Below are 122,950 nucleotides of genomic sequence, written 5' to 3' on the forward strand. Positions count from 1 at the left end.
ACAGCAATGTAGTTCTCAACTGGATAGATCCAGTTGGGTTCCAGACACTTTGCACTGCAAAGGATCAGAATACACCAAAGAATTGAGCCCATATTCTTTAATTCTACAGAAATTGCTAACACACCGGACATCAGAGCAAACTGCTGGCTTTTCTAACTTCTGCTGGAAAAACAAAAGTAAATTTTTATTCTTATTTTTCACCATTCATTAAAAAAAAAAAATACCAGGGCCTGGTCCTTCACTGGAGTAAACTGGCATATGTCCATTAGTTTACTTTTTTAATTTGTTTCTATTATAGCAGCATCTAGAGACCACAACTGACATTGTCCTAGACACTGTCCAAACACATAGTGAAAGCCAGTCCCTGCGCTGAAGATCTTGTAATCCATTTAAAAAGCAGACAAATTATTATTATCCCCATTTTACAGATGGGGACCTGAGGCACAGAGAGATTAAGGCCCCAATCCTCAAAGACAGTTAGGTGCCTATGTGGTTAGTCCAAGGTGACAGAGGATGGTCATGACAGACCTGGAACTGAACCAAGATCTCCTCACTCTTAGACCAATGTCTGAATTCCAGGATCATCCTTCCACTCCTGGCAGCTACACTGATTTACACCAGCTGGGGAGATGGTCCAAAAAGGTGTAAATGGGGATATTGTCTGTGTGACTCTGTGAGTGGAGGAAGTTAGAAACTGTCTAACTTCTAGTCCATTGATAAACATGCCTGTAATTGGCAAATAGGGCCTTAGATTAATGATCCACTTCTTAAAGGAGATTAACTGCTGGTTCAGACATCCATCATTATGACTTCAGCACCTTTTCTCTACTAGACATCAATGTTACAACCCCTCAGGGGTCTGTTGTGCTCAGTCCTACATGGGTGTTTAAGGTAGGGAGGGAAGAGGGGGTGAAAAAGAGAGCAAGCATGCTCCTCCTACTCCTCTCTAGGAAATTATATGGCTTCCATCATTTATAGTGTCTGAGCACCTTGAACAGCAGGCAAATATATTGGCACTCCTTGCTAATGAATGTATGAGGATGCCACTGCTGGCACTACCTTCCCAGAAATGATGCTACCCTCCACCCAGTACAGCCAACAAAGATGACCCTGAATAAGGATGGTGCAGTAGCTGTGCTCCTCTAGGGATCCCAGATGCATGTTGCTTGCCTGAGACATGTCTCCAAGAGTCCTCTGCACTTCCCTTTGCCTACCTTCATGCCCTAATTGAGCCCTTTATAGACTGTAACCTGTAATATTTCATGGTTCCAAGAGGCTGTCTATGCTACAGTTACAAATGAGTCAAGGACTAAGTTACAAGTCTTTGGATGCAGTCACACAACATTTACAACTGATTGGTTTAGGATTCTGTCTACCCTATTGACCAGCTAAATTAGAGCCCAACTTTTAACCTGCTTGACAATTGTTAATAAATAACCACAAACATACATGTCTCTTATATGGTGTTTTTCCTCAGTAGATCTCAAAATGTGTCACAATTATTCATTTGTTTATCCTCACAACAGCCCTGTGAAGAAAGATGTATTATTGTCCCCATTTTACAGAGTGGCAAAACTTTGAAATGTCAACCTACCGCACAGCGTAACTGTGTTTTTAACAACTACTGTCCTCGACCATGGTGACTGATTAAACCATTTCAGAAAGCTCTATAGCTGGAATCATATTTAACCCCAGTTCCTTAATCTGGTTTGAACCCCCGCATTGAGGGATCCACAGAACCAACTAGGAATCTGTAGGCCCTTGTCTAGATTAGTATTTTTCTTCTCATCTCCCACTATTCAACAACCACAAATACAGCTATAGTTAGACCTTGCCACAAACAATTGTGTTTGAACAGGCTTATACTGCACCTAGCACAGGTCTGTGCCCAGTGTGGACAGGATGTGAGCTTTCAACCGTCAGTCCTCAGCACTCTAGCTGCATTTTGCTACAGCTAAAAACAAAACAAACAACAACAAAAAAGTAATAGGCTCTGCTCTCTTCCTTAATGTTTGCATAGTGATACAGTGGATTATCACTGCGACCCCCTTGAACTTGTTTATCTAACAAAATGAGGCCAGGTCTCTGATTTGTTTTACAGCAAACGTTTTCCAGAAGGAAGTCAAACAAGCCTTTTCTGTTACATCCCTCATTGTTTACAGAAATATGTGTAGGAAGTAGGCAAAGGTATCTCCTAGCACTACATCGGTCAAAGAGAGAAATTGTAAATATTTCTGAGCGAGAAAAATATTAAAGAGAAGCACAGCCTTCACTATGGGTGTGCTAGGTCTCTTAAAAATGGGCTGGAAATAATCAAGGTAATTATATGAGGTCAATTTTGCCCTAAAATGTATGGCTGTCCAAGTCAAACAGAACTGCCTGCATGTATCCATGGCGTAGAATTTGGCCCCTGTAAAGCCATATTTGCAGAGCTTGGTGCATCAGAAGTAGGCCTTATAGACTGCAAATCACATAAATCAAGGCCCACATGCATATATAATTTCCCATTCAGTAAGCACACACTGAAAAAGCCTTATCTATTTAGTATAGAATCACATTTGAGAAACTGCAGGTGTATCTAATGAGAACTGGCTTACACATCTGGTATTTTGGTATATATTGTTCATAGGGAACCTGATTTTCAGAAGTGTTGAGCATCCAAAGCTTCCAGTGACTTCAGCTGAGTAGTCAGAATATCAAGATGGCCACTACAGGTCGGGTCACAGGCCTCCGGGTCAAAAGTCACAATGGAGATTTTTGGAGCTTCATTAACTCTTCCATTAACTCCCACCAACCAGGAGGGCAAGTTTGTGGCTGGGCATGTCATTTTTAATGGGCAAGTGTTTGTCAGCACCTAGTTTGTAAATCTTGAAAACATTCACACAAAAATTATAAGAAAGTGATAGAAGTGGCACCTCCCTCTTTTGTTGTTCATTTGCAATTTTCACTGTGAATTTTGAGGGCAGCTACTAGTATACTTAGGAAAGATGAAGGGTCGATAGAGTAATATTTATACGCATGAAGAGTGCCAAATTGATAAGCCCACGGACTCAAGAAGAGGTACAGTAGCAATGCAAGCTTCAATTTATGTACTTCTGGAAACCCGACAACAAAGTATGTGAGCACCTCCCAAGTGTTTAAAAATATAAATAATATTTTAATTCTTCCTCCAGCCTGTAGGAGAAATAGCTTCATTAACAGACAGCTTTTTTATCTGTTTGTTTGTTGTTCATGTTTATGTAGAAATCTGGGCCCCCTCTACTCATCTCCCCACATGTACATTATTATCCTGAAGGGAGAATTGTGGAAGTCCACAGCTTGCATTGTAATAAACAAACCCAGCTCAGAATGGAGGGATAGGTAAAATGCGGCAATTTCTTCTGACCTGGCTTCCTTCAATCCACAGGGAAGGAAGGGAAAGGCAAGCAGCACATCCTGTTTTCAGATGTCCAGTTTGGCTTTTTTTTTGCCTAATAAATTCATATACACAGTTTAGATTGTAAAACAGATTTGCACAAGCCAAAGAAATTAAGTTACATATGCCACATGAGAGGCAAGACAACTGCTTGGTAATTATTTTTGTGTCTCCTAATTCCACCATAATACATTCATTTCAATAGCTATTATACTCCAAAATAGTTGCAGTGCAAAGGGAAATAGGGAATAGCACACATATCCATAATGTGATCACTGCCAACAAACCAGTGCATGCAAACGAATGCATTTTCCCTCTAGTATCACACACTAAGAGCCGACATATCTAAACCATTTGACTCCAGGCTTGTGAAGAAAAAAGCCTTCTTGTTGTTGTTGAGAAATAGCATTAAAAGGCAGAAAAGCAGAAAGAAATAACCATATGGTCGCTTTTGGAATACAGTAAAAAAATGTTCAAATGTGAACATTAATCTTACTAGCAATGGTTGGTCCTTTACAAAGGTTAACTGCAAAGCAAAAATGTATTGGGTTTCCCCTTGCTGCTTCTTTATTGTGTATATAGAGTCTCCATTTTTTAAAAATAGAATTCTCCCCCATCCCCCACCCTGCTTGTTTTTTATGCCAGAAATATTAAGCCTTGGCTGCTCATTCTTTGCTGGAGGACCCTGGCAAGCTCTTTGGAGCAGATAATCATGGTGTCATATGGGCCTGTAATCAGAATGGCAGCTCTCCCTCCCCATGAGCTTCAGGGAGGGAACTGCTGAAATGTAGGGCCAGATTTTGGCCCCTTCAGCACAATGTAGATTTAACCAACTACTTGCAAATCCCACTTGTAGTAGGGGAATCATGTGTGGCATAGAGCAGACATGGCAGCTGAACATTCCCCCAAGCACACGCCTCAAAGCTCCCAGCTGCTATGGAGGGGGAGTGTCTGGGGAACTCTGGGTGTAGCTGGGGTGCTGCTTCTCTCAAAATAATCCTAGCTGAAACATTCACTCTTCCAAAATAGCTCAGATGTTCTAAACCTCAGATATAATGAAGGTTAACGAGGCATAACTTTTCTATCATTGAAAGCTGTAGTAGTAGCACCAAAGAAATCTCCTCTACTAGTCACCTCTTTCATTTCATGGAAGGTGCTCAGATACTACAGTTTTGGGCAGCCTTCTAGAAACCTAGATAGATAGAAACTAACCAACAGATGTGAAGATGACAAAATGTGGAGGGATAATGGTGGGGAGCTTGTCAAACCATACAAAGGCAGGAGGGAAGAACTAGTTCATCTAGTGCAGAGGGCAAGTTCTAATGAGATCAGTGTTTCACCATACGTCCATCACTTCTCAGACCTCTAGACTCTCACGGTGTATACCTCATCTCCACAGAAACATCTGATACTTCAGATCTTGATGCTCTACTTCGAGAGAGGAAAAAGCTGAAGGGACTAAAACAAGTCGGATGGCAGAGTGATGGTGCTGGGGGCATTTTCCCAGGAGAATTTGTGCCCCTCAATCTGAATTTTAGGTTGGGTCCCCATCTATAAAACAGCGGACAGAATGTAAACCAATTTAAAAGTATATCATTCCATGCTGAGAAGAGAGATTTGCCTGTTCTTCCTCAAAAAGAATTCTAAAATGTTCTTTGAAGAGAAAAAATTATATAATTATCTCTAGACCACTACATCATGCTGTAGTCTTACTGCCTATTTTTGCAGTGGCCAAGACATTTTTAGTGTGTCTTGATTGATGCCAAGTTAATGCACATTTAAAATCCTCCTCATGCCCTACAGCCTCTTCTGACTGCTTCTGAGAGTAATTGAAGAACACCGTGGGTGGAACCTAAAGCTTCGTCCTTTTCTTTTCTCTGATGCTGTCCCTCTTGTTAGTAGGTTTTCAGGGCTCTCCACCATGGACTTCAGTGTGGAAGCTTTATCCCCAATCAAAACTCTCACTAGTGCAAATCACTTCTTACACTGGGGCCCATCTTTCATTAATTGCCTCATTACCATGCCTTATATCTAGGATTTTCTGTTAGTCTCTGTCATCGGGTCAGGTCCAGTAAGCTTCAATTATAGAAGTTCCTGGGCAAAATTCTGTCCCGATTTTACTGAGGAGATAGGCCCCAGCAAACAAGTCTGGATCTGGATTGCAAAGCCCTAAATCTATAAATATTTTTCATATCTGGGGATTTGGTTCATTTCTAGAGAGCAGCCAACTGGGAAGTTCAAATCCAGATCCTCAAACTGCAATCCCCTCCAAAGCTCAGGGACAGAGGGACATTGGATTTGGGATTTTGGCTTAGACCCCTCTCTCATTACACCCATAAAACCCTATTGCCTTCAGCTGGATTGCACAGGTGCATGTGAGGAATTTGGCCCGCTGTACAATTGTACATCATAATCCTGACACCAAAAAAGTAAGCAAGGTCACAGTCAGAGAAAAGAGCAGAAAAGGGGCTTAAAACTGCCATTAAATGTCAAAGAAATAATCTGTCCTGATGCCAAGAATAGTGCCTCCAGGTACGTCCTGTGTGGCCTTATTAATACCTAACTAATTTGAATCCCTTTCTTCTGAGCCTCGCTCTGGAATGGGAGAATTTATGGAAGATGAGTTCGATCCCAATGTACTTTGCTTGTGTCCTTGATTCATAACATTGGCTAGGACTCGATCTGTATCATGCCACTGGCATCATTCAGCATCAAAGGTAGGTTTTGGTATTTGTGACACCAGCCCTCATTCATCACTGAGGAGCAAATGAAAATATGCTAATGAGCAACATACCCCATAACCCATAATTATGCATCTTTCTTCTGAAAATGAGTGGAAAACATGAGATTGGAAGACATCCATGGAGCAATTAAACATGCACTGTCAACATGTCACAAATACTGTATTTTTACAGCTGAAATGCAAACACAAAGTGCCATCTGCTCAAACTGCAGAATAATTAGCACATCGTAGCACACATCTATGACATGTACTTGTCAACAGTCATCAGCATAGTAATGACATTTTTCACTCTGCATAGCAATAGCGTTTTTTTCCCCTTTGAAGGCAATTTGTGGTACTGTTATTTTAAAAAAAATTCATACATATACATCCTCTATGAAACAAGATTCCATTCTACTAAGTTAGCATTCCAGCTGAATTGGTTCATCCATTTTGTAAGCAGAGCTCAAATTCCATGCCCAAGAGCAGGAAAGTCTTGTCCATGGAAGTTGTTTTTAAAGAGGTATATGTGCTATTTTGAATGGAGTGCTGGTGAAAGATGTCTTATTTTCACCCTTGGGCACTGCTGGGAGCCAGATCCTCAGCTGAGGATTGACATCAGGGAGATTCTCTGATTTACACTACCTGACCAGGCCTGCTCATTGCTTTCCCCCTCACTGCCTCACCAATCTGCCTCTCCGCTGAACTAGAGGGATATCTTATTTAAATGAGAAGATAATTCAGTTCCAACAGTCATTGCATTCTTGGCCACCCTACTGAGGTGCCAGCTGGTACTGGCATTGGTACCACCACAACAAAAGCCCCTCAGGCTGCTACCATAATATTAGATGAACCCATCGAGGCAACTGACCCCCACACTTTGCACAGCCAGTAATACAATTGCGCCTTTAGAGACTTAACTCCAATTGAGGTCCATGGAATTAAACTTTATTATGCTAGCAAATAATTTGGCCTTCGGCTTAAGACTGTTTAAGGTCTACATTTTCCCCATATAATTTAGAAAGCACAAGACCATGTCCTCTTACGTGATTGGATAGCACTTGGCAATCTTACTTGGGGTCTATGGCTGCTGCCATAACAGTAAAATAATAAAAAATGTATTTTGTAAATGCTTTACAATTCTGACATATCCCAGTATAATAAAAGCCATCCAGTGCAACTCTGCCCATCGCCATAAACTCACTGAATGTAAAAGCTGAGAGTGTAATTGGAAGACTTGCAAGTATCAACAGAGAGTTCTACTGAGCTAAGCGATAAGCATTCTTCAAAGTGTGTCCCGTGTATTAAAGGAAATTATAGGGAGCTTGGTTATTATTGTTTCTGGTGATCAGAAACAGGTGTGAATCAGGTGAGATAAAGTAGGAACCTCCCTTCCCCATCACCATGAATGTTCATGTAAAATTCAAATCAAGCCTAATTTAAAGTTTGAAAAAAGTAGAAGTTTGGGGAGAATAAAGGTTATCTATCTATCTTCTACTTTTACCATCCTGGTCACCAATTTATATGCCCATGCTACCAGAAGCAAGGTGCCAAATACTGCAAGGGAGTCTACTATTGTGGTATATCTCGCCCACTGGGAAGCTCAGAAGGAACACCGCAAGGAAACTTAAGACTGAAAATATCAAAAGGTTATTATTACTGATTCATGAGATCCAGATAATTTGTATAAAGATCCAAATGTTGTTGTGCTTACTGGAACTGAAGCCAAACATCCAAATGCTCACCAGCACTGATGATAGTGTAATAAAGGGGACTGCGCATCACACAACTCAAAGCAGTTGGGCATGACAGCTGCCTTCCATTCAGGCTAAAAGAGGGAATGATTAGATGTCCCTGTGTTTAGTGATAGTTGAAACAATGGAAAATCACCTCCCAAGGGTGAGACCCACATGCAAGCCTGGGCCATGAGGTCCATAGGGTTTCCTGTGGGACTGATAAACACAGGGGCACAGGATTGATTGGATTACAGCTATGAGGAAGACAGAGAAGTGCTGGTAGGGTCACCCTGAGACAAACTAAGAGAAAGAGCTAAAGCATTGGCTGGAAGGAGGATTGTGGCCGTGAGCAAAGAAACTGTCTCCTGCTGTGCACAGGGAACCAGGAGTTTGTACGTTCTTGATAAATTAACAGGATTGCATCAAAGATATGCCAGACTCCAATATCTGTGTCTCCTCCTAACACGCAACCCCCTAAAATTAGCTAGCCATTTGGGTCAAAAGGAGTAGCAATTGGTTACTGTCTGCAGGTCCGGCTCTAGGGTTTTGAGCGCCTTAGGCGGACGGCAATTTCGCCGCCCTGCGCTGGTCCCGCGGCTCCGGTGGAGCTGCCGCAGTCGTGTCTGCAGGAGGTCCACCGAAGCCGCATGAGCAGCCGACCGTCCGCAGGCACGACTGCGGCAGCTCCACGGGAACTGCTTGCTGCCCCCTCCGGACACCCTGGACTGCTGGCTGCCGCAGCGGCACCCTGACCCAGGGTCAGTGTGCCTCCGCGGCAGCCAGGGGTTTCCCTGGGCCAGGGGACCCCCGTCCCTGGGCTGCCGGCTGACGCGGTGGCGCCCTGACCTGGGGGACACCCTGGGCTACCGGCTGACGCGGCGGCGCCCTGACCCGGGGGACACCCTGGGCTGCCGGCTACCACCGGCAGCTCAGACTCCCTCTCTGTCCCAGCAGCAGTGGCTGCTCAACCATTAAAAAAAAATTGGGGGGCGCTTTTTGGCGCCCTCAAATCTCGGCGCCCTAGGCAACCGCCTAGTCCGCCTAAATGATTGCACCGGCCCTGACTGTCTGGCATGTCCTTCAACACGTTTAAGACTTGGGCGGGGATTTGAAAGGGTACTAAGGGCACCAGTGAACAACTCTAATTGGATTTCAATGAGATTTGAACACCTGACTCCCTTAGGCTCCTTCAAAAATCTCATACTTGATAACTAACAATTAATCCTCTGAGATCCATGGTGGGTGAGGTAATATCTTTATTGGACTAACTTCTGAAGGCAAAAGAAACAGGTTTTGAAGTTCACACAGAGCTCTTTGAATCCTCGACAAAGCCAAGATTGAGGGATTGTTTCTTTTTAAAGGAAAACGGCCCACATCACTGACTCAGCAGGATAAATTGCTGCCTTTGAATTCAGATACATAAAGAGAAAAACACCACAATCACAATTTAGTCATAGGAATATTGGCTTATGTATTTAAAAGAACTTTTTGGGAAGAGCAGTGGAGACAATGAGTGACAAGCTAAGAAGTCACATCTCCTAGCAAATTCTTACTTGTGTATAACAGATTCCTTATTGCACTTCTGAATAGAACTGTGTGAATAATCGATTTTTCAGTTCACTGGCAAGTCCTTAAAAAAAAAGTCATGTTGGGTCAAACTGAAAATGAATTTTTTTGAATATTTGGCAAATTAAAAAAAGTCAAAATAAAAAATTTGTTTCAGGTCAAAACAAATGTTTTGTTGAATCCAAAACTACTTGTTTGTTTCAATTTCAGCCTTTTTAAAAGGTTTTTATTTAAAAAAATACAATTAAAGAAAATTTTGAAGCAAAAATCATTTAAACAAAGAATGGAAACATTTCATTTTGAAAATGTCAAAATGAAACATTTAAACTTTTTCAGAAATTTTGTTGTCCCCCTGCCCCAACACACACAATTTAGAAAACAATATAAATTTACAAAACAGTTCTGTCACCGAATCTGCATTTTTCACTGGTTCCAGAGTTCTTCTGAATCTGTTTCAGAGCCTGAAGAATCCTTTTAATTTTTCCCTATCAAGAGAATCTTTCAGACTAAGTGCGGACAGACCTCCATTTAGAGCCCATTATCATCATTATTTAGACCCTGATTCAGGAAAGCTCGTACACATATACTCAAAATTAGGCATGTGTTTAAATGCTTTGCTAGATAGGGATGGACTTAATCACGTGCCTAGGCACTTTCCCGAGTCAGGGCTTTAATCCTCAGGACTGATGTGGAGTAATGCAAGATGCTCCCTTACCCACCAAGATTTGCAAGAAACTGCACTAGTTAAAAATATATCTCCTACATGGCAATGCAGAACCACTAGTAGGTCACACACTAGTAATCAAATTCTGCCCTCTCTTATTCTGAAATCAATGGGTTACTCAAAGACCAATTTTTGCCTTCTATACCTTGGTACAGGTTCTCCATTTGTTGCCAGATTGTTTAGAATCACATTCACTTATTCTGATTTCTGAAAAGGCACATACTGAAAAATTTAAGCACATGTAGAAATAATATGCAAAAATATATTTAACTCCAATGGGCCCAATATCCAAATTATAACCCTCTTACCACACCAATTAAAATTAGCTCAGTAAGAGTGAGCCTAGACACAGGCTGATGGTGTGCTGGGGAAGTTGAAGCACAGTCCCAAGGAGGAGGGCTTGGAAGTCACAGTAGTCAAGCATGCAACCTGGAATGACACAGCTGCAATGACTTCCCCACCTGGGAAGGAGAGCTGAGGGAAGCTCATGTAGGGCTGGACCTATTACTCTTAAAGAGGCCAGTCATCCTGTGACTGCTCTGTACATCTGGGAAATTGCTACCTTCCCATCCTCCATTACATAACAACAAAGCTCCAAAGGAGGCACATTCTACCAGAGCCTCCCCTGTCAGTGGCTGCCTCGTGGGAGGGTTGCCACCTGACCAGGTTTTCCCAGGATCATCCCTTTTTTGAGGTAGTTATCCCAGGCAATCTCTAAGGGCCCTCAGTGCTCTCTGCCAGCTGTCTAGTTTTGTGGGCTCAGGATCATCCTGGATGTCCCAGCTTTTCATGCCACTGAGGTGGCAACTGTAGCCCCAATGCCCTCTTAAAGAAGAGCTGGCTACAACACAGGGATCTCTGCAGGAAGACTAGTATCTCTCCATTAACAGAACTGCATAGATACAGAAGAACTGGGCAAAGAATAGGGAAAAAAAGATTTGTTGAACATCATGCTTGATAAATGTCTTAGATGGATATGTTTAAATTATTCACCCACCTCTCTAAAAATATGCCATGAATAATGTAGTCCAAGAGGGACATTCTTTAAATACAACTATTTGATGAAAATTATTCGACTAGCTCATTATAAAGCCTGAGGAGAAAAGGCTCTGGCAGTGATGGGATAAGGTGGTGTGTGTTTACCTCAGTGGTTAATGATTGCTACTTGAAGCAAACATTCTGAATTGAATTACAAGTTTCTTCTCCCTGGTCCATGTATCTTGCTAGTGAGGAGTGTGAAAAATTTGCCAAGATTTTCAAAAATGGGTGCATAAAGTTGGGCTCTTCAATTCATATGTAGCCACCTAAATAAGTGACCTGATCTTCAAAAGTGCTGAGCACACAAACTTCCGCTGAAGCCAAATGGGAGCTGCTGTCCTCTCTGGACTTTAGACCACAGTTGGAAGTTGTGTGGGATGTGGAGTAGGGAGAGAGGCCGCAGCAACAGGCCAGAGGTAACAGCCAGGGAGCTGGTTGGCACCTAAACATGGAAGTAAGAGCCGTCTTTGAAAATTTCACCATTTCTTTTGGAGAAACAAGTACTAATAATTTGGAAGCTCTAACATCTGAATCATGTGTTAACAGAGTTTAATATTTCTTTAAGGAAAAGCAACAATCATCATTTACAAAAACATTTAATCTGTGTTATGAACCTGACATCTGCTGACCAAAAAAGCAAGACCACATCTTAGAGGCAATTTTTTTAAAGCTGTAAATGTGCAGCAAGTGATAGCTTTTGTACAAATGGTCAGAGTGACCAACGTAGGTTTAAATCTAAATGTTATTTGGGGATAAGTTACTAATTTGCAGGTTATTTTTAACACTCAAGAAAGTAAGGGATAGATGATGCTGGGCAGAGCCAGGAAAAATACAAATGAGAGCTGTGTAAGCTTCCCACCCACAACTTTGTCACTGTCATTTGAATTCTGACTTTCAATATCTTCTGCTACATCACTCTTGGACTTCCCCATGTCAGCTCTGGCACAGCACCTCAGTCCTCTGGGTGGATTTGCAGATACTACCAACTGTGCAATTATACTCAACTATGCAGGCGGTTTTGTAATGACCATGTTGATAAATATGCACAAAGAACATGAATTGGAGAATACTAAATAATTTTTGCCTATGGCACACTGTGTGTGGTTGTCGTTATTGTTTTGGGTCTTTGTTTGTTTTGCTTGAATTACTTACAGGCGACAAGCTGACTTGAATGAAGAATTTAACTGGAAAAACCTTTAGCTCACCTATGCCACAAATCACAAAGTGCAATAAAAACCACAGCCAAAGAACCAAATTGAATAAGAGTCTTAGAGAACGAAGGCCAACCTCATCTAAAACCAAGCACAATTCATCATTTTTCTTTCCGTGTCACACTGCATGGCATACATTCAGTTCTCAGCATGGGTAACGTTGTTCAGCGAATGCCTTATTTACATTGATGTTTTTAGGCTAAAAGTGTTATGCACAGTTTACTCTTTTAAGCCAGCAGCAGGCACAACTTGATTACACTATATGTAACCTAGAGTAAGTCCTGCTTAAAAGAAAAAAAAAATTAGTGCTAAAAGAATATTAACACTAGGTTGTAGTTTGTTACATTTTTAATTGAGTGGGCTTGTCAATGGGTCTGAAGGGCCCAATTCAACTCTTAGTGAAAATTGATGGGAGCCCTGTGAGTAACTTTAATGGGAGTGGACCTGGCCCTAACTGAATAGATTTCTATGGTTTTACATGTTGCCCTTTTAAGTTAAGAAGTGCTCTGCCATTTGAGACAATGCCAACCAGCAATCGTGCTCTACGTAGACAATAGCTACCTGCAAGTGCCAAACTTTCAACTGCCACTGTGAGCTAGATTGGGAGTTATCAAAAGCCCTTAGTAAGGGGCAGCGTGTAGCTCAGCTACCCGAGGGTCCTTGCTTATTCCTTGTTTTATGAGATAAGTAAGCTGCACCAGCACTATATCTAATTTCCCTCTTCACCAGCCCAGCTGTGTGCTGGCTGGTGCATGGGAATGTGGAGCCAATACTGTGTCTATTCCTCCCTCTTACTTGTCCACTCCTTGCCCATCTGTGTGAGTGAGACAGCAGTAGCTCTGCCTGTAGCAGCTGCTTCCCACGCCAAACCCAGAAAATGCATGAGTTTGCACAGGGGGTTAAAAGGGGTCATAGGGCATCTGACAATTAAGCTCAAGAAAGTAACCTTCAGATTACAGAAGAAAACTGTAGTGTTTTCCTCTGAAAGAGGGAGGCATCCCTATTGGCAAATCTCTCTGAATACCACAGTCATGTACGATCATCTAACAGGTCACGCCAGGCTGGGAAAAGATAAGCGGAAGAGAATTAAACAGTAAAAATTTTAATCTCATTAGATAAAGCCTGCCAATTAAGCACTGAAACTTTACAAAACGCTGATTCTCTACATTTTTGACATGAAATACCTTTGGAGGCATTTGGCTTGTATCCATGTAGGAGATCCAAAAATGTTAATGACTGATAAAATAAAGAGCAGGACATGAGTGGAATATAAATAATTTAATTTATTACGTTTTCTAGTATATTTCCAAAGATTTCATACTAAAATGTACATTTAATTTGATATGAATTCAAAGGACTGTGTTTTGGCTTTTAATGTAGCTTTATATGATGTCTTCATAAATTATATGACTCTTTGACCATGCATAGACCCACAGTAAAAATAATATTGGAAAGAAAAATCTGGAGAAAGTACTAACGTTTTCACAGTTCAGTTGTCTTATTTAAAATATAAAAATCAGCAGCTTTGAAAATATCCACCAAAAATTATTATTTAGCACATTAATCAGTAAAGAAGGATTTATAATCTATAGCCCAGTCCTGCAAATGCTTGAGTACACATGAAACTTATTCATATACTTAAATATCTGTCTTCAGGAAGATGACGCATATAAGTAGTTCCCTATGTGCTTAGATCTTTGAGTTTGAAGGCCTACCTAGTGTGCAATTCTACTCACTGTATTTTCTGAAGTCTTATATATGTGACATCTAGAGCATTAGGAACACAAATGCTCCTAATGTTAGTGAAAAGTAGGCGCTTAATTTTTCATTCCTTACATTTTAAAAACTTGTTCTTATTTGTTTGATATGCACTGGGGAAAAAGCCCTACATTTTTCTGAAAATACTTAACATGCTACTCAAAAATCTAAAGACTGAAATAAATGACGCAAAGGTTTATGATCAAAGTGGCCTTTTCTGGTCTTAAAAACATATGTCTTGCTAAGCTATAGTTTCTTCATTCAGGAGTGCATCAAAAGGAGTAGCACTTCCCGCAAACATTTTATTTGCTGCAATAAACTGGCCAGAAAAAATACACATTGTTTTATATGGTATAAAGCATAAAAAAATCTTTCATAAGTATATGAGTTTATAAAAAATAATTTACCACACTATTAGAAGCTTCTCAGTAGAAAATGGTGATATTCACCATGTGCAGAAGCCCAGCACAAGGCCAGTGCACCACTTAAATAGTCTGTTTCAAAAAATATAAATTTTCTTAATCGGATATAAACAATGCACATATGGAAATTAGGACAGTTTTAGGTGTTGTCTACACAGGAAAGATTGACAGGGTTTGTTTTTTCTTTTTATTTACTCAACTACACAAACAGCTAACTTGAGACAGTGCATTCACACTGCTTTGTCTAAAGTGGCTTAAGCAACTTCCTTTGTGAATCACAATGCCCACGCAGCACCGTTTTTTGAAATAAGCACACAGGCTGTCTGGGCAGGTGTCCCAGGGTACAGTGTTCTGTTGCTAGGCTCAATACACTGTAGGTTGTTTATTGTTTTGGATTGTGGGATACCTACTGGAATCTACTGGACTACTGGAACATGGGGTCAAACTCCCTTGATTCCTTCCACTGTAACCCGGAATTGGCTTGTTTTCCACTAGTCAACACCATTTTCAAACTGTTTTAGATTCAAACGAGTTTTCAAACTGCTGTCAGGTAGCATGGATGAAGCACTGCAGAGTACCACAATCCTGACCATCATTAGTACAAACAGGGTGCTCCATATCTCTTAACTGCATAGGCAGGTGGTGTTGGAGGAGATGGAAGATCACTACCATTGTGACAGCATACGGATGCTGCTTGAGCAAGAGGCTAAAACTAAGCAGTTACTTCAGTCCAGCTCCTCATAGTATGCACATGTGCTGGGGGCATTAACCGAGATCTTTGTTCTTGTAATTCTGCCACTGCTCCTTGGTTTTGGTGCCACACTGGCACCTGTCCTGGGAATACTGCTTTCTCCTGTGTTTGCAATGTTAGCTGCTGGACTGTAAATCTTGGCATTCTAGTGACTCCTGAAAAGATGAGATTGAATGTACTCTTCTCCCTGGAAGGCCAGGAATTCCTCAATTTCCTGATGCAACCACATGAGGGTGCAATGGACTCAAGGTCCGTGAACTTGCCTCGAACTGGAGATACACAGATGCACTTGTGTGTCTGCCAGTATTTAAACAGAGATAGGAACGTCCAATCAAGATGCAGTTGGTGCTTAAATTGGTCTGAAAAAAGTGTGTTTGTGGGGTGGGGTCCATCATAATCTGGGAGCAGCAACTTTGGTAAAACGGTGCTTGAGGTGTGCCCCTCAGCAGCCTAGCTCGGTTTTTAAACTTTTTCTTTTTTTCCCCAGGTCTGCAATCCCTTAGACCACCATGTCGCCCCTCCATTCCCTCACCAAGCACACTGACTTTAAATACCGGATACGGTGGAGGATAGGGCTATGCAAATAAGTGATTTTTTAGTTTGGTGACTGAACCGTAAAGTCGGTGGGGAATTGTTTTAGGTTGAATGAAACATTTTGTTTGAGGGTGTGGTCTGGGTTTTTCCCTCAACATTTTAAAATAATTTTGAGGTAAAATTCAAAATGCAAAAGAATTTTGAATAAAAAAAATTGGAACATCTAATTCAGAAAATGTTGAAACAAAGTGTTTTGATTATTTTAGAATTTTTTTGCTCCCGACCAAAACAATTCAGCAAATTCAACGTGAATTAGCAAAATGCATTTTTTAGACAAAAAAGAAGTTTTGGTCCCAGCTCTAGTGGAGAGTGCACACGTAACCAGACAAGCCAATCCAGGTATGAAGTAATGCAGTGTGGGATAGCAGTGAAAGGAATACCTGATGCAATATAGGTATTTCAAAACGGGGATATGTCCACACCAATCTTACAGCGGTATAACACATTCCAAAACAAAATTACGTCACGTCCAAAGTGGGTTAATTACAGAGGAATAAGATGCAAGATAATTCCCCAAAAGATCATTTCAGTCTGGATGGAAGGCAGTTTATGCCAAAAAACTAAAGATGCCCCTTCCCCACCCCCACCCCACCCCAAAAAAGCGTTCCCATGTAGACAAGGCCTTTCCAAGATAAACGTTTTCCTTTCACAGAGGAAAGTACAAGGGGCAACCGTGGTAACAAGTATTCATCTCTAGGATAAGAAACTATGAGGGATTAATTTTGGTTTTAGGATTTTTGGAAGCCAAAAAAGACTTGCTATTCTGGATATTGCTAATTATGGCTAAATGTATGTGACAGGCTATTTTGTGACTCAGAATGAAACATGAGATAAGATCACCCCTCTATACTCATAATTCACCTGCTGCATTACTGTGATCTGATGATATGCAGGCTTACTGAGGAAGTGTCACCATCATACTGTTTTATAATGCAGTACATGGAGATACCATAGAACTATCAGTACTTGTGGTTACACATTTAAGTTAGGAAGCTTTTCGTTTAGGAGAAAAGGGTTATTCTCAAACTGTGCCAGCAGTTCTTCCATCGCTGCCTACCAGAAAATACTGGGTTTAGGCTGCAACATCATGGAAGCATCCTGCAGATGCCTTGCCAAGCAGCAGCTTGATGTTAAATACTCCCACTGTTTTGCCGATTGCCATCCAATCATCACGAGTGACTAACAAATCCCAATGTGCTTTTCTCATTCAGTTAAGTGAATGCTTTGGTGAAGGGGGTGCCCACTGCTGCTGAGGATGATGAGGACAGCTTGTTTGGAGATGTTTTCTTCTTCCTTGCACAAGTCAGCCGTGGTGATGAAAGTCAGTCTCTGGCAAATGCAACAACAATGGGGGTGATTAACCTCAGCAGCCAGACTGAAGGATATTTCCACCAGAACGCTTCGTCACTGACAGCGTGGTGAATATCTAAGAGGAAGGAAGCAAGAATGTTTTCAGTCCATTGAAATGAATCCCAAGGAGGATGGCACTCAGATATATAAGGAATAATGCTACAACCATAGCATTTCTTATTCAAAGTACTATATTGTAATGGCAAAGACACATTTAACATCCTTACTGCTACACAGTACACACACCCCTTGTCTTCACCACTTTTCTAAAAGGTTTTTATTTTTGTGGTCAAGAAGAAACAATTGAGGGAAAGTCACGTGGCTTTCTACCACTTTTATCTTAATACGGTAAATTAAAATATCAGGTTAATCATATATATTTCTGGAACCAATTCCAGCTCTAGATATTTTGGATTAGGATTTACAGCACTTGTGCTGACCAGGATCCGGTGATTGGAACTCCTGCTTTAGGAAGCGTGGAGCAGATGTGGCTACCATTCCAACACATACACTGGGATTCTGTGCTATATCTCCAGAAGCCCTGGGCAAGGGGAAAGAGAAAGATGATTTTAAGCTAATTTAGCAGCATCTGTCCGGTTCTGTGGCTAAATTATGCTGGTTGTCATTTTAGAACAGTCCTGGAGGCTGCTTTAAATTAGGGCACCATACCTTGGGGTTCCTATCACTTGCGGTACAAGTCAGAATGGCCATAGGAATACACGCTAAGGCCCCAACGTCTACTGCCCATGGCACAAAGGTTTGTCTGGGGAAGGGCCAGTATAGGGACTCCTATTGTGGCCCAACATAGAACCTGCAATGAGGAAATTCTACCCCAGCAACTCACCTGTTGAAGTCCAAGAATGATCTTGGCACTGGACAAGGATTCCAGGAAACCTGTGTTCCATTCCCTACTCTGACACACTTTTTCTCTGTGACCTTGGGCAAGTCATTTAACCGCTCTGTGCCTCAGTTTACAATCTTCTGCTTTTGTGTGTCCCTTTCTCACACTTCTTGCCTGTCTTATCTATAAGACTATAAGCTCTGTGGGGCATGGACTCTCTCTTACTAGGGATTTATACTATGCCTACCACATTGGACCCCCTACATGCTACTGTAATACAAATAAAATAATAATAATTTACTTTAATGGAGGTACCCCACACATTTCAGGACTAGACTCTTTTAAACTATATATTTGACTGAAGGAGCTCAAACGGTTCCCCCCCAAAAATTAAAATTCCATGAGCACAACTTTTCCAATGTAGTTCTCTTGGATTCAAGCTGCTCTAACATGATGCTGAAGGAACAATATTCTCAGTGCACTTTGTAAAGGTTTTATTCTTCCCCTCCCTCCCAGACAATAGCTAAGAAACCTTTGCAGATCTAGTCTACAAAGTGAGGACTCTTGGTGCTTTCCTGACACTTACATTAAAAATAAAGATATTCAAGAGTAGTGATTGTAAAATGAAAAAGTACTGAAATTCTAGAAGAAAAGTTGCATGAAATCCAACAAATTACCTCAGTTAGTAGTTAAGGTTTACTACACAACTGATGGTGTTGTTTTGCACACATATAATACAGGAAGGATTACAGTAAATCAAAACCACTTCTATCTAAATGGTTCAAAGCGAAAGTAATTAGCTGGCATCAAAGTCATCTCTGAGGAAGAATAAACTGAGAACAGAACAGAGTATCTGCACAGTTCTCTCATGCAAATAAGATTATTAACTGCAGACATTTCAGAGATCTGAAAGCCTTAAAGTTCAGTAAGTTGAAGCCTTGCTGCATACAGACTGCTAAGATCTCTTTGGAGAATAGCATCAATAAATGATACACAACCTCTACCCTCTGTAAGCAAATAAAACACTACATGCCAATAAGGAATTCAGATACATGCAAGAAACTACCTTAATTTATAGTGAAAAGAAAGAAGATATATTTAAGCTAAGGGACTGGGTTTGAAATAGGGGTTCTAATTCTCCAATGCAAAATATGTGCATCTTAATCTTCATTTTCATTTCAAGTGGACTTTGATTGCATTGCATTGTTGAAGTCACTTTGAAATGAAAATAAAGATTACAATGTGCTAGCTTTATCTGTTTTTCCTTCTTGGTCTTGACCCCAACTTCTGTGTGTACTGGCTAGCTCTAGCTGCTGTGCAGACTCTGCATAGCTTCTTGACTAACGCAAACCAGCTGGGATCTGAGTGTTACTGGAAACATGATTTTTCGACTGAGAGCTTGTTAGCTGTTCAAGTGAAGACAAGGCTATAGAATCCATTAAATGGAAAGCACTCATTAGTGAACTAGCTGAGTCATGCCAGTTTTTAAAGGAAGATTTGCCTGAATTGTAAACACCAATATTTACAATCACTACAATTCAGTCTTTCTTAAAACCAGGTCTCATTACGGCCCAGTCTGCCACCTATACTCACGCTGAGTAGCACTCGTCTCTGCAAACGGTCTCATTGATTTCAAGAGCCTGTTTTGTAGAGTAAGAGAAGCAAAATCTAACCCTAATTTATAAAAGTAAAGTAAATTAGAGCCCAATCTTTCTACCCTTACTCAGTGGCGGATTTAGAGTTAGTGGGGCCCTGTGCTCAGCTTCATTTTTGGGGCCCCTCCTTGGGACCCAGCCAAGAAACATTCTCTCTTATCTCTCCACCACCCACCTCTGTTTTTTCATCCTTTTTTCCTTCCTCCTCCTCCTATAAGTAGTAGGAAGTAAATGAAAATAAAGTGAGGTATCTTGATTCTTTTTGTAGTCTAACCTATTTTTCTACAGACCACTTGAAAATCGCTGAGGGTCTTGGCAGACCCCTTAATGATCTTTCCAAATATTGTTTGTACCATTAGCTAACTATTGTAAAGTGCTTTGGGTAAGAGTGCTTTATTTAAAAAAAAATGTAAAAAAGTGTTGGGGTGTGGGGTCTGGCCAGAAGTTATAATGGGGGAGGGGGCTCCGGGCTGAGGCTGCAGGGTCTGGGAGAAAGATAGAATGCAGGAGCAGGCGGGGGATTGGGGTGCAGGATCTGGCCAGGAGTTAGGGTGCAGGAGGGGGCTCAGGGCTGGGACAGGGGGTTAGGGTGTGGAGCGCTTACCTGGGGCAGTTCCTGTTTGGTGTAAGGGGTGCAGGTGGGGTGTGGGGGGGTGCAGGAGTCAGGGGTGGGAGTGTGTGAGGGGGGTGCAGGAGTCAGGAAGGGCAGGTGGCTGGGGGTGTCTGAGGTGGTGCATGAGTCAGGGCTGGGGGTGCAGGGTCTGGGAGGGAGTTGGAGTTCAGGAGTGGGCTGGGGTGCAGGGTCTGGCCACGAGTTAGGGTGCAGGATGGTCCTCAGGGCTGAGGCAGGGGTGTGGAGCACCTACCTGGGGCAGCTCCCATTTGGTGCAAGGGGTGCAGATGGGAATGTGGGGGGGAGGGTGCAGGAGCTCCTGTTTGGTGCTCAGGGTTCGGTGGGGGGGGAGTGTAGGAGGCGTCAGGATTCAGGGAGGGCTTGGGGTGCATGAGGGGGGTGCAGGAGTCAGGACAGGGGTTGCGAGGGTGCTCCCAGCCCCATGCCCCACCCTAGCCTTCTGCCCTGAGCAGCTCACGGCGGGTGGGGGGTATATGTAGGGGGAGTACGGGGGCCCAGCTTTTTCTCCGCCCTGCCCCATTTCCACCCCCCAAACCCCAAGGCCCTGCCCCCGCCTCTTCTCCACCTCCTCCCCCAAGCATGCTGCAGCCTCGCTCCTCCTCCTCCCTCCCAGAGCGACCTGAGTGCCGGCAAATAGCTGTTAGGTGGCAGGGAAAGCACTGGGTGGGAAGAGACAGGAAGGCGGCACGCTTGGGGGAGGAGGGAGCTTGGCTGCCGGTGGGGGCGGAGCCTGCAGCAGGAGCCCCAGGAGCCAGCAGGACCAAGCTTCTGCCCCCGCAGCTGCCCGGCCCTGCCCCCCCCACCATCATTAGGGGGCCCCATGCCAGGGCACCCTGTGTTTCACTGTAAATCCGCCTCTGCCCTTACTCATGCTGAGTAACACTGTGCTTGTCAGAAGACTGCTTGTGAAATGAGACACTACTGGAAGTCACTGAGGGTGGCAGTATCTGGTCCGAAATAAAGATGTGCTACATCTGTGCAAGAAAGTGATCGTAATTTCCTTTCCTTTAGAATGTTTATAAATGTATAACATAGAAAGCATGCTGAGGTCATTCATCGTTCCATTTGTCCCAATGCAGTCAGTACCCACAGAATGCCAACAATTTTTTTTTATTTTTATTGGCTGAATAAGAGATGAGATTAAGTAAAAGGAGCAAAACCCTTTTGAATGCTGGCACTACAAAATCACCACAACCCTCTGGAGCTTTTAATTTGCACGTTCCTCCTTCAAACGATTCTCTCCCCCACTCCTCCCCAAATAAACAAGATTAGCTGAAATTACCACACCACATTATGTCTAATCATACTATTCATTTTCAATTTTAGCAGCTCAGATGTCCAAAATAAATTATGATTATCATTCTATCTTCACACTGCATATGCTAATACGCCATTTGAATTCACAGGTGTGAAGACTCCCACTCAGCCATCTACCAGGAAAAGGCCTCTGATAAAATGAGAACTTGTTTTCCTTTCTTTGAGGGTTTATAAGAACCCCATTATAACATGATGTTACAGAGAAAGATAAAACCTTGGCTGTGGATGCTCTGAAATGACTCTGCTATCTGCCAATCTGTTACATTCACAAAGGCTGTCATCTTGCCAACCTTGTATTATGCTGCAAACACAACATACAAATAGCACAGACAAGTAGATGTGGCTATTTTTGCAGATCTCTGGTATTTTAGAATATTACAGCTTGTAGCTAAAATACATACATAAGACACAGATTCAGCCCAAGACCCACTGACAGATTCAAGAGTTAAAGTGACTAAGGATATGTCTACACTGCAATTAGACACGTACAGCTGCCCATGAGTAGATGTTCAGGATCAGGCTGCAGCCTGGGCTTTCAGGTTCTAGAGCCCAGGTTGCAACCCATGTTCTCAGGTTCTAGAGCACAGGCTGCAGCCTGGGCCCAAACGTCTATACTGCAATTAAACAGCTCCTCAGCCCAAGCCCAAGTCAGTTGCCATAGACTGGGCACATGTTTTTAATTGCAGCATATGTTTAGCCTTAGAGGAAATCCTCAGCTGGTGTAAATAGGCCCTCTCCAATGGAACATAACTGATTTACACCAGCAAATGATTTTGCTCCTTTTCAAGCTTCTTTACTTGGAGTCAGACACATGAACTGAGTCAAGAAAAAAATCTCCAGAGAGGCAGAATTTAAGAGAAAAATCATTAAGTAACTGATCTCTCTAGAATACCAGTTTATAAGCTTATTTTAAGTACTTAGATCAACCTGAAATGTTAGCCTTGATAACCAATTAGCAGAAATAAATATCTGAAGCCTTCATACACAGATTTCTGAGAGTCAGAGTGTGAGAAGAATTCTCTACTCTCAGATAGAGGACAGACTATATCATGGCAGACCATTGATATTAAATAGTTAAAGAATTAAACATATGTAATAAAAACCAACCCTGAGTCTTTATATAAAAACAGTAAAAACTTCAATATCTGAAATTCCTGGTCATCCAAAATTCGAATAAAAAAAACTTTGTGTAGAAACCAAAATTCATTTTTATAAACTCTTATTATTAAAAGATTTCCATCATCTTCCCCCGAGACCCCAAAATAAAAGGCTGTGAGACAGATTCTCAGCTACGGCCAAAATGTGCATCATGCAAGGTAGGGAGTGCAAGGGTGGAAGTAGCTATGGGCAGGCTTAAAGTTCACTCTTAAACTATCCCTGATCCTGCTGACACTCTACATTAGACTGGTCCCTGTGCTCTGAGTTAGAACATCTTAGGGATGCTTTGATTTATGATAGCTGTAAATGTCCAAAAGATTGAGGATCAGAAAGAGAGATCTTCTGGTGGAATACAGCAGGTATGGGAACTCTTACATCATCACTCTTTCCCCTCATGTGCTGGAATCAGAAAGGAGGGAGATGCCTGCTCTCCTCAATCAGAAGATCCCCTCGCGCTGGCTGAAGCAAAATGCCATAATCTGGGGTGAGTCCCCCTAGAGCTGGATGTACTAGCTTTAGGATCACATCATCTGGCACTGCAGTGCAAAGGGGCTGCACTGCATAAGAAAATTTAACCTTATGTATTTTTTGTTGAGAGATATCACACACACACCTGTGACACCACATACACACCTCTGCACAAACTGGATGAATTCCTATTGTGTTGTCCAACTGCGCTTTTGTCAGTCCACATTTGATGGCTGCTGAAAACCCCTGGGTAACTTCTCCAGCATTTGGACCAAGCACATGGAAACCGATAACTCGCTCCTAAAGAAAGAAAATCAATTCAAGTAGCCTTGTACATTTATCCTCTTCAGATAATCTTGAAGATTTTCTTCTACTAAAGACAGTGTGTTTAACATCTACTCAGATGAGTTGTTCCACTGACTTCAGTGGGCTACTCACCTAAGTGAAGATAAGCATATGTGTATATCAAGCATATTGCAATACCAGGGCCAGTGTTGGCTTATAATTTACTGTATATTTGTTCTGAATCATCTCAATAAAAATTAAATTTTACAAACTCCCAGTTTAGCAGTTAAGTAACATTAAGTGTAACAACACAAGAAACACTTATATATGATTCTATTTAGCTTTTCTAACTGGACTGATGTAACTGAATGCAGGGCTGCCCAGAGGATTCAGGGGGCCTGGGGTCTTTGGTGGCGGGTCCTGGAGTGAAAGGACTCCCCGCTGCCAAATTGTCGTCAAAGACCCAGAGCAGAAGTCGCTCCGGGGACCCAAGCCCCGTGAGAGTTTTCCGGGGCCCCCGGAGCGAATGAAAGACCCCATTCCAGGGGCCCCGAAAAACTCTCGTGGGGGCCCCTGCAGGGTCCGGGGCAAATTGCCCCACCTGCCCCCCCCACCCACCCCCGGGCGGCCCTGATTGAATTATTACTGCTGGGTAAATATGTTCACTGACAAGTAATACATATTCTGTGCAAAAGGTCATAAATCAAAACATTGACTCATGGATGTGATGTCAGGTTACAAAGAGACTAAAGCCCAAGCCCTGCCACCCAGGCCCAAAGCCCAAGCCAAAAGCCTGAAGCCCTGCTGCCTGGGGCTGACGCCTGCTTTTCCACACCTTAGCTTTGTGGAGCCCCCTGTGGCGTGGGGGTCCAGGGCAATTGCCCTGCTTGCTACCCCTTAATACTAGCCCAGTGTACATTTCAGTGATTTTATTGTTTATTGCCCATGCCCTGTCCATGACTTTTAATAAAAATACCCTAGCCAAAATCTTAGCCTTAACTACAACCAACAGTTAACATCTCTGGTGACTGCTGAAACAGACAAGGCAGATATTCATAAGAAAACAACTAGCACTGCATACTCCACTTCTCTGGCATACACTAGTGTCCAAATGAAAAATATCTGGAAACATTTTAGTATAGCTCCTTTCATACTACTGACAGAACAGCAAATCTGATTTATAAAATATTTTACATCCTGAGCTGGTGAAAACTGCCATAGCTCCATTGACTTCGATGGAGCTATGTGATTTATGCTAGCTAAGGTTCTGTTTTCATGCTATAGCAATCCTGTTGGATATCAAAGGCTATCTGCTTCTCCTAAATACAGGACACACTATTTGTGATTTGAATTTAAGATTATTTTTCCTCATTAGTGAGCACCTATGGGCTAGTTACCCATGGGCTATTTCAAGGATAAGATAATGGGTAAAACCTAAAGTATATCTATTTGCAATTCTCCCTTTTTTTAATGACATTGTATTTGTAAGAGTTTCAGGTAGAAACTTAAATATTTAATGCACTGAATTTTCATCCTGGATAACCCTATAGATATTTAAATTCATTTACAATTTTCAGGACAATAAAATGTGAACAAATTAAGGCCCTGATTCAAAGTCCATTTACTTCAATGGACTTTGGATCAGGCCCTATAGCCTCAGTTCTACCACAGGATCCACATGGGTGTAAAGGCAATCTCCAAAAAGTGGAGCCTAAATAATATGATGATGGGCACTTTAGAGATGAGATAGTTATTTAGACACCATCAGTGTGTGGTAGGATCCTACATTAGACAACATAGATAGGAGTAGCTAGATAAAATAGATCTATAGACGTTTGCTAATATTGGTTGCTAGATGCCAATATCTAATAACAAAGATACTGTCACAGTAGAAAAAGTTAAAGGCAAGGGAGAGGCTTGTTAATAATTAAAGTCCAACTCAGCTCTTATTAAACAGATCTTGCTCACTTATAGCCGGGAATGCTGATTCTTTATGATCTACTTAATGGTTTAACAGATTCTGTAGATGTCTGTAGTAGCAAAGGGTGGTAGTTTTATCCCTGCTATGTCAAGTTAATCTTAGCATTATCATTTAAAATAAGATTTGTGAGGGCAAATCCTGTTATAGTCATCCCACGGGTTCAAAATTAACCCATGGATTTGTAAGGAGACGAAATTTGATGGATTCTGGCTGACCTTGATTTAAGGGAGATGTATCTCCTAAAGGAAGAACAGGAAGACTTCTTAGAAGTGTAAGAGCTATGTAGCATTACTAATAATTTATTTACCTACTTTTGAAATATAATGAACATTTCTAGTGATAACTACCAATATTTTTTAATCCTTATGGAAAACTACTATGTACAAATGTCAGCCATACAGTCTGTTAAAGGGCCATTTTTCTATAAAACAAATATTTGGTACATATTAGAAATGTTTAAAAATATTCAAAAGGTAGATTAGTGACAAACTGAAGGATATTTATTTTTTAACATATGGGAAAAACAACTACTTATCCCTTTCACTGTGGCCCCTAAAACAACTAGCCGGTTCCTGTTTCCCCAGGAGGAAAAAAATACACTTACATTATCTTGAATATTGCAGATTATCTTTGCATAGCATTTGTTGTTGTCTCTAGATGGGAGAGTCCACTCCAGTGGCCAGAAATAACTATGGTAAACCTAGAAATACAATAAAGACTTTAAATATATTTTATACGTTCATGGTGCTAGAGTAGACTGGAAAAGTGCTCAGCATTGGACTAACTCTGCAACCATTGAAGTCAATGGGGAGTTTTACTGCTAACTTCAGTGGGAGCAGAGTTAGGCTGACAAGGGGCACTTATGAAATTCTCACCCTTATAGTTCTTAAAAATGAGTAAAACACAATCCCTCCTGGAGTTCTCTGTGGAGCAGTGCAGCTCTACCAGCAGCTAACTGTAAATGAATTATTAGATGAGAAGAGTTTTTAATTAACTGTGGCTTACTGAGAAAAATTGAACATATGCCCCTCAACAAATCAGGAGAGAGCTGGTTTAATCAGGGCTGGCTCTACCATTTTTGCCTCCCCAAGCAAAAAAAAAAAAAAAAAAAAAAAAGAAAAAGTCACCCAGACTGCGTCACCCCAAGAACAGACGGAATGCCGCCCCTTAGCTTGTGCTGCCCAAGGCACGTGCTTCCTCCACTGGTGCCTGGAGCCAGCCCTGGGTTTAATGCATTTCACATAAGTAAGGTTCTAAGGCACTTTATAAACTACATACATAGAAAGATGTTGTCACCCAGCACTGAAATTTAGCCATTTCAGGGGTGAAAGGCAGCACAAGACCACCACTAAAAAATGTTTAGAGGACAAAGAAAAGGAGACTACAGGTGCAACTAAGTTCCAAAGAAACTGTAAATTGTAATCATACAAATTAGAATTCAGCCAGGTTACAAATGACATTGAAATTCTTTTTGCCTCCTTTGAGCAAATTAAAAAAAAAGTCTCCTAAAACTGTAAGTGCATTTTTCACAGTTTAGGGTACAAGATTCCACATCTAGTTTGGGGGCTTGCACGGACTGGGTTTTGTGAACATACACTGAAGGTGTGTATGCAAATGAAAATTTCAGCCATCTTCTAGCGGCCAGAAGTAAGACCCCATAAAAAAAAAGGGGGAAGGCGTTGTGCATCAGATCATATCATTCTTTTTCCACACAGCCCTCTTTAAAAAAATCATCTTAGCTTTACTCCAGTAAAAGTTTGCTAATTTATGAACCAGTCCTTACATAATCATTCACCCAGGCCTTGCTCCCAAAGCAATATCAATGAGAAGACACCATTCACTGCCAGATTCTTGCAAAGATTTTTTTCGACTCTGTGGTTTGTAGAATATTTTACTGTTTTAGGGCCCAATCCTACAAATTCTTATACGGTCCATTTTACTCCCATGAGCCATCTCAGCGGGACTACTCCCCTGAATAAAATTAAATGTGTGTGTGTGTATGTGTGTGTGTGTGTGTACGTACAATCAGGACCCTAGGGCTTGTCTATACAACCATCTACCTTGCAGCACGCTGGGGTGTAAATCCACCTCTGAACAGCTTTCTACACTAAGGGTATGTCTACACTTACCATGGATCAACATTGCGGCAATCAATTCACCGGGGGTCGATTTAGTGAGGTCTAGCGAAGACCCGCTAAATCAACTGCAGATCGCTCTCCCGTCAACTCCGGTACTCCATCAGAACAAGAAGCGTAAGGCAAGTCACAATGTAGACACCCCAATGACAATAAGTCGACCTAAGGTACGTCGACTCCAGCTACATTAGTCATATAGCTGGAGTTGCTTAACTTAGGTCAACTTAACCCCATAATGTAGATCTGCCCTAAGTGTCCATGCAGAGCCTGATGTCATTTCAAAGTAGGGTAGATCAAAGTGCACTAAGGAACTAATAGTGCATAGCAGCAGGGTCCACACAGACAGTGGGTGGCAAGCTAGTGTGAGGTAGACTTACACCCCAGCTTGCCATGAACTAAGTGTTTGTGTAGATAAGTCCAAGCAGTCTAACAGGAATAATAACCATGGCAGAGGAGTATATTGCCATACTTTGTGATTACATCAATAGTTCAGCTTTGGCACTAAAAAACATTTACTGCCTTTCAACGCTTCTCCACTAATTGGTCCCCTTATTATGTCTAGAGACAGACTACATTTTTACAAGTATTTTACACACAAGCCAACAAGAGAACACATCTGCAGCTAGGTTTACCAGAATTGCAGACTAATGTTTACACCAGGTTTTAGGGTCTAACCAAAGCGATAAAAATATTCTTAGTATCCTGTTGCTCTTAACAGTAGGTCTACACAGCAAAGAAAAACCCATGCCTGGCCTGTGCCAACCGACTCAGGCTCACGGAGTGTTTCATAGCTGTGTAGACTTCCGGGTCCTGGCTGGAGCCTGAGCTGTGGGACCCTCCCACCTTGCAGGATCCCAGAGTGCAGGATCCAGCCTGAGCCTGGAAGTCTACACAGCAATGAAACAGCCCCACAACCCAAGCCCTGAAAGCCTGAGTCAGCTGGAATGGGCCAGCTGTGGGCGTCTACTTGCTGTGTAGACATTCCCTCTATGAGAAAGAGGAAAGGAAGGTAAAATGTAATTTAAAAAAAATTTATTTTAATGAAAAAGCAGAACTGAACAGTTTACCTCAATATTTTCCTCCCCAAACTTCTCCAACGCTGTCTCTTCTGAGAATCCACAGGCTCCATATTCCAGTGGTGTGAACACTGTGGTTGGAACATTCACATAGTCGCACTGTGTGGGATTTAATATATTTTTTTATGTCAGCATGTTCAGCATCATCAATATTCCAGTTATAAATCAGTGCATTGTTAACATTTCAGAGAGATTTGGCACATAGGAAGCAGAGATGGGAAATTCATAACTCTGAAGGTATCACTTTGAAAGCAACAAGACCTAAGGCTGTGGCTCTAGAGATGCTGACTAGAAAGATTATACTAATCTTTCAAACTACACAGAAATTAACATGCATGGACTGGAAGGAAGAGGAAATTCAGTGCCCTCCTTTAACATGTCAAACTGAAGATAAAAGGTAGATTCTCAAATGTCATTAAAATAAAATTTCCAATAGGTAACACTGCATGTGTGGTGTACAGCTTCTAAGATGATGAAGGGGGAAAAAAACATGAGAATTCTTGCAGGGTATGATTAGAACTGCAGAGGGCACTATGTGCCTGACCCCACACCACTGAAGCCAATAAGAGTTTTGCCATTGACTTCAATGGGAGCAGAACCAGGCTCTGTCTTTGAAGACTTCCAAGCACAGCAAGCAATGTCCCTTCCCACAGAGGCAAATATTCTCAACAGAGCATCTCTGTTGGTGATTATAAAGTTACAGGGATGCAACTTTTAAATTATACTGCCAAACACAATAAGGAAATAGGCAGAACTGGAATAAAACAAGACATGGTTTCCTTTGTTGTATTGCAGAAATTGGCCCTGATGTGCCAAAGATCCAGGGCTTTTCCCTATGCTCCTTTTCATGTGGAAATCCTGACTCTCACTTTCAGACAGTTTCACAAACAATTCTACTGATTAAGGGCTCTTCTTAATGTATTTTCTTTGTGGTGGGGACCACCGAAAAGACTCTGACTATTTTTCCTCTCCCTCCCGCTTCATATATACTTTTTTATGCCCCATCAAATCACCCTTCTTAAGTCTTGGAAAATGAGTAGTACAAGCAAGGAGGTTGTCTAAAATAACAACTAGGTTCCTGGAATCACTGACCAGGGGAATTCTCGCTTTTGCAGCGTAAGAATGTCAATTACTAAAATAAAGCAATCTGGCAGAAAGTGTGAATTAAGATAAATTCCCTGTATTGCAATCAAAAATTTGGCTCCAGGTCACAGATTTATTAAAGTTTGCCTGGCTGAGGAAATGGCACTATGCTCATTGGTTCAGACTTCTGTGACTGCAATAGCGGCCAACCTAAAACCAAGACTGGTTAACAATTGAAAGTGATATGAACACGGAAGTCTTTGCAAGATAAAATCTTTGTGTCCAGATTCAATGATTAGGGGCCATGAGTACCTAGATAGATGGAAAAGCACTTTGGAGACACATTTTTTCCCTTTTCATATAAAGATTATATGGCCTGACTGAGCACTGTGTTACTCCTATATGATGTCAGAGTAACTCTGCAGGCTTCAACAGAGTTACACTGACATAAAATGGAAATATGCAGTGGTGATCCAGACCCTATAAGTGAAAGTATGTTGCTCCACTAATGTATCAGACCTTTCTTCTATACATATTTTAAAATGCCAAAGGACTTAGAGTTCTGTATTATAATGAAAACACAAAGATGGTTAACAATATTAGTTCAAATAGCTCTGAGAACTAACAGCATCACCTAGGATCTTGAAACCCTTTTACTGTCTATTTAGGGACAATAAGCAGATTCACAGGCAATTTAGTAAATGAGAGTTAGTTTAATGAAACTATTGCTATTGCTGACATTTATAGGATAGCACTAAAATTTAGTCAAAATGGCCTCAGTTCACTTTCTTATTATACTCTCAGAGAGAAAGAAAAAACCCACTTATAGTAGATAAAAATCAGACCTTTATTGTATTCTTAAGGTATTAATTTTGTCCTGCACTATAGGCAGAACACGTCTTCAGTAATATCTTTGCAAAGGAGGGAAGCTGAAGAATAAACAAAGCTAATGCTTAAAAAACCTGCTATGAATATATAGTCCAATATGCTGCCTATAGAACAATGACAGAGCTTCATGTTAACTGCTTGCTTACCTTTAAGGTTGCTCCAGCATAAAGCCTTTGAGCCAACAATCTACCTGCTTGGATTGCCACTGGTGTGAGCTCCAGCTTGCCCTCCAACACATCTCCAATGGCATAAATATAAGGCACATTTGTTTGTTCCTCATCACTGACAGGAATTTTTCCTGATCTACAAGAGATAAGGCATGAAATAACTCAATACAGGAGACTGGAGGAGTAAATATTAATAATCTGCAGAAGTAAAGCCCTCTAGCTCTATGAGAAAGATACCTACTGAATTTCTCTCACACACCTCGAGTAGCCAGACAATGCTGTGTTACAATCTTGGGCCAGAATCTAAGCTGGTGCAAACCAGCATCTCTCCAACCGAAGCTACACCAATTTACACTCCAGATAAGGACCTGGGCTCTTGAAGCGGTAGTCAGGCTTCTGAATTACAGAGTTATAGGGTGGGACCCAAATCCTCTTCTCAGCACCCACCCGCAGTAGCTGTGTTGGGTACAGAGACTCTCCAGGACCCAAAACAGGAGATATTTTCCCACACAAGCTTTGGAGCAGAAGCAGGGCTCCTCTATTGCTGATTATCCAACCTGATAGTAGAAGATGCTACTGCAGCCCTAACCCTCGGTCTTCCATATTCAGTTCAAGCTTCTAGATCACTGATGAGCAACCTGCAGCCTGCACGAAGCCCATCAAGGTAATCCACTGGTGGGCTGCCAGACAGTTTGCTTACACTTGCACAGCTGCCTGCAACTCCCAGTGGCTGTGGTTCACCAGTCCCGGCCAAAGGGAGCTGTGGGAAGTGATGCGGGCCACAGGGACGTGCTGGCTGCTGCTTCCCGCAGCTCCCATTGGGCAGGAACGGCAAACCGTGGCCACTGGGAGCTGTGGGCAGCTGTTCAAATGTAAACAAACTGTCTGGCGGCCCGCCAACAGATTACCCTGATGGGCCATGTGTGTCCCATGGGCTGCAGGTTGCCCACCACTGTTCTAGACTATCCCATCTAACGGCAACTAACAAGAATTTTTTTAAATGTTATATTGAATGAGTTATTAAAATATTAATAATTCACAGGTTGTTAATAAGTAAATAATGCAGTAGGCATTGCAGGGAAGGGAAAAGATAGATAAGAATTCTGCACAGATGTTCATCTCATGGTAACAACCAACAGTACGGACTGCAGGAATTATAAAGTGGGACCACTATACACTCCTATAATAAGGTTACTTCACACTTCCCATTGTAAACATTCTCTAACTTTTTATTTTAAGAGCTCTACCACCCTCCATGACTTACACCAGGACTTTAGAATGTGTCTGGGGAAAGGCCTGGCATCAGGGAAGTGTCTTTTGCTGTTCCCAAGAAAACAACAAATGGAAACACTATAGCTGTAGAGAGATTCCAACGAGTTCAGCACATCTCAGCAACCTGGCCTACTTGTGAGCACATCAGAGCTGTCTTCCGCCCTCTATACTGGCTTCTGTAGAATATTGCATCAAGTTCTAGGTTGCAGTCCTTCTCTTCAAGGCGCTCCATAGCCTGAGTCCAGACCAGGGGAGGGCAAACTATGGTCCACGGCTGGATCCAGCCCATCAAGATTTCAATCCAGCCTGCGGGATTGACAGCCCCATTGCACAGTGGGGCTAAGGCAGGCTCCCTACCTGCCCTGGCCCTGTGCCGCTCCCGGAAGCGACTGGCACCATGTCCCTGCAGCCCCTGGGGAAGGAGGGGGACAGAGGGTTCCACGCGCTGCCCCCCCCCTGCAGGCACTGCCCCCTGCAGCGCCCATGGGCTGGGATCAGGGAACTGCTGCCAATGGGAGCTTCAGGGTGGTACCTACAGGCGGGAGCCGCCTGACCCACCCCATCCCACCCACAGGAGCCACCGTCAGTCATGCTGGCCACTTCCGGGAGTGGCGCGGGGCCAGGGCAGGCAGGAATCCTGCCTTAGCCCAGCTGTGTGTGCTGATACCACCCTGGAGCCGCTAGAAGTAAGCAGCGCCGGACTGGAGCCCACACCCCAAACCCTCCTGAAGCCCACACCCCAGTCCCCTGCCTTGAGCCCCTGCTGCACCCCAACTCCCTGCCCTGAGCCCCCACTGCACCCCAACCCCCTGCCACACCCCTTCTGCACCCCAACCCCCTGCCCTGAGCTGCCTCTCACACTCCGCACCCCCTCCTACACCCCAACTCCCTGCCCCGAGCCCCCAACCCCCTGCCCTGAACCCCCTCCTGCACCCCACACCTGTGCCCTACATTCATGACCCTACATACAATTTCCCCACCCAGATGTGGCCCCTGGGCCAAAAAGTTAGTCTGGGCCAGAGGTCGGCAATTTAAAAGATCAACTACAGTTTCAGGATGAATACCACTGCTGAAGACGCCACTCCTCTGGCACAACATGCTCCCTACAGTGAGGGAGAAGTTTGTCTGTGCAAGAGAAAGAATATTTTTTGGGGGGGATGGTTCCAAACTGTCGAATGAACTCCCCCAAGAACTAAGGGCCATCACACCCCTCATTACTTTCCACTTGAAGTGCAAGGTGCATTTCTTCAACCTTGCTTTCTCACTTAAACACATAGTAGCATGTACATTAAAAAAGAAACAAAAAAACCCCTAATAAACAAACCTCTACTAAAACACTACAGTGCAGACACAATTCTCCTCCCAGAGAAGGGATGAGAAAAAGAATGAACCATGTGACAGATGCTAGTCACGCTGCCTAATGCACTGCTGGAAGGCGGTGGGAGATACATGGTGACGAGGGCAGTATAAGAACCTAGGTAAAACAGACTATGTTTGCATTACTGTCGAGTTTGTCCTTTTCATGGGGCAGCTATCTGCTAAGAGGTTTTCTACTGCCATGGAAGTGAAATGGAAAGAAAAATGAAGATCTCAAAAATACAATCTTTTATGTCTTATATAACTAATGTTGCAATAGTAAATCGTATCAACACAAAAATTAGAATTGCAAAGTTTGTCCTTACCTTTCATTGATCTTCACTCCAACTCTGTCTAAGCCAATTGTCCTTGTGCATGCATCTCTTCCTACTGCTACCAACACCTGAAAAACATCAGCGCACATACTAGTGATTTCCTAAGAGTATGGAAGGGCATTTGCATACTTATCTGTTATTATGCATTGTTATTTGTATTATGGTAGTAGCCAGAGGCCCAATCAGAATCCCACTGTGCAAAGCATTGCACAAGCACAAAGTTAGAGACAATCCCTGCCTCTTCCATGAGCTAATGGTGCCAGCTGATATTTTTAGCATTAAGCCCAGTTAAATATCTTCCCTCAAGAAAACATCTCCAAATGCAGATCAGATCCTCTCTCTCCACTTTCACATCTGTGATACAGAAGTATTATGACACTTTTTAAAAAAAAAATCAAGACATGACTCTGCAACTGTTCTTTAATGAAAGGCTTCCTTAATTAGGGAACTCAAAGGCACTGGCAAATCAGAAGAGACCAAAACGGTCTCTTTTTGTTTTGGCTCTGGAACCCCAAGCAGCTATGTCTAGATATGCCCCCTAAGCAAGATGATTGTCAAAGAGGACTTATCTCTTACCTCCCCACAAGCATTTGCTCAGAATGTTGGCCAGGACGGGTGAAATTCTTCACCTATCCCTCCAACTGGCCACCTCTTTGAGTATGGTAGATTCCCAAAAAAGGGTCCCTCAAGATCTGCAATTTATGGTGAAGGAGTTGCTTAACACATCCAACCACTAAGAACTGTTGAAGACACGTTCAAAAACTCCCTCTCAGCCCTGCTGGGTGACTGAGCACATCAGATATGTAATACTACCAGATGGTTCGGGTGCATTTAGTTCTCCAGCAGAGTAAATGATTACATTCTTAACTGGGCTGACACATCAGCTCATTGGTCCTAAATGGAATGACAGCCCTCAAGAGGGAGAGGTCAAGGTGATATAGTCAGAGGAGGGGTATTGGTGGTGGGATATCAGCAGCTTTCTTTATGAAGAGATGGCTCAGGTTTTAAGACCTGGGGCTTTCCACTAGCGTAAGTCAGAAAAAAGGGGAAGTAAGTAATTAATGTCACACAACACAATTATTATTAAACATTTGTATTATGGTAGTAACCAGAGGTCCCGGTGTGATACACTGAGATACAGAGGCTCTGTGCATACATTGAGGTAGACAAGTCCGTGCCCTCAAGCACTTACAATCAAAGGTCCGGATCTCACAAGGCTTAACTTTATGCACTGTAAGTAGTCTCACTGACTTTGTGTGCATAAGTCTTTTCAGGATCAGGGCCTAAGAAAATGAGTGGCATGCAACGAAGTGAGGGGAAAAGGGCAACGATCAAATATATATAATACACACCCACATACACAAATATACTATTTTAGTTTTGTCATTATATAAATAAGTACATCTTTCCCTAGCTGTCCTTCAGCCTAGCCATTAGGCCAGAGGTCAGCCACCACGGGGAGCGAGGAGGGAGCTCCACCCACCTCCGTTTGTAGAACTGATAAATGAAATTGTTTTTAATTTATTAATGTAACTTCTGTTCACCATCCAAACTACACTTGCCTACACTGTAACTTCTGTTCCATATTGTAATTCAAACCCCATTTTAAAACACTCACTCCATTTTGTAAAAGCTTCCTCCAACCTTCATTTTTGCAAACCCTGCTGTAATCTTATTAGTTTAGTTTAGATGTGTGAATGAGGTATGTATGAATGATGGAATCAACCTCCAGCCCCAGCCTGTCCTGATGAGATAAAGTTCAAATACCAGCGGCTGAAGACCTAGACAACAGCCCTAAACAAAGTAAGAAGCATCCACCCTAAAAAGAAAAGGACAACAGAACAGAAGGAAGATCAAAGCCAGGTTTAAGGCTGAAAGTCACGCCTGAAATTGATGGGTGATCAATCTAAATCCAGAGGCAGCATGACACAGCAAGACCTATAGACTTTGAATCCAAACTAAAAGCCTATAAAAAAGAAGAGGGAGATGAGAGACTCTGGGTAACATTCTGCTGCCAACATGGAAGGACATCAGTGCCTGCCCAACAGAGATCCATCTTGTCCTTGTGCCTGGCTTTCCTGGCCAGTTAGCAGCCACAAGCTACGAACCCACACTACAAAATCAAGCTATGAACTTAAGCTATCTTCAGGACTGGTAACTATGCAGCAGCTGCAGAACATCTGGGGTGTGTGTGTGTGTGTGTGTGTGTGTGTGTGTGTGTGTGTGTGTGTGGAGTGAATAGGTATAATGTGTGTGTATAAGAATTAAGATATTAGTTATTAGTCATAAATCAAATTGTTATCATAATAAATGTGGCATCTTTGTCTTGTCCCCTTTAATAAGATCCTGCCGGTTTTTACTGGTCTAATATAATTGGTATAACACGTTCCTAACCCCAGCACTGGCTGCTGGCTCCACGTCCCACTATCAGCCTGGGGTTCCCGCTGCCAGCCCTACGCCTAGGGCTCCACTCTTGGCCCCGCCCCCAGCTTTGCCCCAGCCTTGGTCCCCTTACTCTTGTCCATATTCTCCCCCACACATACACACACAGCGTTGCGGCCCCACTCCCAGCCCCAGCAGGAGAGGGTGGAAACATGGACAGGAGCAAGGGGGAAGCACGAGGTAAAAAGTTAGGCATTGGGTGATTTCATGTAAGTGTTGTTTCACCAGTTGGTCTTGAGATGGGACCATGTTTATCTATGTCTGTTTTTTTTTTTTTTTTTTTTTTTTTTTTAACAGAGTCCATCTGTTCTATGCTAATATTGCAGTAGCATGCTGCAGCTGTAGTAGAAGTCATTATGTAGCCTCCTTTGCCAGTAGTTTACTGTGGGTAGCTCCTTAGGGTCAAATCCTGCAAGTGGCTTCACACGTGCAGACCCCTGTACTCCCTAAAACCTAATGAGTAAAGTTTTCAAAGCACCTCAGTGGCTCAAGTAGCCCAAGTTCCCTTGAAAGTCAGTGGGACTCATGCTCCTATGCCATTTAAGTGCTTTTGCAAATTTGACTCATCATCTGTTGCAGATATACAGGAAACACATCTTGACATTGAGGCCACGTCTATATTTACCGGGAATCAAAGCTGCTGCAATCAATGCAACAGGAATCCATTTAGTGGGTCTAGTGAAGATCCGCTAAAATAGACCACAGAGCGTTCTCTAGTCGACTCAGGTACTCCACCGGAATGAGAAGAATAAGTTAGTCGATGGGAGAGCGTAGACACCGTGCTAAGTTGACTTAAGCTATGTCAGCTCCAGCTACTTGAATAAGTCAACTTACCGCAGTAGTGTAGACACGGCCTGAATAACAAAAAACACTTCAATCTCCATAAGATCTCTCCAGCAGCACTAACTCTTAATGTTCACTGAAAGGTTTTTCCATGCTCTTCTTTATCAGTGTGAAGGCACCATTATGAATTACTTACAGTGTTGTATTCCCCTTCAATTATTTCTCTGCCGTCTGTGGACTGGGCTATGACTTTCAATTTGCCAGGAGTTCCTTCTTCAATCTGTTCGACCTACAATATTTGAAAATTAAGCTTTACTTTCCAAACGGGAGATATGCAGGAGTAAAATCCTAAGGCTGCAGCTGTTTTCACCCTAGCATAACAGAGTGAAAGACAGAAATTGTGTATCTAATTGCAGCTAGGTCTCCAGACTGAGAATGACCCTATGGACACTTCAAAAGCAAGATATATCACAATCTTTTCCATGGCACTTTTTTTCCTTTGATGAATACACAGGATCTGCTCTCACCAAAGGGAAACTAACCTTTAATCAAACAAAATTAAAGAACAGACTCTGAATCTATTTAGGTTGCGGACACATGCAGTCAGTTCTCTGTAGTGCCACACCTCCTTTTCACTCTGAGCCATGTGAACGAGACTGTGCCTCCTAAAGTACAATCCCTTCCTGTGCTTCCCCAGAGACCATGAGGTTCCATGCTGCTTCTGACCTGAGGCAGTTTATAAAACACAATCTAGCCCTTTCCCATGGTATGAAATTTTTAGGGACAGTTTTACTGCATGATTATCTAGCAACCCAGAATAATAAACTGTAACAACTGTTCTTGTGATTATTTTATATTACAGTATTAAGGCACAGAAAAGGCAATTTTTTCCTAACATTTTCTTAAAATCTTTGCCACTGGATCCATTTTACAGGTTGCATTGAATCAGCACAGTATTATTTAGGGCAATGGTTTTCAAACTTTTTTTTCTGGCGACCCAGTTGGAGAAAAATGTTGGTGCCCGCAACCCAACGGAACTGGGGATCCGCAGTTTGGGGTATAGGAGGGGCTCAGGACTTGGGCAGAGGGTTGGAGTGCGGGGGTGAGTGCGTCAGGATGAGGTTCAGGGTGTGGGGGGGGCTCTGGGCTGGGGCAGGGGGTTGGGGTGTGGGAGGGGGTCAGGGCTCTGGACTGGGGTTTCAGGCTCTAGGGTGGCGCTGGGGATGAGGGGATTGGGGTGCAGGAGGGGGTTCTGGGTTTGGGAGGGGGTTAGGGCGTGGGCTTACCTTGGCAGCTCCCAGTCAGTGGTGCAGCAGGGGTGCTAAGGCAGGCTTCCTGCCTGTCCTGGCACCACAGACTGTGCTGCGCCCTAGAAAGCGGCCAGCAGTAGGTCCAACTCCTAGGTGGAGGCACACAAGCTGCTCTGCATGGCTCTCGCCTGCAGGCACTGCCACCCCCAGCTCCCATTGGCTGGGAACCAGCCAACGAAAGTGCAGAGCTGGTGCTCAAAGCGGGAGCAGCGCACCGAGCCCTTTGGCTCCCCCAGCGAGGAGCCGGACCTGGTGCTGGCCACTTCCAGGGTGCAGTGCGGTGTCAGAACAGGTAGGGACTGGCCTGCCTTAGCCGGGCAGCGCCGCCAATGGGACTTCTAACAGCCCGGTCAGCAGCGCTCACCAGAGCCACCGTGACTCAGTGCATTACATTCCACCACCCAGTACTGGGTTGCGACTCGCAGTTTGAAAACAACTGATTTAGGCTGATGCATCCGCTGTCTCACAACATTCAACACAAGGCTTCATACTAAATGGAATGTACATAACTTCAAACACAGTGCCAAAAAGAAAAACAAGGAAGACGGCTGCTGAAAATCTGCCCAGCCATCTGAGACTTAATGTCAAAGGATATTCCTGAATGGATATGAGTCTTAATCTGGCTCCCACTGAAGTCAATGACAAGGTAGCAGAGACACAGTATGAAACAGTCAAAAATACAAGTAGGGGCTCAATACTGCAGTGTACTGAGCATTTGTGAGGTGCTGAGCATCCTCAGCACCTGCTGACTTCAATGGGAGTGTAGAGTACTGAACACTTTGCAGGAAGGCTCAGCATCTTGTAGGATCAGGTCCAATAAAAACTGCTGCACTAAATATGGAGCAATTAGAAGCTAAACATTCAGCTCTCTTTTTCACATGCATAGGGATTGCTACAGTTTATGCATGAATAAGAACAGAAAATTCCTTGCAATCTCCACTCTAACCTTTTGGGATAAATCTCTTATCCTTTATGAGAATGGGTGAGTTCACACAATAGAAATTGGCAATTCTCCCGCGCCCCTTCCCCCACCCCCGCACACTCGTTTTTTAAGCCTACCTGGTGCGCTAGGAGTGAAAAGAATGGAATGCATTTTTTTTTATTTTTAATCCTTGAACACCTAAAACATTATAATGTATTGGCTTAGCGCCTAATGGAAGTTGTTTCGTAATTCCTCTCTCGTTTTACAATAATTAAACCCTAATGGTTAAGCAAAACGCTGTTGGCACCTGCCCTGGTCTTTGACAGTAACTTTACATAAAGGACAAAAAAGCTCTCTATGTAGTATAATGGGTCCTTTTTATGGCCTTAATTCACCTAAGAATATGCTTAACTTTACCAGGCTTACTCATATGCATAAAGTCAAAGTTCAGCAGGTGCTTACGTGCTTTGCCAAATCGGGACCTTTTTGTTGCCTTATTTTAATCATTATCTTACACTGTAAAGATACAATTGTATTTTTTACAGTTAGGCCCCAGTCCTGCACTGGGATCGCATGCTGTGGATCCCAATGCCCACGCTTAGTTCCGTTAAAACCACAAGTGCAGGAGTCCATGTCTGGGGATCCCCATCCTGCAAACACTACATGTGAGTAAAGATATACACGTGTAATTATTTGCACAACTGGGGACTAAACTACAAGGTGGTTGGTACTTGATTTTTTACACTATTTTCAATAAAATAATCAGATAAACATTCTTTATTTTTATTGCACAGTGAAAAGAATTTTCTTGTCACCTTGCAAATTTAAGACATTATGCTGCAAATACTTACTACCATACTTAGGGTATGTCTACACTACGCTGGATCGGCAGGTAGCGATTGATTTATCGGGGATCGATTTATCGTGTGTAGTGTAGACGTGATAAAATCGATCCCTGATCGCTCTCCCATCAACTGCTGAACTCCAGCTCGGTGAGAGGTGAAAGCAAATTCGACGGGGGAGCAGCAGCCATTGATCCTGCGCCGTGAGGATGTGAAGTAAGTGATTCCAAGTCAATCTAAGATACGTTGACTTCAGCTACACTATTCTCGCAGCTAAAGTTGCGTATCTTAGATCGATCCCCCCGCCACCAGTGTAGACCAGGCCTTAGTAGTTAATATCTAAGGATAGCTCCTTGACTGTACTGGGTAGTAAACATTAGGTACTGCAGTAAGCATTTGGAGGCTCAGAATGTTACAAACTGAAACCGACATTCAGTTTATCCTCATGAAATGTGAATGCTTTTGATGCACTGGTCCCAGTTCTGCAAAAACTTATGCATATGCTTAACTTTGAGTATTGTGAATAGTGCCGCTAACTTCACTGGAACTAGTCATATACTCAAAGTTAAGTATGTGCATTAAATGTTTGCAGAATCAGAACCTTCATTTCAAACAATCTTTTTCACACGAGAGACTAAAGAATCTAATTCTTATAAAGAATTTTAAAACCTCAGGCAATTTAAATAATAAAACTAGATTGCAGTTTTCAATTAGATAAAGTTTATCAAAATCAGTTACAAAGTAATACAAAATTAACCTTACTTATGTTTTAGCGTATCCAATAATATGGATTCAACTTTTTGTTGTCATTCAGATGGATAATTCATGTTTCTTAAAATACTATAATCTGAAAATTGCTTTCATTTATGTTTATGTACCACTTTCAAATGTTCCAATGAAAAGGCTTACTTTAATTGGCACAAACTCTTTAACAAACTTGACTCCATGTTCTTCCATATGTTCCCCAATTTTGTTTGCCATTTCCTGATCAAATCCTCTTAAAAGGATGGATCGCACCATTACAGTTACATCCAAACCAAGACCTGCAAGAAATCCAGCACATTCAAGGGCAACGTAGGAAGCTCCAACCACCAGGGTCTTTCCTGGACAGTAAGGCAGAGAGAAGAGATCGTCACTGAAAAAAATAAAATATATTAAATTAGACTACTTAATACAATCCTTTACAACTGATAGCTATTTTTCTATAGCGGAAATAGGAAATCTTTAGAACTAGGAATACACTAAGCACATAGTTGGAATCTGAGGTCAACACATGGCAGAGAAGTTCTAATTAGGATCATCAAAAATGAATGTGGAATACTCTAATTTGCCTCTCAGTTTGTCCAAGTTACAAAAAAAAAATTATGGATTGTTTACAATAAAGTATAAGCAGCTGCGCAGATCTTAGTGTCTGTTTTTCTTAAATTTGAATCTCATTGCAAATGATGCTGTAATGAGTTAACTGTTCGCAAGGAAGAAGGCTCAGTATGTAGATAAATGTACCATCTGGACTTTTCTGAAGATTTTATTTTAATCAGTGTTGTACAGAATATTCAAAATACAACCAATATGCAAATAAAACAATATAACAAATGTGTACAAACCATAACTAAACGTGGGGATATTAGGTCCACACGTAATTAAGGTTTCCTGCTGCTTCCTGTTAAAAGCCCCTATTTACAGTTATAGATAACTTTGCTAAGCTTTAACTGTTTGGGCTGAAGTTTTCCAATGTGAGTGTCTGCTTCAGGCTGGAATTTTTTAAAAATGTTTCAGCAAATACAGTTCAACTGTTTCCAAGAAGGAAAGTAGGAAAAAATAAAATTTTAATATGGGCAAAACAACTTCTTTCAACTGTTTTGTGGAGAGGCTTAGCTCCACCATGCTTTAGAGCAGCGGTTCTCAACCTATGAATCGGGACCCCCAAGTGAGTCGTGACCCCGTTTTAATGGGGTCACCAGGGTGGCATTAGACTTGCTGAAGCCCGTGGCCAAAGCCCAAGCACAACCACCCCGGGTCAAAGCTAAAGCCCGAGGGCTTCAGCCCTAGGTGGCGGGGCTCTGGTTACATGGAGGTCCCCGGCCTGGGGCAGAAGCCCTTGGGCTTCAGTTTTGGCCCCATCAGGCTTTGGAATTGCCCCTACCCTCACCCTGCCCGCTACAGGCAGTGGGGCTTGGGTGGGCTCAGGATTCAGTCCCTGCTCCTGGGGTCATGTAGTAATTTTTGTTGTCAGAAGGGGGTCACGGCGCAATGAAGTTTGAGAACACCTGCTTTAGAGCAATGGCTTGAAATCTGGCAATGGATGCATCCCACATGCTTAGTAGAGATTTGTTAGAGTTTGGTAGCTAAATTCTCCAAGGATTCCATCTCTAATAAGCATGCTCTAGCCCAGGACTGCTGTGGGATGCATTCACAGGAATTTATTCAAACCTTTTATTTGTTTCACTCACATAGGTTTGCATGACCATAATTTTTGTCTTTGGTTCCATGCTCCAAAGAACCTAAAAGCTAAACTCAGTTGAAACCACTGCATTTCACCTGGATGTGTGTTAAAACCTAGCAAAGCCATAAGTTTTGTATGGCTTTCACAGAGTTATAAATCAGTTTGCATTTACCCATAAGATTCATGAAATTTTATGAACTTCTTTGGGAACCTGGATTAAGTTTCATGGTTGTAACAAGACAAGAAGACAGGCAAATTTCATGTGGTTTCACAACAAAAACTCTAGTATTTCTTGGGTCAACAGTACTTCAGCTCGCTGCATGTGTTTATACAGAATGCTGACTTGTAGAAGTGGAAATGCTTTCAGACTCAGGATTTCCTCAGCACTTGTGCAGAGAGACTCTCTCAAAGAATACAGTGCTCCTCAACTTGAACAAACCACTACAGCTGCACTGAACCGGGCGCAGACGAATAGAGAGGCAATGAGTGCGATGGGGATGGGGATGGAGATAGGCCTGATGAATTAATGCAAATTATGGGCATTCTGGCATTCTCATTTATGGCAGCCTCAATTACTGCTGCTGTCAGCCAGGAGTAGTACTACCAAAGGATCGCATGAAACATGTCTCATAGCTAAGTGCTCACAGACTCGTGATGTATGCTAAGTCTGGTGTTCTTGCTGGTCCATTATTCTGCCATGGCCATTCTCCTCTGCTTGTGTTACTTTACAGGGCCATGAGTAATGATGTACCATGCTCAGCACCCCTACTCTCTTACAACCTGCAACACTCATACCATAGGAGACCATTTTAAAATAGGCATAGTGGAACATTCTGCACTCCTGCCCCTTATTACCTGGTAATGCAGTATTCCTTGTCTCCAGGGACACCCAGGTAGCGCGGCCTTTCACCAGTGGCAATCAGAAATTTCTCCGCTGTGTAAAATTTCTCTTTTCCTTTGTTATTTGTTGCCTATATGCAAAGCAACAAGACATAGTTTGTATTTCACTCTTACCAACAAGAAGATTGTGTGTCAGAAAACCATCATTGTCCAAAAATAGTAAAGAAGGGATAGAGGACACATTGCTATTCGGTACCTTAATTGTGTGCGGCCCAACAAATTCTCCAAAAGCATTCTCATATGTGACCTTCTTCTCTCTCAAAGACACCCTGTAGCCCCAATTGAGAGAGCCAATGTAATTCTGAACAGCTTCTGTCATTGTCTCCCAGCTGTGTTTGACTACTGAAGAAACAAAAAGATGTCCAGCTTTTAACCTGTCTATCCCTCATTTTCCCCAGCCTTCCAACGGGACACTCACATAACAGTAGTCACCACTGTGTTACTCCTGTTTCCCCCTGGTGTACCCCGTGAAATCTAATGAGTTACACCAGCAAAAAGTTGGAATAAGGTAGTGGTGAGTCTGACCTACAGTGCTTACCACATGGCTGCAACAACAGCGGCAGGCAAGCGTTTTGCTATCAGTGGGCTCTGACCAAGCCATTCAACATCTTCCCTTTCCTATTTTTTTTAACCCTTAAAGCTTGTAGCTTTATCTCAGTATCAATATTATTCTGTTGACAACTATTGTGAGCAGGTGTCTGTTAAAACATGATGTGGTTACATCTGCTTGAGAATTGCCTCTGCATATTCCCACTTACGGGAACATGCCTGCATCAAATCCAGACCCACATATATGGAAACATAGGGTTCACTATATTAAAGTTGGAAGGAATCAATGGGCTACAAAACTTCACACTACACCACTGAGGATCTGATGCTGAGCACTCCAGTCCTGATCCTGCAATGTATTTAAGCATGCGTGTCGTCCCACTGAACTCAGTGGTACCACTCATGTTCTTAAAGCTGGCACAATCTGAACTGTTTTGCAGCAGAGGTTCTGGATTGCTTGCAGGATAGAGTTTTGAATGAGGTACATGAAAATTAAAAGGTATTTTTTTTTTAAAAAACGTCCATACCCTTCTCCTCAAACTGCCATCCAAACTTGCGTGAATCTTGTAAGGCTTGTCCTAGCAAAGCTGCCTGATGCATCAGTTTTTTAGGTATACAACCCACATTTACACACGTCCCTCCAAGACCTAAGAGAGAAATAGAATATGTTTTATGCATGAATGTGCTCTGTCCTAAAAGAGAATCCAAGTTTTTTAACAAGAAATGTCCCTTTATAACAACATGATTGTAGTCAGCAGAAATTTACCCCATCTAGTTCCCTGAGGAGTAGGAGTAACGTAGTCCAGCACCATCACTTTCTTGCCATACTTGGCAGCCTCCTGGAGAACAAATTAAACAACATGAATATCTAAATATTAGAATTTATATTCATACTACATGATAGCATCATACACTGCTGTAAATCGTCATTTTTAATTATGTAGTAACAATTGAGTTGCAAAGGCATGGCCAGGTGGTCATTAATCTTTAGGATTAATCTGCATGTTCAAGACGGAACAGAGGGGGAAAAAACAGGCATATAGATTTCTACAAGTGATGCAGTTTCATTTGGTCGGTTGAAGGCACTGCTAAAGAACTGATGCTCCCCACTTCAGCCAGTCATATTGCTTAAACAATTTCTCAACATTCCATTTGTTTTAAAATCCTTCTAACAACATTTTTTATCTGGTTCTCCCTTTAAAAATATATGTTTCTACTGCATTTATCTGACATGTCCTATAACAGCATAAAGGCTGCTGGCACCAAATTCTGCCCTCAGTTACATCTCGGCACATCTTCTGCACTTCAGTGTGGTTGTGCTGGTATACACGAATACAGAATTTAGCCCATGATCTGTAGATGTCAAGAGTGGCATTTGTTTTTCAAACTAGTAAACCTGATATCATGAATGACCACAACTGGTTCATGCGTTATCAATTGTATTCTATCAAATGAGGGGCTTGCAGCTAGTTAAGCAAAACTCCCACTGGCTCTGGTGAGACCAGGATTTCATTTTATGAAACTATGAAGTTATACAACTTCTTCCATTAAAAATAAAATGATTGATCCAAAAATGGAAAAAAAAAGTGTGCGCGCACACACGTCTATGTACACACACATAGAGAAAGATTCCCAGGTAGATATTAATCTCAGACAAAAATAAAAAAAACTTTATAAAAATTTCAGGATAGTTTTTAAAATACTCTCAGCAAATTTAATCCAAATGCTAAGAAAACCTTCGAGATATTTTCCCAGTGTTTTCTAACATCTCCTGAAGAGGAAAAAAAGGTCAAGTTTTATTTTATATTCACTTGGTTACATTTTCATACTTTTCATCTTCAGACAACTGTCTCTTTAAATGAGGATACCATCCCCCTGGGACTAGCACCGGAAGATCCACAAAAGAACAAGAATTAATTTGATGCCTCTACAATATTAGAGATATTCAGATCTGAAACGTTCAGGATGTATTCTGCTCAATTATCAATGGCTCATAAATTTGCGTTTTGTCACTCATACCTTGGAAGCAGCCAGACCTCCAGAACCCCCTCCAATGACAATGAGATCGTAGTCATAGGAATCCTGCATGTGATCATGTCCCTTTGTTTCAAGTAGTTTTTGAATCTTTCCTTCCTTATGTGCCTGAAAGAAGAAAATAAAGAGACAAATCTATTCAAAGAAAAGCATTATCCATAGCTCTCAAATCTGAATCAATGACAAAATGAATACTTCCATTGGGAACATGTGCTGGGGGAGGGAGAAATGGGTATTTTTTTGATTTTGCAAACACTACTCCCAGTGAGCTTCTTAGGGTTGTATCTTTGTAATCCATACTCCAATAGCTCAGCTTCCTGCATAGACACAAAAATATGAACCTGCTGCTTTTGTGCAGGTTTGGACTGAACAGTTCAATGTACTGCATTAAATCAGTCCTAGTCCCTGTTCATATTATATAATATGCTGACACAGAATGAATTCAACCAGCCTATAATTTGTTGGGTTTTTAAAAATAATTATTCCCCCTCCCACTGCCATCCTTTTCTAGAGTTGTTTTTTCCACAGCATGTCTGAGCAGGAAAATTCAGCAATGCCATATTCCCTGAAAACATCCCCTAAAGTTTTTAAACAAACTTCAGTTACCAGTCTACCAACTTCATAAACTAGTCTGTCTCTTAGAAAAGAAAACTATACTTAATGTTTTTTGCATGTGGCTTTTCCTGAGGTTTGACATAATAGTTTTAGCTTTCATTCCAGAATCATGGGACCAAGTGCAAGAAAGTCAAATGAAGTCAATGGAGTTGCACCAGAGATGAATTTGCCTCTGCTCTTTTTGTGTGGATTAGCTGTTGTTATTCTGCTCTAAGAGTCATGCATTTGGACAGTTGTAGTCTACAAACCACATTCCATTAATCTTCATATCCCTCTGTCCAAAATCAACCATTGTGTTAAGTTTGTGGGGCCCTACTTCAATGGGATTTAGACTAAGGGCTTGGCTACACTCGAAACTCCAAAGTGTTGCCATGGGAGCGCTCTCGTGGCAGCGCTTTGAAGTGCAAGTGTGGTCACAGGGCCAGCGCTGGAAGAGAGCTCTCCCAGAGCTGCAGGTACTCCACCTCCCCGTGGGGATTAGCTCCCAGCACTGGGGCACTGTTTACACTGGCACTTTGCAGCGTTGTAACTTCCTGCGCTCAGGGATGTGTTTTTTCACACCCCTGAGCGAGAAAGTTGCAGCGCTGTAAAGTGCCAGCGTAGCCAAGGCCTAAGTAAAAAAATGAAGGATTTTCCCCACAAGGCCTGATACTTGATGTTACAGGAAAAACTTCCATTGACCCCAATGGCACAAGATAAGACCTCTAGTGAGCAACGACCAGGTCCTCAGCTGGTGTCCATGGGCATAGCTCCAAATTACTTTCCATACAAAATAAACATCCCCGTATGTTAAAGGGACACAGCCACCTTTGAAACCACACAGCTTTCTGAGAGCTTGTTAGAGCTGGAAGGAAATTTTTCATCAAAACTTTTTTTGACAGAATTTTTGTCGAAACAAAGCATTCAGAAAAATGTGTTATTTCAACAGACATTCCCACAGGAAAAACAAGCCTGAAACTAAAAAAAAATTATTTCAGAAAATTTGCATCGTGTAATTGTGAAACTTCATTTCAGAATGTGGCGCTCCACAGAACAGGTAACACAGCCAGGCTGGGGCTGAATTACCTTCTCCAGATAAATTCTGCAAGGCCAGAGGGGGAATGACAGGCACCCTCCTACCCCATTTTATACTTCCGCATGGACCCCAGACTGAGCAGAGAAGCCTCTGCAGTGTCCAGAACAGGGGGAAGTGCATGAATCCCTCTTCAGCACAACGGGACTGAGAGCCATGCATGGATCAGGGTGGGGTGGAGAGAAAGGAGAAGACATAGCTCACTGTCTGTTAGTGCCTTCTTTTGTTGTTCTGTTTCTTTCAGACAGCAAGGAGAGAAAATCATTGAAAAACAAAGAAGAAAAACAGGAAAATGTGATGGCAAAACCCCCAAAATTGGCAGAGGGATTCAGGGAACAAGAATAGCACTTGAAAATACCTTTAACTCACTTCATTAAACTGACTACATTTCAAGACCCTCTTCAAGCATCTATCTATTATAATTACATGCCAAGCACATTTTTGTTGATTTAGCTGTTTGCACTGCATTGCGAGGTTATTATCCCCGTGGATCAAGATGTGGAAGTACACAAAGAGAACAAATGCATCAGATAAACATATTAAGAAAATACTAGTTCATAGAACAAAATCAGGAAGTAAAGAATAAATAGATCAGGCAATACTCCATCCATCTCCCTGCCCCCCCCCCAAAACTCCACACTAAGCAAATAACATCTCAATAAATTATGGTGCTGCCATTTATAATCACAAATCACACATATGATAAATTAGCACAAATCATCCTTATGCCCTAAGCCTCATAGAAATCACTACAAATTTCTCTCTATTTGGAGTTTCATTCAATGAGTATATCATATCTTCCAAAGAGTTAATATTCTACCATATACGATATATTGTGACTCTCACACCGAACAGACATTATGTGTAGTGCATCTACATTAGGAGTTTTTGCCAGTACAGCTCTTTAAGTCCCAGATCACATCTCATCCACACTCCTGACCAACATAGCTATGCTGGTAAAAGTCAGTAGCGTAGACTTGGCTGTAGAAAGCTAAATCAGAAGCATTAGATAATCACCGACTGCTTTTTAAAAATGGAAACAAAACCCTGAAAGCATCAGAGTCATCAGTAGCTGGGAACATGTGACCACACATACACAAAACCCACAGAAAAAAAGAATATTGCATCTAAAACTTTGGATTCATTTCCCCTTTGGTAACATGGCCTTTGCCTAATGGCTGGGTTCAAGTTCTATTTCTGTTAGAACAGCTTAGGCTACGTCTAAACTACCCGCCATATCGGCGGGTTAAAATCGATTGCTCGGGGATTGATATATTGCGTCTCATCTAGAGGCGATATATCGATCCCCGAGCGCGCTTATATCGATTCCGTAACTCCTCCAACCCCAACGGAGTTGCGGAATCGACAGGGGGAGCCGTGGACATCGATCCCGCGTGGTGAGGACGGGTGAGTAATCCGATCTTAGATATTCGACTTCAGCTACGTTATTCACGTATCTAAGATCAATTTCACCCCATAGTGTAGACCAGCCCTTAGGAAGGAAGCATTTATTGTACTCTGTGAAACACTGTTTCACACCGTTCAAGTTTACAGAAATAAGTTGAAAAGGAAAGTGTGCTGTTTCTCTCCACCTCTCTTCCTCCCCAAAACACATCCTTTTGTTTGCCTGATGGCGACAGCCCTGTCTGAGGCCAGACAGCCTTCACAAAATAGCTACCAGATAACCATCAAACATAATTAGTGAGAAAAGCATCCTTGATGAAGCACACATCATAAGACGAGACTATAACACCTACTTCTAGTGTATCTGGAGAGGAGACGATACTTTGTAAGTCATGCTTTGAAATTTTTTTAAAAAGAATGTTTCATTTTGCATCACATAAGTTATGAAACTGTTTAGAGTCTTTACTACATCAGTAGTTCTCAACTTTTTCCATATCAAGATCTTTCTGCTCTCCCCCTTCACAGCCTCCCTTCAGAGCTCTGCTCCGATTTAGCTGGGATCTTGCCAGGACCTGTTTTCCATTCAGTAATATGGGAAAAGGGTGATTGTGACTCGAGGCTGAAATAACCCCCCGAACTACACACTGTTAAAAAGGAAGGCTGCATCTGTACTGATTCTTACCTTCAAATCTAAAAAGTTTAAAAGATCTGTCATATTGGGTTTTTTTCCCTACCTTTAAAGTTTTGTCATAATCTCCTATTTGCTTCTGCTGCACAAATACAATTGGTACTGAAGTTTCCATGGTTAGTTCATATAGTACGTCTTGCAGCTTCTGCCCATCCTCTGTGAAATAAAGTACAAAAGAATACAGAGTCTAAAGTCTTCCTTTATGAAGGCTACACTGTGAAGTGAACTCACAAGGGGGTGTGGCTTTCTGTTTCTCAAGAACGATCACTCATTTCCCCATGTGAATGGGATTACACTTCAATGCAAGCCTATTCTCTAAGGCAATGATGAGTCACATGCAAAGTTAGAATGACTTGCAATATTTTAGTCTGCTGAAATCCAATAAACTGATTGGCTAGGATTCCTGCCAGTTCTACAATACATTTAGGAAAAAACAGGGAAATTAGATTTTCTGTGGTTAAATTTTTAAGTTTTAAAGAAAACGACTACCAATATTTTTCTCTCTCAGCTCTCCAGAAAAAAAAACCCTCATTTTCCATTAGTTTTTCATGCTAATATCTTATGAAAATGTAGTTAAAGTTTGGGATGGTTCTCTTTTGGTTAGTTTCTTCAAAACTCTTCCTTCAGTTGCATCAGTTAATATGACTAGGATTACCATATTTCAAGTTTCCAAATACAGGACACTGCCAAGGAGGGGACGTGGAGAGTTAGAGGGTAGGTTAAGTTGGGGGTGCTGGAGGGGCATTTAGGGGGTGGGGGTGTCCTGGGAGGGGTATTTGGGAGTGCTGGAGGAGGTACCTGGGCAGTGCTGGAGGGAGTACCTATGGCCTCACACTCAAGGTGGGGGTTAACGTCGTACTCCTTGTCAAAGTGGCAGGGCAGCTGGTGCAGGACCGGGACACAGCACCAGCACATCAGTCAACATCTGTGGGCTTCTCCCCATCCCAGGGCAGGGAGCCTTGGCCTGGCCCTGTCACTCTCCCGGCCAGGGTCTAAGGCCCCGCAGTGCAACAAGCAGCACGGCTGAGAGGCACTTGGCAGCTCCATTTACCTGGCAGGCCAGGGAGGGGTGGGCTGGGTGGGATCCGGCAGCTGCGATTGGGGCATGGAGACTGCTCTTTCTGAGCTGCAGCATCTGCTCCGCTAGCCCCGACATTTCCTCTTATTTGAAAAATCCACCCAAATGGAGAGCAGACACCAAAAAGAGAGGTCATGCCTGGGAAAACCCAGATGTATGATAACCCTAAATATGACAAAAGCAGCAAAGAATCCTGTGGGCACCTGCATGGCCCCACAATATGCCAATATTTTTATGGCCAACCTGGAACAACCCTTCCTCAGCTCTCATCCACTCATGCCCCTTCTCTACCTACGCTACATTGATGACATCTTCATCATCTGGACCCATGGGAAGGAGACTCTGGAAAAAATTCCACCATGATTTCAACACCTCCCACCCCACCATCTAGCTCAGCCTGGACCAATCTACACGGGAGGTCCACTTCCTAGACACCACGGTGCAAATAATTGATGGTCACATTAACACCACCCTATACTGAAAACCTACCTACCGCTATGCCTACCTTCATGCCTCCAGCTTCCATCCCGGGCACATCACATGATCCATTGTCTACAGCCAAGCACTGAGGTACAACCACATCTGCTCTAACCTCTCAGACAGAGACGAATACCTACAAAATCTCCACCAAGCATTCTCAAAACTACAATACCCGCACGAGGAAATAAGGAAACATATCAACAGAGCCAGACGTGTACCCAGAAGCCTCCTACTGCAAGACAAACCCAAGAAAGAAACCAACAGGACTCCACTGGCCATCACATACAGTCCCCAGCTAAAACCCCTCCAACGCATCATCAGGGATCTACAACTCATCCTGGACAATGATCCCACACTTTCACAGGCCTTGGATGGCAGGCCAGTCCTCGCCCACAGACAACCTGCCAACCTGAAACATATTCTCACCAGTAACTGCACACTGCACCATAGTAACTCTAGCTCAGGAACCAATCCATGCAACAAACCTCGATGCCAACTCTGCCCACATATTTACACCAGCGACACCATCACAGGACCTAACCAGATCAGCCACACCATCACCGGTTCATTCACCTGCACGTCCACCAACGTAATACACGCCATCATATGCCAGCAATGCCCCTCTGCTATGTACATCGGCCAAACTGGACAGTCTCTACGGAAAAGGATAAATGGACACAAATCAGATATTAGGAATGGCAATATACAAAAACCTGTAGGAGAACACTTCAACCTCCCTGGCCACACAATAGCAGATCTTAAGGTGGCCATCCTGCAGCAAAAAAACTTCAGGACCAGACTTCAAAGAGAAACTGCTGAGCTTCAGTTCATCTGCAAATTTGACATCATCAGCTCAGAATTAAACAAAGACTGTGAATGGCTTGCCAACTACAGAACCAATTTCTCCTCCCTTGGTTTTCACAACTCAACTGCTAGAACAGGGCCTCATCCTCCCTGACTGACCTAACCTCATTATCTCTAGCTTGCTTGTATATATATACACCTGCCCCTGGGAATTTCCACTACATGCATCTGACAAAATGGGTATTCACCCACGAAAGCTCATGCTCCAAAACGTCTGTTAGTCTATAAGGTGCCACAGGATTCTTTGCTGCTTTACAGATCCAGACTAAAACAGCTACCCCTCTGATACTAAAAATGACAGAAATTTTTGACTTCATAGAACTCAAATGCCAAAATCATTTCACAAATAACGTGCTATGTGTAATCTTAGAATGTCCAACTAAAGACAAAGATAATGTGACTGATTGAAAGCCAATTCTGTGGAGTACTTTTTCAGAAGGCTCGGTGAGATCTGCACCTCCTTCTTGGACATCAAAGTGAAAAAAACCCTACCCACTTATGTTCATAGAAAAGATCTGTATAACAAATTAGCAGAAACAACTAACATTCTCCAATCCTGTTGATGGGAGTGCTGATCTAGCACAGCACTGAATGCAGAGGAGAGGCAAGGTCTGCACACGACAGGTTCTATGACTAGCTCTGCTCCTGAATCTCCATGTAACTTTGGTCAAGTCATGTATGGTTTGATTTTCAGTAAGTTGGTCAGCACATACTTGTGTGAATTTAGCTGTGTGCATAATTCTCCTGCTTACTACAAGATGTACAATGCAAATTCTGGTTTGCACATGGCTAGACACACACCTGTCCTGGATGTGTGCATACATATCTGGTTGTGAACGCACAAAAGAGAAATGCAATTGTGCACTCATATGCAGACAGACCAACTTACTGAAAATTAGCAATTAACTTCACTATTTCCATTTCCTACTCCATAACTTAGGGATAATACTCATCCAAGGCATTGACTTTCTAATTTCCCAAGAGGGCTCAACACCCCAAGCCGTGCCCCCACTACAACTCTTCCCCAAGGCCCCACCCCATCTCTTCCTGCCCCTGCCTCACCTCTTCCTGCCCCAACCCTGCCCCCCCACTCCGCCCCTCCCCAGCACTTCCTGCATGCTGCTGAACAGCTGACCCACAGCAGGGGGGAGGCACGGGGGGGAGGGGAAGGAGCTGATTGGGGGGCCACTGGTGGATGTTGAGCACCCACTGTTTTTTTCCCCCATGAATGCTCCAGCCCCGGAGCACCCCTGGAGTCAGCACCTATGATGCTCACCTACTTCACAAGGCTATTGTGAAAAATGATTAACTAATGGCTGTCAAGTGCTCTGAAAATACATATCATTATGTAAGCACTAGGTATTGTTATTAATTATGTTAAAGTCTTAACATTTTATTCTGGGAAAACATTATGTAGGAACCAACTGTAACAGGAAAGTCTGCCACTTTAAGGGGCAGCCTGGTTTGAGGCAGAGCCCCTCTACGAAAAGGTGTTTGGGCCTGGTGGAGGCAATTATCAGAAGCACATGGGAAGGAAAAAGTCAAGTGGTTGCCTGATGAGCACCCGACTCCTATAAAGGCTGAAAGAGCTCTACTGAGAGAGAGCGCTCCAAGCAGCAGGTTGGCTCCTGTGGCAGGGGGACTCCCAGGAAGACAGTCTATAGCAAGGGTGACCAAATTGTGGCTCACGAGCCACATGAGGCTCTTTTACAATTAAAGTGTGGCTCTTGGAGGCCCCCATTCCCCTCCCCCATTCTCCACGTACCAGACTTAGGGATGGGCAGAGCTCGGGACCTCTGCCTTACAGCAGAGTGGTGGGGTAGGGGCTTCTGTCCAGCGGGGTTTCAGCCCCAGAGGGAGCACCTGCCAGGGCTTCGGCAAGAGCAGAGCTGAAGTCTTGTGCCCGGCAGGTGCATTCAGCAGGGCAGAAGCCCCAGGCCCTGGCAGCTGTGCCGTAGCTTTTGAACTTCTGAAGATTGTTGTACGCGGCTCAAAGGGTCAGTAACTTTGGCCACTTCTGGTCCATAGGAAGACTAGGGAAGAGTTGCCTGGCAGGGGTGGTGGAAAAAGTTGTATAGTGGGGGTGTTGAGACACACTGAACCAAACTGTAAACCCTGATGGAAACCACTTCAGGACAGAATGTGAGGCAGCACTCCCAGCACCTATGTTGCCAGGTGCAGAGAGGCTCCGGCAAGAAAGCCCTCGGGTTGAGGGAAGGGTGGCTGCTGGATTTATGTTGAACTGTTTGATTTGGGGGTTTGCTAAAGATTGTCAGTGCAACCAATAAACGGTACCATGAGGAAAGGGACTGAACAGACTCAGAGTGTCGTGTTTCATCCTTCCTGAGTGGAGGGGACAGGATAGCAGCCTACACCAATACATCCTGAGAAATACTGGGACACAGTTTTTGAATACCTCCCAGGATTTGTACTGAGGTAGAACATTCCCCCGGCCAAAAAAAAAAAAAAAATCCTACGAAAAGCCAGAGTTCTGTGATCATTAAACAAATGAACCTTATGTTGTATTCCTATAACAAGTTTAAACAGCTTCAAGAAAGTTAATGTAAAACTATACTCTGAAATTAGATAAAAATATGTTGGTTGGACAAGGCAAATTGTATACAAATAGCTCTAGTCACCCCAAGTATCTACCAGGGGAACTTGGTCATAAATTCATAGTTTCTCGGCCACTCCCTTGTTGCACTGGGCAAACTTCCAGAGATGAATGACAAAGCAAAGAAGCACTTTTCATATCCTGTGTTTGTTCTGGCAAACACTCAGCATAAACTCTCCCATTAATGGTAATTACAATAATGCAGAGAGTTGGTGAATCAATATTTTCCCTCAGATAAATTAGCATATTCCTCAGGGCAACATCCACAAGCAGGTCCTGGATCTCACATCTTGCACATTTGGATCCTTCTCTGAGATAGAGGGCATTTAGGGCCACTCTCATAGCTGGTGTAAATCAGCATAGCTCTAATGAAATTATGACTTCAGTGAAGCTATGCTAACTTACACCAGGTGAATATATGGCCCACAACATTAGGAAAACCCATAAAAAGCTGGCTAGGCCATGATATTGGACTACATCTGGCACACTGTAACATTAAAGAAAATATGAAACCCCCTGTCATTAAATATATGTAAATGTTAACAGCACTATGAGCTGGATCATGTCTTAAAGGCACAACCCTGCTCTGAATGGGTAAGGAGGGACTATGCTGCAATGGTAGCCCAGGACGAATTCTTCCTGGGGTTATCAAAGAGTGCACGCTGCAGCTCTGCCACCCTTGAAATGGATGCAGTGTGTGCTCTCCTCACGTCTGGCCTCACCTGCTGGCCCACACAGAGACTCTACTGCCCTGTGCCTGCCCCCTTTGTGGAGGAAAGCACTCCTGTGGTAGCTCAGTGGAGCAGGATGAGGGGTGAAAAGCACAAGGAGCTTTTACCCCAGCCCTTGTGCCCCCTGCACAGGGGGCATTAACAATCTGATAATATAAACAAAACCAAGAAACTCTTTACAGTATTAAAAAGCCAAACAAAATTCAATATTAAGTTCAAGAGTAAAAGGGAGTAATACAGGCAGGGCCTGATTCTTACATTAAAAAGAGCAGTAGGTGTAAACTCTCAAAGTACTCGCCATGCAGATCTAAGAAATGCACTTCAAGGTAAAGGTCTTTTTGATTTAAGTAAGAATTTCCTCTCCATGTCACAAAGCAGAAACTTTCTGCTCATTTGCATTGGCATGAATCAGCAAGAGAACCTTTACACAAGAAAGAATTTGATTGAAAATTTAGCTGTCATTACTACTCTAACAATCTGGAAGATACAACTTAAAACAAATGCCTCATTTTAACAATGATGTGCCAGTTGCTTTACTCCTAACATCTAGAACCTTAGATTTGCTTAGAATCCAAAAGACTCAGTGGGCCAAATTCAAAGCTCACGTGCATAAGCTACACTTGATGAGTGGGTGTAAATCATAAGACTAGATCATTGCTCCAACAACTGCTGTTTGTGCTCTTGCAGAGGGCAGCTATGTTGGCTTTATGCCAGTGGCTTCTGCCACCCCTCAGCCCTATTGCAGGAGACATGTCAGAGCTGACTTGGGCGACGCTGCACTGATCCCTGGTCAAAGGACCATTGTAGCCTAAACTACCATAAATTAGAGCAGCCTTGTGGATAGTCTAACTTGTGTCAGGGGATGACTGCTAAAACTAGGGGAAGCACGAAGGTGGTTTAGAGCCACATCTGCCTCCACAATCATTGGCTGTGCCAAAGTGAGCAAGTTGGTCAGTCAAAGATAATCTAAATGGGTGTAATGTACACACAAGGGACTTTATACGCCTCTCACTGACATCAGTGCAAGTCAGAAATAACCCATTGAAGTCAGAGGAATTGCGTTACTGTAATATTGTAAGTGAGATCAGAAGCTAGCCCTGTAGGTATGGATGAAGGTACTTGTTACATGAACTTACAGTCTCATCTCTCAGTTTAGTTACTTGTGTTTAATGTGTTTGAGAAGCACTGTGAATATAAAAGCAATTGCACTACAATCTCACCTTCTCTCATAGAGGCTAAAACATTAAATGAAAAGCAGTATAGGATGAAGGAAGCAACGCTGTCATTTTCAGACACCATCATGTAAATCCCAGCCACAGCTATAGCAGAATGAAACACACAACAGCAGTGAATCCCATTTGGTACTGTAGTTTTAACATGTCAGGCAGTTGTTCTGAGGAGGCAGGTGAGGAAAGGTTTCACCTGTTTTACAAGAACATCTATGCTCTCCATGAGGAAGAGATACAAAAAAAAGTTTGTCTTCAGACTACAGGGAAGAACAGCAATCTCATTGTTTGCAGATACAGCCAACGAGGAAGTAGTCACAGGAAATATTAAGAAAGACTGTGGTGCTTGCTGACTTTCAGTATATTTATTTGCATACAAGAAACTCAACGGCAAAAACAGCCTCACCTGTCTGGTCAAGTTCAAGCGAACAGTAGGGAACGCTCATGGATTTGAACAGCTCCTTCACCTGCATAAAGCACAGTGTATAAATACTGACATTAATACAAAGCATTGGACACGAAAATTTTCCTTCTTCCCTCTGCTAGGCCACTCATTTATCCTCTTATGTGCTAGCTACATCTAGCCCATAAGAATCCTCCCACTGAGAGGCAATGTAGATGAATAGTTAGAGAAGAAACTCACAGGTCATAGGTTCTCTTCCTGGCTCTGCCACTGCCTCATTAAGTCCTTGCGCAAGTCACTTAGCCAGTCTCTGGGACATACTGGGCCTTACTCTCAATGCTGAGCAGTTACTGTCTTGCACAAGAAATTCCACTGAGTTCTCTTACAGGCTACATGCCAGTGATATAAGTTGGAGCAGTTCCAAGGCCGCTCTAACTCGTCCAGAGGCTGAGAACAGTGTAAACTGGCCCACAGGATCAGGGAGCTGGAATTGGCTATCCAATGCCCTTCCTCCATTACACTCCCCTCCCTAAGCCAACAAGAACTCAGATGCAGGGTCAAATCTAGCCTTGAGTTTTCATTATAAATTTAATATTGACAAGCCCTCTAAAATCCACTAAAAAGGAGTCATGTTAGCCTCATAACTGGTAAGTGAGGAGTGAGTTAGATTGTTCTGCCAAATTAGAAGTTAGTCGGGCAAGGTATTCATTAATTCTGACTTGTTAAAAATAGAGGTGAACACCAAAGTTCAAAATGTCTTATTTTTTCCTCCATTTTTGCCACTCTGTCCTTATAATCAATGACCTGAGAAAATCAGACACTCATAATATCTTATCTATCCATTATAAGTTTCATTTTACTATTGACCACAAGTACTAGAATGATAGAATCTTACTTGTGCTGTGGCTGTTCTGCTCTGTGGCTTTTAAAGTCTTAGGGCCCAATCTTGCTTCCATCCAAAGTTAAGCTTGATTTGGGTAAGAGCAAGATGTTGGATGACTTGTGCTAGAATTCAGTTTAAAATACTGTACATTAACAGTAGGGCTTCTGGTTTTCAGTTTTACACTGATAACACCAATAAAACACTAGTGACAAAAAAAATGAAATCAGTGCCTATTCAATAAACACTAGGAAAACTCTAGAAATGGTTACTTGTATCTAAGGGCTTGTCTACATGGACCAGTAATGCAAACTACGGCGGTGATTTCTAATGCACTTTAACGAAGTGTTTTTCAAAGTTCAGGTCATGACCCACAACTGTGTTGCGGCATGTAAGGCACTGGGTTGCCTTGCTCAGCACACTGGGACCTAGCAACTCTGGTCAGCAATCCCAGCCCATTGCCCTGACCCCCTCCTGCACCTTAACCCCTGGCCCCAGCCCTGAGCCCCCCCAAATCCCTCAGCCCCAGCCCATAGCCCTGACCCTCTCCTGCACCCCAACCCCCTTCCCCAGCCCAGAGCTCCCTCCCATACCCTGAACCTCTCATTCCTAGCCCCACCCTGCAACCCTCACCCCAACCCTCTGCCCCAGCCCTGAGCCCCTCTCTCATCCTAAACCCCTCATCCCCAGCTCTGCTAGGTCATGGGCACCAACAATTTTCTTCAACTGGGTCCCCAGAAAAAACGTTTGAAAACCACTGTTCTAACGTGTTGTGCATTAATTTGTCCATGTAAACCCTTAGATTCCATAGTGTGCATTAATGCAGTGCTGTTTGAAAAAGTACTACATTAACGTGCGCTAGGGAACATTAACAAATAATCTCTTCATACAAAGAGAAAGCCCCTTAGTGCCCTGATTTCAGACATCTACATAAAATTGCTAAATTAAAAATAATGAATCAAAAATTGCTAAAAATAAATCCTGAAAAACAGAAGCCCTAATTAACAGGAACAACGAGGCTGTTCTCTAAGATAGATCCCTCTGCTAATGTGGGCCTGTACTTGAGACTCTAATGCATAAAATCTTATTCCAATTGCCCATCATTTTTAAAACTGATTTATTAACTTGAAATAAAAACTTCTGTTCCCCTTTGAGAAAACCTAAATTCTTTTTTAATTACATCCATTAGAGTAAAAATATACAATTAATGTGTAGAGGCATATGCAGGTAGTTAAATAATAAGTGGGAAATATCTTTATGTAGATGGGAATTTCCTTCTGGGAACTTCTTAACCTGCATAAGAGTTAAACAATTTATCCATAACAGAAAGAAAAAATGGTCATCTTTTAACAGAAAGATAATCCTTGGTTAATCAAACCCAATGGATACGTGAAAAAGGCAGAAACTACTCTTCGCAGTTCTGTTTCTCCAAAGGACAAACCAGATAAATTAACTTTTCAAGAAATCTCTAAATAGCAGAGCAAGGGTATTACAGAAGCAAGGTAACTCAAGAAGTGGCATTGACAATGGGATGATAAATTCTACATCAGAATTAATAAGAAATCTCATCTGGGTCACCTATTTGAGGGACTGACTCAAACCCTTGATGTCAATAGGAAAACTCTAATTTAGGATCAGACCCTGAATGAATGGGCTGAGATGCAGAGCCAAAATGTAGCCCTCGCAGGTTAATTTCCAGGTGGAGAACATCTGGAAACAGAGCATTCTATGGCCCTCACTCAGCAAAGCACTTCAGCATACGCTTAGGTTTAAGCACGTGCTTAAATATGTCCCACTGAAGTAAACATAAAGTAAACTTAAGCACATGCTTAAGTACTTTGCTGAATTGAGGTCTATGAGCTGGAAGGTCAGAACCAGATATTTGTCAGGGACAGTGGGATGGGTGCCAGATGTAGGAGCGGTCTGTAGCTGGGATGAGAGACCAGACATACACTTTGCAGGGGAAAAAATAGGAAGATGATTCTGGCTATAGTTGGACTAGGAAAAGTAGAGGAGACAGCAACTAAGATCTTGATCTTGAAAATGACTTCACATGGACAGACTCCTGTGCCCATGTGGAGCCATGCTGAAGTCAATGGGATCTTGCAACTTAGTTATGTTAGTGAAATGAAGAACAGTGAACTTGTAAGATATGACAAATCCTGCATATCTCTGCATGAAAATTAACTCATTACCTTAGCAGAGAGACTGCACGCTGTGTTACTGAAGATCATAACAGTGTTTTTATCTATGTAGGCCTGTATTTTAAACTGCAGGTCTGTATCTTTATTTTTGCAGAAAGCTGTAATGGCTTGTCCATTGTTTGCATTCTGAGCTTCATGGTGATAATCTTCTGTTGCTATAAGAAATTAAAACAAAGTGGAGTAACCAAAAACCAGATTGTAAAATGGTTTATGATAAAGATGACATGCTGATAAGAGGTTCAGATGAAATTAAAATATTAATGATTTATTTCAAAGGGTTTTTAAAAACAATTCCATATTTTTAGTCAGCTGGTTCCATTGTTATTTCTCTGTCTCTTCTCACCCACCAGCAGGCAAAGTCTAAGGGTAGGATTATACTTGGAGTTGGGGAGTTGATTCCCAGCTCATGTAGACACACTCATGCTAGCTTCCATCAAGCTAGTGTGCTAAAAATAGCAGTGTAGCTGCAGTAGCAATGGCAGTGGCAAGTGGCAGCATGGGCTAGCTGCCCTGAGTACCAACCCACCTGAACCCCATGAGCACACACTTGGCATGGCTAGCCTGTGCTGCCACTCACAGCTGCCCATGCTACCTCAGCTACCGTTTTTAGTGTGCTTCCTCAAAGAGAGCTAGCGTGAGTATGTCTACATGAGCTGAGACTCGCACCCCTAACTCCAAATGTAGACACAGCGTAAGAGCATGAAATCAGTGGCGGATTAATGATTTTGCTGCCCTTAGGCCCTGAAATAATTGTCGCCCCGCCCACTCCTGGCCCCGCCCTGACTCCACCCTTTCCCCGCCCCCATTCCAACCCCTTCCCCAAAGTCCTGCCCAATTCTGCCCCCTCCCTGCCCCTATTGGATCCCTTCCCCAAATTCCCGTCCCAGCCCCACCTCTTCCCCCAGCACACTGCATTCGCCCTCCTCCCCCACCCTTCCCCACGAAACAGCTGTTTCACGGCGCAAGCACTGGGAGGGAGGGCAGAGAAACAGGACAGTGGCACGCTCGCAAAGGAGGCAAGTTGGAGCAGGGGAGCTTCTCCGTGGGTACTCAAATTTGCTGCCCCTTCAAATTTGCCACCCTAGGCCTAGGCCTTGTCAGCCTAGGCAATAATACACCGCTGCATGAAATACTGAACTCACTGAAGCCAATGGCAAAACTCCCACTGACTTCAATGAGGCCAGGATTTCACTGCATGACATTTTATGAAAACTCCTTACCATTCACATTTTTTCCCTGGAAATTATAACTGAGATAAGCTTTCAGGATTTGGCTCTGTTCCTGCAATCAGATCCATGCAGGAAGATCCCTGAATCCTTGTAGAACCTAATTACTGGTGTCCACATATTCAGATCTGGAGCCTTCAGCATCATCAGCTGAGCATCAGTGTTCCAAGAGAGACTCAAACCTTTATCATATTCTTTTCGCACATGACTGTGGCACGTTTTCAGTGGAGCATATGGGGATTTAGTCATAAGGCTCTAATTAATGTTAATGGAGATGTTTTACATAAGGGTAAACAGATTATTTGCTAATCTTAAATGTTTCCAGAGCATTCACAATATAAATTACACAAGCCTAATATAGAATAAGGTTGTAGCAATTAATTCAGTAGCTCCTAAACTTTAATAATACCCCTCTTAATGACAGAATTTACTACTAATTATTTACTCCAGTATCTGAACATTTCCATCTTCCATTTTATTTTGAAGTAAATAAAACTGGTTAAAATAATATTAAATATAAAACTACTGCAGCTTTGTAATATAACAAATGTCATTAATAGGTCTCATAAAAAGCTTTAAATGGACACATTTACCTATAACTTATAAGAACCATCCCATAGGAACATTAATTCTTAGCACTTAAGCTCTGATTCATCAATTTCAGTAGTAAATACCTTTGTGGCTCTGGAACAGCCTATTTTCAGATTATTTTCAAGCAAACATTACCTAATGGTATCATTTGTCCTGTCTCTCCATTACCACCCTAATACATGTTATTTATCCTTGTCATGTCATGTTTGAATTTGGAACCCAATCCCGCAAACTCAATGGGATTACTTGTATGTGTAAGAACTGCATACATGACTAAGGGTTTACAGGATTGGGTCCTAAAATAGTGAACGCCTCATGGTTAAAACTGCGTCTTTTAATTATTTGTAAAGCACCAGATACATGCATAATGTAATAAAAAATTATATTTCATAGAGATACAAATAATAGCTAAAATATATTTATATTTTACATTTAATAAAATTCAAACCATTATATAATCTAACATTTCATGATCTTTTGGACATAACCATATCAATTATTGGTTTTTTTTTTTAATAAAAACTAATGTATTTCTGAACAATGGAAGATCATTTTAACATGACTAATCAGATGCAGCATACTGTAAGTGGCCTAAACAAAGTATGTGATTAGTCTCTGTAAAGTCTCTATTGTCACTTGTTTGAAATGACCTGCATATCTGGGCTTCCTGCTTTGATGCTCTTAGTTATTGTGGTCAACACAAAATTGGGGCAACCACAATAACAACAACTAGCTCTTATGGCAGACATTTAATGGATTAAAAACTGGCTAACTAAGAGCTTTCAAAATGTAATTGTAAATGAGGAATCGTCATCAAGTGGGTGTGTTTCCAGTGGAGTTCTGCAGGAATTAGTTCTTCGCTCTGTGGTATTTAACATTTGTATCAGTGACATAGAAGAAAACATAAAATGATCACTGAAAAAGTCTGCAGGAAGTGGCAAAAAAATTGAGGAAGTGACAAATAATGAAGTGGACAGGTCACCAATTGAGAGCAATCTGGAGTGCTCAGTAAACTGGGTACAAGCAAACGGTATCTGTTTTAATATGAGTAAATGTAAACTAGGGATGTAAGAGTTTAACCGGTAAACTGGTTAGCCGATAAGCTTGATGCTTATCAGTTTCTGTTAATGAATAAACTCCGCCCAGGGCCCCGGTGCCTGGGGTCCCTCCAGGCTGCCGGCTCTGCCATCTGCCATGCTGGCATTCCTGCACTGCTGGCATCCCAGCTGCTACCCCATGCCAGGACTCTGATGCTGCCTGGCATCCTGGCACGCCCGGAGTCCCTCCGGCCTCCCAGCTCCCTGCCCGCGGTCCCTCCCAGCAGTGGGGATCCCTGGGGGGGCAGCAGCAGAGCACCACGTAAAATGTGGGGGTGCTGCAGCATCTCCTGCACCGTTAGTTCTCCGGATAAATGTTTAACCGTGTAACTGATAGACTCCGAATCAGTTACATGGTTACTGTTTTCACACGTTATTTACATCCCTAATGTAAATATCTAGGGACAAAGGATGTAGGTCAAACTTACAGGATGGATGACTATAATCTGGGAAGCAGTGACTCTGAGAAAGATTTAGGGGCTATGGTAAATAATTAACTGAACATGAGATCCCAGTGTGATGCTGTAGCCAAAAGAGCCAATGCAATACTGGAATGCAGAAATGGGAATATTGAGTAGGAGTTGAGAGGTTACTGGTGCAACCACTACTTGAATACTGTGTCCAGTTCTGGTGTCCACAACTCACAAATTGATAAACTGGAGAGGGTTCAGGGAAGAGCCATGAGAATGATTAAAGTATTAGACAAATGCCTTATAGTGATAGACTCAAAAAGCTCAATCTATTTAGCTCAATGAAAAGAAGGCTAAGGGGTGACTAGATTACAGTCTAAGTATCTACCTCGGGATCAATATTTAATAGTGAGCTCTTCAAACTAGCAGAGAAATATATAATACAACCCAACGGCTAGAAGTTGAAGCTAGACAAATTCAGCCTGGAAATAAGGCATAAATTTTTTAAGAGTGAGAGTAATTAACTACTGGACAAAGGGATGCAGCAGATTCTCCATCACTGACAATTTTTAAATCAAGATTGGATGTTTTTCCAAAAGATCTGCTCTAGGAACTATTTTGGGGAAATTCCAGGGCCAGACTATATGACCACAGTGGTCCCTTCTGGCCCTGAAAATCTATGAATCTGTTACTCCTTTAACTCTTTGGCAAACATTTATCTACCCTTAGTCATCCTGTTCCTTCCACCCCCATTCTTGACGGCTATCTTGGTCCTATCAAGAAAAATCCTGCAATATTTGTAATCTCTAAATACACTGTTTAGTGGGCAATATCTTGTGGTGAACTGGTTCTGGTTCATAGGTGCCAGAGATGATCAAACTGGTGTGCGTGAGGGTGAGGGGGAAGAGGAGGGTCAGGCTGGGGCAGGGGGCATTCCCTCCACAGCTCTGGGAAGGAGATGTTTTGGTTGGTTGGCTTGCTCCCACTACCACCACAAACACCCTTCTTGTAGAATCACGAAAATATAGGGCTGGAATGGACCTCAAGAGGTCATCCAGTCCAGTCCCCTGCACTGTAGCAGGACCAAGTAAACCTAGATCATCTCTGACTGTTGTTTGTCCAACCTGTTCTTAGAAACCTACAGCAATGGGAATTCCACAACTTCCCTGGGAAGACTGTTCCAGAGTTTAACTACCTTTATAGTTAGAAAAAACTGTCTAACATTTGACCTAAATCTCCCTTGCTGCAGATTAAGCCAATTACTTCTCCTACCTTCAGTGGATGTGGAGAACAATTGAGCACTATCCTCTCTATAACAGCCCTTAACATATTTGAAGACTTATCAGGTCCTCCCTCAAACAATCTTCTATTCTCAAAACTAAGTTTCCCCAGGTTTTTTTTTTAACCTTTCCTCATAGGTCAGCTTTTCTAAATCTTATATCAATTTTGTTGCTTTCCTCTGGACTCCCTCCAATTGCCCCCATCTTTCTTAAAATGTAATGCTCAGACTTGGACATAGTACTCCAGATAAGACCTCACCAGTGCCAAATACAGTGGGGCAATTACTTCCATGTCTTCCACATGACACTCCTGTTAATACTCCCCAGAATGAAATTAGCCTTTTTTTTTTTTTGCAGTCCTTCTGGCACCCATGGGTGGTGATGACCTCCTTATAACTTTTAGCCTAGTGGTTAGAGCTCTTGCCTAGGCGACAGGAGAACCCTGTTCAAATCCTCTCCCCTTTTCAGGCAGGGGAGGGAATTGAACCTGGGTCTCCCACATCCCAAGCAACTACTCCCATCATTGGGCTAAAAATTGTAAGGTGGACACCACCATTGGACAGATTTTGAATGGGACCCAATCTAATCAGCAGCCTCTCAGCACACTTCCAAGATCAGGCCCTGCATGTAAGATAGGTGCCTATCTTCCCTGTTTGTCAATACTCCTGTGGCTTAGGCAGGAGACAGGTGTCCAGATGCCTAGAGGGAGGCAGCAGTGTGCACGTTCAGAGGCAGAAATTTAGGTACCAAGGGAACTTATACCCTGAAAATGTAGGTGTCAAATGAGTTTAGACGTCTACAGAGTTCAATAGTTTTGTGGATCACTAAAGAGCCTAAAACTGGGACTCAGGCATCTAAAAACTTTTGTGAATCTAGCCCCAAGTGCTTAGGAATTCGGTATCATCATCCTCATTTTACAGGTGGGGAAACCAAGGCTCAGAGGACTGAAGTGACTTGTCCAAGGTCACCCAGCAGAGCTGGGAATAGAATCCCGAGTCCTAGTCCACTGCACTGTCTACTAAACAACACTGCCTCACACACATCAGTAAAACTATTCCTTCCTGCACCATTTCTATCTATTATTTACTATCAGGTATGCATTTTAGTGACACAGAACATCACAAGCAAACACAGGGAAGAGGACCATCAACCATCATCTAAAGTGAATGTGGTCAAAGGAAACCAAGCTTTCCTAGGCAATGTCCCAGCATCTCTGAAAGTGTTTTGAGGCTAAGTGTAGAATGAGTCAGCCGCAGAAGAGATTCCAAATCTGAGAGATTTGCAATCTAGAAACTGTCAGGTGTTAGCAGCGTGACAAAGGCAGACCTGACAGTTCTAGAAGGGTGTAATATTATAACTTTATTAAATTCAAGCATGACAATATTCAAAATAAAACAAAGTGAATAAAATCCTTTTGTTCAATACTGTACACATGATGCAGAAATACCAGTGCATTTTCTATAGCATGTATTTCACCTTCATTTAGTTTGTACTAAAACATAAAAGTAAGCTTTAAAATAGCTCAAATAGCTCATTCAGCAATTTAAACTGTAAATAGCTTGTTCATTTCTATAAGAAGAGCATTTTCCTTATGTACCTCCATTAGTGAGCACCTCTTCTCTTGTGCTTATCTATAAAAGGATAAATATGTGGTTCAAGGCAGGTATATCAGTCTTAGAATGATTAAATCTTTTTAATATGACCTGAAAAAGGTTACCTCAGGATAATTATAAACATCTGAGTCTAATTAAGGACTGCCTGTGACCTTTAGAAATCTCTTCCAGTGAGAGTGAGGGAGAGAGGTAGGGAGGGGATGGATGAGAACCATGCAGCAGAAGGGCTGTGTGCAGTGAGGGAGGAGGGGAGGCTTTTCCAAATAAGAGATGTTTTTCTCTATAAGGGAAATGAGTTTATTTCTGTTTGGGGAGGGGGGCCTTGGTTCCCAGCATAGCTGGGCACAGAGTGGGTGGCTGGCAATTGGTAGCCAGCATATGAAGAGGCATGCTCCAGTGGGAATTAGGAAATGCACTTTTTTGTTGTTGCTTTTGTTTAAAGAAGCCCTCAGGCTAAACCTCAGGCCTTCTCTGTAAATATTGTAAATAAGCTAATGTGAAGAACTAAACCTCCAGAGTAGGACTGATTTACCCCAGGCTTCACCAGTGCCAGAGGAAGAAATGCTGAGCCCTGAAATCACTAAAGGGTTGCACTGTCACAACAGTTTGCTCCAATTTCTTCATCATCCAACTTACAAAATGCATCTGTTCAGAACTAATTTAAAAGTGGTTATGCCAACTGACATATCTGGGTTAAAACAAATGTGAAATAACCTAAACTCTTGAGGAACTTTAACAAGGCTGAACAAAACACATAGGAATAAAAAAAAATGCATATTGAATGAGCATTAGGCTGGCAAGAAAATGTGCTGGCAGTTCATATACTAAGGGGTAAGTCCTGCTCTCAGTTACTACTGAAGTCATTAAGGGTATGCCTACACTATAAGTGCTGCAGCTATGCAACGCTAATGCAGTAGTATAGACACTTGGTACAGCAATGGAAGGGATTTTTCTGTTGCTGTAGAAAATCTGCCCCCTGGAGAGGTGGTAGCCAGGTCAACCTAGTGGTGTCTCCACAGGGGCTTAGATTGGCTTAATTATGTCTCCCAGGGGTGTCGTTTTTTCACACCCTTGAGTGACATAGCCAACCTAAATTTTAGATGCAGACTAGGCCTAAGATTGTACTGATGTAAGCAAGGGCAAAATTGAGCCCACGGCCTGCAAGTTTGCATCCATCAACAGTAATGCTATGTGCACACAGCTATGAAGCACTGTTTCTGTTATATTTTAAAAGTCCACACATACAATAATATGGCAGAAACGTTTACAGGAAACAGCACAAAGAGAAATAAAATGAGTTTGGGGCCAATTCATCACTGCGTGACTCCAGTTTTACGCTGATGTAATTTCACTGATTTCAGTACAGTTACCCTGGCATAAACGTAGAGTAATACAGCAGAAATTTGGGCCCATGATCTTTATACTATGAAGTTGTGTTGGATTTTGGGGCTCTGCCAGCTATTCTTAGCACAAGAAAATCTGCAACAGTGATTTTTAATAGTAACAATACTTTGCAACTCTACCCACAAAGGGCTGGATAGCAAACTCATTCCAAGATTCCAATTAGAGTTTTTCCATGCACACCAGTGACAAGGAATTGAGTCCCAAGAGCGCAACCCTCAACTCCTACTGAAGTCAATGGAAGTGGAAGGCACTCAGTACCTCACAAATTTGGACTGAGATGTGGAGGCGGGGGAGATAGAGGAGACAAAACTGGGATGAAGACATGGAGCTGGGGGGGAGGGGGAGATTCTATGGACAATATAGTATGTGATCATGTGCAATGCTAAGATTTAGTCATGGGTATTTTTAGTAAAAGTCATGGACAGGTCAACAAATTCACAAAAATTCACGTCCCCATGACCTGTCCATGACCTGTACTATATACCACTGACTAAATTTGGGTGCTCTGGGAGGGTTCCGGGGGCGCAGCTGCTGCTCTGGAAGGGGGGCTCTGGGGCACTCACTGGTGCTGGGGGGGGCCCTCCAGGGCACCTGCTGGGAGGGGTTCTGGGCACCCACTGGTGCTTGGGGAGGAAGGCTTTCAGGTGCCTGCTGGTGCTCGGGGTGGGAGGGCAGCCCGGGATCGCCACCGCAGCTGTTGGCAAAGGGACAGCCCGGGACCCTGGTGCTGGCGGGGGGGTGGGGTGGGGAAGAGCAGCAGCCTGGGACCACCACCGCTAGTGTTAGCATGGGGAGGGGCAGCAGCCAGGGACTGCCGCCGCTGCTGGGGGCTGGGGAGGGTGCGGCTGACCCCAGGGCTGCCCCAGCTGCTCGGGCAGCCCTTGGGTCAGCCACAACTGCTGGCTGCAGAAGTCACAGAGGTCCGGAAAGTCACAGAATCTGTGACATCCATGACAGACTCGCAGCCTTAATCATGTGTGATGATTTGGGGAATTTTTCTCTGTATAGTTTAGGAATTCTGTTTGAGATTATGAACTCTGTATGTTTAAGCCCTTATGAGTCTCTTTACTGTATTCCTGCCTCAAATACCTTAACACCAAGGAGACAGGGAGGGGTGCCTGAGTGGCTGTCTCTGAATAGGATGGTAGTTAGACTATAAGCACCTGAACAGATCTTGCCCAAACACAGCAATGGGATAGATCCATCCTCCAGCTTGTCTGTGGAGAGCTGGGGATACAGACACAGCCAGGGCTGCCCAGAGGATTCAGAGGGCCTGGGGAAAAGCAATTTTGGAGGCTCCTTCCATAAAAAAAAAGTTGTGATACTATAGAATACTATATTCTCATGGGGGCCCCTGTGGGGCCCGAGGCCTGGGGCAAATGCCCCCACTTCCACCCCCCCACCCCCGGGCGGCTCTGGACACAGCGTCTGTGCCCAGGAAGTACGCTAGAGAGGCCAGAGAGGGAGAGGCTGAAACCAAACTGGGATGCAGGGGAGCTTAAAAAAAAAAAAAAGCACTTATGCCCAGCATGTGAAGCAGGGCAGTTTAGTGAGCATCCAGAAGGATGAATTTGATCAGAGCTGTGACATCATGTAATTAAAGACACTATCACAGTGCATACTCCCAACAAGGCTGAATTAAAGTGGCAATCTTAATTCTAGCATTTCATAATTCGAGTGCTTGACTTTGCAACCATAATGTTCCTTGAATATAGTGCATTTTTATGTAATAGGTTATATGTTTAAAAAGCAAAGAAAAACAGAAAACATATATATTATATGGTACAGTAAACCACTCACTGTTTAAAAACTCCACAATACCATAGTATAAAAGCAGGAGTAAAGAGAAGAGCATCTGCCTTTCAAGAGAAATGTTCTACTAGGAAAATTATAATATACTATAACTTTTTTTCTGAAATAAATTTACCTTTCAAGTGATAGTCATAATTTTCCTTGCCAATTTTGCTAATTACTGGCAGCATTTTTTTTATTTAATATCTTTCTTGATCTTAACATGAAAGCAATAATTCTAAATTTGTAACATTACTTTGATTTCCATGACAACAGTCTAGGGGTTTTGGAACAGGAAGGAAATAAAGGACTTCTCCCAGTGCTACCACGGCAGCTGCAATCTGTTTTTAGCTCACCAGCTTGATCAGCACTAGCATGGGTATGTTTCCTTGATCTGGGAGTCAAACCCTCAGCTTGAAGTGTAGACATATGCTTAGATTCAGGCTAAACCATCTGAAGTTGTGTTAGCACTGTAACCAAGGTGGGATTGTTTTTGCTTGTCAAGTCATACCTTAACAGTAACCTGAGAAGTGGGAACGTCAGTAATGTTCCTTTGATTCCCTAAGTAGTACTGTGGGAACCCTCTGCTCTGCATGTACAAGCACAGTAGGACTGGCTTGACAGCATCACCTTAAGCAGTTAATAGATTTTGGTTATTTCAGTTAGGATAAAAACTTACAATGCTGGCTTCTGCCACGCCCTTAATTCTACAAACTGGCTCGGATTTTGGTATAATTTTTTTAAAATGATACTTAGAGAGACATGCCTGTTGTTGTGAATGTGTCTCATGATATCTTACTGTAAAATAAACGTCATCCTTCCATTTGTCCTCCCCTGCTATGTTGGGTCTCCTATAGGCGCCTACCCTGTAAGAAGATGTACTGGCACATCTGTTTGCAAGATCGGCGCCTTAGGGCTGGTCTACAAACAGAAATTGCTAAATTCTGTTTCTAAACTGATTTATCTAAACCAGTGCAACCTCCTTGTGTGGAGGTTCTTAAATTGGTTTATGGGTGCCTTATATGGATTTAGCTTAATTGGATTACTGGTTTGACTGAATTGATTTAGAAACAAATTTAGTTAAACTGGTGCAATTTCTGTGTGTAGACCAACTCTTCAGTTGTTGCCCCATGGAGAAGGGACTTAACAAATACATTAAACTGTCAACAGCCATGCAGATCTATGGAACTGTGGCTCAGATCCTGCCATCCTCACTCACAATGACCAGCACTTTACCAGATTTCAGTGTGGCTCTTAGCACATTAAGGTACTACTTTATGTACTAGTGGAACAATCTCACCCACAGGAAGATGACAAATATATACCTATTCCTATGGGGTTAATAACAAAATTATGAAATTTTGCTCAGATTAAATGAATGAAGACTTGTGACATTTGGTTGGGCTTTTTTTTTTTTTTTTTTTTTTTTTTTTTTTTTGCGCTGTCAGACCAAATGAAGTACTTAGAACCGCTACAGTGCTGTTTTTCTGAATGTCTCTGCATTCATGGTCTAGTAATGTGGAATTTTATCTAAAGCTAGATTGTGGCCTGGACCTACGCAATCACAGGAGGCAGTAAGGACCCTCCTGGATTCCAGCTCCAAGTGTGAGTGGGGACAGCAGAGACTGCAAGTCCAATATTCCCCTCTCTCCACCCCATGATAGCAAGGAGAAATGCATAGAGCAGTAGTTCTCAAACAGGGGTCCGGGGCCTCCAGAGGGCCGTGAGCAGGTTTGAAGGGGGCCACCAAGCAGGGCCAGCATTAGACTCACTGCGGCCCAGGGTAGAAAGCCAAAGCCTTACCGTATGAGGCTGAGGCCCAGGGCCCTGAGCCCTGTCACCTGGGGTTGAAGCCAAAGCCTGAGCAATGTAGCTTTATAGGGGCCCCTGTGGCATGAGGCCCCAGGCAGCTGCCCTGATTGCTACCCCAGTAATGCCAGCCCTGACTTTTATATGCAGAAAACCAGCTGTTATGGCACACATGGGCTGTGGAGTTTTTATAGTATGCTGGGAGAGGCCTCAGAAACAAAAAGGCTGAGAACCCCTGGTATAGAGTATTGACCTGTGTGACCCCTCCCAAATCCACCAGCCAGCAGATGATTATTGAACATTTATATTATGATAGCACATATGACCACACACAGGTTGCCCCATTGTGCCAGGCATCATACATCATAAACTACAGTCCTTGACCCAAAGAGTTTATAACCTAAAAGGTAAGCTATAACAGATGGAGGAGACTAACAAGCAAGTCAGGGTGGGGATAGGAGAGACAAAGTAATAAATAAATATACTAGGAGATGTGCAATTCTTCGCCATTCGGTAGCAACGATCACAACTTGCAAGCATAACCTCCAATCTGTGCTGAGTTTGCCAGGACTACAGAGAGAGGTCTTCTTCATCCCCAAAAGGGGTAAAATAAATTACCTACCTTCTGGAGCAAGTGGAGAAGCTAGAGAAGATGGAGGAATTGTGACTGTCTGAGCAGCACAGCTTCACCATGCTTCTCATATAGAGCTGAACCTAATGGCTCAAATGTAGCCATTAGCATTTTGCTTTGTTTTTAATCTGGGAATTTTCACACTCAGTAAATCTCCTCTCTGCCTTTTGAGGAAGCTATGTATAAAACAGATGTAAAGTGGTTTACATTATTTTACAGAACTACAAAAGTGTTTTAGTCCTGATGATTCTCCAAGTATCATATATACAAAAATGCTCTATGGCAACAATGACACAAAAAACAACCAACCCATATCCAACTTTGAGGAAGTGTATTAAAAACTTTCCATAGTCCAAAAATATGCAATGTTTTAGAAGTTTCCTTCAGCCTTGAATGCCCTATTAAAATATTACATATTTAAAATGGCTTTTGGTTTACTCCAGATATGCTTAGCATTTTTTTTTTAATTCCCGGTCATTCAGCATTTCAAACTCTTTACGTTTTTAAATTACTTTCGACAGTTTTTTAGTGAATGTATTCTTCATGCTAAGTGCCAGGCTGATAGCATTGAAGATGGAAGTCCTGACCTTGATTTATCCATAAATCAAATACAAAACAGACGGCTGAAGAGCAAGCTTCTTCACACTGCACTGCTAGTTGCCTCAGTTCTAACCTGGACTGGAAGGACTCTCTCTATGGATGAGAGAACAAATCAGTTTTCATATCACTTCAAAATTTGCCCTCTCTGTTGTGAGTGCTACTAAGGTGCCATTTATGGTGATAAGAATGTCTGTGATTTGGACACGTACCTAAGAAATCTTGCACTCAGTGACTAGTGCTACCATGCCAGTAAATACTAAATCACTATGTTTTGATGTCCTTATTCACTGGCATAGTCTCATAGACTCATAGACTCTAGGACTGGAAGGGACCTCGAGAGGTCATCGAGTCCAGTTCCCTGCCCTCATGGCAGGACCAAATACTGTCTAGACCATCCCTAATAGACATTTATCTAACCTACTCTAAAATATCTCCAGAGATGGAGATTCCACAACTTCCCTAGGTAATCTCCATGACTAGCCCCCCTGATTTGTTAGTTTATTAATGGAGTAAAGTACAACTCAACATCATTAATTATTATTAATTACTTGCATTATCAAAGTACCTAGAAATCCCACTCATGGACCAGGTCCCTATTGTGCCAGGTGCTGTACAAAAACAAAACGAACTGACAAGTTATCAGAATTTGGCCATAAATAGATAGGAACTGAATCAAACACATCATCTTTGTTTCACATAAACCAAATCAAGATTTTGATAAGTATAAACAATCACAGAAAACAATTAAATTTCTCAAGTTAAATTTTAGAAACATATTATTATTGAAGCCTTGTCTGCAGTCACGTTTACTTCATTAAACAGATCTACGTTTTACAAAAATACATACACAGATACCTCAAAAGTCCCAGTATAAGAAGCCCTGAGTCAGCATTAGAAGAGGGAATTAAAGCAGAAAGAGCTCTTGATTTTATGTTGCCCGCCCGCACACAATTTTTAGCTTCAGTTTCTGAGACTTATGAATTCTTTTACCAGAAAAGAAAAGTGTTTCCTTGTCAGTTTATGGACTAGAACTATCAATTAATTAGCATTTGCCAAGTGCTTAGAGTAAAGGGCTGCAAGTACTATGTATTATGAAGCAGACATGTAGAAAGATGGTTTATATAGTTAACTATATAGATGCAGAGACTCACACCTAATCTATGTACAAGACCAAAATTTTCCAAAGCAACTAGTGATTTGGGGTGTTTTTATTTTTGGGCACCCCTTAGTGAGGACATCTTAAACGGGCTTGATTTCCACGGGGCAGGTACTTGGCACCTTCTGCAAATCAGGCCCAAATCCATGAAGCTGGGCACCCCAAATCACTAGCCAGTGGCAGGGCTGAACATCTTGGCCGATGCCCACACAGAAGAAAAATGGCAGGATTCCCCGCTTGGCAAGGCAGGCCCCTGGCAGGGAGAGACGCGAGCAGGTGGGGGAGGCGCTGGGGAGCGGCTGCCACCTGCTAAGGGCAGAGCGAACTTTCTGCTGCGGAAGCCAAGCCCCGCTCCCTGCTACCACCTTCCTGCCCGGCTGCTGCCTGGCCCCCGTCCCCGCGAGGGGCTGGCTGCCTACCTGCTCGGTGGGGCTGCTCCCTGCTGGGGCGGGTAGCCTGCTCCGCCGGCAGCACCGCTCTGCCCTTCCTCACCGAGCTCCCCATGGCGCGGCTCTGAGCGCATCCTCCTCCAGCGGCTCCCAGGGAGGGGCAGCGCCCTCTGCCAGGCCTGCTCGGCCAGCACCAGACAGGGACGCCGGGGAAGCGCCGGCTGCAGGGAAGGGAGCTGCGCGTCCCTTTCCTACGAGACGAAACTCCGCTTGCGATAGCAGTAGAGCCGCCAGCAAACCCAGCCCCAGCTGCCCGCAGCGGATTTCCAGGACGTAGGGCGACCCCTGCCGGCGGACGCGTCACAGCCACTGAATGATGGACACGATGCCCGGTCGCCTCCTGGCTCCACTGTGTTTTTTATTTTTATTTTTATTTTTATTTTTATTTTGAAGCTCAGGCTGTTTAACAAGCTGATCTCGCCCCTGGAAGGAGAACTTTGGAGGGGGAATCACAGCAGCTGTTTAGTGAATTGGCCTGTGCCCAACTCTACTGTCTTGAGCAAGTGATGAGGGGCAGCTCCCTTGTGACTGTATTAATTAATTAATTTAATTAATATCTTAGCAACTGGCTGAACAAGAAGTAGAACTGAGTGGACTTCTAGGCTCTGAAGTTTTACATTGTTTTGTTTTTGAGTGCAGTCATGTAACAAAAAGAAATCTACATTTGTAAATTGCACTTTCCGGACAAAGAGATTGCACTGCAGTACTGGTATGAGATGAATTGAAAAATGTTATGTCTTTTGTTTATCATTTTTACAGTGCAAATAGTTGTAATAAAAATAATATAAAGTGAGCACCGTACCCTTTGTATTCTGCATTGTAATTGAAATCAATATATTTGAAAATGTAGAAAAATATCAAAAAATATTTCAGTTGGTATTCTATTGTTTGACAATGCAATTAAAACTGTGATTAAATGCAATTGATTTTTTTGAGTTAATCGCGTGAGTTAACTGTGATTAATCGACAGCCCTAATATTTAGTCAAGCATACCTCAAACTGCTTTACATACCATAGACACCACAGGCAAGAGGTGTCTTAGAAGTAAAAGATATTACTCAATTTCCTTAGAAGACCAATGCAGCTAAAATAAGGAATTGAGTAAAGGTGTGTGTGAGGATTTTCTTCGATATAAAAATAAGCAGAAACTACTACTAAAACTGGAGCTGTAGCAGGTCAGCTCAAGAAGCATATTGCAAACTGACATAGAATTAGAACAGAGCACATGGCAAAATACATTTTAAAAGTTAAATATCCCTAGGTTTTTTTTCTTTTGGAACCATGCTCAAAGGAGTTAAGTGAAAAATTAAAAATATGACCTGCACTTATTGCAATCCTACTTGTAAGCATCCACCTGTATAGGACGGCAATGTGGTCTTATGGAGTTCGGTGGAGTGGAATCAGGTGACTTGGTTCTATTCCCTGCTCTGTTGCTGACCTGAGGGCTGACCTTGGACAAATCATTTCACTTATCTGTGCCTCATTTTCCCATGTGTGAAATGGAGATGATACTTGCCTCCTTTGTAAAGTGCTTTAAGATCTACGGGTGCAAAGCACTACATGAGAGCTAGATATAATTATTATAGCTATCTTTTTACATTTCTGATCTCAAAAATATTAAAAAGGGGTAAAAGAGGACAACTTTAACTATAAGTAAATCACAGACAGTAGCACGAGTTTGCATATGCTCTCTAGCTTTGGGAAACATTTGGATTTAAAAAGAACCCCAAAGATGGACTCTGAAAGTAAAGCTCTACATATGGGACAATTTTCAGCATGTCTTTTTTTTTCCAAAACCAATAATTTCCAACTTAAAAGGTATAAAAGAAAGAAAAGAAAACATTTGACTTCGCATGTGTCTAACTGAAATTCAGTGGCCTTAGCTATGGGGGAAGTCAGAGTAGATGATGATAATGGGTTTCTTCTGGTCTTAAATTATAAGCCACTACAGTACTGCCTAGAAGCGCCAACCAAAATTGGGACACCCTTATGATAGATGTTGAAGGTACACATGAGAGAGCCAGAGTTTATAGTGTAAAGAGACATGGCAAAAGATGGGAGAGAAAGTCTGTGAATCTATAAAAATAGATGTGATGTGGTTTTCTTACTGTTTGTTGAAATTGTGCATTTCCTTTATCTTTGTATGGAAATATATGATTGCCCAAACCAGCTCAGACAATAAGTCCATCAAATCTGGTATCCTACTCTTGCTTATGGCCAATACCTGATGTTTAAAAAAAAATCATTGTCTTTGTGAACAAATAATCTCTTCCATTATGTAGGTTGATTATATGCTGGAGGTGAGGAGAAACAGGGCTGCCCAGAGGATTCAGGGGGCCTAGGGCAAAGCAATTTCAGGGGCCTCTTCCATAAAAAAAAGTTGCAATACTATAGAATACTATAGTCTCATGGGGGCCCCTGTGGGGCCCGGGGCCTGGGGCAAATTGCCCCACTTGCCCCCCCCCGGGGCAGCCCTGTGGGGAAATGAGACGAAGGATGCATGCTGAGAGGAAGAATGACCTTGTGGTTAAAGCACTAGTCTGGGATACAGGAAATCTAGGTTCGTTTTGTAGCTTGGTCATAGACTTTAAGTGATCATGGGAAAATCATTCATGTTATCCATATCTCAGTTACCCCACTGTAACATGGAGATAATTATCCTTCTTTTTCCCCCATCTTTATACCAGTCTTTTCTATTTAGATTGTAACAACTTTGGGGCAGGGACACTCTCTCGCTATGTGTTTGTACAGCACCTAGCACAATGAGACCCTGATCTCACTTGGGGCTTCTATGAACTACCATAATACAAATAACAAACAACACTAGGGCTCTCTATAGAAGGAAACCTCTTTCTCTACTCCCATAGTGGTGGTGGAATAGCCTCCATGCTCCAGGGGTATAATCTCCAAGAATCACGGTCTGTTTGCCTGGATGACTTGTGCCACTCACATTACAAATGCTGCACAGTGCTCCCATCCTGCAATCCAATCTCCATCATTAATTGGAGTTTCAAATATCAAAAAATTACACCTGAATTTCTGAAACACTTTTGTTGACTAAGGCTACGATCCTGCAAACAGATACTCATATAAATAACATCACACTGGGAGTAGTCCCATTGAACTCGTCGGTACTCACATGCATAAAGATATTCATGTGCATAGGGATTTGCAGGACTGGGATGTAAGTATACTGACCTCTATCTAATTTAAAACCCTAAGGGGATAAAGCCATTTCATTTTGTACAAAGAAGCAAAATATTTTTACCAAAGCCCTATTTTTTAAATGGAAACCTCTGGCCCACCCTGTTTAATGACTTCTAAGGCAACAGAATAATAATCTGGAGTTAAAATAATTAAATCTATAAATGCTATCTTCATTTAATTAAGATGACTTTATTACAGGGTACTTATAAATTAAGCAGTGCTTCTGATCTAGCAATGAGAATGATCATCAAGATTTTACAGTTAATATCTGCATTCACTCATCTATAATAGCAATAATTATTGTAATAGAGGGTAATAACTAAGTCATTCAGAAAATACAGTTTCAGAATTAGGGATATAAAATCATTCTCAGGACAGGTTGTGGGAAGTCATTCTACTCCACCAAGCCCCACAAAGTCTTCAAAGGGACACCATCAAATGGACGTTTCATCAGCTTAAAAAAAAAAAGTTAGAAGTGTCATAAGATACTGCACCTGCCCTGGTATCTCTTGACAATTTTTGTGGTTTCACAATCACATTCTTTATTAGAAAAAGAAAAATCTCTCCCCAGGTTGCTGTGAGAAAGACCCACAGGAACAAAAGGGGAAACTAAGACCAACATTTTAAAAGTGGCCAATGATTTTGGGAGCCCAACTTAAGACACGCAAAAACAGAGGTGCCCCAAATCAATGAAAATATGACTGCATCTGACTATAAAGGGGGGGACAGTGAAAGGGGACCATACACTGTCTAGTGCACAAAATAAGAAAACTGAAAATATATTTTCCTAATGTCTTTCAGTTACATTTATTGTAGGTGTTACATGCCACAAAAGTAGGTAAGTAAATTTATACAAAAGCGCCTGCTGCTACTGAGCAGAACCCTGTCAATACAGCCAATAAGCTACTGGTCATCTTTAACTCCTCCCTCTCCCCACACATCCAGAGGATGTCCAAATCCGCTGCTTCTTCCTACACAATATTCCTAAATTAGCCTTTCCCCGCCCCTCCTCTGTCCCAACTTCTAAAACATTTTTTGGGACCACTCTGTGTCCCTTTTGATTATCATAGCCCCTTCCCTAGTATACCTGACTTCACATTGCTCCCCTGTCCCCTCTAGTCCATACAAAATGCAGCTTCCACCGTCATGTTCTTTATGGTGTTGATCATCTCATGCTCCTGCTTTGAATCTTGCCACTGGCTTCCCTTCTCTATCACAGCAAATTCATTGTGGTCAACTCCAAGGCCCCTTTCCTGGATACAGACTCTAATTTAAGGTCCTAATCCAAAGCTTGCCTATTGAAGTCAATGGAAAACTAGAAGTTTTTTCATTGACTTAAAAATGCTTTGGAGTCATCCTTAATTTCTATCAAGTGTGAAAAGCTTTTCCAGATGTTGAGGACTGCTGTGCAATAACAAGCAATCACTTATTTTGAACATCAGATAGCATTCTGGAGAAAAGGGAGAAGAATCAGAGGCTCCACAAAGTCCGCTAGGATCTTCATTATTGCTAACCACTTTTACATGGAAGGCACTCATATTACAGTGATAGCCACACTATAAAACCATTAGATATATTGCTCTCTTTTTTTCTGTGATACCATAGCTTTCTCTAAGGAGCAGGACAGGAGGTTGTATCCTTAGGAATTTCTACAGAACAAAAAGAAAGGTTGCAAATGCATCATACTGGTTGGTATTTTGGGCTATTACATTGCCCGGATTGCATCAGCATCATGAAAACAAAGGAAGGAGATAGGGTGTGATAAATTCAGTAACATGTAGTAAGTCTATGAAGTGCCCTAGTCACTAATAAAAAACCCAGCTTCTATAAAGGTGAAATATAAGAAGGCATTTCACTCTGTGTTGAAATCTTGGTGAAGGTTTTTCAAGTAATTTTACCCAATGTACGATCCCTGCTGAAGGACCCTAATAAAAGAGCTGCAATTGTCTAAACTGTATGGCCCAGATCCCACAAAATATTTAGGCTCTTAACTTCCATTGATTTCAGTGGAAATGAGGAGCCTAAATACCTTTGTGGTTCTGGGCCCACCACAACACTATCTCAATGTTTTTTTTAAGAAGATTGACTCCCAAACCAGTGATTGAGCTAATGAGATCATTGAAATAATATTGGAATCCCTTTTCCCACAAAGTATCTCATTAAGAACATAGGAGTAGCCATCCTGGGTCAGACCAATGGTTCATCTAGCCCAGTAACCTGTCTTTTGACAGTGGCTAGGGCCAGATGCTTCAGAGGGAATGAACAGCACAGGCAGTCGAGCCATCTATCCCCTGTTGTCCAGTCCCAGTTTCTGGCAGAGGTTTAGGGCAGTGCTTAATTTGTGCCAGGGCTTACCAGGGCTGAGGTCTGGCACTTAAAGGCTTGGCAGTTCATAGCTCTGCCACCTTTGGGCTTGCTGCATCAGTTATGAGCGTAAAATAATTGCTTGAGCTTAGGCACCTCTTTCATTACAAATTCAGCACTGGTTTAGGGACACTCAGAGCATAGGGGTGCATCCCTAACCATCTCAGCTAATATCCATTGGTAGACCTATCCTCCATGAAATTAACTATTTTGTTTTTTAATCCAGTTATACTTTTGGCCTTCACAACATCCCCTGGTAACGAGTTCTACAGGTTGAGTGTGTGTTGTCTGTAGAGTACTTCCTTATGTTTGTTTTAAACTTGTTGCCTATTAATTTCATTGTGTGACCCCTGTTCCTTGTGTTATGGGAAGGGATAAACAACATTTCCTTATTCACTTTCTCCACACCATTCATAATTTTATAGACTTCTATCATATCTCCTCCCCTTAGTCATCTTTTTTAAAATGAACAGTCCTAGTCTTTTTAACTTTTCCTCTTATGTAAGCTGTTCCATATTCCTAATAATTTTTGTTTCCTCTCTCTGTCCTTTTTCCAGTTCTAATATATCTTTATATTAGATGGGATGACCAAAACTGCATACAGTGTTCAAGGTGTGGGCATATCATGGTTTATATAGTGGGATTATGATATTTTCTGTTTTATTTTCTATCCCTTTGCTAATATTCAATTCGCTTTTTTGACTGCCACTCAGGAGCGCCACCAGCTTTTTTGGCACCTTAAGTGGCGGAAGGTCCTGCCCCCGAAATGCTGCCCCCAACAGGGGTGGCAGAAGGTCCTTCCCCCGAAATACAGATGACGACCAGGATGGCCGAAGATCCGGCCCCTGCGGTCGCCACCCCACAAATGTTAGCGCTCTAGGAGACTGCCTAGGTCGCCTAATGGGTTGTGCTGGCCCTGCTACCACTACACATTGAGCAGATGTTTTCAAAGAACTATCCACAGTGTCTCCAAGATCTTGCTTTAGTGGTAACAGCTAATTTAGACTCCATCATTTTGTATGTATAATTGAGATTATGTTTTTCCCATGGGCATTATTTTGAATTTATCTATATTGAATTTCCATCTGCCCTTTTGTTGCCCAGTCACCCAGTTCTGTGAGATCCCTTTGTAACTCTTCACAGTCAGTTTTGGACTTAACTATCTTGAGTAGTTTTATATTGTCTGCAAACTTTGCCATATCCCTGCTTATCCCTTTTTCCAGATCACATATGAACATTTTGAACAGCACAGGTCCCAGTACAGATCCTTGGGAGACCCTACTATTTACCCATCTCAACTGTGAAATCTGACCATTTATTCCTACCCTTTGTTACCTATCTTTTAACCATTTCTCTTGGTGAAATTAAGATCGCTCTTATGTGTAAACTAGAAGAGAAAAGCTTGTCTCAGTAATGTCAAGATCCTATAATGCCAGCTGCTTTAAGGTTTGAACTCTCAGACCTGAATGCACAAGCAGCTATATCTTAGCACTATTAAAGTCTACACAGTTCATGGATGTCCTGGATTTTAATTTCATTAAAATAGGCTGTCAATTTTGCAAGACTTGTGCCTAGGAGAAAATTAGAACATACTGTAATCTATGGCTCTGTCTACACTACAGATACAACCATGTCAAAAAAACAACCTACTTAGGGGAGACAGTTCAGGTCCAGTTGATGCTACTAATTGGAATCACGTTTGTAACTGGTTTAGGGGACAACTTTGTTTTTACCATGTTGCTAACACGGTTGTACTCGTGCAGACAGACCCTGAATTCCTTGCATCCCAGTGTACCACACACTAACCTATGCGGGATGTAAATTAAAAAGATGACCAACACCAGAGGATCTGGACAGCTCTGTCATTTTGCAGCAAGTTCTGAATTCCTTCAATGTCACGAACAAAATAAAGTCTTCAAATCCATGACAAGGATAAAATTCAACACCATGCACAAAATCTGACAAAATTGGCTTTGGCAAGGGAACTATGCAGGGACTGGAAGGATCTGGAATCTCCACTTAACCCACAAGCAGGATGTGGGACATCTCTGCAGCCCTCCATGGCTATTACTCCAGAACTCCAGTGCAACACTTGTGTAGAGTTCTGTGATCATAGGAGCTTTGTAATTAATGATGCAGATCACAGTCCATGCCCCCTTCCTTACTTGTCCAGCCCCCAGTACTTCTCCACACTGGCCTAAGTAGAGCTGGTGTGGAACCCAGTTCCATCACATGCAGGGGACGTAGAGTTCTCTGCACAGCCATTAAGCAGCTGTCCATCCTCCAGACCAGTGCAGCATAACTTTTCACAGTTCTTATGCTGTTGGGTAAATTTCACCCAAGTGCAGACGAGAATGTCCAAAAAGCCAATGGAATACAGAGAATTAGAAACTAACAACAAAAAATTCCTACATGGTAAGAGATCTTTATTAGCAAGTGCATAATAAACACAGTTACAAAAATTAACAATTAAAAGGACTATCAGTTTCTAATTTCATAGTCATTGTTTGTTATACTTGCACAATGCTTGAACATAAAGATGCTTTTATCTTTTTCCATTTAAGATAAGCATTGTTTTTTTCCTGTGTTTAAAATGGAGCTAAGACTAATGCAAATTATTTTGTTAAAATTATTTTGTTCAGATTATTATGCTACAGTTGTAGGCTCCCACACAATCACAAAGCAGGCTCCTGTCAGAGTGTGCATCAGTAAAATTGCAACACTGCTTTGCTGAATAAAAGATGGTGAGGATATCATTACTGCACCACCTCCAACTGCTGCTGTTTTGTTCTTAGGCAAAGTGGAGGGGTTCCATTAATAAATCTCTCAAATTAATCTTTCAAAATGCTTTACACTTGGACCTTCTTTCTGCAGATGTCCTTTGAAGTTCCCTATCACCCTTGTGGTAGGTCTACACTAGACTTTTTAGTCATCTTTTAACATATTAATTAACCCAAGTAAGTCGGTTCTAGTGCAGATACAACACAAAGCATTTGTTGCTACTCATGTTTAACCTTGGGCAGCCTAGGGTTAATTAATACATGTTAAAACATGACTAAGTTTCAAGTGCAGACATACCCTTGGTGCTGCTGAGATGGCTAGCTGTTCCACTGATGAAACCAAGATTAATTACCATTTTGATCTATAGTACTTATACAGCCCCTATTAGCGTAATATCTGCCACTGCACAATCTTCTAAAGTATTTATCCTCACAACACTCCTAAGAGTATAAAGGTACTCACATCCATTTTATAAAAGGGAAACTGAAGCACAGAGCGACAAAGATCCAGATCATCACAAGTATTTAGGCTTCTAACTTCCATTTATTTCAAATGACATTAGGAGTCTTACTTACTTTTGAGAATCCAACTCAGAGTGACTTTGCCGAAGGTCACACAATAAGTCTAAGGTGGAACAGATCACTGAATGCAGATTTCCCAAACCTCCAGTTTATACCCTAACCACCAGGCCACCCTTCCTCTCAGATGAGTTATTGTAATCTCAATTTCACAACCTGCCCAGTCCCTCTCTCTGAAAAGACAACAGTCTGTTGTGAATGAACCCAACTGCTGGATCCCCATGCTTTAGTATTTGTATTATCATAGGGCCTAGGAGCCCCAGTCATGGACCAGGACCCCATTGTGCTAGAAAATACACAAGTTCAGCGCAAAAGCAGTCCCTGCCCCCAAAAGTCTTACAATCTAAGTGTAAAATGAGAGATAACAGATGAATACAGACAGTTGGGAGAGTAGAAGGAAACAATGAGACGATATTGGTCAGCATGATAGGCAGTGGTCTCCGCACTCCAGCAGCCTACCCAGTGTCAGTTTTGTATAGGCCTTATGGCAAAGGACAGTTTGAAAGAGAATAATGAGTTAGTTTTGCAGATGTTGACAGAGATCTTTCCCCCAGCATAGGCAGGGGCTGGGAGAATGCACAAACAGGCTGTCTGAAACAGTGAAATGGAATGGGCATTGGAAGCATCTTGGACCAACCAGAAGCAGGAGTCAATCTTTTGATACTGAAGGAGACAATAGGTGGAAGGAGGTTAGGCTATGAAGGGCCTTGAAAGCAAAGACAAGTCATTTATGTTTGATGTGCTAGAGAAGAGAGAGCTTGTGGAAGGAGAAAGCTCTGCCACTCATGCTGTTCCCCCATCTGTATACTTAGGCTTGCCCTCATTAGCTACAGCAGTTGTGGGCGTGTCTTTCCATAATTGACCATTTTTACAGCTGAGCAGCCAGGGTTGCTTTTGCTATCTGCAGGCCAGGAGGATTCTTAACCCCTTCCTGTCTGTGTTTTGTGCGGGGATCACTAGAGACCCCTGTCACACATGGTTGAAGGGATGGGCTAGGAAAACAATCTTGCAGCAAAATTATATTCTGAATGGAGAGAAGTGGGGCAAGATTGCATTTGCCAAGGTCAGAAAGAAGAGTGTTGCAGTAATTGAGATGTGAACTGATTAGAACCTACCTGAGAGTTTTGAATGTGCGGATGGAAGGAAAGGCAATATTTTAGAGTTGTTATGCAGAAACAAGCTTCAAGACTAAGGGCTAGGCTACACTACAGAGTTAGGTTGTCCTAGCTACGTTGCTTAGGAGTGTGACAAATTTACCCCTCCTGAGAGCCATAGTTATGCCTGTACCACTAGATTGACCACCTCTTAGAGCGGTGAGCTTAAGCGGTTAAGTGTCTATACTACAGTGGTTCTGCTACAGCTGTGCTGCTGTAGCATTTCTAGCATAGAGATATCCTTAGACATAGCCTGGATGTGAGGACCTGGATGTGAGGACCTAGAGAGATTGACCACCTAAGGAAGCAGGTGCTTGGAGCGGCCAATACAAAGGGGCCGCACTCCATCCGCTATTGGGGCAGCCCGTCCGAGTCTTTGGCGGGAATTCAGCAGCAGGTCCCTCAGTCCCTCTCTTCCTCTTTGAGCTGTGGCCGAAGTGCCACTGAAGAGGAAGGAGGAGAGTGAAGGACCTGCTGCCGAACTTCCGCCGAAGAATAGAGCGGCGCAATTGAACTGCCGCCAAAGAGCCACCCATTGGCTTTTTTTTTTTTTTTGCTGCATGGGACAGCAGAAACCCTGACGCCGGCCCGGGGTCAAAGTTCACATTTTGGGATATATCTTGTACATAGCGGCCCATAAGAAATCAGTGTACCAACTTTCAAGATTCTCACTCAATAGGAACATACCTATTAAATGCCTGTCAGAAAATTGCCCTGTTCCAAGTATCTGTGTTAGATTAGGCACAGGACTTCAGCCTCGGAAACTGCCAATCTGACTTATTTCACCAGAACTAAATTCAGCTAAGAATTGTAGGCAGGACTTGGTAGCACCACATACTATTGAGGTTCTCTGATACTTCCCATTAAAAGACCCTGTTTTAATTGCTTATGATTTTGCCAAACTTTAGCTGTTTGGGCTGAAATTTTCCATGCTGGGGTCTCTGCCTCAGGCTGATATTTTTGTTTACGTTTCAGCCAAAACAGTTCAGCTGTTCCAAGAAGAAGTCAGAGGAAAAATACGTTGTTTTGTCCATGTTAAATAATTCTGGTGATCTTGTCTTTGAAAAGCTCTTGCACTTACATGGTTCGGAGGAGGGATTTGAAATTTGGCAGTAGGGGGGGCTCACTTTGAGTCAGGGGTGTGCCTTTTGCCATCCCTATAAAAATCTGCCAAAATTTGGCCAGGTTATAAACCTCTGTATAATTGCCATTTGCCCATGCTAAGTAGAGACTTAGATTTTAGTAGCTAAATTCCCCAAAGATTCCATCTGCACTGGGCACACTGGAGCCTGGCACTGAGCCAGACTGTCATTGCAACTGCAGTGCTGGGTTGCTGCAGAATGGGCCAGGTCTGGGTCCAGACACCTGAACTGAGAGCACAGAGCCTGTCTCCCCTTTGCTCTTAATGACACACCCACACACCTCTGATGGACCCAGGCAACACTGTGCAGCAAGCCATTTGATTCAAAAGTAGCTGGAACAAGAGGTGGACCTGCAGGGTTCTTGGAGGTGATGCAGGAAGCATAGAATGGGACAGGGTGGGGGTGAGGGTAGAACTAGAGGTGGGCAGGTGAAGAGGAAACCTGGGATTGGAAGCTGGGGTGAGGGAAAGGCTGGGACTGACTGGGCAAGGAGATCTGAAGAAGAGTTCCATGTGAACATGAATGCATGTCTCTTTCACCAACAGAAGTTGGTCCAATAAAAGATATTACCTCACCCTCATTGTCTCTCTGGGCAAGGAGACTGAAACTGGGAGCTGGGGAGGCTGCAATTGGCTGGGCAAGAAGACCTGGATTGGGAAAAGGAAGGGAAATGGGTGAGGGACTGAGAGTCATTAGATGAGGGGCAGACTGAGATCAGATGAGGAGCCAATGGGAGACTGGGATTGGCTGGGCTAGGACTCTGAGAGAATCAGTGGGGTGAGGAGAAGGAAAGACAGGTCTGACGAGGAGCTGGGATGCAGGAGAAGAAATGGCCCTGGCTCAGCAAAGAGACTGGACAAGGAGCCAGGAGAGAAAGAGACACTGAGATTGGATGAGGAGTGTAGGGAGGGAGATGGGTCTGGGAGCCAATGGAGATAGAGAACATGGGTAGGGAGAACAACAGGAGGCCAGGGTGGAGGGGAGAGAGATCGATCAGATAAGGAGCAGGAAGGGGGAGAACTGGGACAGGTTGGGCCAGGAGACTGGGATTGGGAGCAAGGGGAGACTGGGACTGGTACAGGGAGTCCAGAGGAGTGAGACTAGGACTTACGGGACAAGGAAACTAGGACTGGCAAGAGACGCCTGAGAGTGGAGACTGGGATTGACTAGGTGAGGAGAGTGGGACTGGGAGAAGGAGCCTGGAGTGGAGAAAAATAGGACTGTGTCAAAGACAAGTGAGAGGGGATGAGTGAGAAGGGTCATGCTTGGGGAGGAATGCACGGAAAAGTCTAACCCCTCCAGAGCCTGTGTCAAGGTATGTTTCCCACTTTGAACTTTAGGGTCCAGAAAGCGGGGACCTGCATGTACCCTTCTAAACTTAATTCCTATCTTAGATCTGATAGCGCTGCCACCAACCAGAAATTCCAGTGTCTGGTACACTCCCTGTCCCCTAAAACCTTCCCTGGGGGACCCAAGACCCAAACCCCCTGGGTCTTAAAACAGAGAGAAATAAACCATTCCCCCTCCTTCCCCCTCCCAGACTTTCCCCTCCCTGGGTTACCCTGAGAGATATACTGGTCCAAACTCCTTGGATCTTAAAACAGAGAGAAATTAACCTTCCCCCTCCCTCTTTTCCCCTCACCAATCCCTGGTGAGTTCAGACTCAATCCCCTTGGGTCTTAAACAAGGAAAAAAATCAATCAGGTTCTTAAAAAGAAAGCTTTTAATTAAAGAAAGAAAAAAAGTAAAAATTATCTCTGTAAAATCAAGATGGAAAATGTTTACAGGGTCTTCAGCTTATATAGACTAGAGGGACTCCCTCCCCCGTAGCCTAAGATACAAGTCACAGCAAACAGAGGTAAAAATATCCTTCCAGCAAAATACACATTCACAAGTTAAGAAAACAAACATAAGCCTAATCCGCTTTTTCTAGCTAGTACTTACTATTTTGAATGTGAGAGACTGTTTTAGAAAGATTGGAGAAAGATCTGGTTGCATGTCTTGTCCCTCTTAGCCCCAAGAGCGAACAAAGAACACAAAAAACAGCACAAACAAAGACTTCCCTCCACCAAGATTTGAAAGTATCTTGTCCCCCCCATTGGTCCTCTGGTCAGGTGTCAGCCAGGTTCACTAAGCTTCTTAACCATTTACAGGTAAAAGAGACATTAACCCTTAACTATCTGTTTATGACAGCCTGGAATGGAACTCAAGATTTCTGAGTCTACTCATTCCTCCGCTGTCAGCAAATATCTGTGAAGCTCATTGGCAAAGTGTGTCTAGTGCTAGTCCACACACTACTGCCATCAGTTATTTCATTAGCTAAAGTAGTAGAGATCTGTGTGGTGGATCTAAAGGTTCCATCCCTGATGACCATGGGTATCAATATGGAGCCATATGATTGAATTTCTGTTTTATCAATTTGCTTTTTCAAAAAACTAGGAAATTAAATAAGATAAAATTATAAGGTTGCAAGACCAAGCACTCAAAAGTTAGGAAATGCCAGAACTAAGGTTGTCTGTGCAACCTTTATTCAACCCTCTTCTGCATATGCTTTATGTTAGTCTTTAATTACAAGATCTCTTACTATTTTTTCCACAAGACCTCTGCCTCATTCAGTGCATAAGATGCACCTGCTCTGGGTGTGCCTCAGGCTTGCGTAGTGAAGGAGATGTTGTCTGTAGGCCGGGCCCTATGCTTCATTGGTTGCAGAAGTTGGAGAGTGTGTATTAAAGGATCCTGGTGATAACAAGAAAAGAAAGGATGGTCTTGTGGGTATGAATGCTGTCTTATCCTTGCCTCTGCCACAGAGTTCCTATGTGATGTTAGTCAAGATGCTTAAACCAAACTTTTAATAGGTGGTCACTAATTGTGTATTCTCATTTTCTGGGTGTCTTTGGGTTAGGTGCCGACCCTATGGGTGCTCCAGGGCTGGAGCACCCACAGGGCAAAATTAGTGGGTGCTTTGCACTCCCCGGCAGCCTAGCTCCCCTCACCTCCCGCCCCACCTCACCTCCTCCCCCCTGAGTCCACCATGTCCCCAGCCTTCCACCTACCTCCCAGCATGTCTCACCATCAAACAGCTGTTTGAAAGTGCTTAGGACATTTCAGGAGGGAAGTGGAAGGAGTGGGGCGCGGTGCCCTCAGGGGAGGTGGAGGCAGAGAAGAGGTGGGGCAGGAGCAGGGACTTGGGGGAAGGGGGTGGAATGGGGATGGTAAGGGGTGGGCACTTTGGGGAAGGGATGAAATGGGGGCAGAGTGAGGGTAGTGCAGGGCGGGACCAGGGGTGGGGTGGAGTGGAGCACCCACTGAGAACAGTGGAAGTAAGCGCCTATGGTCCTTGGTATCTTATTTGCAGAAGCACTGCGTCATAGCAGTAACTGAGATCAATGGAATCTGTGCTTTGAATATATGAAGTGCTATATAATGCTAAGTACTCTGAAAAATCAGGTTCTAGTTGTTTCAAATTGGGCATCCAGAATTAGTGGATACATTTTGACCTTAAACTCTCTGTGCCTCAGTTCCCCATGCGCAAAATGGTGCTAATACCACTGTGACAGTCTGTACCCTTATGTTTACCCCTTAGAGGATTATGGCAAATCTTGTACACAGTATGTCTTGTGAGGTATCATTTGAAAACTTGTGATTTGCTGATTATCATTGTTCTGGTAAAATATGTGTGTCAATATTGTGCGTAAAGTCATAAGATTCTTCTGTGTGATATTACTGGGATATGTCCCACCCAGTTTCCCAAACACAAAAGGTTAGCCAGGACCTCACCCAGGTGTCAACAAGATCAAATGGATCATTAGCTGATTGAATGGCCACTCTTCCCTAGGGGTGTATGGGGTGCCCAGGGAGGGGTAGTACCTCCGATGGGGGGACTTGTCTTACCCCTTCATGGGTGGTCCGTCCACTTTGGTCCCCACCTGTCACTCAACTCTCACTTGTGGCTCCAAGTAGCTGCAGTGTGCGCAGTGGCCGCACCCCGGGCAACGGCTTCGACAGACCTGCTAAACTAGGTGAGTGTAATTGATGGGACTCAAAACCTCAGTGAATTAGGGATATGCCTACCCTGCATGCAACGTCAGCTTCGGCGGACTGGGTGAAAGAGATCACTAAGATCCAACAGCCAAGAAAATGGTTCTGCAACGCTTTGTGGACAGCGAAGGGCTTGATGAGGCACAAAAGATGTAAGGCCATCCACTGCAACTAAAGAAGTTACCAGTCGTGACGCTTTTTCGTACCATTGGTGTCTGGCTTCTAAGGTCAAGAGAGTGGGATTGCTCCTGTGCAATGGCTCTACCACTTAAAAAGCTTTCACGCATAGGTCCTGTGCAAATCCTGTGCGAATCTTCCCTAGGATAGAGGATGTGGACAAAAAAATCTACATTTTGACAAAGAAGCAGTTTAATGGTCCTGTCCACACAGACTTTGTCCCCTGAACATCAGCTGGAGATGATTCTTGCACAACAGAAAGAGCTATAAGAGGAGAGAACAAGTCACCTCTCCCTTTCTTTCTACCAACGCCAGAAGAAGAAGAAAGGAAGCAGCATTGGACTGAGGAGAGATCCTGAGTGAAAGACTCAGCCAGTAAGACCATTGGAATCCGTGGTGAGAAAGACCTTTGCTTTGAACTCACGTAGCTTGTTAAATCAGATATTAGTTGAGTTTTTCCTTTTTTTTCTTTGTAACCAATTCTGACATTTATATCTCATTACTTTCAATCACTTAAAATCTTTCTGTAGTTAATACATTTGTTGTATTGTTTTATCTAAACCAGTGTGTTTGGATTGAAGTGTTTGGGAAACTCCATTTAGAATAACAGGATTTGTGCATATCAATTTATATTATTGAAATGACGGACTTTACGTGAACTTGTGTTGTCCAGGAGCGTGCAGGGCAGTACAAGATGCACATTTCTGGGGGAAAGTCTGGGACAAGGAATTTGCTGGTGTGGCCCTGCAGTGTAATTCATGAGTGACTGGCTACAGCATTCTTACAATATAGCTGGCAGTGATTTACATGCTGGAGCCGTGTATAAGTAGACCAGGAGTGGTTACTCTCAGAGTAAAGCAGTGTAAAAGGCACCCCATACTGGAGAATTGAAGGGACACAGCGGTCCATCAGTCCAGATTGTACTCTGGGTAATGTCACACTCACAACCACCTCCTTAGCTTACTGGTGGTTGTGGTAATAAATTTATTATTGTGTCTGAAGCACTCAGATATTATAGTGATAAGCACCACAGAAAAGTTCATTAGGAAATTAATAATTCTGTTTTCAGAGCAGAGTTTGAATAGTGTGCAGTAAATAACACTTGGGGCTAGTCACTGAACAAGGAGAAAACAAAATATTGAATAGCTTCTTATTAAAGGAACATCGTCCAATCCAGGCACTGAATGAGAAATGGGTCCTATGGAAAAAATAGTATGTGATTGTGTAATTAAAAGATATATCATAGTGCATGCACACAAAGGGGACGAATTAAGGTTGCACAGACAAATTTAATTGTGGCATTTCCTAACTTCTGAAGGCTTGACTTTGAAACCTTAATAATGGTCTTTTAACATGGTTTTTTGTGTGTGTATAATATATATATAATGCTATATTAATAGTACAAAACACTGTAGTACTCCTAGAAAAAGCTGTGTCATTTCTACAGAATAGTGCAGTATTTTTTAAAAGACAGTAGGATTTCATGCAAAATATTTGCATGTTCAAAGTAGAAAATATTTGAGCTGTCTTTTAAAACACTTTATTCTTTCAATATCATTCATTTTATAGTTAACTACTTCCTCACTGAAGCTATCCTGCTGTGACTTGACCATAATTTAGGTGTCACAGATCCCAGTTCTGTTCCCATTGAAGTCAAAGTGAGTTTTGCCATTGACTTAAATGGTAGTGGGATCTGGCCCTAATTAGTATCAAAGACTTGAGAAACTCTGTACCTTGCAGATGTAGAGCACTTTGAGTTAAACCAACCTTCGTAGAGCATAGTAGAGAAAGCGTTGTAGTCTGTACCCTGACTCAATGTGCGCTCACTGATTTATTTGTGAAATTCCTGGTTGGGGTAACAGAATCCACACAAAGATCTTAAAGCCGCAGAGCAAAGCTAATAGTGCATCCCTTATAGTAATAAGGTAGCAAGTGATAAAACAAGCTTCAAAATAAATGGAGAGGAGGAAAAATACATTCCTGAGGGCTGGATAGTTATTGACTGTTTAGATAATACTTGCAAAACACTTTCCAAAAATTAATGAATTAATTCTCACAACACCCAGCAGCTAGGATGAAATTCAAGCTGCACAAAATGTTTGCAATGAAACATAAAGTCATGCAAAATGGTTTCATTTTTTATTAAAAATTTGAAACTCAGACCAAACCTATGAACCTTTTGAGTGAATCTGAGTTCTTGTGTTATGGTTTTATATCTACCTATATCTAGATAGATATACACACAAACACATACAATTCATGTTTTTTTCCAAGTGGAAAGGTGTGGGTTTGGGTGAGTTTTGCATGCCTAGGTATGTATGAATTTTCTCATGACTGATGCAAAAGAAAATGTTAACAAAAGCTCTTGTAAAGTATAACGAGAGTTTCACACAACTTTAAGTAATGTCATTCTTAGTGATCAACAATTAATAAATAAATACTATCTCCAGCTTAGAAATGGAGTGTCCAACACATCCCTCCTCTTACACAGGCACTCAATGCCCAGACAATTCGGTTTACAACGGCCATGTGTATAAACGGATGCGTGAGGGAGCTGCACGGGGTCCACCCCACTGAAACCCACATCAGAGAAACCCCCACGTGTGTGTGTAAATGGTGGTGGGGAGAGCTGTACAGGGTCTACCCCACCGCCCCCAACTGAGACCCCCTATCAGAGCGACCCCTGTCTGAGGTGGGGTCAGTGCGTCTGAGGGAGCAACAACCTCCCCCCGCTCTGGCCCCGCGTATAAAGGCGAAGGCGAGCGGCGGCGGGAGGGAGTCCGCGCGGCGGGAAGAGCCGAGTGTGGCGGGGCTGGAGGGGAGGCGGCGCGGAGGGAGGGCAGGCCGGCTGCGGGAAGCGGGGCTCCGCGCTGGGACTGGTTCCTTCGCAGCCATTTTCTGTCCAACCAAACAGCCGATTTGCGGAGGGAGCCAACCAGGGCCGCACTGGAGGTTTGTGCCTGGCTCCGGCCAATGATTGGTAACCGGTTCCACTGCAGGCTCGAATGAAATGTCCGTCTCCCTCCCCGGGCCCCGGCGCCGCCGCCGAGGGGACCAGGAAGTGGGGAGAGGAGCCCGGGCCCCGCCAGCGCCCGCTCGCCTCTTTGTGCGGCCGGAGCCGGGACGGGCGCGGCCGGAGCCGGCAGGGGCAGGCGGAGGGAGATGGGACTGAAGCCGCCCCCCCCTCCCGCTGGCCCGGGTTTTGGGGGCACCGCGGCCGCTACTCTGGCTCCATTTTGTGGGCCCGGGCGGCGGGAGCGCGGCTCCCCGGGCTGCCCCTGCTCCGCACACGGGTGAGGGCCCCTGCGCCGCCCCGGTCACAGCGGGGGTTGGGAGCCGCGATCCCCCTTTGCCCGCCTCCGGGGTCCCCTCGGCCCTGGCTGCGGTGCCCAGCAGCGGGGCGGGAACGGGGATCTCCCCCGTCAAACCCCGGTCGTGTCCCCTTTGCTCCCTCCCCCGCCCTGCAGCGGGGTGACTTGGGTCTCCGCGGATTGGGGGCCGCTTGTGGGATTTTAGGCGGGGAAGGGGCGACCTTTTCTGCCCACCCTCGGCAGCCCCGGCCACGGCTGCTGAGCGTGCGGGAAGTCCGAGCCCCTGATGCGGCCACAGCTGCTCCCCGACCTCCAGCTCCCCCGCCCCCCGCAGTTCCGACTTTGTGCCCGTCTGCGGACTGGGAGGATGGCGGTGTTGGCGTGGTGCGCATCTCGGTGATCCTGGGATCAGCTAGGACAACTAGGCTCCTCTGCATGGGCACCCAGCAGCTAACCTTGCAGTCCTCTCACGGTAAAAAATCCCTTGAAAGTGCTCAGCATGAGTAAGGCGCATAGGGTGAGGCCCGAAAACACCAGGATGTAGTGAGAGGATCTGAGTAACCAAGCAGGAGCATCAGATTCCACAGTGTTGGGCAGTGACACTTCAGTTAATGGATTTTACAGTGTGTGTGTGTCGCGCTCTCTCTCTCTCTTTTTTTTTTTTTAACATACTCAACTCTCATAGACAAAATGATGGTATCTTGAGTCTGTGGGTAAACCATCCCCTCAGGATGAGACAGTAAGTGATGGGGAGAGGGGACTCTCCCTCCCATTGTGGTGCCTTCCAGCAGCTACAGTTAATACTGAAATGACAGCTAGACTTCTGAACAAGCTTATAAAAATAAACTTTCCTAGGTGTTTAGAAACTTGAGGTGAACCAACCAATAGACAAGAAAGGAAGTCTGGTAAAGCAGGTTTGATCTTGATTTAGGGGATTTTGGCTGAATTCATAAACCTTATTTAAATGTAAAGATTTTCCTTTTGTGTTTGTAACTCAGGCATAGCTGTGTTCAAGTGCATAAGAAGAGGGAAGTGAAATTTATGAGGCCAACAAGACTGAGTGAAGTGCAAAAGTAGCTAATAACAAATGGTGACTACTAACCTAAATCTGAAAACATTTCCATTTTAATAGACAAGGTGGGTGAGGTAATATATTTTATTGGACCAACTTCTGTTGGTGAGAGAGACAAGTGCTCAACTTTACACAGAGCTCTTCTGTTCTTGCTCTGTGTAAGTTCAAAAGTGCTCTCTAATAGCCTGGGACCAACATGCTACAACACTCCATTTTAATAATCAGCTGTAAATTGTTTTACACGCTTAAATTTTAAGGTGCATTACCCCTGTCTTTAGCTCCTTTTATGTGCTAGCCTTTGGTGCCATCTTGAAACAAAATTCAGGCTGACCCAGAGAGCAGAGTGCTGTAGACGGTTTAAGAATAACTTGGAAAAGAAAACAAATGTAAAGTTCCAGTAACATATCAAAGACTAGTACTGTATATGACTCTTTAAGCTTGCAAATTTTGTAGGCCACTCCAAAAGTGTAAAACTGCAAAGAAACTTAATCAGATTCTACTACTTCCCTTTTTTGTGGCCAAGTCTCACTTAAATGCAAGTCCTTGCTTCTGTAAATAAGATTTAATGTAGGAGTCTTAGAAGGCTGTGAGAGTGGCATGGTTGTATTGATTCTTTGGGGTATTCTGGGCTATTCAGTCATAGATTACAAGACTGTATCAGATAAACTAAGGCCACCCTTCATCCTTGAATGTCTTATCATTTTATTCATAATTATCTTTGCCTCGCTGACAGGAAAACATACTGTATTTTTAAAAAGTTAATTGGGATGCCTTTTCTGTCAAAAGAAGCAGTAGCCAAAAGGCAAAATGGAAGGAGCATATTGGGGTACTAGCACATATAACAACAGCTATACTGTGGAAGAACTGTTTTCATGTGCAGCTGTTAGAATGGATTTCCTGAACAGCGTGTACACTTTTTCACTGTGCCAGCCAAACTCTGCTATATAATAGATTATCCCATCTGTATTGCATCTGTTTTAACATATTGGGGAAAAGTATTTGTAAGGCTCAGGAAAATCCAGGGTGGTCTGATCCTAAATCATTAATTCCCAAGATGTAAAAGCAGCAAAGAATCCTGTGGCACCTTCTAGACTTACAGAGGTTTTGGAGCATGAGCTTTCGTAGGTGAATGCATCTGATGAAGTAGGTATTCACCTACGAAGGCTTATGCTCCAAAACCTCTGTTAGTCTATAAGGTGCCACAGGATTCTTTGCTGCTTTTACAGATCCAGGCTAACATGGCTACCCCTCTGATACTTAATTCCCAAGATGGTATATCAGCCACTTGTTGATGGTCTGGAGAGAGCTGGTTGGTTATGTAGTATTGGCTGCTGGCATTTTGAGCTGCTAACTAGACTAAAAGAAGCTAAAAATAAATAATAAAATGCTGGTATTACCCTTCTATATAAATAATTTGCAGTAGTTGCCATATAAATGATATGTGATTGCCAGTGGGAGAGGAGTCTGTGTGTGATTGTGGATAGGGGAAGTTCTACACAGCTGTGACTGGCAAGAGGACAGTAGTCCATGACACTCTACTAAGATGTGGGCTATGGTATAGAAATAGCTTTAATCCCTAACTTTAATCAAGACAATTTAACTGTTTTAATCAGGATTTAAAAATGGATAAAAATTGCTAATCAAATTTTTATTTGATCTTAAAATTGTTGGGTATCACACCTGAAATCGTTCTGTGATTAAACAATGAGGTTATTGCATTATTCAGACTCTTTATTTTTAATTACCTTTGTAACTTATTTAGAAAGTGTCTGTTTTAGGATTAGTGCCAAGTAAAAATAAGTGGAAGTTATTTATTTATTTATTTACTAAATAGAGTTCATCAAAATGTATAAGCCACATTATTAGAGTTAAACTGAATAGATCAGCATGTTAGAGTATCTAGTATTGGCCGAAAATAAGTCTCCTGAATTAGTCTTGGAAAATTCTACTTGCTCTTTGCTTGAGGTGAAGAAATCATTTTTCGTATATGTGTGAAATATTTTTAAATATGATAAAAGACAAATAGCCTCTGCCCTGACTTACAATTTTAACTAATGGGGAGGAGGGAACAAAAATAATGGATCACAGTACAAAATGAAGGATATTTTTATTTAAGTAAAGGTACTAGGACAGTTTATTAAAATATTAATTGAATGTCTTTAAAACATTTCAAACTGTGTGTCTGTGCTTGTGCTGATGGAATAGATGGGACTGAGAGCTGCTGGTGCAGCCTCCTCTTCAACACTGCTTATCTGTTTCAGTCTCTGCAAAAAATATAGGAACTGCACAAACTTTTTCTTAAATAGCTTGTATAAGCTCTGATTTTTTCCAGTTCACATCTCTTCTCCCCACATACACCCTCCTTTCTCCCTCCCCATCCCCTACCAAAAAATCCAAAAACCCACGAAAGAAATGACAGAAATTGTGCCTGATTCTTCTTGGTGTCCCCCACCACTCTCATACCAAGCCACTCATTTTTGTGTCTGTTTCAACAACAAGAAATGTCTGTTGTTAGGGCCTGTCCATACTGCAACTGTAACCATGCTAGTGTACAAGTTAACTGGCATAAGTGGCTTCTGTTATAACACTTTTTATGTATAGTGTGGATGAGCCTACATGGAGGGAACCTCTTACAGCCTAGATTAGGGGTGGGCAAACTTTTTGGCCCAAGGGCTACACTGGGGTTGCAAAACTGTATGGAGGGCTGGGTAGGGAAGGCTGTGCCTCTCCAAACAGCCTGGCCCCTCCCACTTCCTGCCCCCTGTCTGACCCCCTCAAACCCCTGACCATTGAACTCCCACCCTGCTCCTTGTCCCCCAACTGCCCCCTCCTGGGAACCCTGCCCCTAACCACTCTTGGGACACCTTCCCCAGGACCCCACCCTCTATCCAGCTCCCCCCCCACTCCCTGTCCCCTGACTGCCTCAACCCTGATCCACACCCCTGCCCCTTGACAGGCCCCCCCCGGACCCTGTGCCTATCCAGCCCCACTCCCGTTCCCTGACCCCTATCCACACCTCTGCCCTCTGACAGGCCCCTGGGACTCCCACACTTATCCCACCTGCCCCTGCCCCCCCACCGCCCAGAACCTCTGCCCCATCTGACTGCTCCCTGTCCCCTGACTGCCCCAATTCCTATCCATACTCCAACCCCTTGACAGCCTCCCAGGACCCCACACCTATCCAACCCCACCTGTTCCCCGTCCCCTGACCCCTATCCACACCCCCGCCCCCTGACAGGCCCCTGTGACTCCCATGCTTATCCAGCCCTCCACTCCTGCCCCCCAGAACCTCCACCCCATCCAACCGCCCATTGCTCCCTGGCCTCTGACTGCCCCCTGGGGATCCCGACCCTTTATCCAACCCCCACCCCCGCAGCCCCCTTACCATGCCGCTCAAAGCGGCATGTCTGGCAGCTGCACCACCCGGCTGGAGCCAGATACGCTGCAGCTCCGCTCAGCAGGAGTGCGCAACTCCTCCGCCCAGAGTGATGCATGCGTGGCTGCAGGGGACTGGGGACAGTGGGGAAGGGGCCTGGGGCTAGCCGCCTTGGCCAGGAGCTCAAGGGTCAGGCAGGACAGTCCCGCATTTGCCCACCTCTGGCCTAGATGCTGAATAGCAGCAGTGAAACTGTCTGATCTAGTTAATGTCACTCTACAGCTATTAGGGAAGGCATTGAGCATCAAAGTGAATAGAAATGCTTCAGATGCAGGAAGAACACAGGGTATCCATTCACAAGCTGCAAATGTATAAAGACTTTAAACATTGTAATAAAGTAATTCTATAGAAATTGATGGAATAATGTCCTCTCTCCCCATCCCATGCACATGCTTGTTAGGCAAAGTTTTTTACTCTAAATTGATTGAGTGGACTATTCAAGCTCTTGTCTAGTGATTATATTACTAAGACTCTAGGGTTTTCAAAATACAGTGAATAAAGATAAAGGGAAACCTCAGGATTTGGGTTAAATCAAGTACAGCAACTGAAAAAGATAAAGAAAGCTCAGCAAACTTATTCTAGTCCCTTCCCTTCCAGTGCAGGATTATTGCTTACATTGTTTACTTTATTTTTTCTAGTTTAGATTTAAATGTCATACAAGGCCTGCTGCTTAACTTCCTGTGGGAGATCATTCCAATCTTACAAATCACACTGCTAGGGAGTGTTCCCTGTTTTTAAGGCAGATTTTTCATTTCCTGTTATTCTTAGTTATGCATCTTTTATTGTACTGTGCTAAATTTCCTCTCCCCTCCTTGGTATTCACAATTCTCTAAAGCTTGTAGGCTTATGTCCACTGAGCCAAGGCACAAATATTCCTTACTCTTTCCTTCCAAGTAAATCCTATATCCCATTTAAGTTTTTATGATATTGAGGTGTTCTGAACTGAGTTTAGTATTCTAGGTGCAGTCTCAATAGGGCATTGCTGACAAGGAAATAATGCATACTGCTCCAGAACATCTTTATGTGCAGCCCAGAACCTCATTTTTTTAATGCAATATGATACTATAAGTTCACATCTAAACTAATTTGCTGTCCACTATTACCCTTGAGTCTCATTTAGTACAATTCTGAATGCCTGCCTGCCTTGCCTCCTTCTCTTGAATTGTCTTCTTCAGGTATTTTAATCTCCATTTTCCCCAGCAATTTCACTTAATTCCTGCTATTTTTAACTCTTTAAGATCTCTTTGCAATATTTCTGTCTTCAGTGGTGTTTGCAAAACATCCCTGACTATTTACATGCAAATTACTGTACTGTTTACTTCCAAATCATTGACAATCTCAAATCAGAATGGAACTAACCTGACCACTTCAAATTCCCAATTCATGACTCTGAGTTTGATACATTATCCCCATTATCTTTATTTGTGCTCGCTCCATTTGCTTGTGTTGCTGTCCAAGCCAGTCTGTTTTTTCAAGTCATTTTTCAAACAGGCTCTAGAAATGTCGAATGTAGCTGTATTTTTATTGCATAGGTATGCAATCCATTATATTAATTAAACAAGGAGTCTGGTGGCACCTTAAAGACTAACAAATTTATTTGGGCATAAGCTTTTGTGGGTAAAAAAACCCATTTCAGATGTGAAGTAGAGGGTTTTTACCCACAAAAGCTTATGCCCAAATAAATTTGTTAGTCTTTAAGGTGCTACCAGACTCGTCGTCGTTGTGGATGCAGACTAGCACGACTACCCTTCATACTAAATTCAGTATTTTTGAGGCTCCATGTATGATGCCATTATGTGACCACACAAACAGGGAAACATGCTCCTTTTTATTAAAAAGGATATCATAGAATCCCAACTTGGTAGGAACACAGTAGAATTCCCCTTGTGCAGGATTTGAATCCTTGAAGTCAGGACAGAGTTTTCAAAGATGCCAAGTCCCATTTTCAAAAAGAATTTAAATGCATAAGTAATCTTTGAAAGCGGGATATAGGCTCCTAACTTGCATAGGCACTCTTAAAATTATTAACCAAGGTCTAGTTCTCCTTTTAGATGCTTATTGATGTTCTGAAAATTAGTACTCACTTGCAGCAATGGCATAGTTGCATTGTTGTTACCAGAAGTATCAGTCTGACAGGAGTCACTGCCCTTCTCCACCACACTTTGTCAATGAGTCAGATTGCTGTATGCTGGGGACATTTCTCTGGTACGTTGAACTTTGATGCATTTTTAGAATAATTTCAGTTTAAAACTGGATGCTTTTGAATTATTTTGTAGCCGGTTAACATAGCTGTATACTGCAGTGCTTTATTGTTGCATAAATCAGGTCATGCTGTATAGAATATGAGTCTTGTACTGAGCTGACTTTGAGCGTGTTAAGTAAACACTTATGGTGATCTTAACCCCAATGACAGATTATTGTAAATTTAAATGATAATTTTAAACAAGTCTTGAATTTAAAACTCCAGTATTTTATTCTGACTATCCACTGTGACCGAACTGTTAGTAGCAGCCATCTTTAAACAGGCTCATGTTAATGTCAGGAACAGAACCAAAAGAAACATTAGTAGGGTGTCATGTTAGTGTAGTATCTCTTCTCTGGATACCTGGATCCAGATGGCTTAAGCAACAATTGAAATTTAGTTTTTCTTTCCCTCTACACCTCAAAACCATGAAACAAATAGTGTTTACTCCAGAAAGGTTTAGGAATGGATTAAGACAGGATCATGAAAGTTCCAGTTGAACTATGAGGGAAAATTCGAGAGCCTATGTCTGCTGTTCATCTAACTCTTATAAAAGTGAAGATACAAGGCCCTAAGCATAAAAATTCATCCATAAATAAGGAATATTCTTTAAAATTTTTCTGTTGAAATGAGAAAACTATGAGAAGCAGTCTTGATGTCTTTGGGTAGAACATCTAATTTAAAAGTCCAAATTCCACCAGTTCCAACCAATGGAATACATTATCTTCTTGGGTCTTATCTACACTTCAACTTTTTTCTCAGAATTTCCTCCCCCCATTACTACCAAAAGTCAGTTGTACTAATCATATAATCAGTAAAATCATTTGTATAGGCACTGACATTTTACCCACTGTGTCCAAAAGACCTTGTTCTGAGCAGAGTTAGGCAACACTGCCTCAAATGTTGATGGCTTTCTCGTGCCCTTTCTATATGTTAATGCTTGCATCATTACCACAAGTGGGGTCGTACAGGTGGTAGCAAGAGTAAGGTGGGGATTTTTTCCCCTGTGCAGGTTGGGGGAGGAGGAGGAGAGTCATCATAAACTCCATCTTGTTTTGTGTTAATTCCACTTTTCAGGGACTCCACTTTTTATTGTTATCTTCACTTTGGAGTGTGACCTTCATGTGGTATTGCATCCTCTTTTGTGGACTAGAGCATCAATGTTTGTAGTACAGACTTGACACAAATTGAATGACTGTCTGTGAAGATGGCACAGAGCAATCTTCAACAATCAGCCCATCCAGAAGAACAATGAACTCTACGCAGAAGCCTAGCTGGAAAAGTGGCTGATGATCCTTAACCTAGGCACATGGCCAAAGGGGTCAGAGACTTTATTCAAGAGGGAATGCTGTCTGTGAAAGGGGCGGGGGATGTCAGACTAGTGCCACACTCAAGAAGACCAGGCTAAGGAGAGAAGAGGCAAGAAGGGCTGCCCAGTCTAAGGATGCTGATCAAACCAGGAGTCGCAGGAGGGATGAGATCAGACTGGGGAATGTATTCAGTACTATTGTTTTTCAAAGATCTGTAACTCAAGTGATTATTTTAAGAGTAAAGTGTCTATGGTTAAGACATTCCTTTACTAAGTCTGTATTCCTTGCTTGCCTGCCTGCCACATTGTCTTGGAAAGGGTTGACACAGTGTGGTGGAACTCTGAGGAGCATATATAAGCACCTGAGGCGTAGGTGGGCTGGGGTGTGAGGTCACTGGGGTGTGGGGGCAAAGTGCCCAAGAGAGATGTCAGACAAGTATCTTCACCTTGGAGTGTCTAAAGACCCAGGGCTAGGAACAGTAACCAGTCACTGTCCAGACCCAAATTGCTTAGAAACATGTGGTATCCAGTAGTTGTGTTCACTCACAATGCTCCCTGCCCAGAGAGAGGGACTCGGCCAGGTTGCGATAGACACAATCTTCATGTGGTTAAACTAGCAACATTATTAATCTTGTAATTCCTATCAACATAGTTACAAGGTTGCTTCTTCGTTTCAGGTTGGATTCATCCACAGTAGATATACTAGCACCCCTGTTACTATAACAGCCAGCACTGGTGCAGTTTGACCTGTTCTAAGCTGCCGATGTAGACAGGTCTCAAACATTTTCATCTTGATTGCTATCACTAGTGAGAGTTATCAAGTATCTGCAATATTGCTGATGGTTGCAGTAAGATGAGTACTCAGTCTGGTATAGAATATATACTTGAAGAAAATCCTTTCTGTGGACATAAAGATCCATGACGTAGATCCTTCTGTAGGATCAGTTGTAAGACTGCTTTTCATTCTCATTAAGGAGAAATTCAGATGTGAATGGTTGGGTTTTTGTTAGCCAATGACTATGTAAGATTAAACAAGAAACAACAGAAAAAAACCACAACAAACAAGGTTAATTAAACTCCTGAAGGTAGGAAACATTTACTTTAATTCCCAGATATGGAAATTGTGATACAGCGTGTATCTTGCTGAACATTAAATAACTGGAATTAATTTTTAAGTGAATATCATAGACAGCATCCCAGCTATCACACTTTATCTAAAATGGTTGCCTGGAACTCAGCTATTCCTCCGTAACAAGGTGATGAAGATGAGTGTTTCTGCTTCCCTACAGTGAAAGCAATGAAGAAGTCCTAGTACACCAGTGTTACTCAATTGACCACCTGTGCACTCTACTAAAGTGGATTCCTTGAAATAATGCCAAATTAAATTTTAGAATTTCATACATTTTATTAATACTGATTAAAATTACCATACATTGTTTGCAGTGTAAGTCATATTACAGATGTAATCTTACTGTCATGGCTGCTAGCACATACTAACAGCCAGAACTGCTTGACATTTTTCAAATGAATTTTTCATTGAAATCAGCCTTTTATGCAAAGAGCATTTTTTCATGAAAACAGTTTCAAAATGTTTCATTTTTTTTTAAAAAGCTTCTGATGGAAACTTTTAAGTGAAAAGACTTTCTGCTTGTTTTGAGAAACTTTCAAATTGGCATGTCTGCCGGGGAAAGGGGGGAGGGAATCACCAGTGTTGCCCAGGCAAATTTTAATTCCATGATGGGTGGTGGTTTTGTTTTTTTTTTTTGGTTCCCTCCTGCCCCCCCCAATTGAAAAATCATCCAAAAAATTTTAAAATAGTTCTGCAGAAAAATCAAACCGTTACAACAAACAGAATGAAAGGCGTGTCTGAATTTGCAGAAATTTCCATTACTTTATTTGGTAAGCTCATGACAGAAATTAAGGTGAAGCCATTTGGTCTGCATACAACCCAGAGCTGCTGGTCTGTGTCTGCTTCAGAATTAAGCCAGAGGTCATTGAGACCAGGAAGCATACATGGTGCAGACAGAACATCCAGAAAATTATAAGCAAATGGCAATTTTCAGTGTGACTTGGTCAAATCTGGACGTATTTTCATGGGGACAGCAAAAGAAACCTCTGTAGCCCCAGGACTAACTCCCAATCAAATTTTGAGTTCTTGCTCCATACCAATGAGGCTTTACAGGATTTCTCAACCAGTGGGTTGCAGCCCAAAACTGGGTTGCCCGTATGTGTCAAAGGATGGCAAGGGGGCCAGGTCCTGCTTCTGGGGGGAGGAAGAGGGTGAGAGATACTGGGGTAAGAAGTTGCAGATTTTTGCCCTGCTCTCACTCTGCAGGGGTGCATCCTACCGCTCTCGTCCTGCAGGGCCAGCTGAGCTCAGGTTCTAGCATTGAGTGTTGTGACTTGGTATGAAGGGCCACAGCGTCACTCAGGTTTGCCCCAGCTGCTGCTCCACCATGATGATGGGCAAGCCAGGCCAAATTTGAGCAAGTGGTGCTGTGATCCTTTGCATCATTCACAAATTTGGCCTGGCTAGACCTGAATAGCACTGCAACCCCAGAGATTGCAATACCCAGAACAGGGAGCTGAGTCCAGATAGCTCTGCAGGACAGGAGCTACTGCTGTGGTATACAGAGTGTATTTATTTAGTACTTAATATATATACTATATATCGTTAGTAAGAAATGTTTTAGTAAGCCAGATGGTTTTTGCACTAAAACTATTTACTGGGTCATGACAGGCCATAAAGATTTACAAATGGGTCCTGAGTTCAAAGGATAGAGAACCACTGCTTTAGAATTCCTTCTTAAAAGTTGGCAAAATTACCTATGTTTCCATATTCTCATTCTCAACTGGTTGCAGAGTTTTTGCTGAAGCTTTCCTCCAGAAACTAGCCTGAGACAGAGGCCAAACATGGAAAACTTCAGCCCACACAGTTAAATGTAGCTTCCTATAAGTTTAAATGTGAACAAGCTACTGAAGCCAAAGCATCTCAGATCAAATTCAGCCTTAACTGAAGAGCAATGGACACCGTTTTTAATAGGAAAGTGCTTGTTTATGCCAGGGCTGAATTTGGCCCCTTACTTTCAAGGTAACTTAAATGAATCTACTGCTAAGCAGTAGCATTTGTGGTATACTAGAGTACATGATTGATTTTTTTTTTGTTTTGTTTTGTTATAGATGGACGGTGACAGTTCTACAACAGATGCTTCTCAGTTAGGAATTGCTGGAGATTACATTGGTGGTAGTCACTTTGTAATACAGCCTCATGATGGTAAGAAACCTACCAGTTAAAGTGGAAGTTTGTCTGTCTTAGCATAATACTATTGAGTATTATAATGTCCTGTCACTTCTTGTCTAACTCGTCCATTAATTCTCCATCGTTCGTGAAGCTAAGCATTGGTATTTATCTGCATTCATGATGACTCCCTGCATATAATTCAGTCTTGATCAATTTGAAAATGGGTTTGCAACTTTCAATGTTAGCATTGGAGCCCCTTTGAAAGCAATCTAGTGTTCTGGGAAAAAGAAGTAATCCACAGGAACATGCTCTACACTGACCTGTAATGGGGTGGTGTGTGTGAAACATCAGAGGATGTTGCTTGCCTCTTTGCTGGAAGAGGAATGTCTCTTTTTAAAAAAAAAAATTAAAAAAAATTAACATTGTTCAACAAACAAATTAAATCTTAGTGTTTGTGAAGTTGGTATCCAGAAGAACAATATTGGATGTGTCCATGTGTAATATATAAAAATAATACATATGGGTGAGGTGTGATAGAAAACAACTTTCCTAGGCACCACAATGTCATGGAAGCATGTGTTGATTTTTTTAACAACTCTGGACCTTTCAGGGCTGTAAGCAAGTGTGGTACTCACTTGGAAGTTGGGAATCTCCCATGTTAACTCTTGTTAAATCTTAAACCTCACTGAATATTGCTAGTCATCTATTTCAGACCAGTATCATTTTCTTTTGCTGTTGCAGATGAGGTTTGAAATTTCACTTTTGGGGGATGATAAGAGGGAACACTTCAAATAGCTGCCATTAAAAAAAGCTTGCTACAGAAGTTGATCAGAGGTTTGGAATATTAATAGTCCTGGATTAATAAGTAGAACACAGTAAGATGATAGAAGGTGCTTGACAAATGCACCCAATACTAACTTTTCTTTATTTTGCTAGACACGGAGGACAGTATGAATGATCATGAAGACACAAATGGCTCAAAAGAGAGTTTTAGAGAACAAGATATATATCTTCCAATTGCAAATGTGGCAAGGATAATGAAAAATGCCATACCCCAGACAGGAAAGGTAATATCCATGCCTAAATCCAACAGGGCTGTTCTGCTAATGAGAACAGATTCATGTATTGCGTTCATTCTTCGGTTAGGCAAACGTGGGTTCCAGTACAACATCTCCATCTTCAGTTGCTGAAACTGTACACTTGCTCTTTGAGAGCAAATTTTTTTGGCCAGGTTTCCCAAAATTTATTTTGAACTATATTTGAGTTACAGGAATCCAACAATTAAAAGATTAAAACTGCTCTTTTGCATAAAAAATATAAACTACTTATTTATTCATCCATATTATGGAGTCTATAGCGGTGATGTTTGGTAGTATTTTTTTAGACACGCAGATTGTATATAACTGTCACATAAGAGCGGATTTATTTGGTCAAAAATAGAGGCTAATATTTGAGCTGGCTTGCTTAGACCTTATCTAAACACAAAGGTTGAAGCAGGTGTCTAAATCAGTTTAAACTGGTGCAAACCCCGGCGTGGACACACTTAAACAGGCTAATGAGATTGTCATACAATTTAGCAAACGTAAATTACTGAAGTAGCCAGGTCCAAAGTAGGTTTTGTGTTTTATTAGTATCTACAGTGCTTTACGTAGACTAAGAATGTTTTAAAAATAGCCACCAGACGTTCACTCATAAAAGTTTTCAGGCATGATGGCAATCAAATATTAAGAACTGTAAAACTTGTAGGAAAGAGATTTTTTTTTTTTAATTGGAGTGCAGGGAAATTGGAATGAGTGAGCCAGTTTGGATGAAATAACTTCCTTCTCAACCATCTGAGGAAAAATCTAGTTTTTCATCTTTGAACTTCTGTATTTCCAGAAGCAAGATGCCAAAATGCCATTACGTAGGATTTGGAGTATAGCTTATTGCTCTTGTCTTGCTGCAGAAGCTTTCCTTTACATTGGTACAGCTTACAAAATAATCAGACAGCTTGCAAGACATTAAAGTATAACCTGGCATAGGCAAGCCATGGCAGTCATGGATGCTTTCAAAACCGCTGTGTGTTCCAGTGTAAGATAGTTATATTCATTAATCTTTTCTTTATGCCAGATTTTCAGAAGTGCTCAGCACCCGCAGTTGAGGTCAGGTTTGCAAAAGAAGTTGGCACATTGAGTGCTAAGCTATCTTGAAAATCTGGCCATAAATATCACAATGGGAGCTGCTGACACCAAGTGTCTAGATGCTTGAAAATTATGTCAGAGAAAATATGGGGTTCTGAATAAAGATTACTCTGAGATACAAAGGTTCCTTCTACATATTCCAGCTAGAATAGATTTGTCACATATGAACAAGCATCAAATAAGGATAATCCTTCAGTGGATTCTTGCTTATTTACTTTCTTAAATACTCGGCTATAGCACCCCTCTGCTATTCTAAATCACACAATTTATTTTTAATGGGTTAAAAAACTTTGACTCACTCAATTTATTCTTGGCAGGAGCATATCTGTTTATTCACTTGAATGCTTGTTTAGAAAACTTAAGAATATTAAAAACCACTACAGAGGCTTGCTGCCGAGCAAACTGAGTAAGCACAAGTTATGAATCTGATTAGGATAAAATATCCCTGGCTGAGCTGCAGAAACTTACTTCTGGAAGGCCTGAGATAAAGACTCAATGGCAAAGTGAGCAAATTAAAGGAGAATAGAAATTCGGGAAGATGCTTTGTCCCACAAGACATCATAAAGTGCTGTCCAATCAGATTCATCATAACTCCAATTTCATACCTTTCTTAGTTTCCATTTCCAGAGGGCAGGGGCGGCTCTAGGTATTTTGCCGCTCCAAGCACGGCAGGCAGGCTGCCTTCGGCGGCTTGCCTGCTGGAGGTCCCTGGTCCCGCGGATTCAGCGGCGCGCCTGTGGGAGGTCTGCCAAAGCCATGGGACCAGCGGACTCTCCACAGGCATGCCGCCGAAGTCAGCCTGCCTGCTGCTCTCATGGCGACCGGCAGAGCGCCCAGGGCCGGCGCTTCCATTTAGGCAACCTAGGCAGTCGCCATGGGCACCAGGATTTGGGAGGGCGGCATTTTGCCACCCTCGGCAGCAATTCGGCGGTGGGGGGGTCCTTCCGCACTCTGGGTCGTCGTCGGCAATTCTGCTGTGGGTCCTTCACTCGCTCCGGGACCTGCCGCCGAAGTGCCCCGAAGACCGGGAGTGCTGAAGGACACCCCCCTCCCCCCCCCCCCCCCCCCGCCGCAGAATTGCCGCCAACGACCGGGAGCGTGGAAGGACTCCCGCCTAGGGCGCCAAAAACCCTGGCGCCGCTCCTGAGAGCGCCCCCCGTGGCTTGCCATGCTGATGCCTGGAGCCACCCCTACCAGAGGGTTATAATACCATGAGATTCACTTTCACTTATAACTTATCAATTCAGATCTGACTGTGAATATAATGGCATGTGTCCAAAGAGAAGAAAGGGAAGCATGCAACCCACTAGTGTCTCTAAACTGTGTGCATATGTAACAGCTTGTACAGAATGCAGCTGTGAAATATTACAGAAGTTGTAGAGGTCTGTAGTGTCACCTGAAAGAGTAAAGACTATTATGTTACTACATTTAAAATGCTATTTTATCTGCATTTTACCTGGAAAAGTGGTGACATCCAGTGGCTGTTTTGCATATGCACACCAGTTTTGTTCATATATGCATATCACTTGTGGATAATTATTATGGAGATGTCCCCACATCTTCTAGTTTATCATTCTGATACTAAGAACTGGGGTACTACAGGTTTTTAGTGTAATTTTGCAAGACTCTCTGGACTAGTGAGCCTAAGAGCTTTAACCCACAAGCCTGATTCTGAGAGGGGCTCGACACCTCTAACTTCCAGTGAAGTCAAGGGCGGTTATGGCTGGCCAGCGCCTTTCAGGTTCAGATCTCTGAATTGAGCTTTGGGAACAGGTTTAGTAAGTAGAGCTTTAATTTGCAGTTCATTAACATGGTGAAGCTTAAGCAAACTTCAGGTGACTTTAGTAATGGTTTTTCTTACCAGATTGCTAAAGATGCAAAGGAGTGTGTGCAAGAGTGTGTAAGTGAATTCATCAGCTTTATAACATCTGAAGCAAGTGAGAGGTGTCATCAAGAGAAACGAAAGACTATCAATGGAGAGGATATTCTCTTTGCCATGTCTACCTTGGGATTTGATAGTTATGTTGAACCTTTGAAGCTGTATCTCCAAAAATTCAGAGAGGTTGGTAGCCTATCTTTCCACACAGGTTTAGACAAACTTACTGTGTTCAGTGTTGGCTCTTTTTTATCTCCATATACAGCTGAAAATGGTTCATTTGCACCATACCCCAGAATCTTCTGTCCAGTGACTGATGGCTTTTATCTCACATCATGTTCTATTCTGATGTAGACATGGATGTTACACATCAGAATAGAACATGACATGGGATAAAAACATAATTAAGAGTACTGGCAAACTTGCTGTTCCAAAGTAACTAAATTGTTCAACTGATTTTTGAAGAACCTTTCAAACATTATGGTAAAAATCAGTTTTTGTGCTCCTGTTAAGAACTCAGCCAGATCCTCAGCGCATTCAGTGGAGCTACACTTACTCACACCAGCTGAGGAGCTAGCCCACTACATTTTGTCAGATTTCATTTCTAATCTGGGAAGTGGAAAGGTATATTTTAACGTTACTTTGGTGACATGAAAACTTGTCAACTACATGCTTGTTTGAGCATATTTTGCTTAAGTTGTCAAGTACTTTCCAGTACCCTGTTTTGGCATTAAGATTTGCAGTTCTTATTGCAGAAGATACTTCAAGATTCAGCATATCCTCTAGTCTTCTCAGAATTTAGCATGAACTTCCTTCCTTCCAGCAACCTAAATTTCACGCAAAATAGAGCTGTCCTCTGCCTTTTTCAACCCTTTTTTTTTTTTTTTGGTGGGGGGGGGAGGGGAATCTGAACAGATTAATGTGTATTCTATTCCTTCACCCACCATCCCTCTGTGGCAGTTTATGCCAAAAGATGGGGAGTTTTCCTATGAGACTGTGGCATGAGACATTGACTCAAGAACTGAGTCTGTCCAAACAAGTTATAGGAACTTTCAGCTAATAAGATGCTTCTCCCTTCCTCAACATCCCTCCATTCTTCCCGCACACCAACACAGTATACAGAACACCCCATACGCTAACCCTCTTCCATGTGTTCATGTAGTGCTGTCTGAATGCTGGGTTAGCTTGTATGTTGCAGTAGCTCTTAAGAAAATTTTTAAGCCTGTTTGGCTTCAAACATCTTCTTTACAGTGACATTGATTACCCTATCAACTGTGTCAATAGGCTAATGGAGCTAGCATTTAAAATCTGGATTTGTTGGCTCTGGGTTTGCCTGTCAACTATAAATGATGTTCCCAGTCTCGTCTTCAGAGTACTATATAAAGGAAACGGCCCCAACTTTTTTTTTCCAATAAACGCATGGACATTTTGTCATTTATGTTAGTACTTGCCTTGATGTTTTCACAAAAAGCCTGGCTGATGAAACAGCACACAGTTCATCGGGTGCCTTAACTCATCATGCTGACCTCAGGTTCTGATTATATTGGATACTATGGGGAAGAAATCCAGTATCTTGGGTTTTAAAGTGACCTTCCTATTGTATGACATTGGCACTGTACATAATCACTTCCCACGGCTATTAGAAAAGGCATTAAAGCTATAGCATACAAATTAGTGGAACAACCCAACACTGCATCTTGTCTCTTTTCCACTTCATATCCCAAGAACTGTTCTAGAAAGTGTGTATATCCATGTATAAAGTGCAACAAATAAGCTTATGTAACCAGCATATGTTTGCCACATTTTGAGTACTCCTGGAATTCTGCAGTCTGCTGTGAATTCTAGGTGCAAAATGTAGACCTAATTATTCCTTGTGAGTTACCACAGAACTCTTACTTTTGCAGAATTTGAAGGATCTCCTATAAAAGTGCAGTCTTTGTACAAATCTCTTATGTAAGGAGTATAGCAAATGTTTAAACCAACTCTTCGAAAGCTCACTTGTGTATTAATATTTTAAAGAAACATTATAGTTGCAGTCCTTGGATGTTAGTGTCACACTTCTCATTACTGCATACAGGCTCTGTTAGCAGTTGTAAAAGTTCCCATTTTAGGAAACTAGGATGATGAGCAATCTAAGGTAACTATTATAATGCAAACATTTTCTGAATTTCATTCAAGGCAATGAAAGGAGAGAAAGGAATTGGAGGAACAGTTACAACTGCAGATGGTCTTAGTGAGGAGCTCACAGAAGAAGCATTTAGTAAGTAAACTTTTAAATTGCTAATTCAGAGCTCATTACTACTTTTATTTGTAGATCGTTAAAGGTTTCAGATTTGAGGAAATGTTAATCATCAGAATTTTCTTCTTAGTCTGACTCAGGCTCAGTTACTATCTGGGTGGGATCTAAAATAATCCAAATTTTCATTTGGGAAGTGTTGGGGATAACCTGCACTTAGATGCATTCATTGGAGTCAACGGAAGCTTTGTGCGCCTAGGATCAGAATTTATTCATCATTCATTTGATATTAACTTTGCAGTTGGTAATCATATCCAGTGGCACTAGGTTTAAATTCTAGTTCTAATGTGAAGTGCTTTGAGAGCATGAACTAGTGCTGTAATTTTTCATTAGATTTTAAAGAATATCAATTTTAAAGTTTTCTTATTTTCATAGTAGCCCATTCAAGCCCATATTCAATCTTCCTGCAAAAATGCATGGGAGGGAAGAAAGAAAATCACATTTTGTGGTGTAGAGTCTGCCAAAATGAAATTGAGGCTCCTCTCTGGTTCCTGTCCTTCTGAAACTCTTACTGTAAATAGAATGCACAGACTTTGTGGACATGGGGGAAAAAAAGACAGCTGTGGTCGAGGGAAGAAGAATCTTGTGAAACTGTTCTTTTCCTTTATGGCTCCATGGTAGCTTACTTCTCCATATCATGCAGTGGGGCCTGAAGGTTCATAGGGGTCCCTCAATTTTTTTTTAAATTTGGAACTAAGGCCTTGATAACAGTGGACCCCCCCTCCCCCCAGTTCATGAAACATTGACATTCACGGTTTAACATCAGAGGTCAGCAAATATAAAGGGTAACTTTCCAACAGCAACATTAAAGCCATTTTGTGCCTTCTGTATATTTTCTGTCATACATTTAAAGACAAACAGTAATGTGTATATCTATACATTTAGCAAGGTAAACAGGAATAGAAAATACTGTGTGCACAATGCCTTAACATTGCTATAGAAACCTCAACTCTTGCAGGTCCTGGTGGTTTGTTTGAATCTGAACTTTAGGCTTTTTAATCCTACCTCTGTTGCCTGCAGTAGCAGAGGACTGGACTCGATGATCCAGGGGTCATATGTAATTTCCCCAAGGGCTCATGTAAAGAAAAATGAGTGGAGAGAAAGCTAACTCAACTGCATGAAGGAGCCCTTTATGCAGGCACTGATGTAGTACTCACAGGAAACATTCCTATGCTTCTAGGAAGCTTGTGCTCCTAACAGCACCATTAGTGTGTGCGCTTACTAGAAGTACTGGCATAGCGCTTTCAAGAACTGGTGTGAAGACAAGATACACCTGTCAACTGTGTGAGTCTGCTGTCTGCTTCCCAAGTCTCTGCAAGATGCTCCCTAATCTGGAAGAAGAAGGCTGAAGAAATGCCTTGACACCTGCTCACCAATCATATTTCAGATTTCCCAGGCTCTTGAGGCTTCAGGACATTCTATGATGCAAAGCTTGAGTGGTTGGGAAAGTTACTGCACACGTGATTTAATGCCAGCATTAAAAATGGCAGTTTTGAAAGAGAATAGTAGGACTCGGCAGGGAGTAGGAGGCCCCTGGATAAGAACCAGCCGAGGCAGGACTAGGAGACAGAACCACTATCTCTTATAAAAAGTCATGTATGTTTGTGTAGAATTATCTTGTCTGAAGAGTTTAACTTTAGACTTAGTGTCTTTTGCATGTAACTTTTAGTTTGGGCACAACTTAATTCAATGAAAATCAATTTTTTTTACCAAATATGGTAAAGACCAAATTTAATCTCTCAAATGTAAGATGTTCAGCTCTGTCAAACATTTGGTTAAACTTCTTTTAAATGGGAAACTGATTTAGGGTGGTTCTGTTTTTGTCTCTTATCCTTATGTAGAAATGGCTGGACTTTCCAAACCAGCCCCTCACTTATTCTCTCCAAATGCAGAATATCAAAGTTATAACTGAATGTTTAGCCTTTTGTTTCCTAATGACTTCTGTAATAATTCTACCCTTTGATTGTCACAGGGCTTAGACCCACAAAACGATAATGTTTACCTAACAGGTTCTCCATTTAGTCTCTTGACTTCCACACCACATTTAGTCAGTTTAATAGTCAAAAACTTTTACTTCACTGGCTTCCTGTAGGTCACTCTGTGTTAAGTCCAAGCTCTTTGTCATGTCCTTCAGAGCACTGCACGATTCCATCCAAGCCTGCATCACAATTCTAATTGCAACCATTACCCTTACCACTGCCCCCATTTTCTCCACTAACAAATCCCATCTCTGTCAGGGCAGGGATAGTCTCATTGTGTCTTGAAAAGCATGGACTCCGTGCTCTAACAATTTTTTTTCTTAGAATTCAAGTGGCCAGTATGGTAAAGTCCACGTCACATTGGAAAGTAAAGCTGGTTTTTGCCTTCATACATCATCAGCAGTAAAAATTTTGCAAGCTGACTTCAGATCATGATTTGATGCAGAATAAAATCAGTTTCAGCTCTGCAGTGCTAATGGGAGCTAACTTGTTTTTGTCAGTAAACAGGTGTGAGTTTATAGTGCTCAGAGAGTAGATATGAGGAGGAAGGTTATGCCATAGTCCCTCTTACCATAACTGAACTTTCTGTTGTGAATGATAATATATACTTTAAACAAGCTTCTATGTATCCTGCAGTTTTGTTTAACTACCTTAACTAAAATGCTCTTTCTTTTAGCTAACCAGTTGCCAGCAGGTTTAATAACTACAGATGGCCAGCAGCAAAATGTTATGGTTTATACAACATCTTATCAACAGGTACAGTATCCTCTCATCTACTCTCTGTTGCTAAAATTCAAGGCCCTATTTCAGACCCCCCAGTCTGAAAGAAATGACAATAACTTGTATTTAGACCTTTGTCATGACTTTCTGACACTACGAACTGCAAGATTACTAAATGTGATACAGCTTCCGAGGACAGAAACTTGAAAGTAAGCTTTTGTTCTTTTTCCCCCTCTCTAGATCTCTGGTGTTCAACAAATTCAGTTCTCGTGATTTGAAGAAGGCTTTTTGGGAATGGAAGAGAGACAAGAAAGCTGTACAACTTGTGAAGGGAGACGTTAGTTTAAAATGACAGAGGAGAGAGTTGTCTCTTTGTACATTAAATAGCTGTAATGTAGCTACCTGAGGCTTGACTAATGGAGGTGTGAATTCTGACTCAAATCTTTTTCATGAATTTTTAAAAAAATTGGATATTAAGGGTATTAAAGTATTTTTGTTTTGTACAAGAGTTTGTTGCTCTGTATAACTCCTGTATGCATTGTATATTGCAATTTATTACTGTCAGATTTGTAGACAGTTTCTTATTTTCATATTGAATCATGTTACTTTTGTAATTCAGGTAAACAGCTGAGTTTAATTCATGTTTACCCTTTAAATAAAATAAGGGTAAAGTTCATTTTGAATGCAAGTTGCCTTTATTATAAAATTTGAATTGTTCTTGGTTATGTAAATTGTCTTGCATGTCTTAACTAGATTTTTAATGTTGACATATTTATTGAAAATTTGAAAGGGTTTTTTTTATGAAACTCTAGCAGCTCAAAAGAATTGTTAGAATTGTTTTTTAATGTAACATTAGAACTTAATGTTAATCCAGAAGCAAACAATTGTTAGATCTGTTGAAATTTAGATATCTGGTGCCCATCAACAGTGTTTACTATAATGCAATAGTTATTTGAGATAGCTACTACAGGCATTCATTAGGCTACTTTTACAATTATATTAACTTAACTCTGTACAGACTTCTGAAGAACAATTTGTTAAATTTAAAGTAGTCTTAGAGCTATTGAAATGCATGGTTTTTGGAAAGCCAAATCCCAAAATGTAACTGTTTCCTTGAGTATTATAGGAGGATTTTATAGTCCTGTGGTAAATGACCTCAATTTAACTTTTTAAACTGAAATATTATAAGGTTTGGTTTCCTGTAAGACTGTGGGAACTCTCAAATGTTTCAGAAATAGTGTGTACAGCGTGTGTGTGCACGTGTGTACATGCATATGCATGTGTGAGTGACTGAAATATGAATAGATGATAAATCTGAAATGAAAGACAAACATCTAGTTTGTTGTCTCCTTCCTGATTTTGCAATAAACTGTACCTAGATAATGTAATCTTGTATATTTAGTGAGCTGTTTAGTAACCTTGCTGGTTGGTGTGTTTTTTAAATAATTGGGTGAATAACCTTGTTAGATACTTCAGTGTCCTAGACTGTCTTGGTGTAAGGGTGGTAGTGTACTAGCATCCCTGTTATTCAGGCTGAGTTTGGAGACTTAATATTTCTATTTGCATTTCAGTGAGCTGAAAGTTAGTATAACCCTCACTCTGCCACTCATCTCTTTTTTAACTTAAAAACAAAAACAAACCTTTGGCCTGGTGCCATAGTTTTCCTGGAGGCTATTTTGGAAATGTGATATGTAAAACCTTAATGGACTAGATAACCTGGCTTAAAACAAAACTCCTCAAAAAAATTAAATTTCAGAATTATGTGCTATATGTGGCCAGAAGTCTTGGTGTATCTTTCTTTGGTAACTGAAATAATGTCATAATTTAAATGTAGGTTAACAATATGCCAAGGCAAGTCTCTGGACAAGGTCCACTGTATTCTGTGGTGAGATGGACGTATCTTCTGTAGCAGTGTTCTCAGGTGCTGTGGCAGTCTGGTGTCATTTTTGCAGCAACAATGGCTAAACTTAAGTTTTTCATTAAATAAGAGATTAATAACACAACACAAGCAGTACAGGAGCCCTGTATGTTTTACGTTCAACTTACTTTAGACCAGTCCCATATTTCCAGTTCTTGATGTGCAGAATTTTTTACTGAAAAAGGGTAACGTTTAAAGTGTGAGGGACAAGCCAGAGGTTTTTGGCAGCTGGGGAGTAAACAGAAGGGATCTTGGACTTCCAGGGAAAGTTCATTAGTTGGATAGTGTTGCTTACATATTTCAATGCTGATATTTAATCTCTTTAACTTTACTCTGAAACCTAAGATGACAAGTGTTTGAGATGAATGGAGCAGTTCACACACGTGTGCTATTCTTTCTGAAGTCAAGACGACAACACTGCAGCATTGCACGCAGGCTGCATATTTTCAGAGTTACGTCTTCAAACATGAGGGATGGATTTTATTTATTTTAAATTAAATCTTAGATTCTAGAGCACAGCTCTGGCAAGAGATGAATTCAATGGTGTTGAAATACATGGGACCCTTCCTCTAGAGAGAGGTTCTCTCTCTCTTCCCCAGCACCCTTCCATTTAAAACAATCAATCAATCCCTAAAATGACATCAATTGGATCATACCTAATGCTTTAGCCCAAGTATAATTCTGTAATAACGCCTTATCTTTGAATGTTTTTTTTCTGAAGTAATGTAACCAATTCTTTCCAGAGACATCTAGCTTGTTAACCAATTTTACCTCAAAATAGCACTAGTGTACAAAAGATCACTTCATGCAGCATATACAATAGTTTTATTGTAGCTGAAAGCATGTAGTGACACCCTAATATTAATCCACCCAATACTGGAATTCTTGGTTAAAACTTCCACTTCACTTAAATTTTTTTGGCCCTTTTCACACATAAAAGAAGAGTTAAACTACTGTGGCCAAAGTTGTCAAATAAAGGTGCTTAAAGTATCCTGCCCCCCACCCACAAGGGGCTTGACTTGTAGGGCTCTCTAACTCCCATTTTCATTACTGATAACTGCAAGGAACTTAGGCTGATACTCAGCTCTTTCACACATCACCCCATTTATTTAGGTGTCGAACATGAAGTACACGTGTTTTGATAGTTTTAGCTTGTACCTTTACTCCCCTTGTTCTGGTCTCTGCTGTGTATTGAATTATGTGGTGTAGCAAAAGTGTATAGAGTGGACTTTTGGTATGTATGGAAACAGATTGTAAAATGCCACTGACCTGTGCTTGTGTGTCTATCTGCATGTAGTATGGATTAGTCAGTCTCCAGACAAGCTTCCTTGAGGTTTACAGGTCTCCCTGCTTCCTCAGTAGCTGTGTTGCCCCTCAGGGATGAATGCTTTGATGGGATTCACAGAGTGTACAGTGAGTAGTTAATAGTATTCTGCACAGCATTAACATATTTTAGGCAAATAACTGCTGTGGGAGGGAGCGGGAAATGGTGTGACCTGTCAACTACATGGACAGGTAAATGGGTGCTAGCAATTGAGAGAACAGTGGCTTTTCTATCCCAAGCCCACCATCGTAATTTCTGCATGGTCTTACTCATTTTGCTCCCCTTTCTCCAGTGGAACAGAGTATATGGTTCATCGTACCTAAGCAGTGCAACATATCCCTCTGCAAGCCACTTGTGCTGTATACCTTAACAGGCTGATGTATAACAGGGAGGGGGGGACTTATTTCACCAACATCTATCTGTTAAAAATGGCATTATCCTCGTTTAGGGTTGTGGAATTCTTGGCATGCTAGCAACTTTAAAAGGGAATAAAGTTCCATTTCATTTTTTTTTTTTTTTTAAATAATCAGGTATCTGTTTTTAGACTGAATCCCTCGGGCTCTCTTTGTGCAGGGTAAAATGTGGGCAAGAAGGGGGCTGGCTTTTCTTAATAGATTTCAGTTTACTTGGAATATTAGCTGTCACTTTCCAGCTCTGGTGAAGAATTACCATTAAGTAAATTTCTAGCATGAATCATGGAAAGAGGAAAAATAAATGAATTTAACTGTTAATCTTACTAGTCTCTACATTACTTTCATCTTAAAAGACTGCATCTAAATGTAATTTTGAGGCCTAAATACTTTGTAAAATAGAGTTTTTAATATTCCCCTCAGGGGTGGAAAAACAGGTTCTCCTCACCCCTGCTGTTTTTAGACTAGCTGGGTAAAGTGAACCAGGATGGATGCAACTAGCATAGTAAAGTAGGAATTTCACACATTGAAACCACTGCATACTGTTAACAGAGGAATGCACGGTTTCTTCTCTTTTCCACAGGAAAGGCCTTTTTTCAGAAATAGCTTGCATTTTTCAAAGGGTGCAACCATTCAGAACTTGTACACTGCAAGAGGCTTGCAAATGATATACATCCTAGGCAGCTGCATGTTGATCAACTTATTTGCAAGGCCAGCATGAAACTGACTAGCATGCTGTATTTGATCAGAGGCCAGTAAAGGTAAGGGAAAGCCAGTGCTAGTTCAAGGCACAGCTTCCTAAAGCCATGGGCCCTGGGGGGTGGGGAGCAGGGGGAAGCATAATCTGCTCCTATACATACTGTAGTTTTGAAATTTGGTGCCTGGTACATATAAACTAAATTACTGTCTCCAACTCACGGCTGCAGTGCAGTTAGAAGAAAAAAGACACATCCATGTTTACAGTGATTCTGCTATGCACTTTCTCCGAAACCCTTTCAGGCAAATTGCCAGGATCAATTTCTGGAATATACTCTTACAGTACAGCAGGCTGTATACTGCACTTATCAGAAGTGATGCTATGTGGTTTGCCATTGTATGAAACAATACTCTCGGAGCTAAAGTCTATTTTTCAAAGGAAACAGCTCGCACATTGACAATTTAACCCTTGCAGCCCAGTAATGACTCTGGGCCATACCCCACAAAATATCAGATTTTAGATTACTTATGGTAAAGTATTAACTGTTGAAAGCTTACAATTGTGTTTTGCATATACATTTTTCCCCCTCTCACATGCCCCAGAGATTTATGCTTCAGTACTTGCGACCACACGACTGTAATAGTCCAGTGCTGGATGAAGTCTCTACCTATTCATTTCCACTCAGAAATTCATCTCCAAGCGCTCTGGTAATGTACAATGCAGGAGTCACCTTCATATCCCCAATCATTGAGATCATCACCCATTTAGGGGTAAATGTTCTAATTCTTGTGGATCTAAGTCAGGTTCCCTGGTTAAGTCATGGAAAGCAAGAACCCTGTTTTCTCCAATTAATATCCCAGTTCTTGTTCTTAGGGGTCAGCATGAGCAACTAATTTCATGGAGGAGCAAACCAGCTATTATCTGGGGGCTTAACTTGAATGACTTCAGAGGGACTGCTTGTGCTATTGCCTCATTTTCTTTAGGTAGACTGAGTCAGGAACAGCTAGGTCCTCATTTACTCAAGATAGTATTATACTTGCTGATTTGCTCAACCCTAGGTATTTCATTATTACATAATGGGAGGGGGAACTACAACCCAGTTCTAGCAGTTTCATTTACTTAAGGCTATCAGCAAGCCCTTTCTTCTCTGATCTGCCACTTTTAGTCTCTTTTCTGATTTTATAGTGGAGCTGACTAATCTAGGGGTTTAGGTTTTCTTACAAATCTCTTCAGTTTCTGCCTTAGTAATTCTCCCAGTAAGTTTGAAAGGAAACCATACCACATCATGACTGCTCTTGCATCAGCTAGAGATGGGGACAGCAGTAAACTCTTGAGAGGATCATCAGCTATACTCATAAGCCACACCACAGTAATTATGTCTTGCCCTCCTCTAGGAATAATCAGATCACATTGTAGAATGGCATTGCTTAGTCAACCTGGAGCAACAAGGAATCTTTTAAATCAGACTTAACACAAAGAAGTTCCTAGCTGTAATAACCTTAGTCCCAGATTTGGACCTTAGCGTCCAAAATATGGGGGTTAGCATGAAAACCTCCAAGCTTAGTTACCAGCTTGGACCTGGTACCTGCTGCCACCACCCAAAAAATTAGAGTGTTTTGGGGCACTCTGGTCCCTCTGAAAAACCTTCCCTGGGGACCCCAAGACCCAAATCCCTTGAGTCTCACAACAAAGGGGAAATAATCCTTTTTCCCTTCCCCCCTCCAGGTGCTCCTGGAGAGATACACAGACACAAGCTCTGTGAAACTACACAGAGAGACTCCCCCTCTCTGTTCCCAATCCTGGAAACAAAAAGTACTTTCCTATTCCCCCAGAGGGAATGCAAAATCAGGCTAGCAATCCAACACACAGATCTCCCCGATTTCTTCCTCCCACCAATTCCCTGGTGAGTACAGACTCAATTTCCCTGAAGTAAAGAAAAACTCCAACAGGTCTTAAAAGAAAGCTTTATATAAAAAAGGAAAGAAAAATACATACAAATGTTCTCTCTGTATTAAGATGATACAATACAGGGTTAATTGCTTAAAAGAATATTGAATAAACAGCCTTATTCAAAAAGAATACAAATCAAAGCACTCCAGCACTTATATTCATGCAAATACCAAAGAAAAGAAACCATATAACTTACTATCTGATCTCTTGTCCTTACACTTAGAAACAGAAGATTAGAAAATAGAACTACTTCTCCAAAGCTCAGAGAAAGCAGGCAGACAGACAAAGACTCAGACACACAATTCCCTCCACCCAAAGTTGAAAAAATCCGGTTTCCTGATTGGTCCTCTGGTCAGGTGCTTCAGGTGAAAGAGACATTAACCCTTAGCTATCTGTTTATGACACTAGCAATAGAACAAATCCTCCTCATAATTAGGAACATAGTTTGGGACAGTTCAATGGCTGGCAGCCAGCCTGCTTCTAGGGCTTCTACACTAGACATGTCACTGATAGCTCTCAACACTACTTACTTCCTCAGAATTGCATCTTCAGAGGATTAGACAGCTGCAGGGAGGTAAGTCAACCCAAACTCTTACATCACAGGCAGTTGGTACATGTCTGTAATTTAATTTTCTATAAGGTTAATATACCTCAGATATTTCTCTTCAAAATAACTGAGGATTGGGGTTAGGCCAGTGTAGACAAGATTATAACATTTCATATATTTCTGACTGCTTTGTCCTTTATTAACAAGGCCCTCCAATAAAGGTGGTGATACTGAAAACAAAAGGAGTAAGCAGTAATTGGCGTCAGAATTCAGGTCCATCAATACACAGTCAGTCAGTTTTCCACTAGATATCCCTATCATCTACCTCATTCTTCTATCTAGGCCTGGGATAGGCAACCTCTGGTACATGTGCGGAAGGCAGCATGTGAGCCGATTTTCAGTTGCATTCACACTGCCCGGATACTGGCCACTGGTCCAGGAGGCTCTGCATTTTAATTTAATTTTAAATGAAGCGTCTTAAATATTTTAAAAACCTTATTTACTTTACATACAACAATAGCTTAGTTATATATTACAGACTTATAGAAAGAGACCTAAAAAGGTTAAAATGTATTACTGGCATGCAAAACCTTAAATCAGAGTGAATAAATGAAGACTCAGCACACCACTTCTGAAAGGTTGCCGACCCTGATCTAGGCACAGGTTATTGCTACATTGTTTAGGGCAACCAACGTTCTTGTTCTTATTTCTAAATTCTTAATTTTACAGAAACTTTCCTACCATAATTTTTCTTGGTAAAAAAGCCAGGAGTAAACATTTTCAAGATCTTATACTATACTAGTTGTAGCTACACCACTGCCTCCCCTTAGCCTAGATATAATTTATATCAAGGCAGCTTACCCTCAGTTCAAATAAACCACACTTCATTGATGTAAACTGTAGCTACACAGGAGGTTGCAGAGGCAGCTAAATCCCATTGTACACAAGACCTATGTATTCACAATCTAAAATCAGAATACCAGATACTGAACTGTTACCATAAACATGAGTAAACTGCAACCCAAGACAGGTTTTCCACTTTTCACAACAATTGAAAGGAACAACTGGAAGAGAACAAGCACTCAGTTTGTGTATTTTCAAAAAACAGTTTGAAAGTTCTTACACTGACTGCTTGTACACGTGACATGCAATATTTTCACATTTTTATTGTTAGTTAGAAAAATAACCATCAAAACCGCTGTCAGTAACTCACTACAGCTCACAGGTTTTAATGTTTCCCCTTTTATTTTGAAAACACATTTGAGCCTTACATTTTTTTTTATTTGGGTTTTAAAAAGCAGCCACACTGTCTTTAAAATTGTACATGCTCACTAAGAAAGCAGATACTTGAGAGAAAGGGGAAAAAAACAAAACATTGAATGCAAACCCAGGCCAGCCCTTCTAGTTGTCCTTCCCTCCAACAGGCAAGTTTTGGAATCAATTCTCCTGTCTATCCAAGAACCACGCTGCTGGTGTGAGAAAAAAAAGGATATTCTTATAGTTTCAGAAACTTCTGTTCATGAGTAAGTGCCTCAATCCACAATCCCTGGGAAAGAGTTCTCCCATCATTTTATTCTACCTTGTAGCACTCCTTCTGGAAGGCTTCCCCAAATTGGCATTCCTAACATGCTAAAGATACATCTCAAGCATATGGAGAGTACATAGACTCACAGACTTTAGGGTCAGAAGGGACCAATGTGATCATCTAGTCTGACCTCCTGCACAAAGCAGCCACAGAACCCTACCCATCCACTTCTATAACAAACCCCTAACCTATGTCCGAGTTACTGAAGTCTTCAAATTGTGGTTTGAAGACCTCAAGCTGCAGAGAATCCACCAGCAAGTGACCCATGCCCCACACTGCAGAGGAAGGCGAAAAACCTCCAGGGCCTCTGCCAATCTGCCCCGGAGGAAAATTCCTTCCCGACTCCAAATATGGCGATCAGCTAAACCCTGAGCATGTGGGCAAGACTCACCAGCCAGCACTCAGGAAAGAATTCTCTGCAGTAACTCAGATCCCATCCCATCCCACATCCCATCACCGACCACTGGGCATACTTATCTGCTGGTAATCAAACAACAATTGCCAAAATTAAGCTATCTCATCATACCATCCCTTCCATAAACTTATCAAGCTTAGTCTTAAAGCCAGATATGTCTTTTGCCCCCACTACTCCCCTTGGAAGGCTGTTCCGAACTTCACTCCTCTAATGGTTAGAAATCGTCGTCTAACTTCAAGTCTAAACTTCCTAGTGTCCAGTTTATAACCATTCGTTCTTGTGTCTACAGTGGTACTAAGCTTAAATAATTCCTCTCCCTCCCTAATATTAATCCGTCATATGCCAACTGTACCCCGTTCATCTCATTCTATCCAAAATGCCAAGGCCTGATGGCTGAAAAGTTGTTGCAGGCAAGATGTTAAGATTTCCACTGATTGGCATGCTAGGCATCTGGGAAAGTATTCACAGAGGTCCCTAGGGCAGAGATGAGCAAACTTTTTGGCCTGAGGGCCATATCAGGGT

General features: G+C 42.3%; 2 protein-coding genes across 10 annotated transcripts; one reads left to right on the top strand and one right to left on the bottom strand.

The window, feature by feature from the left end:
• Positions 1–16,540: 16,540 nt before the first annotated feature.
• TXNRD1 (thioredoxin reductase 1) lies at positions 16,541–74,657 on the bottom strand. Of its 6 annotated transcripts, XM_050945664.1 has the most exons (17): positions 74,450–74,657; positions 60,414–60,577; positions 57,342–57,402; positions 49,989–50,098; positions 46,149–46,271; positions 44,896–44,968; positions 44,657–44,776; positions 43,777–43,919; positions 43,536–43,651; positions 41,147–41,372; positions 37,360–37,452; positions 33,930–34,006; positions 30,955–31,111; positions 28,829–28,936; positions 26,231–26,326; positions 23,526–23,660; positions 16,541–17,363 (listed from the first exon to the last, which is right to left on the bottom strand). In XM_050945664.1, the coding sequence occupies exons 1-17, from the start codon at positions 74,532–74,534 to the stop codon at positions 17,301–17,303; spliced, it is 1,950 nt and encodes a 649-aa protein (XP_050801621.1). In that variant the 5' UTR covers positions 74,535–74,657; the 3' UTR covers positions 16,541–17,300. The 6 variants fall into 6 exon arrangements, with proteins under 6 accessions (XP_050801621.1, XP_050801631.1, XP_050801641.1 ...); XM_050945674.1 differs by lacking the exon at positions 44,657–44,776; XM_050945684.1 differs by lacking the exon at positions 60,414–60,577 and having other exon boundaries at positions 74,450–74,547.
• Positions 74,658–92,755: 18,098 nt separating this feature from the next.
• NFYB (nuclear transcription factor Y subunit beta) lies at positions 92,756–114,913 on the top strand. Of its 4 annotated transcripts, none has more exons than XM_050946171.1 (7): positions 92,756–92,872; positions 104,471–104,564; positions 105,468–105,598; positions 108,576–108,773; positions 110,766–110,847; positions 113,539–113,618; positions 113,823–114,913. In XM_050946171.1, the coding sequence occupies exons 2-7, from the start codon at positions 104,471–104,473 to the stop codon at positions 113,853–113,855; spliced, it is 618 nt and encodes a 205-aa protein (XP_050802128.1). In that variant the 5' UTR covers positions 92,756–92,872; the 3' UTR covers positions 113,856–114,913. The 4 variants fall into 4 exon arrangements, with proteins under 4 accessions (XP_050802128.1, XP_050802118.1, XP_050802100.1 ...); XM_050946161.1 differs by having other exon boundaries at positions 92,804–92,900; XM_050946153.1 differs by lacking the exon at positions 92,756–92,872 and adding an exon at positions 93,278–93,703.
• The last annotated feature ends 8,037 nt before the right edge of the window (positions 114,914–122,950 follow it).

Source organism: Gopherus flavomarginatus, chromosome 1, assembly GCF_025201925.1.
Source record: "Gopherus flavomarginatus isolate rGopFla2 chromosome 1, rGopFla2.mat.asm, whole genome shotgun sequence".
NCBI classification, from domain to species: Eukaryota; Metazoa; Chordata; order Testudines; family Testudinidae; genus Gopherus; species Gopherus flavomarginatus.

Excerpts from the sequence above, each read along its gene's own strand:
- TXNRD1 (XM_050945664.1), bottom strand. The coding sequence starts at position 74,534 with ATGGGGAGCTCGGTGAGGAAGGGCAGAGCGGTGCTGCCGGCGGAGCAG. Across the intron at positions 44,777-44,895 it reads TCCTCAGGGAACTAGATGGG|GTCTTGGAGGGACGTGTGTA; the intron begins GTAAATTTCTGC and ends TTTCTCTCTTAG. Across the intron at positions 41,373-43,535 it reads AAGGAATACTGCATTACCAG|TGACGATCTCTTCTCTCTGC; the intron begins GTAATAAGGGGC and ends TATTTTTTTCAG.
- NFYB (XM_050946143.1), top strand. The coding sequence starts at position 92,926 with ATGAAATGTCCGTCTCCCTCCCCGGGCCCCGGCGCCGCCGCCGAGGGG. Across the intron at positions 93,704-101,058 it reads AACCTTGCAGTCCTCTCACG|GGACTCCACTTTTTATTGTT; the intron begins GTAAAAAATCCC and ends TCCACTTTTCAG.